This window comes from Bombina bombina, chromosome 3 (genome assembly GCF_027579735.1).
Source record: "Bombina bombina isolate aBomBom1 chromosome 3, aBomBom1.pri, whole genome shotgun sequence".
NCBI lineage: Eukaryota > Metazoa > Chordata > Amphibia > Anura > Bombinatoridae > Bombina > Bombina bombina.
In genome coordinates this window covers 210,448,663-210,592,841 of record NC_069501.1, presented here as the reverse complement: position 1 = coordinate 210,592,841, position 144,179 = coordinate 210,448,663, and the positions used below count along the sequence as shown (strand labels likewise).

General features: G+C 38.6%; 1 protein-coding gene across 3 annotated transcripts; it reads left to right on the top strand.

The window, feature by feature from the left end:
• Nucleotides 1-43,408: 43,408 nt before the first annotated feature.
• TTC19 (tetratricopeptide repeat domain 19) lies at nt 43,409-137,482 on the top strand. 3 transcript variants are annotated; one of them, XM_053704581.1, is made up of 12 exons: nt 43,409-43,549; nt 46,235-46,386; nt 47,440-47,710; nt 48,017-48,108; nt 52,150-52,260; nt 58,991-59,029; nt 61,840-61,896; nt 63,343-63,404; nt 63,824-63,918; nt 64,115-64,269; nt 97,304-97,466; nt 136,937-137,482. In XM_053704581.1, exons 3-12 carry the CDS (start codon nt 47,476-47,478, stop codon nt 137,071-137,073), a joined length of 1,146 nt encoding a protein of 381 aa, XP_053560556.1. In that variant the 5' UTR covers nt 43,409-43,549; nt 46,235-46,386; nt 47,440-47,475; the 3' UTR covers nt 137,074-137,482. The 3 variants fall into 3 exon arrangements, with proteins under 3 accessions (XP_053560556.1, XP_053560557.1, XP_053560559.1); XM_053704582.1 differs by lacking the exon at nt 43,409-43,549 and adding an exon at nt 43,743-43,849; XM_053704584.1 differs by lacking the exon at nt 43,409-43,549 and adding an exon at nt 43,750-43,811.
• The last annotated feature ends 6,697 nt before the right edge of the window (nt 137,483-144,179 follow it).

Below are 144,179 nucleotides of genomic sequence, written 5' to 3'. Positions count from 1 at the left end.
TTCATACTTATTAACCTCAGCCTTAGGCGCTCACTTCATTTTATACACAGAGGTCACTCTTAGTTTGTGGCGTCCCTAGCAACCGGCAATCATTTTCGTGTCCTCCATCTTACGTATTTCGCGTCACACTCTCACCACTCGCGAGAGCTCGCCCCACCCTGTGTTAGTATTGGAGCCTCCAGCATCCTCATTTAAATGACGGTTTTGGATGTTGTAAGTATACCTCTGATGAAGAAGGGAGTTATATTCAGTTTAACCCTTCGAAACACGTAAGGTTCTTGAGGCATCTGGCCTTACCCAGACTGGGTGTTTGTGGATGTCTTTTTCGTCTTTTTAGGCTTGTATTTTTAGAAATCTGAACTGCGAGGAGGTGGATTGTGCTTTTTATATACCTCATAATTTTGAGGTTATTATATGTGAGTTGTATAACCCTCCCTTTTTAGTGTGTTGTATTTTTTAAATAAACGGTATAATGCTATTAGCCCGTTTTGGCTTGTGTTTCTTCTATCTTCCCTGTCGCCTGAGATGGTGGTCTAATCTAGAGAGGATAGCGTGGAGGATTCTACTCTGTAATTGAAAGTTTTGGAAGATACAAGCTGGGTTTCCCAAAGACTACTACCCTGAGACATCTTTGTCCATACTCTGGGAGGCGCCAGACCGATACAGCTCTTCTCTTACTTTATATGGATTGAGGGTTTTTAACGTAAGTGTACATCCAGTGGGGCGTGAAGGAGATATTCCCTGGCGTGTTTTTCACTGTACTGAACATAACCTGTGTGATACATCACCTGCATTAACTTTTTCCTATTTACTATGAACTTTTAGAATGTTTAGTATTAGTTGTGTACCAGCAATATCATACACATATTCAGTATTATATTGTATTACTATATTGGTATTTTATTATTTTATTTATTTTTTTATCGATATTCTTTTGTATTAATTCTGTATCGATTTATATTTATTTCCACCTACTTGATTTTATTGGTAGTAATTGCATTTTTATCCACTTAACTGCAAATAGCTCCAATGCGCTAATATGTATGTCAATTTATGTGTACATATGTATTTATATGTTTATATGTGAATCTATGTCTGTAAATACATATGTACACATATAAATACATTAATACATCTGTACACAGATATAGACATATATATATATATATATATATATATATATATATATATATATATATATATATATATATATATATATACAGGGAGTGCAGAATTATTAGGCAAGTTGTATTTTTGAGGATTAATTTTATTATTGAACAACAACCATGTTCTCAATGAACCCAAAAAACTCATTAATATCAAAGCTGAATAGTTTTGGAAGTAGTTTTTAGTTTGTTTTTAGTTATAGCTATTTTAGGGGGATATCTGTGTGTGCAGGTGACTATTACTGTGCATAATTATTAGGCAACTTAACAAAAAACAAATATATACCCATTTCAATTATTTATTTCAACATTCACAAATATACATTTCTGACATTCAAAAACAAAACAAAAAACATTTGATGATGGACCATAGGTTCTCAATGGGGTTCAGATCAGGTGAACAAGGAGGTCATGTCATTAGATTTTCTTCTTTTATGCCCTTTCTTGCCAGCCACGCTGTGGAGTACTTGGACTCGTGTGATGGAGCATTGTCCTGCATGAAAATCATGTTTTTCTTGAAGGATGCAGACTTCTTCCTGTACCACTGCTTGAAGAAGGTGTCTTCCAGAAACTGGCAGTAGGACTGGGAGTTGAGCTTGACTCCATCTTCAACCCGAAAAGGCCCCACAAGCTCATCTTTGATGATACCAGCCCAAACCAGTACCTCCACCTTGCTGGCGTCTGAGTCGGACTGGAGCTCTCTGCCCTTTACCAATCCAGCCACGGGCCCATCCATCTGGCCCATCAAGACTCACTCTCATTTCATCAGTCCATAAAACCTTAGAAAAATCAGTCTTGAGATATTTCTTGGCCCAGTCTTGACGTTTCTTGTGTGTCTTGTTCAGTGGTGGTCGTCTTTCAGCCTTTCTTACCTTGGCCATGTCTCTGAGTATTGCACACCTTGTGCTTTTGGGCACTCCAGTGATGTTGCAGCTCTGAAATATGGCCAAACTGTTGGCAAGTGGCATCTTGGCAGCTGCACGCTTGACTTTTCTCAGTTCATGGGCAGTTATTTTGCGCCTTGGTTTTTCCACACGCTTCTTGCGACCCTGTTGACTATTTTGAATGAAACGCTTGATTGTTCGATGATCACGCTTCAGAAGCTTTGCAATTTTAAGAGTGCTGCATCCCTCTGCAAGATATCTCACTATTTTTGACTTTTCTGAGCCTGTCAAGTCCTTCTTTTGACCCATTGTGCCAAAGGAAAGGAAGTTGCCTAATAATTATGCACACCTGATATAGGGTGTTGATGTCATTAGACCACACCCCTTCTCATTACAGAGATGCACATCACCTAATATGCTTAATTGGTAGTAGGCTTTCGAGCCTATACAGCTTGGAGTAAGACAACATGCATAAAGAGGATGATGTGGTCAAAATAATAATTTTCCTAATAATTCTGCACTCCCTGTATATATACATATCCATCTTTAGACATGTATATGTATGTGTGTCTATGTTAAAGCCCTTGCCTGTCTTTTTATTCTAACACCTGAGACCTCATATATTTGAGCCCTTATAACTTTATTGTGCAATTTTTTTTGAATAATATTTAATAGATGGTGCTATTTACTTTGTAATGTATTTTTGATGTGTTTTGTGACACTTTTTTTATCATGAAACAGTTAACTACAGCTCTGAGGAGGCACTAACCTGACGAGCGTTAACTTGAATTGCGCTCAAGTGATCATGTTTACTTTCAACTTGTAATACCAGCTCAATTTAACCTGCGTGCAAATGAAAGTAAAAACTTACGGCTAGATTTAGAGTTTTGTCGGTAACGACCCGCGTAGCTAACGCTGGCTTTTTTCTGGCCGCTCCTTTAAAATAACTCTGGTATTGAGAGTCCATATAATGTCAGCGTTAGGCTCCAAAAAAGGAGCGTAGAGCTTATTTAACGCAAATGCAACTCTCGATACCAGAGTTGCTTACGGACGCGGCCAGCCTCAAAAACGTGCTCGTGCACGATTCCCCAATAGGAAACAATGGGGCTGTTTGAGCTGAAAAAAAACCTAACACCTGCAAAAAAGCCGCGTTCAGCTCCTAACGCAGCCCCATTGTTTGCTATGCGGAAACACTTCCTACGTCTGCACCTAACACTCTAACATGTACCCCAAGTCTAAACACCCCTAACCTTACACTTATTAACCCCTATTCTGCCGCCCCCGCTATCGCTGACCCCTGTATATTATTTTTAACCCCTAATCTGCCGCTCCGTAAACCGCCGCTACTTACATTATCCCTATGTACCCCTAATCTGCTGCCCCTAACACCGCCGAGCCCTATATTATATTTATTAACCCCTAATCTGCCCCCCACAACGTCGCCTCCACCTGCCTACACTTATTAACCCCTAATCTACCGAGCGGACCGCACCGCTATTATTATAAAGTTATTAACCCCTAATCCGCCTCACTAACCCTATAATAAATAGTATTAACCCCTAATCTGCCCTCCCTAACATCGCTGACACCTAACTTCAATTATTAACCCCTAATCTGCCGACCGGAGTTCACCGCTATTCTAATAAATGTATTAACCCCTAAAGCTAAGTCTACCCTAACACTAACACCCCCTAAGTTAAATATAATTTAAATCTAACGAAATTAATTAACTCTTCTTAACTAAATTATTCCTATTTAAAGCTAAATACTTACCTGTAAAATAAATCCTAATATAGCTACAATATAAATTAAAATTGTATTATAGCTATTTTAGGATTAATATTTATTTTACAGGTAACTTTGTATTTATTTTAACCAGGTACAATAGCTATTAAATAGTTAAGAACTATTTAATAGTTACCTAGTTAAAATAATAACAAAATTACCTGTAAAATAAATCCTAACCTAAGTTATAATTAAACCTAACACTACACTATCATTAAATTAATTAAATACAATATCTACAATTATCTACAATTAAACCTAACACTACACTATCAATACATTAATTAAATACAATATCTACAAATAACTACAATGAAATAAACTAACTAAAGTACAAAAAAATAAAAAAGAACTAAGTTACAAAAAATAAAAAAATATTTACAAACATAAGAAAAATCTTACAACAATTTTAAACTAATTACACCTACTCTAAGCCCCCTAATAAAATAACAAAGCCCCCCAAAATAAAAAAATGCCCTACCCTATTCTAAATTACTAAAGTTCAAAGCTCTTTTAGCTTACCAGCCCTGAACAGGGCCCTTTGCGGGGCATGCCCCAAGAAGTTCAGCTCTTTTGCCTGTAAAAAAACCCATACAATACCCCCCCCCAACATTACAACCCACCACCCACATACCCCTAATCTAACCCAAACCCCCCTTAAATAAACCTAACACTAAGCCCCTGAAGATCATCCTACCTTGTCTTCACCATACCAGGTTCACCGATCGGTCCTGGCTCCAAAATCTTCATCCAACCCAAGCGGGGGCTGGCGATCCATCATCCGGTGGCTGAAGAGGTCCAGAAGAGGCTCCAAAGTCTTCATCCTATCCGGGAAGAAGAGAAGATCCGGACCGGCAACCATCATCTTCCAAGCGGCATCTTCTATCTTCATCCGATGAGGACCGGCTCCATCCTGAAGACCTCCACCGCGGACCCATCTTCATCCGGCGACGTCCAACTGAAGAATGACGGTTCCTTTAAGGGACGTCATCCAAGATGGCGTCCCTCGAATTCCGATTGGCTGATAGGATTCTATCAGCCAATCGAATTAAGGTAGGAATATTCTGATTGGCTGATCCAATCAGCCAATCAGATTGAGCTTGCATTCTATTGGCTGATCGGAACAGCCAATAGAATGCGAGCTCAATCTGATTGGCTGATTGGATCAGCCAATCGGATTGAACTTGATTCTGATTGGCTGATTCCATCAGCCAATCAGAATATTCCTACCTTAATTCCGATTGGCTGATAGAAACCTATCAGCCAATCGGAATTCGAGGGACGCCATCTTGGATGACGTCCCTTAAAGGAACCGTCATTCTTCAGTTGGACGTCGCCGGATGAAGATGGGTCTGCGGTGGAGGTCTTCAGGATGGAGCCTCTTCTGGACCTCTTCAGCCACCGGATGATGGATCGCCAGCCCCCGCTTGGGTTGGATGAAGATTTTGGAGCCAGGACTGATCGGTGAACCTGGTATGGTGAAGACAAGGTAGGATGGTCTTCAGGGACTTAGTGTTAGGTTTATTTAAGGGGGGTTTGGATTAGATTAGGGGTATGTGGGTGGTGGGTTGTAATGTTGGGGGGGGTATTGTATGGTTTTTTTTACAGGCAAAAGAGCTGAACTTCTTGGGGCATGCCCCGCAAAGGGCCCTGTTCAGGGCTGGTAAGGTAAAAGAGCTTTGAACTTTAGTAATTTAGAATAGGGTAGGACATTTTTTATTTTGGGGGGCTTTGTTATTTTATTAGGGGGCTTAGAGTAGGTGTAATTAGTTTAAAATTGTTGTAATATTTTTCTTATGTTTGTAAATATTTTTTTATTTTTTGTAACTTAGTTCTTTTTTATTTTTTGTTCTTTAGTTAGTTTATTTCATTGTAGTTATTTGTAGATATTGTATTTAATTAATGTATTGATAATGTAGTGTTAGGTTTAATTGTAGATAATTGTAGATATTGTATTTAATTTAATGATAGTGTAGTGTTAGGTTTAATTATAACTTAGGTTAGGATTTATTTTACAGGTAATTTTGTTATTATTTTAACTAGGTAACTATTAAATAGTTCTTAACTATTTAATAGCTATTGTACCTGGTTAAAATAAATACAAAGTTACCTGTAAAATAAATATTAATCCTAAAATAGCTATAATATAATTTTAATTTATATTGTAGCTATATTAGGATTTATTTTACAGGTAAGTATTTAGCTTTAAATAGGAATAATTTATTTAAGAAGAGTTCATTAATTTAGTTAGATTTAAATTATATTTAATTTAGGGGGTGTTAGTGTTAGGGTTAGACTTAGCTTTAGGGGTTAATACATTTATTAGAATAGCGGTGAGCTCCGGTCGGCAGATTAGGGGTTAATAATTGAAGTTAGGTGTCGGCGATGTTAGGGAGGGCAGATTAGGGGTTAATACTATTTATTATAGGGTTAGTGAGGCGGATTAGGGGTTAATAACTTTATAATAATAGCGGTGCGGTCCGCTCGTCAGATTAGGGGTTAATAAGTGTAGGCAGGTGGAGGCGACGTTGAGGGGGGCAGATTAGGGGTTAATAAATATAATATAGGGGTCGGCGGTGTTAGGGGCAGCAGATTAGGGGTACATAAGGATAACTTAAGTAGCGGCGCTTTGCGGTCGGCAGATTAGGGGTTAATTATTGTAGATAGCTGGTGGCGACGTTGTGGGGGGCAGGTTAGGGGTTAATAAATATAATATAGGGGTCGGCGGTGTTAGGGGCAGCAGATTAGGGGTACATAAGGATAACGTAGGTGGCGGTCGGCAGATTAGGGGTTAAAAAAATTTAATCGAGTGGCGGCGATGTGGGGGGGCCTCGGTTTAGGGGTACATAGGTAGTTTATGGGTGTTAGTGTACTTTAGAGTACAGTAGTTGAGCTTTATGAACTGGCGTTAGCTCAGAAAGCTCTTAACTACTGACTTTTTTCTGCGGCTGGAGTTTTGTCGTTAGATTTCTAACGCTCACTTCAGACACGACTCTAAATACCGGAGTTAGAAAGATCCCATTGAAAAGATAGGATACGCAATTGACGTAAGGGGATCTGCGGTATGGAAAAGTTGCGGCTGAAAAGTGAGCGTTAGACCCTTTTTTGACTGACTCCAAATACCGGAGGTAGCCTAAAACCAGCGTTAGGAGCCTCTAACACTGGTTTTCACGGCTACCGCCAAACTCCAAATCTAGGCCTTAGCATGCCAGATTCTATTTCCCTGCCTGGACTGGTCTCTCACTGTGACTGACTCAACTATTCACAGGTAGGAAACCTTTAGAATCTGGTTTTATTTACGTGTTGCAATTAGGGTACTTAGGGCAAACAGTTATACAGGTTGGGGTACTTTCTACAAAAAGGCTAAGAAATCAATGTATACAATATAATGAGAACATCTGTTTTTCTTACACGTCTATTGGGTAAACATATGAATAACTATAGAACACAAGAGTTTCATATGGCTTTTTAAGCTTTTTCACTGTGATTTTCTGTTAAATCACATCGATTAGCCACAAAACTTGGTGATGAAATTAAAATTACTCAAGCAGCCATTTTTTTTAAATTGAGATTTCAAGGTAAAGTACACAAAAAGATACTACATAATCAAACAATCTGAGAATTGAAAACAGAGAACACTAAGAATGTACAAACAAAGCTATCAAAAAGAACAAAGAAGGTGAAACATTAATATACAAACCTAATCCCCCCCTTATATTAAAGTAGAAAATTATTTAAATACCCTCTGTGCTACATAGGTACTGGCCCCTCATGGACCTAACATATGAGGGAACTGTGATTAACTGAAATAAGTTGGGTCTCTCTTGAACCCTTAATACAGTGATGAAAATTAAAAGAAAAAGCAATATCATATTTCCCATATAACTTCAAAAATAAAATCAAAATTTAAGGCAACTCCTGAACTTAATAACTAAAAGCATAAGGAAGGAATTATATCATCTTCTAGTAGAACCTTTATAGAAACATAACAACCATTGTAGGAAGAATGAGAAAAATAAAGAGGATATTTAGGTATATCCAAGACATACTAAAGTGAGAAAGGGAGTCTTGAGTGTACTTTGACAACTATATAAATATAGTTAGTATTAAAAGTCTATTTATAGACTACCCATGATGGAATAGTTTTTCCAGCTAGTAGAAAGTATGAGTGAGCAAGGTAAGGATGAGATAACAAAGGAAACATTAAAAGTTCTTGTACAATATGATTTATAACCAGTACCTTAAAGTTTATGAGATGGTATAAGAAATAATTGGGGCTATGTTCTACTGATACCTACCGCCCCGACTGTAGGTGGTAGGATTCATCACAAGCTATAAGATAGTACTATGATTCATTGTAATTTCAGTATGGGTCCCGGAAAAAAATAATAATCTCAAAGTAAAAGTCAAATTAGCAACCCCTTTAATATCAGTTCTGCCTCCAAAAGTAGATTTAGTTATAAAATTAGAGCCCCTGCCTTGCAATACATTAATACTATTGATAGGTGAGTTGTCTGTAAAGTAAATTAAAGCCGACTATAAAGCAAAGTAGGAGAAAAGAAATAGACATAATAACATTATATAACTGAGGCAAACAAGAATAGTTTAGCCAGAGATCTGGATTATATCAAATGCTAATAAACACTCAAGCACACGTTATCTACATATTTAACCCCTTCGAGTTGAGTTGTTTTTCGGTATTAACAGTTGCAGGGGAAGATGGAACGCTTATGATGCAAGATCGTAAGCATATCTCTTTCTGGCCAAAATACTTACATTAAATGGTCAGGCCACAAATTAGATTGAAAGGATGTTTTTGTTGAGGAAGTCTCGTATAAGAATGCTGGCCAAATAGAATCAGATATAAAATTTCTAACTTCACCATCTGAGGTCCATCAAAGAAACTTGAGTTTCGTCTGTAAGTGACGGCTGTACCTGCATGTACTCTGCAGCTTCCGTGGTATGTTTCCCCCTACAAGCTATGTCGTAATATTCTGTTGCATCACCTTGACCAGGCGATCCATAATTGTGGTAGGGCGAAGACCAACCTGGCTGCAATGTCCACAATCAATTTAAAGAGACATTGTACACTAGATTTTTCTTTGCACAAATGCTTTGTAGCCCAGCTGGGTGTGTTTTTGTAAAAATGTATAGTTTTGATTATTTTTAAATAACATTGTGCTGATTTTCAGACTCCTAACCCAGCCCCAAAGTTTTAGATGTATTGTATACTGACATATACAGACTTCAGACTGCTTCTGTTTGTATAATGAGTATTTTCATATGCAGGGAAGGGGGGGGGGTTCTGCTCTCAGTGGGTGTTCCATGCTAATCTCCTCAACAGTGATACATTGGGAGCTTCTAAGTAAGATTATAAAAGGTTTTACACTGGATTTTTATATCAGTATCTGTGCATATTATGCTTTATAGTAGTGTCTATTACATGCAGTTAAATGAAAATTGGTGTATACTGCCCCTTTAAGTGAGATTTCTGCTGTATGGCTTTTCAGACAAATTGTGGGATTGTTGCAATTCAGAAAACTCGGCACAACTAGATGGAGGTTGCACTTCTAAATTTAAAGCTGTGTTTGTGCTTGAGGTAGGTTCTGCAGCAGATCCTCTCAGAAAACTTTCAGGGAGTGGCTTGTCCATTAATATCTGCAGGAGTTTTTCTAATTTGAGGAAATGTGACTCTAAACGCTGTAGTGACATCTTGTCCCTGTGTATCTGTTGATATAGATGGCATGTTTTTTGAAATAAGCAATGTGTGATAATGATTGAACCTTGATAGTCCAGGCATTGCAAAGTAACCCAGGATACCGAAGGGGGGTTGTAGCCTAGTAGTGAGCGCTGCTTCAGACCTTAGATGTGCAATCTATAACCTCATAGATTCCTATGTAGATGCTGTTACTGTAATCCAATAATCGGCGGATTATCGAGTTGTCTTCTGGAGCTCCTAGAAGTTGTGTCCTGTGATGAACACTCCCCTACTCAAGCAACAATTTTAAATTGCTCACCATCACTTTTCATCTTTATCTGGAAATGTTTCACTACAGAAATTTACTGGCACTAGAATATCTAAGCTGCTACAGAGCCATGGTGTGGTAAATTACATTATGCCCCCCCCCCCCATTTATCATTTTGGCAACCTGTCCTCCTGCATTTGTAGATATGGAAATGGCATCCAACGCTCGCATTTGATCTTTTTTTTTTTAACATGAGCAAGCCTGGACCACACCGGAACAAAAGCCGCTTCCTTAGCTTAATATGAACAATTTAATGTTGCCTGCACATCAGTGTTTTGGTTGGCATTACTGCTGAGGGTCAAAACTTCCTTTAACTTATGTGTATACCACCATAACCATATCTCTGATACCCTGTAACAGTTGCTGTCACTAACATGGCTTTTTTATTACAGGACAGAGCTATTTCATATGGTAAACTGGCTTTACTTGATCACAAAATAAAATCCCAAAATAGTATAATAGTGCTTTACAGTTTTAGAATGCTATGGGGTTTTATTTAACTGATGCAAAAAATTGAAACACAGTAAATTGATTCATTATTTTGCCTTGATAACTCAAAGTTATTGTATACTTAACATATTTTAAAAAACAGGTCCGAAATGTAAGTGATTGACTTTAATTGATCACTTCTAATGAAGATGTGCTATAACTTACTTTTTAACTGTACCATTCTAATACCCCACGCTCTGGCCGCCCACTTCAAAACTCATATTGTTTGTGAGCTAACAGTTTGAACTTTTCTCCAATAGGCGCTCTAGTCATACGGCACTTTTGTTGTAGCTAGATTGTTTTGAAGTGGGCGGTGGAAGCGTGGGGTATTAGAATGGCACGGCTATATTTTTAAAAGTGAGTTACAGCCCATCTTATTTAGAGGTAATCTAAAATATCTCGACCTGATTTTAAAACATGTCAAGTTTACTATCACTTTAACTTATTTTTAATTAAAGGGACACTAAACCTATTTTTTTTTCTTTCATGATTCAGATAGAGCATGCAATTTTAAGCAACTTTCTAATTTACTCCTATTATCAATGTTTCTTCGTTCTCTTGCTATCTTTATTTGAAAGAGAAGGCATCTAAGCTTTTTTTCATGTTTCAGTACTCTGGACAGCACTTTTTTATTGGTGGATGAATTTATCCACCAATCAGCAAGGACAACCCAGGTTGTTCACCAAAAATGGGCCGGCATCTAAACTTACTTTCTTGCATTTCAAATAAAGATACCAAGAGCATAAAGAAAAATTGATAATAGGAGTAAATTAGAAATTTGCTTAAAATTTCGTACTCTATCTGAATCTTTGGAAACGAAGTCTGTTATTTATTTATTTTTCCAATTTAGTATTTTCTTTGTTTTTTGTATTTTCTTTGTTTAATTTATTTTATTTTTTTATGTTATATGTAGTTCTAAAATATCTCACATTTGGGTGTTTTCTGTGGTTTGATATTTAGATATGCAATTATGTGGAAAAACAAGGGTGTTACTAAGAAAATGAGTGAACATAAATCTTAAGATGTAAGAAAAGATCAAGACCACTGAACACTTCTATAATCATAACCACAAAAACTCCTCCACACCAAAACCTAATTTTTAGTTTAAGTTAAAGAGACATAAAATGCTATATGCATCCTAAATATATATGCATCCTAAACAGGGTTGAAAGCAATATGAAACATTTGATAGTATAAATTCTAGCTTATAATAAAATATAAAGGGCTAGATTGCAAGTGGCATGCAAACGATTTTGTGAGGGTTTTCGTGATCGTTTGCGCTCCATTTGAATTGTGCTGATATTACAAGTTGAGCGTAAACCGCGATTTACTCTAGAATCATTACCGCGATTTCAAAGCTGTGGCTAACTGTTTGGCAAAAATAAAAAGTGTCACAAAACACATCAAAAATGCATTACAAAGCACACTTACACTTATAATAACACTGTCTGATAACAATTATTTAAAAAAGAATTGCACACAAAAGTTATAAGGGCTCATAAATATGAAATCTCGAGTGTTAGAGAAAAAAAATCAGCCAAAGGGCTTTAACATTGAGATAAATACATATACGTGTCTAATGATGTATACTGTATGCATGTGCAACCCCAATTCCGAAAAAGTTGGGACAGTATGGAAAATGCAAAAAAACAAAGAGTCATTTGAAAATTCAATACACCCTGTACTATATTGAAAACACATTATTAACACATTATTTGATGTTTTACTTAGTGAATTTAATGGGTTTTTTTTAAAATATACACTCATTTCAAATCTCATGACTGCAACATTCTCCAAAGAACTTGGGACAGTTGACTGTTTACCACTGTGTAACATCACCTTTTCTTTTAATAACACTTATTAAGCGTTTGGTCACTGAAGACACCAGTTGGTTAAGTTTAGCAAGCAGAATTTTCCCCCATTCATCCATTATGCATGTCTACAGCTTTGCAACTTTAAAGGGCCTTCATTGCCTTATTTTTCACTTCATAATGCGCCACACATTCTCAATCAGAGACAGGTCAGGACTGCAGGCAGGCCATGCTAGCACCTACACTCTCTGCTTAAGTAACCATGTGCTTGAAATCCGGGCAGAATGTCGTTTGGCGTTGTCCTGCTGAAAAATGCAGGGATGTCCCTGGAAAAGACGACATCTGGATGGCAGCATATGTTGCTCCAAAATGTATACATATCTTTCATTATTAATGGTGCCCTCACAGAAGTGCAAGTTACCTATGCCATGGGCACTGACACCCCCCCATACCATGACAGACGCTGGCTTTTGAACCAAATGCTGATAACAGTTTGGATGGTCCTTTTCCTCTTTGGCCCGGTGAACACAATGGTTGTTTTTTCCAAAAACTATTTGAAATGTTGACTCGTCGGACCACAAAACACGATTCAACTGTGCTACTGTACATCTCAGATGAGACCGAGCCCAGAGAAGTTGGCGGCACTTCTGGACAGTGTTGATGTTTGACTTCTGCTTTGCATAGGAAAGCCTTAACTTGCATCTGTGGATGCAGCGGCAAATGGTGCTGACTGACAAAGGTTTAGCCAAAGTATTCCTGATACCATGTCAGGATATCCATTACAGACTCATGACGGTTTTTGAGACAGTGACGTCTGAGGGATTGGAGATCACGCACATTCAGAAGTGGTTTTCGGTCTTGTCCTTTATGCACCGATATTTGACCAGTTTCCTTGAGTCTTTTTATTATATTGTGCACTGTAGAAGGTGAAATGCCCAAAATTCAACCAATTTGTCTTTGGGGAATGTTGTTCTCAAAGTGTTGGATCATTCACAGATGCATCTGTTGGCAGATTGGGGAGCCTTGACCCATCCTTGCTCTTGAAGGACTAGGCCTGTTTTGGAGGCTCCGTATATACTATGATTACACGATTGCCTCACCTGTTTCACATCACCTTCTTATTGCAACTTGTCACATCGCTATTAGTCCTAAATTGCCCTTGTCCCAACTTTTTGTGTGTGTTGCAGTCATCAGATTTGAAATGAGTGTATATTTTTAAAAGTAAAACATTAAATAAAGTGTTAATAATGTGTTTTTAATATAGTCCAGGGTGAATTGAAATTTCAAATTACTCTTTTGGTCTGATTTTTTGCATTTTCCATACTGTATCAACTTTTTCGGAATTGTGGTTGTGTATATATATATATGTGCTTATTGATGGGATAAACATGTACAAAAATAAAGGCTAGGACATCCGCAAAGAATATAAGTAACATTAATTAAATTTAATTGTCCACTAAAGTATCGTAGCTGCTAGCATATGGAAACATCCGCATTATGTATTGAACGTTTTGAAGCCAATCAGATATTACACACAGGACGTAAGCAGGTCTGTTATCCAATGGAATTAATTAAGCACCATGTGAAGGATAAGGGCCAATAGGTTTAATGAACTGTTCAGTCGGTATCACCTGGTCACTAAGAACCAATAGGCGCAATGGATACAAGATGGGGTGTGCCGCTGTCATATTTTTAAGTTCGAGTTAACAGGGCTGATTTGTAAATATCCTCTGAGGAAGAAGGCCAGCACTGAGGGAGCCTTTGAAACGCGTCAAGGATTTGATAGTCATGCTGTAGTGACAGGACATATATACACCGGACTTGTGTGAGCACTTGGTTCCAGACTACTTCAGAGGGGCCATTTGTACTTACTTTCTTTATATGTGCATGGATTACCTCATATATATTGAGGTTAAAAATTGTAAGCATTTTTAATCATGAGTGTGCGTTTTATTTAATAAAGAGACAGGATTGCACTATTTGCTCTCTTTGTTTTTTGCATGATACTACGTCTGACACACGGAAACTGAAACATAAGCCTTAGATCCTGTTGACATACAAAGTGGAAACACCTGGTGTCTGTTGCAGACTCTACCTATTCTATGCGGCTCTTACCTCATAAGGATTGAGGTATTATAGAGTAAGTAGATTCCCTTTTGGGACCAGTGAACTCTTTGGATTCATTTTCTTCTATAGATAAACATTGTTATATATGAACTTTTACTGTGGTTTTTATATTACCAGATTTTAAATTACCACTGTTGCATTATTTTAAGATTAGAGTATTCTTATATTTATATTTTTATATGCAAATTGTATGAGTGTGTACTTATTACCTTTTATTGCTTGTCAGCATTTTTTGATGCCAGATGATATGTTCTGAGTATTGTGGAGACTAGATTTTATTGTATATTGTTTATATATATCAGTATCTGTGACATTTTGTATATTTTCCTTTTTAGATCCATTTGCCACTGGGAGGGAGTTTTATTGTATGCTCTTGCTTGTTATATATTTACACCAAAATATTGGTTAAGTTATCTCCTTTTTTTGTGCCTATATACCACCCCTCTTTCTTCCATTTCTTTTTCACAGTGACACGATATATTGGGGAATATCGTTAGTCACTGTTAGGTTGCTAGGCAGCATTCCTTCTGTGTTTTAGGATTGATATATTCAGTGCCTGTCACACGTTCTCCTTTTTAACATATATATATATATATATATATATATATATATATATATATATATATATATATATGTTAAATTTGGTGTTATCGCTTTCACACACTCTCATACTGGTCACTGGAAATTCAACATGGCACCTCATGGCAAAGAACTCTCTGAGGATCTGAAAAAAGAATTGTTGCTCTACATAAAGATGGCCTAGGCTATAAGAAGATTGCCAAGACCCTGAAACTGAGCTGCAGCACGGTTGGCAAGACCATACAGCGGTTTCACAGGACAGGTTCCACTCAGAACAGGCCTCGCCATGGTCGACCAAAGAAGTTGAGTGCACATGCTCAGCGTCATATCCAGAGGTTGTCTTTGGGAAATAGACGTATGAGTGCTGTCAGCATTGCTGCAGAGGTTGAAAGGGTGGCGGGTCAGCCTGTCAGTGCTCAGACCATACGCTGCTCACTGCATCAAATTGATCTGCATGGCTGTCGTCCCAGAAGGAAGCCTCTTCTAAAGATGATGCGCAAGAAAGCCCGCAAACAGTTTGCTGAAGACAAGCAGACTAAGGACATGCATTACTGGAACCATGTCCTGTGGTCCGATGAGGCCCTTAATTCCGATTGACCGATAGAATTCTATCAGCCAATCGGAATTCAAGGGATGCCATCTTGGATGATGTCATTCAAAGGAACCTTCATTCTTCATTTGGACTTCGTTGGAAGAGGATGCTCCGCGTCGGATGTCTTGAAGATGGAGCCGCTCCACGCTGGATGGATGAAGATAGAAGATGCCGCCTGGATGAAGACTTCTGTCCGTCTGGAGGACCTCTTCTGGCCAGCTTCGATGAAGACTTCTGCCCGTCTGGAGGACCTCTTCGGCCGGCTTCGTGGAGGACTTCGGCCCGGCTGGTTGAAGATTTCTCAAGGTACGGTGATCTTCAAGGGGTTAGTGTTAGGTTTTATTAAGGGGGTATTGGGAAGGTTTTAGAGTAGGGTTGGGTGTGTGAGTGGTGGGTTTTAATGTTGGGGGGGTATTGTACTTTTTTTTACAGGTAAGAGAGCTAATTACTTTGGGGCAATGCCCCGCAAAAGGCCCTTTTAAGGGCTATTTGTAATTTAGTATAGGGTAGGGCTTTTTTATTTTGGGGCGCTTTTTTATTTTATTAGGGGGATTAGATTAGGTGTAATTAGTTTAAAATAATTGTAATTATTTTATTATTTTCAGTAATTTAGTGTTTGTTTGTTTTTCGTACTTTAGATTTTTTAAATTGTAATTAATTGTATTTAGTTTAGGGAATTTATTTAATTATAGTGTAGTCTTAGGTATAATTTTAACTTAGGTTAGGATTTATTATACAGGTAAATTTGAATTTATTTTAGCTAGGTAGTTATTAAATAGTTAATAACTATTTAATAACTATTGTACATAGTGAAAATAAATACAAAGTTGCCTGTAAAATAAAAATAAATCCTAAGCTAGATACAATGTAACTATTAGCTATATTGTAGCTATCTTAGGGTTTATTTTATAGGTAAGTATTTAGTTTTAAATAGGAATAATTTAGTTAATGATAGTTATTTTATTTAGATTTATTTTAATTATATTTAAGTTAGGGGGTTAGGGTTAGATTTAGGGGTTAATAACTTTAATATAGTTGCTGCGATGTTGGGTGCGGCAGATTAGGGGTTAATAAATGTAGGTAGGTGTCGGCGATGTTAGGGACGGCAGATTAGTGGTTAATAAAATTAAACTAGTGTTTGCGATGCGGGAGGGCGGCGGTTTAGGGGTTAATATATTTTTATACTGGCGGCAATGTCCGGTTCGGCAGATTAGGGGTTAAACATTTTAATTTAGTGTTTGCGATGTGGGGGGGACCTCGGTTTAGGGGTTAATAGGTAGTTTATGGGTGTTAGTGTACTTTTTAGCACTTTAGTTAAGAGTTTTATGTTACAGCGTTAGCCCATAAAACTCTTAACTACTGACTTTTAAATGCGGTATCAGTCTTGACAGGAGAGGCTGTACCGCTCACTTTTGGTCAAACTCGTAATACCGGCATTATGCAAGTCCCATAGAAAATATAGGATATATATAGGAGTAGTGAGCCTGTCATTTCAAGACTCGTAATACCAGTGGGAGTTAAAAAGCAGCGTTAGGACCCCTTAACGCTGCTTTTTAACAATAACGCACAACTCGTAAGCCGATGTTTAATACAAACGGTACATAACATAGTTAAGTTAACTAACAGAAATAAACTGATTTTACTCTATTTATGATTTGACCTTCCGCGTGGGAAGGTGTTAAACTTACCCTCCAAGCTTGTATCTGAGGGTCTAGTGTCTGGGGAGAGCCTCCGAGTCCAGCTAGTTGCTCTGATGTCTGTTTTTGTGTCATGGCCTCAGTTACGTTATAAGGTTGGAGTGGGGGTGTATGGGATATTAGAGGTTTCAATAGTTATTTCTGTGATCTCTCCTGTCCATAGACCAGTGGCCTCCTGTCCATAGACCAGTGGCCTTTTAATTGTTCTGTCATTAGAAAGTTACTGTTTAGAAAGGGGGTTAAGATCTCTTGTCTAGTCTTGGGGGAAAGATGTAGCAAGTATGGTTTCCATTTGGTCATGAATGACTTAATTCTTTTTTCCATGTCTCCCTTAAAATCTGCTTGCTCTTTTAAGAGTTGGGTATGGGCTAGTCGTGTAAGTTGGGTCAGGTGTGGAGGTTTGTGAGAGATCCAATTCTTGAGGATTAGTTTCCTAGCTAGGAGTATGATTGAGTTTAGGAAGCAGTCCTGGGGGGAAGACTTGGTGTGGCCCCTTAGAAAGAGGGCGTCACATTTTGTTAAGGTGATGCGACTCCCACATATTATTTTTGACATCCAGAATTATATTTTAGCCCAGTATTGGAATATCCTGGGACAATCGCAGAAAAGATGTGGGATGTCTGGGTCAGGTAGAGAACATTTAGGGCAACTGTTGCTCGCGTTAGGAACCAATTTAGCCCGCAGTTTGGGCGTGATATAGCTGCGGTGCATGAGTTTGAGGTGTGATTCTCTATGATCTGATGCTAATGTGGCCTGTCTCACCAGTTCATAGCTGGTAGTCAAGACCTCTTTGTCTATATCTATGCTCGGGAGTGCATTCCAACTGTCACTCATCTGTTGTGTGATTTCATCAGCTTTGTTCTGCATGATTAGGTCATAAATGTGTGAGATTGTGTGTGCTCCTTGTGTAGCTAGTGAGCACAGGCCGTCAACATGACTACAAGTCATGCAGTCGAGTCCATCAGTTAGTAGTTTGCGTATATAATGGGTGCATTGTAGATATGCAAAGGTGCTATGTCTAGGGAGGTTGTATTTTCCTTGTATTGTCAGTGGATGTAGTTTGTTGGAGAGTGGTTTTATAAATTGTGCTACTGAAACTAGACCTTTTTCTTCCCACACTAAACATTTGGGTAGTCATGCCTGGTATAAAGGTAGGGTTCCCCTGTAATGGGAGGTATTTGGTAATTGTGTGAGGTAGTCCCCACCACCTGCAGAGTTTCGCCCATTCTCTTAGGGGGTCCCTGTATAAGATATTGTCTTTGATTTGAGTGGGGAGAGAGTGTAATGGAGCATGTGGTAGGAAGGCTTGATGGAATGGATGAGTAATGTGTGTCTCCAATTGTTTATCACTAAAGACAGATGTACCCACCAGCCACTCAAGGACTAGTGTGGACCAGTTATACCATTCCACTATTGGGAACTTAAGGCCTCCTCTATCTATTGGCATAGTCAATTTGATTCGGCTGATTCGTTGTTTTTTGTCGTTCCACACAAACTTAGAAAAGGCTCTGTTTACTGTTTGTAGATCCTTTTGTGTGAGTAAGAGGGGTAATAACTGTAGGGGATATAGCAGCTTTGGCATCACTATCATTTTGATTAGACTGGTTCTACCTGGCAGGGGAAGTCACAGTTTTGACCAACCTGTTAGTAGAGTTTGTATTTGTGTGAGGATTGGGGGAATATTCAGTTTGTAAATTAAGTTGGGGTTTGTGTGGAGCTGGATGCCTAGATATTTAAAGGGACCCACTGTGTTTTTAAGTGTTGTTTGGAATGGGGCAATACTCGAGGATTTTTTAAGATATGTCAGTTCCGACTTGTCTAGGTTTACTTTGTAACCAGAAATTTCTCCAAATTGGCTAAGTGAGGTAATGAGTTTTGGAATTTCAGTGTTCGGATTTTGTAGGTATAAGAGTAAATCATCGGCGTATAGTAATAAATGTAGGGAGTGTGGGCCTATCTCCACTCCCTCCAGGGTGTTTCTAATATGTATGGCTAGCGGCTCTATGGCCAAGTTGAAAAGGAGGGGTGAGAGTGGACAACCTTGACGGGTTCCTCTCCCTAGTAGGAAGGGTTGGGATATTTCGCCTTTAACTATGACCACAGTACGTGGAGTTAGATATAATGTCTGGATGAGTTTATGGAAATCCCCAGTGATACCGAATTTGTCCAGAGAAGTCATCAGGTGGTCCCATTCCACTCTGTCAAACGCCTTCTCCGCGTCAATGGCCAGAAGGCATGCATCCAGCATTGAGTCTATGCGTCCCTCACTTCTAGCTTGCCAGTATTGGGAAATCACTGCTAAAGTTTTGCGGATGTTTGTGACCGACGAGCGATGTTTCATAAAACCAGTTTGGTCTTTGTGGATGATACTTCCTACTACTCCAGCCAGTCTATCAGCTAGGATGGCTTTGAAAAGCTTGTAATCATTGTTCAACAATGATATGGGTCTATAGGAGGTAGCCAGATTGGGGTCCCTGTCAGGCTTAGGGATCAGGCACATATGCACGTCTGCAAAGTCTGTCGCCGGTTGGGCTGTGTTTTTTAAGTAGGCTGTGTATGATTGGGCTAAGAGTGGACTAAGTTCCTGTTGAAGTATTTTGTAGTATTCTATTGGGATTTTGTCCGGCCCTGGGGTCTTGCCTGGTTTGGCATTGCTTATAGCCTTTTGTACTTCTAGGGCTGTTATGGGTGCGTTTAGGAGGTCTAGCTGCTCAGAGGTAATAGTGGGTGTTTATACTTGGGACCAGAAGTTATCCTTATCTCTGGGAGAAGCAGCATGACTGGAGTAAAGGACTGTATAAAAGCGGATAAATTCCTCTATGATTGCCTTGTTGTTAGTTTGGGAAACCCCATTAGCTGTTATAGAGGTGATTAATAATTTAGGGGTGGTTAGCTTTACCGTGTTGGCCAGAAGTTTCCCTGTTCTGTTCCCAAATCTGTAGAAACGTCCCTGCCTGTGGTGTTGTAATGTTAAGTCTTGTTGCTGTAGGATATCATCTCTAATCTTCTTCAATTCGTAATATTTTAGTCTGTTATGAATGGAAGGGTAAGCTAAATAATCATTGTAGGCTGTCGTGACTGCAGAGTTTGTGTTTGCATCTAAATGTTTGCATTTAGAGTTGTAGTGAGCTGTAAAATTGGTTATGTGACCCCGCATTACCGCTTTGAGGCATTCCAGAATAGCCCTGGGGTGTTTTGATGTTGGGCATTAAATCTAGCGTATTCTAGCCAACCTGCTTTCAGGTGTTTTTGGAACTCTAGATTATTGTATAAGTATGTGGGGAAACCGCCTGGTCCTCTGGGATTATGTGTGGTAGGTTGTAATTGTAACCAAATGGGGGCATGATCTGAGATCACTATGTCAGTGTTTTGAGTGCGCCTGATCTGGTTATTTAGTTATGAGGAACACAGGAAGTAATCTATCCAGGATAAAGATCCATGCGCCTTGGAGACACAGGTGAAGTCTCGCTGGGCGTAGCCTCCAGAAGTCCACAAGACTCAGAGTGGTTTTAAAGGCAGCAATGGTACTGGTTTCTGTTTTATGTCTCCTGGATTGTCCTTTGGCTTGGTCTGCATTGTGAGTGTCAATTCTGCGGTCTAGGGGCATAGCTTGGCTCAGATTGAAGTCTCCTCCCACCAAGAGAGGTTTGTCTGCGTGTGGAAGCAAGGCTGCTTGTAGGGAGTGCCAGAATTGTGGAAGTGGGCGGTTGGGGCCATAAGCACTGCATAAGGTGTAAGATTTCCCTGCTGTTTCAAGGGTTGCTATTATGAATCTGCCTTGTGGGTCAATGTTAAGAGTCGTGATCTGCACCGGTAAGCCTTTCCTAAAAAGTATAGCCACTCCTCGCTTGCGCCCCCCTGTTGGCGTGTAGAGGACCTGACCTACCCATCTGATCTTTAACTTCTCATGTTCCGTGCCCGTTAGATGTGTCTCCTGCAGTAAGGCTATATCTGTCTGTAGGCGCTTAAGCTGCTGTAGGATGATGCTTCTTTTGGCTGGGGAGGTGATGCCTCCCACATTCCAAGATACTATTTTGAGTGCTAGAGACATGCTATAAGGTGGGGGGGGGGGGGGGGGGTAAGTGATCTGGGGTGTCAGTGGGGGATTGAGAGGGTGCAGAGATTTGTGACTTAGTGAATCAGTGATGGGGCCACTACAGTCAGATTTATGAATTACCATGGAGTGGTAGTAGGTATGTGTTTGTGGCAATGTTTTGTGGGTGTGTAGGTTCAACAACTCACAGTTTTCTTGCTCTAGAAATGGCAATCCTTTCCCTTAGACATCCAGCACTGGCCGACATGGGTTCCGGAGACTCCTCCCAAGACCTGAAAATACAAAAAAGGCAAGTTGTAACAACAGGAAATGCATTTGCTTGCAATCTAGCTGGAGAGCAGTATCATTACATTTAGTGTTAGGGGTGGGTTGTAACATGGGGTTGGGCTGTTTGTGTGGATCGGTCCACACAATTTTCTGGATCTTTGCAATGTTGTTGTCTGGGGGACTAAGATTGTTCTCAGTCCAAGAATATGCAATAAAATTATGTAAAGTCAGTTCGAAGTAGAACTTTAATATTAAATAAAAGGAGTTCAAGAATGAGAGATGTCCTTCAGCTCTCTCCATCTCTTGCTTCGTTATCTAGGTATTCTTGCAGTTGTTGCGGTGTAGTGAAGAGTAGGGGTCATAAGCCGGAGTTTAGCGGGGTAGAGGAGTGAGGCTTGTCGGCCTTGTGAGTGTAACTTCGAGCAGTGTGGTGCAAATTATTTTCTCTTCCTTGCAACCTCAGCAGAAAAGTCCTGAAAGATGAGCAACTTGTGCCCTTCAAAGTTGAGATCTGGTTTGGATCTATATGCCTTAAGAACTGCTAATTTTTCCTGGTAGTGCAGTAGCTTAAAGATGACTTGTCTGGGGCGTTGGTTGGATCTGGATGGTAGGGTTTCTGGTCCTATCCTGTGTGCCCTTTCAACATCAAACGACAGGGTGTCTGGATCTAGTTGCAGTAACATGGGTAGTGTCAAGGCTGTGAATTCAAGTAAATCTTTGTTCTTGATCGACTCAGGCACCCCCACCACCCTCAGGTTGTTGCGGCGGGAGCGATTCTCAAGGTCATCTAGTTTCTCTTGGAGCGTTGAGTTCTGACGTTCTAATCTTTGTATAGTGTTGGAGGACGAATGTTGGGTGTCCTCTACATTCCAGTGACTCCCTTTTTGGGAGAAAAAAAAGGCCTTTAAATCATTTAGTAAAGATTGTGAGGTATCCTGAGTTGGCTCTTTGTCTGGAGGTGCAAGCGGTTTTATCTGGGAATCTATTGTTTGCTTCTGTCTTCTGTCCGCTGGTTTCTGCTTGCCCGCCATTATGGGAATGGATTGTGTAGCGGACACTTTAAATGATTTGTCTACTTTCATAGGGGTCAGCTTGGTTGATGACTCTCAAGCAGACTAAATACCAGAAGCTACGTGGATCCGTCACTGTTTATTAAGTTACCAGCGTAGTGGCGGGAAGAAAGTATAAGCTTTGTTACATAGAACAGGGAAGAAAAAACAGGCGCACAGGGCACGATTCAAGTGTAAAAGTTTTATTACAATGTAACACACGCACAAGTATAAATGCACTTACTAGAGATAAGTAAATAATCTGCCTTAGAACAAAGCTCCTGGGATCTGCAGCTTCTGTAGCGTCGGCACAGATGGTCCACCTCCTTGCAACTCTAGTCAGACAAACTCAGGTAGTGGTGATCCGGATCCTCAACCTGAGCGTATGACCGGCCTATGCATTCAGTTTTTTCTGCTTTCCCAGATTGAATAGTAGCTTGTGGTAACTGGCCTGACGCGTTTCCCCTGACTTCGGTCGGGCTTTTTCAAAGGCTTGATAGTGTTGAGAAGGCGCCCTTTTGTTTTAAAGGCAAGGTGGCCAATCAAAACGAAGGTGTGAGTTTGTTGGCCAATGCTGAAAGGGGGTGTGTGAATCACATAAGCTAACCCGGATCTGGGACCGCTATGATCATTAGAATACAATGTCCAAAGCTACATTTTCAAAATGATACAAATTGCTTTAAAAATCATTACCAAAATAAATATATAACTAACATATTAAAGACATTTAATACCAGACACAATTAGAACACCGATATGTAATCTAAATCGGTGTAAGCATACTTGACAGCAAACATTTTTTTAAAAGATACGAAGACCATAATTCATACTTTGTGAATACTATATCTATAAATTATATATTTGAAAATATTGTCAAATTGAAATACCTATACATACTGCATTAATTGATTATTTATCATATGATGCAAATTTCCCAAAGGGACGGTTTATGCTTGCTCTTTTATATAACCAAAATTACATATAAAATGATTCGCATTGGGGTCAATGTGAAGTGAAAAATAAAATCTATGCATATTAAAACCTTATAGTGTCAGGTGATATGTGGGGATTAACTGTAGTTGCAATGATCCTGCATAATGGAAGGATGGAGATTCTCAATGGATATTATTGATGTTACTTACTAAAAAACAATTTGATAAAATTTTACTGGATGCATAAAATGTCTTTAAAAAAACAATCTAAAATAGCACATCGAAATATCTATTATATATATCACAGGGAGATTTGATATAAATTAAAACCCTCAAGAAAACTTCTATTAAAATGTCTGATAAAATAATTTAGGGTCACAGAGATTTTCCACGGAAATTTCGTATGTTGAAAAACAAACGATACCTAGAAGAACAATATTCCACCCATTGTCTATGCTTAAATAGATGTATAGAATTCAATTTATGTTTTGATTGTATACAGAATGACTAAATAGGCTAAGAACGCTAAAATGCTAAAATTCATTGAGGATATTAAAACTTATATAAAAACTTTTATAGAAAATTCACAGAGTTTGTAATAACAAGGCAGTGTTCAGGAAAGATTCATAAACAGACTAAAGAAATGCTGCCACATCTATGTCAATGTTTAATCCTAGGGGTTGTAATGTTTTTAATTTGTAAATCCACCTGGTTTCTAATTTTCTTAATTCCAATAATCTGTTAGGTTTTGTATGTGGCACATGGTCTATTACTTGTACTTTTAATGAGCTGGGATTGCTCCCAATGCAATCTAAAAAATGTCTCGGAACGCTGTGGTTATCCATTTTTTCTTTGATATTATATAAGTGTTCATTGGTCCTATGTCTTATCTTCCTTTTTGTGCAACCCACGTAAAGAAGGCCACACCCACATTCTAATAAGTAAACGGCATATATTGAGTCACAATTACTTTTAAAGTTAATAGTATGTGTTTCTGTAGATTGGCTATTGTGAAATGTGGGTGCTTTATTAATGTGTTTGCACATATTACATCTTGGTTTTCCACATTTCATAGTCCCCTTCCAATTGGTTAGCCAGTTGTCAATTTTTGGATTGACATTACTTTCTGAAGAAGGTTTGATCTTACTGGGGGCTAGGATATTTTTTAGGCTCCTACCTTTTTTATATGTGAAAGTTGTTTTTTCTTCGAGATGTGGGCCTAGGAGAGGGTCTGATTTAAGAAGGGGCCAATGTTTTTTAATTATATCTTCTAATTTTTTGGAGCCTTGATTGTATGTAGTAACAAACCTTATAGAGTTACAATTATTTGATTGTGATCTAATTAAAGTATTATGCAAATTAGTCCCTATTGGTGATGAGTTTTCATTAATATTAGTCTCTCGAAAAAACGACCTTCTATCCTTGGCAGCTACTTTTGATTTAACTTGTTTTAAAACGTCTGGGTTGTAACCTTTGTCCAAAAAAAATTTCTCTAAAATACTCGCTTCTATATCATAATCTGAACTGTGAGTGCAATTTCTCTTAATTCTTAAAAATTTACTTTGAGGAACATTATTAATCCAACTATTTTTATGAGCACTTCGCGCTTGAATAAAACTATTACAATCAGTGGTCTTCCTATAATTTTTGACCGCTACTTTTCCTTGATGGTCTTCAAAAAAGTCAAATCTAGAAACTCTATTTTTTCTTTGGAACTGTTTCCTGTAAATATTAGATTAAAATTATTTCTATTCATATGACTCATAAAATTATTAATTCATTCTTGTTCTCCCTTCCTTAGGATGATAATATCGTCTATGTATGTATAAATTAAAATATTACTGATAAAAGGATTATTGTTCCATATATAGTTGTTTTCGAAAGCATTCACATATAAGTTTGCATATGAGGGAGCAAATGTAGTGCCCATTGCTGTCCCTCTTTTTTGTACATAAAACTTGTTTTGAAAGTTAAAATAATTATTATGTAAAATGAATTTTATGCTTTCTACTAAAAACTTGATATGATTGGATGGGAATGACCAATTAGCTAGTTCTAACTCCACTTGTCGGATACCATTAGAGTGTGGGATGCATGTATAGAGCGATGCAACATCGCATGTTAACCAGACCATGTCTTCCTCCCAACTTAGCCCTTCAAATTTGATGATTGCTTCAGTGGTATCTTTAATGTAAGCTCTGGTGGATTTTACCAACGGTTGGAGGTAAAAATCCACATATTTCGACAATTTATCTGTAATTGACCCAATCCCGGAGATAAATGTAATAAAACTTTTACACTTGAATCGTGCCCTGTGCTTTTTTTTCTCTTCCCTGTTCTATGTAACTACGTTTGAGCCAAGACCGGTGAATTGCTGGCTGGAACAAGGCTGCACTACAGAGGCACAAAGATTGGAATAAATTTCATTTCAGCGAAACCTGTTTGGGAGTATTTCACTACTAAGGAATGATCTTATAAGATACCAGTTGCAAGATTTGAATCCCAAAAAATATTTTCTCACAAGGTACTGTGGTCTAGTCTTTTTGGTATCTCTATTATGAGACTTTATGGACATATACTCATAACAGACCAATTGTATTAAGACTGTAAACCTACCATCAAGTGTTTTTTTTCCCTTGAATTTTTATATATTTTATATATATATTTGTTTATCACATAAGACCCACAAAAGTGGGTATAGAGGTTTTTACAAATAGTTCATAATAATTTATAATATCACAATTAGGGTTGCCAGCCGTTTTTTTCACCAGCTGTCCGTTAAAATCTGAAGAAAAAAAACGGACACTTTTTTTTTTATTAAGTAGACATTGCAGTTCCAAAAGCTGCCGCTACGTGTCACTCATAGCAGAAGAGATGCTAGTTAGGTGAAGAAGCCGAGTTCTGATTGCATTTTACACTGCCAGCCACTTGCAATCAAACACAGATCAGGTTGTGTAGCAGAGAGGGGCTGTGTGAACAGCATGTAAGGTATGTACATGGAGCAGCAAATTATCACTTTGATTTTTGTTAATTTTTAATGGAAAAAAATAGAATCATATACAGGGGAACCATTCCAACATTACTGTAAAGGATGTTTAACAGTATGTCTAGCTGCATCTATGCTATTTGGTTCTAGTGACAGCTCTTAAGAATCACATTAAGAAACTGCATCCCAGTACTAGTTTTAATTCTCAGTCCTTTCCTTTACAACTTTTAGAAGAATGCTGGGGAATTACATGAGTGTGAATAAAGTGTATTTAAAAAGACATACTTTCATTTTAGACTTTACAGTTCAAATTAATGGACTGTGAGGTAGCTGCAACTGACTGAACAGTGCAATATGATTTTTAATACATGGTTTAATAAAGTATTGCAAGACTCTTTAGGAGTACACTGCTATCAATCCTATAAACAATAATTATCTTAAATGATCTAGTAAAAAGCTGCCAGCCTTCTATTTTCCATCAAACAATATATAAAGATATAAATTAAAGGGACAGTAAAGTAATAATTAGACTTATGATTTAGACAGAACATACAATTTTACACATCTTTACACTTTACTTTTATTTAATTTTCTTCCTTCTATTGTTATACTTTGCTGAAAGATTTTTCTAGGTAAGCTCAGGAGTAGCAAACAACCTAGGTTCTAGCTGCTGATTGGTGGCTGCATATATATATATATATATAATGATTGTCATTGGCTCACCCATGTGTTCAGTCAGCAACCAGTAGTTCATTGCTGCTACTTCAACAAATGATACAAAGAGAATGAAGTAAATTAGATAATAGAAGCAAACTGGAAAGCTATTTAAAAGTGTATGTTCTACCTAAATCATGAAAGAAAAATGTTGTGTTTCATGTGCCTTTAAAAGCCATGTTCTAAAAGAAAAGTTAGCAGCTGCAAGTCACTGCTTTTTATCCCAGTGTTCTGTATACTTGATCACTCTATATAACAAATCCAAAGCCATAAAGGGAAATGCGTGTTGTATTTTTTTAAAAAAAAGGATATTCAGTTAAATGGTTACTCTCCTTGAAATGTGTAAACCTTTGGAATGTTCTTTTTATTATTTAATTTGACAGCTTTTCATGTAATTGAACTATTTTGCTTTCTCAATGACCCAGAGAGGCTGAAGGGTATCCCTCGGAATCTAGAACTCTCACCCCACAACATTCTACACAGTGATTATAATCACTGTAGAAGCTCATTTATGTCTGTCAATAGTTGGTCACAGAAAAATATTTCGGTTAGAAGTGAGGGGCAATGGAGGGGGTCAAATAATTTCTGTTTGCATGTGTTCATGTCAGTCACAGGTAAAATTATGTATTTGTTACTGGTAGCCAAGGTGTAGAATCACTGCTCACTTTTGAAGAGCTATAGATGGCGGGATTAATAATAATAAATAAAAAAATTGGGGGGGGGTGTGCCCAGTCATTGTCAGAGTGTCCGGTATTTTTGTGGAAGACAGCTGGCAACCCTAATCACAATATCAAAAATATACATCTCATATATTACTTAAAACCAACATATTAATTTTATGGTCAGTACAAGAGCGCAAATTATTTTTCTAATAATAAGTATAAGCTTTGGTCAAGTTAAGATGTCTTTTTAGGTCGAGACTGGTCTCTTCTGTTTTGGGTTGGAGTTGACTGTAGTGGACACCCTTAGTGTAGGGCTCTATACCCTCTCCCCTTGTTTTGTGATAGTCGAACTAGGGGGTTTCTGATGTGCTTGTCAGTTATTTTGTTAGATAAGATGTCTGAAAGATTCACTCCTCTTTGTTTACACTATCAGGATATCACTGGCCTTATGATGGCTGTTATCTGATTTACACCCTCTGACACCTGTGATGTGGGCCTGTTTGTAGTGATGAATGTGTACTCCCACAATGATTCAACAGAATCAGGTTGCAATAGTTTTTTTTTTGTTTTTTGGTGGGTTTTTTTTTTTTTGACTGCTGTAATGTCTTTTTTGGCCACACGAGGGCAGCAGAGTATTACAATTGGTGCAGCCAGCATTTGACACAGATATGCTGGATTTTTACTTTTATGTTTGTAGCCATAGGAGGTTTGGGTAACAGGGTTCCTTCGTGATGCAGGTTTATTATATCCCACAGGCATTAAGGTATATAAGTTGCCTGCACTGATGCGAGTGTAATCATTATATTGGCTACTTCCTCAAATAACTCAGTTACTCACAGTTCCTGTGCTTCACAGTGTGGATCGTTCAGGTTATTACCCCTTCTCTCCCTCCTGCTTCAAGGGCTGGTGATATTTGCAGCTGTCTGGGGAACAGTATCCTTCTCTGTGATTGAATGTCCCCTTCTTCCCCCTGCTCTGCGAGCAAAATGGTGCTGGCGCTTCTGCGCGTTTTGTCTGTTTGCTGTCCAGAGGCTGGGGTTTCAGATTTTCACCCCACACACTGTGCTGCCCAACACAAGTTGCTCCTTGGAGACTAACAGGGCAACTGCTATGTAAGGTTGGAGCGTGGAGGCGGTGAATACGGTAAGAAACGGCTCTTTTGTTTGCCGTTATGTCAGAGCTCTCATCCCCTGCTGCTTCACCGCTGCTCCGCCTACCGGAAGTCGCTTACGTTTTATTTTTATTTCACAGGTCAGTTTGGATTTATTTTTAAATAGCTAGTTAGTAATTTTAACTTTAATTTAGGTTTATTTTAATTATGTTAAAGTTAGGGGGTGTTAGGTTTAGGGGTTAATAGTTTAATTTAGGTAGTTGCGATGTGGGGGGATGGCGGTTTAGAGGTTAATAATTTTATTTAGTATTGGCGATGTGGGGGGACGGTGGTGTAGGGGTTAATAGTTTTATTTAGGGAGTCGCATTGTGGGGGGATGGCGGTTTAGGGGTTATTAGATTTATTTATATAATGAAAACAAAACTAAACTAAACAAATTTTTTCGTGGTGCACGTCTAGTAAATGTAATAAATAGTTGTGTCCTTCTGTCACTCACTCACAGTGTCTCCAGAGGCATCCGTGCAGCCAAATTTAAAGGGGCATGAAACCCAAAATATAAGCTAAGACTTTTATGATTGTTTATAAATGTAAAATATTTGAATCAGCCAATAGGAATGAGAGCTGCTTACATCCTATTGGCTGATTTGAACAGCCAATAGGATTTTAGCAGCTCTAATTCCTATTGGCTGATTTAAATTTTTCAGCCAATAGGAATGCAATGGTACTACCAGTATAAAAGGGGTACCTTGCATTTGAATCCTCAGTGTGCAGCGTACGATCGCATGAAGAGGACCTCTACGTCGGATCGATGGACCTCCACCTGAACCTCCGCCTTGGACCTTCGCCTGGACCTCCACCTCTACGCATCGACCCCTCCGCCTCCGCAGGGATGAAGAAGATGCCGGTCTCTCGATGGATGAAGATGGAGCCGCCTGGATGAAGATCGAGCCACGGGGATGAAGATCGTTCAAGCCGGACTTCAGCAACTGTGAGTACCTAAAGAGGAGTTTGTGTTAGGTTTTTTTTAAGTTTTTTTGGGGTGTTTTTTTTTTTTCTAGATTAGGGTTAATGGGCAATCTTAAAAGAGCTGAATGCCCTTTTAAGGGCAATGCCAATACAAATGCCCTTTGCAGGGCAAAGGGTAAATTAGGTTTTTTTATTTTGTGGGTTGGGGGGGGTTATAATGTTGGGGGGGGGTTGTTTTTATTTTGTAGCAAAAGAGCTGATTTCTTTAGGGCAATGCCATACAAAAGGCCCTTTTAAGAACTATTGGTAGTTTATTATAGATTAGGGTTCTTTTATTTTGGGGTGTTATTTTTAAAAACAGGGTATTAGAATAGGAATAATTTTTATTATTTTGTATAATTCATTGTTATTTTGTGCAATGTTTTTTTTTTTTTCTTTAAGGGGTGTTTTTTTTTTTAGAATAGCCATTTTTTATTTTGAAAGGGCAGCAAAAGAGCAAAGGGCAATGCCCATACAAATGCCCTTTTCAGGGCAATGGGTAGATTAGGTTTAACTTTATTTTTATTTTGTGGGTTTGGGGGGTGGGGTTTGTATACTGTTAGGGGGTGTTTGTTTTTCATTTTTAGCAAAAGTGCTGATTCCTTTAGGGCAATGCCCTACAAAAGGCCCTTTTAAGGGCCCTTGGTAATTTATTATAGATTAGGGTTATTTTATTTATTTTATTTTTTTTATACGGGGTATTAAATTAGGAATAATTTTTATTGTTTTTGGATAATTTCGTTTGTTTTTTTTTGTAATGGTAGTTTTTTAATTTTTTGTAATGTTAGGTTTTTTTTTGTAATGTTAGATTTTTTTTTTTTTTGTAATGTTAGGTTTTAGTGTAAGGCAACTTAGGTTTTACTTTTATTTCACAGGTAAGTTTGTATTTATTTTAACTAGGTAGTTAGTAAAAAATAGTTAGTAACTATTTACTAACTAGTCTACCTAGTTAAAATAAATACAAACTTACCTGTGAAATAAAAACCTAAGCTAGCTACAATATAACTATTAGTTATATTGCAGCTAGCTTAGGTTTTATTTTTATTTTACAGGTAAGTTTGTTTTTAGTTTTAGATATGTATTATTTAGTTAATAATTGTAACTTTAATTTAGGTCTGTTTTAATTATGTTAAAGTTAGGGAGTGTTAGGTTTAGGGTTAGGGTTAAGTTAAGGAGTTAATATAGTTTAATTTAGGTTGTTGCGAGTTGGGGGCCAGTGGTTTAGGGGTTAAAATGGTTAGGTAGTGTTGGCGATGTGGGGGGGGGTGCGGTTAAGGGGTTAATAGGTTTAGTTAGTGTCTGCGATGTCGGGGAATGGCGGTTTAGGGGTTAATACTTTATTTTGTGATTTAGTTAGTGTTGGCGATGTTTGGGAATGGCGGTTTAGGGTTAATAGGTTTAGGTAGTGTTGGCAATGTGGGGGGTGCGGTTTAAGGTTTAATAGGTTTAGTTAGTTTCGGCGATGTCGGGGAACGGTGGTTTAGGGGTTAATAACTTTATTTAGTGATTTAGGTAGTGTCAGCGATATTGGGGCGGCGGTTTAGGGGTTAATAGGTTTAGGTAGTGTTGATAATGGGGGGGGGGACAGTGGTTTAGGGGTTAATAGCTTTATTTAGTGGCAGCAATGTGGGTAGTGGCAGCGGTTTTACATAAGTTTGTTTCAGCATTCGCCGGCACATTAGTTACTTTAAATTAAATATTTTTTTCGGATCCTTTCGTTTTTCCGGATCCTTTTTTATTCAGATGCATTATTCTATAACTTCAGAATGGAATAATGCATATGAAATAAGAATGGATCCGAAAAAAATGAACAGATCCGAAAAACGAACGGATCCGAAACCGATTTAACGGAACGGAACTAATTTGCAGATTTTTTTTTTTTTAACTAATTTGCTGAAACGAAATTATTTTTTAACTAATTGAAAGCTAAATGAAACAAAACAAATTTTTAGCAGCGCACAAGTCTACGGTTCCCTTTTCACAGATGGTCTAATTTTTTTTAAAGGGACAGTAAACACTAGAATTTATAAGTTATATTAATACACATTTTACCTCTGTGATTACCTTGTATCTATGCTCTGCAAACTGCCCCCTTATTTCAGTTTTTTTGACAGACTTGCATTTTTAGCCAATCAGTGCATGCTCCTAGGAGCTTCACGTGCCTGAGCTCAATGTTATCTATATGAAACACATGAACTAACGCCCTCTAGTGGTGAAAAACTGTCAAAATGCTTTCAGATTAGAGGTGGCCTTCAAGGTCTAAAAAATTAGCATATAAACCTCCTAGATTTAGCTTTCAACTAAGAATACCAAGAGAACAAAGCAAAATTGGTAATAAAAGTAAATTGGAAAGTTGTTTAAAATTACATGCCCTATTTAAATCATGAAAGTTTTTTTTTTTTACTTGACTGTCCCTTTAATATTTATTTTTCTGCTTTCCTGTATTCTTGAACATTTTTTGTTATTTTTGCGGCAATATGGCTGTAGTACATAAGTAAGGGGGACAGGGGATAGCACTGATACGTAGCAGGGTGGTATGCAGGGTAGACATGAATGATGTGTGAAAGGAGCACCATAAAATTCTAACGTGTGTAAGCGGGAGCTAATAAATACATATTTAATATAGAACATGAGTATAAAAACAACACAATTAAAAACAGAATATAAAATATAAAGGTCTTGTATAGGTCCCTTGGTATTTAGGGATACCCAGATGGAATGTATGTACATATGACTCAGTGAAAAAAGTGATGACTTGTGTGAGAAGGAAAAAAATATATTCTATAAGTGTTCAGTTCGAGAATAAAAGTCAGGGTCAATGTGGAGGTAATTAATCCCAAAATGGGGTTCCAATGTGAAATATGATGTCCGGGATTAGGAGAAGGGGGGTGTATCCAAAAGATGTCCAAAAAGTTAATATGTCCAGGAAATGGGGAGAATACAAATAGTAAGGGCAGTGAGGTGAAGATTCAAAAGAAATAGGTATTGATTCTTGTGGATTCTGTAAAAAAAGAGAAAATACAAGGTGCAGCAAAACTGGATGACAGGTGAGGCCTATATGAAAATAGGCTTACCTGATGCTGATACAGGAAACTCGGGCTGGTATATCAGGCAAACAGTCAACGCATTTCAGCCTTAAATAGGGCCTTTCTCAAGACTATACCAGCTCAATAGAATAACTGAGCATTTACAAGGCTTTTAGCCTATCATAACAAAGGGGGAGTGAAAAAAAAAACCAAAAGAGATGTGATCCAGAAGAGATACCGGCTATGTAACTTCCGGTTCTTTAAGAGCGACTTCCGGTTTGCGTGTCAGAGGGCATTTTTACATTTCCGGTCGTCGCTAATATTAATTGCGTCACTTACGGTGACGATTGGACAACAATATGGGCCGCTTATTCACCATCTTTATTTTGGGCATTTTTGTAATGCTTGTGGGATAGTCCACTATCAGCCCGAACTCGGCCAGTAGTCTCCTTATCCCGGCATCAAGCCGGAATGATAGGGAATATCCCAGAGCAGAGAGAGTTCGCCAGATGAGGTAAGCAGCACTCACTATAGGCAGGATAGTATTTGATGACAACAGGCTGGGAATCAGAGGAAGGTGATTCAAGGGTAAACCACTAGAATGGTCAGGCAGGCAGGGTTTGGCAACAGTAAGGCAGTAAATAGAGAAAAGAGAAGTGGAGCTCCCGCATATGAAAATAATAAACTTTATTCCAAAACGAATTACAAGTAGTCAGTATACACGCATGTGTAACAAGATAAAATAGGAGTCAACAAGCCTATCTGACGCATTTCGGCTGTATGCCGTTGTCAAATCTGATGGGGCATCCGGCGTTAGTCATTTGTTATGGAGGCCTAAGCGGATCATTGGTATATTGGGCACAGGTTAATACTGCGGAATACATCAATAACGATATCTAGAAAATGACTAGGTATATCTAAACGATGTGTTATAGCCCTAAGACATATGTCTTAAAATATTCCAAAGGCATATGTGTTAAAAATTCAAAATTCGATGTTTAAAAAATACATATGCAGGGTAGCACGCATTGGTTAAGGAGGTTCTGCTTAGTCAGGAGGAAGTGCTGTGGGGATAGTTGAGGTGCTTCTGCCTGGTCTGAAGACAGAGCTGAGAGTAGCAAGTAGAAAATACAGCTTAGTGTCTGGACACTTTTCAATCAAATCTTTTTTTATTGTGCTGGTTCTCAGCGCTGTTTAGTGGCGGATCCAGGATGGTGGCAATTGCCCCAACCCCCTCCAATAGCCAAGGCCAAAAGGAACTGTTGTTATTCGCAGACTCTTTAATTCCTCAACTAAGTGTTCTGGACTTTGGGCTACACGCCATTTGCTCTCCCCTTGTTTTGTGAAAGCTCCTTCAGTTTGATTCATCCTGCTTTTTGTGCAACTTGTTGCTGTCCTCCAATAATAGGTTACAATACTTCTGTAATGCTCATGGGATACTCCTCTATCAGACCAAACTTGGCCAGTAGTCTTGTTATCCCGGCGTCGAGCCAGAATGATAGGGAATATCCCAGAGCAGAGAAAGTTAATGAGATGAGGAAGGCGGCACTCACCACAGGCAGGACAGTCCCCAGCAGCAACAGCAGAGCAGTCCAAGGATGAGCGACTAGAATGGTCAGGCAGGCAGGTTCTGGCAACAGCAAACAGTCCAAGGATACACCACTAGAATGGTCAGACAGGCAGGGTTTGGCAACAGTAAAGCAATCCAAGGGCACACCACTAGAATAGTCAGGAAGGCAGGGTTTGGCAACAGTAAAGCAATCCAAGGGCACACCACTAGAATGGTCAGGCAGGCAGGGTTTGGCAACAGTAAAGCAGTCCAAGGGCACACCACTAGAATGGTCAGGCAGGCAGGGTTTGACAACAGTAGAACAGTCCATCAGATTAAGGGTTAGGCAGGTAGTAGAGTAGTCAGACAGGCAGGTTCAGCAACAGTGATCAATCCAGCAAGGTAAGGGTTAAGGCAGGTAGAGTAGTCAGACAGGCAGGTTCAGCAAAAGCAAGTAATCCAGCAGTTTAAGGGTTAAGGCAGGTAGAGTAGTCAGGCAGGCAGGTTCAGTAACAATATGAGGCACAAGAAAGAACGATCTGTCACACTCAGGAGCACACAAAGTAACACCTATACTTGGGCAGTGACAGATTGTTCTACAAAGATTTACATAGGTGCAGATTCGCACCACTGAGGCCCCGCCCGGCATCCGGAGCGTGTGGCGATGACGTCAGTGCCACACGCATCTGGAGCCGACACTGCCCCTGACAACGAGCAGGCAAAGAGACGCTGCGCCCCTAGCAACGCTAGAGCGGCGCGCCGTGACATAGCCCCCCTCTCAAGAGTTCCCTCCTGGAACCAGAGTCGGCCTCAAAGGATAAGCAGCATGGAATCTGGAGACCAGAGATGGAGCATGCACATCACGGGCAGAAACCCAGGAACGATCTGTCACGGAGTAGCCCTTCCAATGTATCAGATACTGCAGTTGTCTGCGCCTGTATTTGGAGTCCAGAATCTTAGCTACTTCATATTCGGGGTCACCACGAACCAAGAGCGGAGGAGGAGGAGCTCGGAGCCGGGTATATCTATTCTTGATGTAAGGTTTAAGTAGTGAGATGTGGAAGACTGGATGTATGCATAGGGTTTTTGGCAAGGTCACTTTGTAGGCAACAGGAGACACTCTTTTCAGGATCTTGTAAGAGCTGATAAACCTAGGCCCCAATCTGTGACAGGGTTGACGTAGACGAATGTGTCGAGTAGAGATTCAAACATGTTCACCCACTAGGATGGCATGTACAGAAGCCCTATGATGATCAGCAAACTTCTTATATGTGGAGACAGCTGAACAAAGCTGAGAGTGAATACATTGCCAATGTGTGGTGAGTTCAGTGACGTGTCGGTCTGCGACAGGGACACCAGTGGACTGAGCTGAAAGAGGGAAGACACAAGGTTGATACCCTGCTGCGGCTAGAAATGGAGAACATCGAAGAGAAGAGTGCCAATGAGTGTTTCTTGCCAGCTCAGCTAGGGGTAGCAATTCAGACCAGTTGGTATGGCGAGTGTTGACAAAGGTTCTAAGGTAGGCTTCAAGATCCTGGTTTGCTCTCTCAGTTAGTCCATTGGTCTGAGGATGGTAGACAGACTACAAGGAAAAAGTGGTTCCAATCAACTTACAAAAGCGTCTCCAGAAGGCAGATATGAACTGTTGACCTCTGTCGGAAACAATATTCACAGGAATGCCATGAAGTTGCACCACATGCAAGAGAAAAAGGGACGACAATTCCTGAGCAGAAGGTAGTTTGGTTAAGGGTACGAAGTGAGCCAGTCTGGAAAAGCGGTCCACCACAACCCAGATAACTGTATAGTGGTTGGAAGAAGGAAGGTCCACAATGAAGTCCATTGTTATGTGTGTCCAGGGTCGTTTGGGAATGGACAATGGTTGGAGCAAGCCAAGAGGCAAGGATCAGGGAGTCTTGTTGGCCGCACAAATTGTGCAGACTTTCACATAATCCTGAGCGTCAGACTTCATAGTAGGCCACCATACATGTTGGGAAAGTCTTAGTCGAACCAGGATGTCCTGAGAGTCTGCTATCATGATCCCAGGCTAGCATAGAGATGCTTAGATTCAGAGGTACAAAGAGGATATCAGAGGCACCAGGAGGTTTACTAGAACGAGCACGTTGCAATCTTTGCAGAAGGGTGGTATTGAGTTGAGCAACCACACAGGAGGGGGGTATGATGTGTTCGGTAGGAGCTTCTGAGGAATCATTCTTGTTCTTGGTCCCAGGAAGAAAGGAGACCACAAAGTTAAAACGGGAAAAGAATAAGGCCCACCTGGCCTGTCGAGGATTGAGTCGATGAGTAGTCTCTCTAGGTAAGTCAGATTCTTGTGGTCGGTGAGAATCTGAATAGGATTGGCAGTGCCCTCTAACCAGTGACGCCATTCAGTCAAGGCAATCTTAATGGCTAAGAGTTCATGATTACCCACATCGTAGTTCCTCTCAGCAGGAGTAAAGCGTTTAGAGAAAAAGGCCACATAGTGTGACTTGGAAGTCAAACGGTCCCTCTGGGTAAGAACTGCTCCAGCCCCTATCTCGGAGGCATCAACCTCTAGAGTGAACTGTAGTTCAGGATCAGGATGGCAAAGCACAGGAGCTGAACAAAAAGCCTTTTTCAGACAAAAAAAAAGGCGTTTATGGCCTTAGGAGGCCAATGTTTACAGTCTTTGCTCCGTTTTGTCAATTCAGTGAGAGGAGCTACTGTTTGAGAAAAGTTCTTTATAAACTTGCTTTAATAATTGGAGAATCCCAAGAACCTCTGCAATTCCTTTAAAGAGCTAGGTTGAGGCCATTCTAGTACTGCGGTGAGTTTAGCAGTCCAAGGGCACACTACTAGAATGGTCAGACAGGCAGGGTTTGGCAACAGTGGAACACTCCAGCAGTTTAAGGGTTAAGGCAGGTAGAGTAGTTAGACAGGCAGGTTCAGCAACAGTGATCAATCCAGCAAGGTAAGGTTTAAGGCAGGTAGAGTAGTCAGGCAGGCAGGTTCAGTAACGATATGAGGCACAAGAAAGAACACACAAAATAGCACCTATACTTGGGTAGTGACAGATCGTTCTACAAAGATTTACATAGGCGCAGATTTGCGCCACTGAGGTCTGCCCGGTATCCAGCGATGACGTCAGCACCGCACACATCCGGAGCCAACACTGCCCCTGACAACGAGCAGGGAAGGAGACGCCGCACCCCTAGCAACGGCTAGAGCGGCGCAGCGTGACAACTTCTCTGTGATTTTCAGTATTAATACCTGCATATTCCTATGAGTAATTGAGAGTTGATTTCCCTCAGTAAGTCTTTCTATCTTCTTATCTCCTTTTGTTGCGTGTTTTATTTTCTGGTTTAATAGTTGTGATTTATTAGTATTCATCACTATATCAAATTGTAAGATTTAACTGGAAGGATTGTTATTTTAACCTAACACAAAACCTAGACAAAATTGTGAATAATCTTGTTGCTTTGCATCAAGATATGTTTCATGTGACAGTGTCCAGGTCTGGAGCAATAGTTAATGGACACCCTTTGATACTGACAGTTCAGCTAATTGGATTTAAATCTAGCGACACTTGGTGGTGGCCTGTGATTTTATATTTAAGGAGTTAGGTATTTCTAGGACTCACTTCTGTTTAGGAACAAGCATATAATTAGCAGGACGATTTTAAGTCATCATTGTTTTCACTCTTCAGGACAAGGACAATTGTAGGTATTATTGTGGTTTGGCATTTGGAGCCTATAATTAGGCAGGGTAATCTTGTTTACTCACTTAGGGTATTTCTTTTCTATGAGAAAAAGCAGGCGGCTACTGAGATACTGAAAGAAGGTACTTTATTCCAGTTAAAAAGTAGACGAAGCAAAAAGGGTAAATATGACACAACAAACCAGGGAGGGAACAGCAGACTTACATGTTTCGTGCTGGCTAGCGCTTAATCATAGCCAGCGCGAAACATGTAAGTCTGCTGTTTCCTCCCTGGTTTGTTGTGTCATATTTACCCTTTTTGCTTCATGTCTACTTTTTAACTGGAATAAAGTACCTTCTTTCAGTATCTCAGTAGCCGCCTGCTTTTTCTTGTACCTTTTTGCGGCTGTCCACCGTTTTTTGGGCTGGCTCCATACTCTCCCCTTTACAGTGTCGGTCTGTTTCCCTCTTAACCGACGGACGTTTCCTGCAGCAGCACCGGCTTTACTATATTTCTTTTCTATGATTTATGCTCCTTTTGTCATAGTGTAATAATAATAAAAAAAGTATTTCTTTAATGTTTAATTTCACACATAACACTGTGCCTTCTCCATAACTCCAACAGTCCATGTTAGTAATAACTCATAAGCTGATAGGTCAGTATGTGCCTCGACCATAAGCTTGTACACAGACAAGATAAGTTTATCAACAGAAAGGCAATATACTAAGGGCCAGATTTAAGAAAGTGGGGCGGACATCTTGACCCCTCTCCGTCCGGCTTCACGTCGAGAGGGCAATGCGCTGGCAGAATTTACCCTTTGACACTACAGCTAGTGTGCAATGCCGCCCACTGCTCACGTGCAACTAATCACGCATGTGCAAGGCCAGTCATGGTTGGAAAAGTTCAGGGGTATTGACTTTTCCACATAACAGGAGGAGAAGTGGTTTAAGAAGCAGTGGTTTTATGCTAACCTGCAGCTGTCGGCGCGATGACCCCTTGATAAATGGGGATCTAACTGTTCTCAAGACTCCTCTATTCGGAATGCTCAAAGCTGCAAAGGTACAGCAGTCTTCAGTGCACCTCATTGTCTTTCAAAAGCACACTCCTTTGTACTGGTGCTAGTGTGTGTAAGAGAGAGAGAATGTGATTGTGTATAAGAGAGAAAGAATGTGTCTGTGTGTGTGGGTAAGATAGAGCATGTGTGTGTAAAGACTGTGACACACTGCAAGCGGAGCGGTGCAGCGTGTACATGTGGCTGTGTGCGCTCAGTGTGTCCTGGCTTTTCATCTCTGAGCACTCTGCTGCGTCAGGTCGCATAGCTGAGCGCTCAGAGATGAAATATTTGAACTTCAGAAGAGATGCAACGCTGTGCGAAGCTGCTGCTTTGCCTCGCGCCGCATCGCTTGCAGTGTGTCACAGCCTTAAAGGGACAGTCTAGGCCAAAATAAACTTTAATGATTCAGATAGAGCATGTAATTTTAAACAATTTTCCAATTTACTTTTATCACCAATTGTGCTTTGTTCTCTTGGCATTCTTAGTTGAAAGCTTAACCTAGGAGGTTCATATGCTAATTTCTTAGACCTTGAAGCCCACCTCTTTCAGATTGCATTTTAACAGCTTTTCACCACATATTTCATATAGATAACACTGTGCTCGTGCACGAGAAGTTATCTGGGAGCAGGCACTGATTGGCTAGACTGCAAGTCTGTCAAAAGAATTGAAAAAAGGGTCAGTTTGCAGAGGCTTAGATACAAGATAATCACAGAGGTTAAAAGTATATTATTATAACTGTGTTAGTTATGCAAAACTGGGAAATGGGTAATAAAGGGCTTATCTATCTTTTAAAACAATAAAAATTCTGGTGTAGACTGTCCCTAATATGTGTGTGTGCTTATAGGGAACAAATAATCTTCATATGTTAAATAACTTGAAAGTGATACAGCATAACTGTAAAAAGCTTACATGAAAATATCACCTGAAAATCTTTATGTAAAAAGGGAAGAATTTTTTATTTGGGTATCATGTCCTTTAAGAGAGAAAGAATGTGTGTGTGCGTACAGATATTCTACATACCCATACATTAAAGTGTATAGATATCCATAATTATGTAGCTCACCTTGTGCTTTTATCAGTATATATATATATATATATACACACACACATATATACTCACTTTTTAAAGTGATTGTAGGTATACATAGTTTGAACACTGCTACACATACATTATTTCATCCATATTCTAGTCGCTAGTTTTTTAATTTTATTTACGTTTGATGTAAATCATGTTTGATGTATAAATATCAAATTACCATTTATTTGCTTGCTCCTCCCAATCGTTCCTTCTTGGATTGGGGTGGTCCCACCCGCTCTATACATAATCACCAAAGCGCGCTCCCGAGAAGGGGTGTGTCCACCACCGCTCTCTGCTTATTGTGCTGTGGGATCCTCTGACGTATAAGAGCATGCGTGTTTCATGAACGTGCATATAGATTCCGAAACTATTTAGAAAAAGCCACATGTGCATATTAAAATGGGGGCGTGAGTGCAAAGGAGCTGGACACCAAAGGGGGCACGCATTTATTGGTAAATGCCTGAATCGTCATCGGTCTGCAAAACAAAGGCAGAGATGCGGGCGGAGGAACGGTGGTATGTTTACAATCACATCCTATATAATAAAAGGCCAAGTGTGTTTGTCCGAAGCTGTCATGCGCAGTAGAGACAGCACGAGGACAAACACACCTGGCCTTTGAATCCCTGCCCAGCTGATTATCTCCGGCAGAAGAAGTGAGCGTGAGCGGGGGGCGTGGCCGGGCGTGAATGGCCGTGAAGGGGGCATGGCCGGTCGTGAAGGGGGCGTGGCCGGTCGCGGTCACGTGGAAGTCAGATGGGAGAGAGATAGAGAGAGAAAGGGGAGAGGGATAGAGAGGGGAGAGGGATAGAGAGGGGGGGAGAGAGAGGGGGAGAGAGACAGCAAAAGAGAGGGGGGAGAGAGACAGCAAAAGACAGGGGGGAGAGAGACAGCAAAAGAGAGAAGGGGAGAGAGACAGCAAAAGAGAGGGGGGAAGAGAGAGCGCAAAAGAGAGGGGGGAAGAGAGAGTGCAAAAGAGGGGGGAGAGAGAGAGCGCAAAAGAGGGGGGAGAGAGAGAGCGCAAAAGAGAGGGGGGAGAGAGACAGCAAAAGAAAGAGGGGGAGAGAGACAGCAAAAGATAAGGGGGAGAGAGACAGCAAAAGAGAGGGGGGAGAGAGACAGCAAAAGACAGGGGGAGAGAGACAGCAAAAGACAGGGGGAGAGAGACAGCAAAAGAGAGAGGGGGAGAGAGATGGCAAAAGACAGGGGGAGAGAGACAGCAAAAGAGAGAGGGGGAGAGAGATAGTAAAAGAGGGGGAGAAAGAGCGCAAAAGAGAGGGGGGAGAGAGAGCGCAAAAGAGAGGGGGGAGAGAGAGCGCAAAAGAGAGGGGGAAGAGAGAGCGCAAAAGAGAGGGGGGAAGAGAGAGCGCAAAAGAGGGGGGGGAAGAGAGAGTGCAAAAGAGGGGGGGAGAGAGAGAGCGCAAAAGAGGGGGGAGAGAGAGAGCGCAAAAGAGAGGGGGTGAGAGAGCACAAAAGAAAGGGTGGGAGAGAGAGCGCAAAAGAAAGGGTGGGAGAGAGCGCAAAAGAGGGGTGAGAGAGAGAGCGCAAAAGAGGGGGGAGAGAGAGAGCGCACAAGAGAGGGGGTGAGAGCGCACAAGAGAGGGGGTGAGAGAGCGCAAAAGAGAGGGGGAGAGAGAGCGCAAAAGAGAGGGGGAGAGATCGCAAAAGAGAGGGGGAGAGAGAGCGCAAAAGAAAGGGTGGGAGAGAGAGCGCAAAAGAAAGGGTGGGAGAGAGAGCGCAAAAGAGGGGGAGAGAGAGAGCACAAAAGAGAGGGGGGAGAGAGAGCACAAAAGAGAGGGGAATGAGAGAGGGGGGAGAGAGCGCAAAAAAGAGATGGGGGAGAGAAAGAGCGAAAAAGAGAGGGGGATAGAGAGAGAGCGCACAAGAGAGGGGGTGAGAGAGCACACAAGAGAGGGGGTGAGAGAGCGCAAAAGACAGGGGGAGAGAGAGCGCAAAAGAGAGGGGGAGAGAGAGCGCAAAAGAGAGGGGGAGAGAGAGCGCAAAAGAAAGGGTGGGAGAGAGAGCGCAAAAGAAAGGGTGGGAGAGAGAGCGCAAAAGAGGGGGAGAGAGAGAGCACAAAAGAGAGGGGGAGAGAGAGCACAAAAGAGAGGGGAGTGAGAGAGTGGGGGAGAGAGAGCAAAAGAGACGGGGGAGAGAGAGAGCACAAAAGAGAGGGGGAGAGAGAGAGCGCAAAAGAGAGGGGGAGAGAGAGGGGGAGAGAGAGAGCGCAAAAGAGAGGGGGAGAGAGAGCACAAAAGAGAGGTGGAGAGAGAGAGCGCAAAAGAGAGAGGGGAGAGAGAGAGTGCAAAAGAGAGGAGAGAGAGCGCAAAATTGAGGGGGAGAGAGAGAGCGCAAAAGAGAGGGGGAGAGAGAGAGCGCAAAAGAGAGGGGGATAGAGAGAGAGCGCAAAAGAGAGGGGGAGAGAGCGAGCAAAAGAGAGGGGGAGAGAGAGAGCGCAAAAAAGAGGGGGAGAGAGAGAGCTCAAAAGAGAGGGGGGAGAGAGAGAGCTCAAAAGAGATGGGGAGAGAGAGAGCTCAAAAGAGAGGGGGGAGAGAGAGCACAAAAGAGAGGGGGGAGAGAGCACAAAAGAGAGGAGGAGAGAGAGAGCGCAAAAGAGAGGGGGGAGAGAGAGCTCAAAGAGAGGGGGGAGAGAGCAAAAGAGAGGGGGAGGGAGAGAGCGCAAGGGTTGGGACCGCTGTACTGCAAGAAATGGCCCGTGTGAACGGGCTTTAGGACTAGTTTTAAATATTTTAACAAAGAATCGTCAGTTAAAATTTTCATGAATGAAAGTTCCTCTTTTGTTTTAATAATTTTTTAATATACTGTGCAGCACAATCCTTAACTTTACAATCACTTTAAGTGCCATACTATTTATTGGTGTAATGTTTCAGGGAGATTTTCCACTGAACGTTGCACCAATAAATAAATAGTTTGGCACTTAAAATTCCAGTGAGTGTAGTCTTTTTTACTTCTATGCATTACTGTTAGCAGCACTGGTGATTAATACTTGTAGGTGAGAGTGTAGAACCACAGCTACATTATATATATATACAGTATGCGTCATAACCATTGCCTGGTCTTCATGGATTCTTGCACTGGGGCTCTGAGGTTTCTAGTTATGCCTCTGACCTTGAGCAAACTGTACAAGTCCCAGGAAATCTCCTGTCCTGATACAACAGCTGTGCAGCATTGTAAAATATGACAAGTTTTACTGCTGGCCTGGCCCTACTGGTAATGTAAGTGTTAATTTACTAATGTTAGGAGGTGAAGGAGTGGACTCATGCCAGGTGCTTCTCAGACTCAAGCAGCATCAGGCAACCTTGTTGTGTGTGACAAACTGAGCGTGTGTATCGTGTTACTATCTGCACTAGGAAGAAGGATGTCACATGTCTCAGTCATGTGATCTCTCATGTGACTCTTGAAGCCTCACCCACCCCCACTCTACAGCATTGGAGACAGACAGACAGAGTGAGAACGAAGTGGCTGCTGTAGTCTGCAGTGTGTAATCATATTCCTGTGTTGCTGCATTGATATAGGTGAAGCCTGCGAGACAGTGACTGACACCGACTGCTCTGGTCACTGACTCACAGACAGTATATTTTATAATATATCTAATAATAATAATAATAATAATACACACACTACTGTTACACTAACTGACTCAGGGAAGTGCTGCTGTGCCTATGTGTGTGTCTTATATGGATAATTATATAACCACTTGCCTGTTTCTTTGAAGCATTTCTTAATTTGATCATTAATGATGCACATTATTATTACAAGTTTTTATAAAAACACGTGCTCTTTCTTGAATTCAATATGTTTTTAATTTGCAAAGCAATTATGTGTGTGCCTAATGGCTCATTATATAACCACTTCTGTCAAGCATTTCTTAATTTGATCCCTTCAGGAATGACGCACATATTAATATTATTACACGTTTTTAGAAACACGATTTTTAATGGCGAAACTCTACAGTATGTTTTTAATTTGCAAAGCATTCCAGCTTCATTTTCACATCATCACATTTCTTTATTCACTGACAATATCTATTATGTCCACCATCAAAATATATTTTACATTAATAACCATAAACGTCTACTCCTGCTCTTGCAGAATCCACTTTATTTAGTAGCTTGGTACAATTACAACACTTCCTGATTCTGGCCTGGCTCAGTTTAACAATCATTAGATCAGTAGTTTGACAAATACTTTAAGGGTGAAAAAAATTAAAAATGACTTCATATCTATTTATAATAATACTTTTTTATTGTTATGTTACTCTTAAATAAATGAGCATATTAATATTTTATTACGTTTATTTTCAGTGCTGCATACTTTAAAAAATAAATAAATCAGAGAATCATAATAATTTTAAACTGACCACCTGGTTGTCCCTCCCCCACCAGCACAAAGAGAGAGAAACTACTTTATACTTTTTATGCCTAGTTATATTGGTGCTGAATATACTAGTTTTATTTTTTTAGCAGAATTACAATAATAAATAGCAAGCAGTGGTTGTCTGAATACTTCTAATAATATCAACGTTTAGGTCACCTTCAGTTATCAGTTTGCATTTGCTCTTTTTCAGCTTGCAGAAACCAGATTAGTTTCAATCTATCCTAATTTAAAGCACAAACAAAAAATGTTTAATTTCAGATTATTTGAATTTAATTTTTTTCCCCATTATTTTTTATTTTAACAGAAACATTGTATAACCATCTAATTTCAGCTTTCCACCAGTTTATATAAGATACGTTAAAATCTGGGTGCTGCTGTTTGTATGTTTTTACATATTAATTTGATGATTCAGAGCATGTAATTTTAATACACTTTTAAATTTACTTCTATTTTCAAATGTATTTTGTTCACTTGGTATCCATTGTTGAAAAAGAATATGTACATATCCTACCCTAGTGGGAGCTAGCTGGTGATTGGTGCTTGAACGTATTTGTCTCTTGTGATTGACTGACTAGATGTGTTCAGCTAGCTCTCAGTAGTACAATGCTGCTCCTTCATAAAAGGATATCAAGGGAACAAAGCAGATTTGGTAATAAAAGAAAATTGGAAAGTTGTTTAAAATTGTATGTTGTATCTGAATCCTGATGTTCATGTCCTGTTAAATTGGGCATCGCTGATGCCTCTTTGGAGTCTGGACTGTCCTCTGTCTCCCTTAGACACTTTGAGTGAGTGACAGGAGGGCACAGACTAGTAAACCACTGTCACCTAACGCTACTAGTCCACCACCTTCCTATCCTTGTCCATTTGTCCTCAGGGCAGGCTTTTCCTCTCAGGTCAGGTGACAGGTCCCACCTCCACTGTCCCTGTGACCACCAGTCTCCAGACCAGTCCGGGCTGAGTCTGTCTGATTGAGTAGTCTCGTAACTGCCCGCAGCTCACACCTACCTACATACACCATTTTAGGTTTTAGCAGCCTGCCTGCTCCCCCGAGTAAAAGTTATAACCTGAATAATTGCCCAGTGCCACGCTATCGCTGTCTGATCAACTCACTGACAGTCTGCCAGCCACAGGTTAACTTTTTGCAATACCACAACTCTCATGAGGAGACAGACAGTACCACCCACTGCTACAGAGTGACTAACCTGGTCTACCAACCTAGTAACTACAGTTAACTTAGCCGTTTTAGCAGCGCTACCTAAATGTAGTGAATTGGTTATTGCCTGTCTGTGGCAGCCTGAGCCACTGCTTGCCAGTGCCAAACCAATGCACTGACTAAACAACCGCACCAGTACAGTACCACCACCAACTACCAGACCAACCCCCATCACCTTATATTATGTCAAAAGATTTCTGTTTAAAGATAAAATATTTTAATGTTGTTCTAAGCAGTATGCAGGCATATGTTATTTTTCTGCAAATGTATTTTATTGACAGTTGTTTCTTGAATACTTTATTTTGTAAAGGTTCAGCCAAAGCTTCCAGTCCAGCGACACTCACTGTCAGAGCCTGAATGAAATACAATTATTGCTCTTGCAGTCCTGCTGCCAGCCTAAGCTTGCCCTGCGCTGCAGCATTTTGTATTTGTGAATCACACCACACGTTATTTAGCTTCAAGGTAAGTGAAATAAAATAATAAAGTAATAATAGTGCAATTTACAATAAAGGGAACTTATAGAAAATAGCAGTTGTTTGTGATCTTTGGTAATGGGATAGTCAAATATAAAATGTTGACCATCAGATAAAATAATAATTAAAAAACAGCTTTCCTGTTGTATTGTATAAATTAACTTAACAAATAAGCACCATTTTATGTTCCAGACTGTGTTTTACACTATTTTCTTGTTGCAGTTTTATGTTCCTTTACCAAAGTGACCTATTATCCTATATGATTTGCCGCAAACAAATGAATCAAAAGACATGGAATTTTTGTTCACAAAAACAAATATAGCAAGCTGAACTATACAGAAGTAAAATCTCCAAACTTAATAGTTTTATTAGAGCTGTTTGTGTGAAAAAACATCTAGGCCTGTTTGATTAATCAAAATGTGGCGGTGCTGCATTATTTTATCTTTTGTATTAGTTAAAGTAACATATAACCAATAAAGCCAATTTTATGTTTAAGTTTGTGTTGTGTGTTAAATTAAATTACTATAACACTCAATTCTTTATTGACAGACCAAAAATGTTAAAATATATTTTATTGAGGTTGTGTGAAGCCACACCTCTGTTGAAGATTCAAAATTTTTACAAAGAAAGTAATGTGTTTATAATATAAAGTAAATATTCTGTTGATTCCAAAATTTGCCAATACCGATTTTGAAATTTGCCCAAACTTAAAGGGACATGAAACCCCAAATATTTATTTGATGATTCAGATAGATAATTAATCAACATTCCAATTTACTTCTATCATATATGCTGCTTCATTCTTTAGATATCCTTTGTTGAAGAAATAGCAAAGCACATGGGTAAGCCAATCATGAGTCGCCTGTGCAACCACCAATCAGAGAATATCAAGGAATGAATCAAAATACATAATAGAAGTAAATTGGAAAGTTGTTTAAAATTGCACACTCTTTCTCAATCATAAAAGAAAAAAAAAGGGTTTCATTTCCCTTTAACTTGGATACAACCAATGTCTTTTCTAATAACTCTACGTTTGTTCTAGTGAGTCATATGACATTAATTGGTCACATGTAGAAAGATGGCGCTGCACAGAGTATGCGGTTTGAGCATCCTGTCTGGTGTAATGAAAATGACAGGAAGCCTGCAATCTATACAGGCTGCTTCCAAGATCCGAATACAAACCTGCGCTCTTCGCTCTCAAAGCATCAGACTTTCTTTCTTTAAACCAGGAGCAAGATCTTACTTAGCTGCCAGTAGACTAGTTCGCTCTCAGAACCAGAGGAACTCTCCCATTCCCTTGTTGGCAGTAGCCGGTAAGTTTAACTGAATACCTGAACAAGAAAATCACTTGTCTTTTATTGCCAAGTTTCATCGCCTTCTCTAAGAAATCAGGTACTTAGTTTACCTACATAAATTATCTTACTGACCCTCTTTTACGTTTGCTTGTATAGTGATTTGGTTAACACACCAGTAAGAGTGTTTTAAGGTGTTTTTTTTTGTCGAAATTATATTCAGAACATTTGTGATTCAGTGAATGTTAATTATATCAAAATTGTTTTTGCTACTGACAATACGGAGGTTGCTAATTTAACAGCAGATATTTTCTTTTTCTCTTTTAGCATTTTCATTTTTCTCTAAGCTCGTGGATAATGAACAAGAAGAGAATACAGAGTCTGAAGAACAGATAATATATCTATTAAAGAAAGCCAAGGTGAGATAGAAGGGAACCTCTTTTATATGTGTCCTTTGTAAACCTATAGGACAACGTGTAGGATAATTAAATTGTTCTTGAATATATTTACAACTGGTATTAATGTAAGTATAATTATCTTTTATGAAGAGTAAAGATTTTATTTTGCAGTCTAAGCTGTGCATAGAAATCTTGACACATTTTTCTGTCATGATGTTAAATATCAGGTTTTAAACATTACATTTTTTTTGTTTATATTCTAATTCTAAGAAATAGAAATCCACACTGCATACTTTACAAGCCTTACCCTATACATATCTGTGCCTAATTGGCCTCCGGTAATAAGTCTAGATTGGCTCTTCCAAATAAGGCAAAAGGTTGGGTTAGTTAGCCAGTGCAAACTAACTGCAACAAACATGGTGTTGTATTCTGAATACCCTTTAAAGAGACATTAAACACTAAATATATTTTATAAGCATGGTATTGTGGCTATTCCCTGCTCCCCTTAAGTCATGGGTTGCCACCATGTTTAATTCTAGATTCTCTGCATTCCAGTCTGTACGTGTTTTGCACCTGTGCAGCAGTTACCCTTCAGTGAAACTTAGGTTCCAAAATGGTGACACCCACGATTAGAGGGAGGTACAAGAAATTTATTTATTGTTTAATGTGCCTTTTAAGTACCCATTATGGGTCAAGCAATGAAGAGTAAAAAGTCCTGTTTCAGGTAAGTTATGATTTGCATTACAATTTCACTATTAATATATATGTATAGTTCAGTGTAGTTATTTCTGGGTCTTGTTCTAGAGACCTCATTTGTAGCATCTAACATACCACATGAACAACATTTACAGTTCCAAATATAGTTACCAGGTTCATTTTAATGTTTCTGATCAGTGATAAACAGCTTCCTTACACATGTGGGCCGCAGATCAGTTTTTTAGAACCCTTGAGGACCACATATACATTTATGGCTACACAGAAATTATAATATTAGGTAATATTGCATCCTCTATATGCAATTCTCCCCCTAGATGACTCTTGAGTTGTGGCTAGCTTGTTACTTCACCACCAGAATTCCCCCAAAACACACACTTTCAGTTCTGCTTTTTCTTGGGTCCACCCATTCTTAGTTTTGTAAAAACTAGTGCAGAGGGTCCTATGTGACCCATGGGCCACAAGTTGGCCATCCCTTACTTAGATGTCTAACCCAGTTTTTTTTTCTTGCAGCTATCATAATTCATGGCAGATTATTGGTACATAGCAATTATATTCTTGTGTTGCAAACAGTTGCTTTATTCTTTCAGGAATGCACATGGATTGATCTGTTCCTGCCACAGAATACCTTAAAGGGACATAAATCACTTTGAGATAACATGTTTGAATATGTGTCATAAAAACTTTTGCAATATACTGTCTTTATTGTTTTGCTTAACCTTTTAAAATACCCTGATTTTGTACTTTTCCCATGCTCCATAGAGTGTCTGAAAGCAAATTCTGTAGCCTAGGTTTCAAACTTCTGCAGCTTGCTTAAACCAGCTACAAACCAAACAGTGACTGCCTAGATCAATGGGCAGATTAATTTACAGCTGGCCCGAATTGGTCACAATCTTACTGGGGGGACTTCTGGAGCCGGCCATCTTATAGGACGCATTTTCTCTGGCTCCATGGGATGCTAATAAAATCTGCAGATTTATCTGTATCATTTACATGTGAGTCAAAATCCAACAGCATTATCTCATATTGACTTATTATTATTAGTCGAATATATGTTGGGTCTTGTGAACTCTTTTATCGAAAACATAATGATTTCTGATCATGCTAAAATCTCGCTAAATATTTAGGCCCGTTTAAGACAAGAGGATAATCTGAATAATTTAAGATATTTGATAAATGATGTACATTTTAATGAGTGGCTGAAACATAAATGGAGAGAATAGGCTGATAATAATAATTTGTATTTTACAAAGATAGACATTTTCTGGGAAGCTGTCAACGCTTTTTTTAAGGGGAGAGCTAAAAGTAAAGGAAATTCAGTTGGCTAACCAATTAAAAATTGCTTCAATGTCTATATTAGTAATCCAAATAAAAATCCCTGTAAGAAATATAGAGAGACTAAATTGGAAAGATAATTTTTTTTTTTATCAAGCAGGGAGGGGCTCAGGAAGATCTAAAGATAAAAGGACTTTTTGCAGGTTCTAGGGGTAAATTTGCAAAACATTTTTGCTAAACTGATCAAGACGGGGGGAAAAAAGGGAATAATATATTTGCTATTAAGAAAGGAGGTGAAAGGTATACTTCTGCTAAAGATATCAGACAAATATTTTTTGAATATTATCCAGAGCTATATTCTGAGTCTAATGTAAACAATGCCAACAAGAAAGCTTTATGGGCTAAGATCTTTCTCCCTAGGATTTCTGCAGAGGATTTGCAGATCTTAAACTAACCTATATCTATGAATATGTCGCCTAGAATATTTTAAGGAAGGGATGACAGAAGGGTACACTAGGAAATGTCACGTTAGAAAGTTTGGAGGAGAGCGCACCAAGTAGCAGCAAAAAGTATATGAAAATTAAATGTATGACAACAAATGCAAGAAACATGACTGGTAAAATGGGGGAGCTGGAGCTCTTAGTTGCAGAAGAGGACTATGATATCATCAGTATAACTGAAACTTGGTGGGATGATTCACATGACTGCGCAGTTAACTTAGAGGGTTATCACTTTAGGAGGGACAGGAGCAATAAAAGTGGTGTAAAATGTATATTAAACCTAACCTTAAATTTTCAATAAGGGAAGATATTTATGATGATACAGGTGATCATGTAGAGACTTTAGGTTGAAATAAGGAGTGGGGGAAAAAAATCCTAAAAAAATATTGCTAGGAACATTCTACAACCCCCACACATACCGCATGGTTATAAAAGTAAAATAAATCCAAGCCAATGTGGCTAAATAAAAACGTAGGGCATTTAAATTATTCAAAGAAAATAGTGCATACTCAACATACCAAATATATAAGGAATGTAACAAAGCATGCAAAAAAGCGATCAAATTAGCCAAACTTTAAAATGAAAGATTAATTGCAAAGGACTCTAAGTTAAACTCTAAAAGGTTTTTTAAGTACATAAATGGCAAAAAATCTAAGAAGGAAAAAATAGGTACATTAAAATGTGTGAAGGGAAGTACGATTAACAGTGACAGGGAGAAGGCTGAGGCACTAAAACAATTCTTTTCTTCAGTATACACAAGAGAGGAACCAATGGGGGATACTTTTTTTTTGTTTTTTTGTGTGTGTTTTGGGAACATTATTATAAAAGGGACATTAATGACCATTTGCTATTGAATGACAAGATTAGGCTGTAAACTGTTTTTTTTTTTTTATATGGAAAGATAACATGGACAAATAATTTCTGTTAACAAAGTGGTGGCTAATCTGGCTTTGTAATATTGTTTATGTGCATTTATTTCCAAATAAAAAGAGAAACTTTTTCATTTATGCCCTTTTTCATAGGGTTTGGTGCTCCTGTTCATTTAAATATATATGATTCTAAGAGTACTTAATAAGACAGGTTTAATCCTGTGTTATCCTTTACTATCGATCTCCTGATTATTGTGCTGTGGATCTTATAAGGGCCAGATGGGGCCTCTTACTTTCCTCCTGTTGCACATAAAGTGTTATAAAAGTGGCTTCTGCTTGATGTGCTTTGGATCATTTTATAGACAAGCCTACTGGTCACACATCACATTGATGGCAAGCGTAGCTCAAACCTAGTGCTATGTTCAAAGTACAAATGCAAAAATTATTTTAAATGAGCTATTTCATTGTCTTGTTGTCTAAACATTATCCCTCTATGATGTATTTACTGTATTTAGTCATTTCAAATGACAACCTATGCAGAGATACAGGAAGTCTGATACAGCCATAGCCCAGTCCTGCTACACCAAAATCTGTGTGATTCCAGGATTAACCATAGGAGAAGCAGCTTGTGTTTGGTATAGGTGAACTCATACTTGCAATAGCCGATTTGTAATAACGACTCTTATCCTTTTTTCTCTTTTCAGCTGAGCATGATGAAAGATGAGATGGAAGAGGCTGAAGTGATTCTGCACCAAGCTCTCCATATGGCTCAGCAGGGGGATAGCAGAAGGGCAATATTATACACAAATGACCTGGTACAACCCTTCTTTTCCCTTTACTTTTGTGATTTCCTTTTCAGAGCAATCATCTATACAAAAAACCTTCCCAGTCACTGTTGCATATGTGGCACTTTCTTCAAAATGATATTGCAGAATCAAAAACATCTTGTCACGCGATAGTATGACACATTCATAGTATGACACATTCATAGTATGACACATTCATAGTATGACACATTCGTAGTATGACACATTGATAGTATGACACATTCGTAGTATGACACATTCATAGTATGACACATTCATAGTATGACACATTCATAGTATGACACATACAGGTGAAAAGAAAAAAGTGGACACTTTTGAACTTCTAGAAGCATAAACACTAGGTAGGTAGAGGGGTATTAATAAGGGGTAAAAAGAATCCCCAATTTAAAAAAGTCTAAAGTATGCAAAGTGAATATCCTCAATGAAAAATAACAGCTATATTGGTCTACTTTAGTATAATAACTTCACTAGTAAGAGGAGATTTCAGGGGAAGGATGTAAGGCCACTCTTGGCCCCTAAAAATATATCAGGCATATCACAAACAAACTATAACTTTAGGAAAAAATCTAATAAAAACTTTCACTATAGAAAATTTAAAGAACAGCATCTTGTTTCTTATTAATGTAAATAAATGTTCATAGAAAAAGAGCTAATTAAAAGGATGATTTTGTTACTAAACATTATAGGGGGGTAATACCTAAGTTTCCAAGAAGCTCCCATGTAAAAAAATAGTTTAATATAAACCCTATTATTATTATTCATAGAAACATAGCGAGACAAAATAAATCATAGTAGTATGTATGACTAATAAACCAAAGTAAGTAATACAAATAAATAATACCCGGGCAAAATAAAAGGACTCGAACTATAAGCTGCCAGTATGTCATATTGGTGTAATATTACTAAATTAAAGTTAGAGACAGGATGTCATGTCCCCCTGGCTGCAGACCGCTGGACAAGGAAAACGCATTCATTTAAACTAATGTGTGGGCTAGATTTTGCTTTAATATCAGTGAGAATGTTTAGTTAGGATCAGTATTTGTGTGATGAAAAGAGGGATTCTTTATTCAAAAGGGCAACAGAATAGAACTGAAGAATGAACTAGAGTATATTGCAGATGTGTGGTGAATTTTCCATTTGGTGTATTGAAAGCAAAATTGCTTTTAGGTTTTATATATTTTTCCCCTACATTTCCTACTTTTCTGATAAATTAATACCTTTGTCCTAAAGTATGTTGCTTTAAAGTACAGTAAACACCTTTTTAAATTAATATATCATTATTAAGATTAACTTAGTTCACAGTGACATAAATGTTATCATGTAATATTTGCGTAACAGCAGTAAATGACACGTTTGATAAGAATTAGATTTGACAACCGCACAATTTTGTCTCTTGTATATAACAAAACTTTATTTACTAGTGCTCACCAGAAAAGCATAAGAAAAACTGTGAACAAGTTATATTTTTAAAATAAATAAGTGCAAAGCCAGTAATAATAAAAGGTGTAGATAACCTAAAGAGTAAACAGATAATTATTAGAACAAATAAAGCAACTGTGTTATGCATGAACAAGTACAGAGTGCTGATCGATAGGTCATATCATATTAGCGTGCAGTACTACTAAATACAAATATCAGTCATAATAGACTACTATACTTATAATTGAGCTCAGTGGCGTCACTAGGGGGGGTGCGGGCCGCACCTGGGTGACACCCTCCAGGGGGTGACACCAAAAAAAAAAAAATTTTTTTTTTTTTTTTTTTTTTAAATTTTATTGAAATTCAAAGAAATACAATGTTGAGATGCATAGATTATTTTATTAGAGGCTGGCATTTGTGAACATTAGTGGGACTGGGGAAGTTGTAGACACACAATTTTTTTGCCCCTTGAGCCAGTGCTGCAATTTCAACAAATAGTTTTCCCGGCTGCTTTTGCTTGTTTGTACTTTGCTCCTCCCCTGCCCAATTTCACTATGAATGTTGTGGGTGTGCCGTGGGGCTTGCAAAGTTGCGCTGCTAGCCTAAACCTGCCTGCCTATCTGTGCTCACTGCTCAGTGACATGCAGCCCAGGGCTGTGCACTGACAGACATGGAACAGAGTCAGAGAGCAGAATTTTCATAGTTTGCGCGCCTAAACCTTTTCTTCAGTGATTTATTTTAGAGTGCTCTGTTTATCTTTCATTTGATGTTCTGCTGAGCCAGGGAGCAGCTCTTGGCATGAGCTTCATAATTAATGCAGTTTACATATTTTGTATGTGTGTGTCTGAGTTTTTGTGTGTGTGTTTTTGTGTGTGTGTCTGAGTGTGTTTCCGAGTGTTTGTGTGTGCATCTGAGTATGTTTTTAAGTGTGTTTTCCTGTGTTTTTGTGTGTGTCTGCTTTCTGGGGGGGGGGGGTGGTGACACCATGACTTACCGCACCGGGTGACACCAACCCTAGTGACGCCACTGATTGAGCTACAATGAATGAAAAGTATATGAGTGTTTGGCTAATAGAGGGAATTTGTTTGGTATGTATTATAAAGACATAGTTTCAACAGTGTTGAACTGTGCAGCTATAAAAATCTGAACGATAGAATTACAGGTTGGTTTTAAGAATGAAAGTCAACAAAAGTGGTTGCATATTGGTGAGGAAAGAAGTAAAAAAAAAAAAAAAAAAGGGGCGGGGAGTTAAGAGGTATAGGGAAGAACCACTCCCCGCACCTCTTATTCATCACAGATAGAATGACCAATAAGGAACATCTTATAATGATGTGGAGCTAGTAGTAATCGATTAATAGTTTTTTTTTTTCTTTTAAGAAGGTATCTCAATGTACCCAAATCATGTGTGCGCCAATGGAACCTAATGAGCTATAGTCATATTCCTCCATTTTCCTAACATAGTTTATTATATCTATAACAAGCTCTCACCAATTTACATTCCATTAACATTATAATAATTAGAGACCTTTGCTCCAACTTTAAATAACTTAGATTGTGGTGAAACAGGGTTATGCTCAGAACCAAAGCAGGGCACACTCTGGAAACCTGCCTCCATAGTGCTTTAATATTGGGTCATTCCCACTAGACATATAGGACTGTGCAAATGTAATTACACTTTCTCCAGCATTTTTCAGCTTTATCAGGAAAAATTCTGTGTAACTGGGGAGTGACCATATGCCACCTGACTAAATGTTTATAATAGAGCATAACACAGTGAACAGCCATTTTTGTGTAAATAATAGCTTTATGCCAGGTAACATGATGAATATCTAAAGAGAGATCTTTCTCCAATCTGCAGATGTAATGCAGTGGGTTGAAAGGTTTAAATAATTGAGACACTGCCTTCCATCTAAGTTCCCAAGGGGATACATTTTAAGTGTGCTAAGAAACCCCTGTACTAAGAAATCCCTATGAAGAGAATAGATCCTCATTAGTTCCAACTGATATCTTTCAGGAACCTGTTTTTTGTTTGTATTATCACTGTGTATGGTAATATAGCACAGTATTTATACTGATTACCAATCACAGCCCCAATTGTTCCCAAAAATGTCTACTCCGTGTAGCAGGCTTCTAATAGAATGTAGGTGGGAAGGGTGTGGTGCCACCAGTGGTTTGTGCCTCAAACGTCTCCATCCTTTAAGACGTTCTTGAATAATGGCATTAATGAGACAGTGACACAGTAGGGGGTAGCCATATTAGGTCTCCTAATGTGTATGTGGGCAAGCAGTGAGGCCTGCTCCAATTCTCTCCATCTTGTGAACTCTAGCTGGAGGCCCCATGTAGAAACATGGGTCAGGAGTGCAGCATCATAGTAAGTTTTAATGTTGGGTAGTCCCAAACTACCCATAAGCACTGGATTTTGTAGAATTTTGAAAGCAACCCTGGATGTAAATTCCATACATAATGAGTGGAGATTCTCTATCATAGTAATGGGAATTCATAGAGGAATGCACCTAAAGATTTAAGTAATCTCTGGAAAGATTGATTTTTTTTTTTTATTGATGCTTTCCGGCCCATCCATAAAATCTCAAAAAATGACGAAGATGATAGCATGCTTTAAGTTGATCTAGCAATGAGTGTAAGTTATGAATAATTTGTTTGAGGTCATGAGACAGGTAAATTCTGAGGTGTCTAATACCATTTTCAGACCATTTAAATGAGTTGGTTGTACTTAGAGAATAGGCAGGTGGCAGACAGCATAAGCTTCTGTCTTATGCACATTGGCCTTGTTACCCTTGTAATATGATAATCGACCAAAAAAGTCTAAAGCAGCAAAGAGATGTGGAAGGGATCTTTCAGGGTTCATTTAGAAAATTGGAAGATCATCCATGAACAAGTAGACATGTGCGATTCGGTTTCGATTCGGAAATTCGGCAAATTCAGAGATTCGGATCGAACCGAATCGCCGAATTAAAATAGTGGCGAATCTACCGAATAAATCCGAATAACTTCGGATTTATTCGGTAGATTCGGATGGCCATGGATTACACTATAGTATTGTACAGTATATTAGGTTATATCACTCTGCTATGGGTTACACCTAATGTACAGTACATAATACTAGTCTAATCCCACCTAACACTTACCGAAATTCTGAATTTCCGAACCGAATCCAGCCGAATTTATTCGAATCCGAATGAATCCGAAACAAATCCGAACCGAATTTATTCGAATCCGAATGAATCCGAAACAAATCCGAACCGAATTGATTCAAATTTTTCCAAATTCGAATCGCTCCGAACCGAAATTCGAAAAAATCCGAACCAAACCGAATTTTTTCGCCATGCACATGTCTATGAACAAGGCAATCTTCTGTAGTGTTTCATGAAACAAAATGCATTCTATAGCATGATTCCTACTTATAGCCTAGCATTTCTGTCACTAAGGCACATAAGAGGGGTGACAGACGGCAGTCTCGTGCCATTTTGAATGGGAATATAGTTTGCACAAAAACCTACTCCCTTTTACCTTCGCCGATGGGGGAAGTGTATAAAACCTTAATTACATTGAGGAAGTCCGAAGTGCGCTAATGCTTTACATATATTTCCATTTCACCCTGTCACCCATTTCACCCTGTCAATGCATTTTTAGCATCTCATGACAAGGTGAGATTGGGAACATTCATAGCAGCAGCTTCTGAAATGATATTCAGCAGGTACCTTGTAATATCAGAGCCGTGTCTCTGCAGGATGAAACCAACTTGGTCATAATGTACAATCTTAAAGAGAATTAAGCCTAGTCTAGTTGCCAGGATTTCAGCATACAACTTCACAGCAATGTAATTTTCACAGAGAGATTGGTCTTTACTTGGCTTTGGAATAGTTAGTGGTTTTGCCTCTAGAAACTCATCTTGAAAGTACCCTCTAGAAAATACCTTGTTAAACCTTCTAATTTTTAGATAAAATAGTTTGTGAAGTAAAATAAATGTGTGATGTAATGTCATTGTTTTGCCCCCTTTTCATGTGTAATTTCACTCTGAAACTTGTGGGTTTTCTAATGATTAGGGCTGGAACTGCACACTGCTGACTTTTCAAGGATAACATTGCTATATATCTGTCCTTAATTGGCTTTTACAGAAAACAGCTGCAAAACAATGCACTTTATACTAATATTATGATAGTGGCTACCTTTATTGAGCTAAATTATGAGTGGCGTGCTATTTATTGCTCGAGCGTTAACTGCAATAGAATTACACTGTTTGTGTGTTTGTGTTTGTGTGTGTGTATATATAATATATATTTAAAAATACTTAGAACATATGCCCCTATGTGAAGAACATTGGAATGGGAAATATTTACAGTACAAACACAGTTAAACACTTTATTAAATATGAATAGTGCATAAATATGCTTTTTTCATGTTTTCAGCTACTTGACTGCAAAGGGCTCCAATATATATGTGTATTTATGTGTATAGATGTCTGTAAATATAATATATATAAATACATATGTACACAAATATATACATAAACATATTCAGACATGTATATATGTATGTACCTCTGTGTTAAAGCCCTTTGCTGCTTTTTGCATCTGAGACCTCATATCTTTGAACCCTTATAACTTTTTATTGCAATTAAAAAAAAAAAAAAAAAAAAGTGTCATTATGAGCATTATGAGTGTTACTGTACTTTTCAATGTATTTTTTATGTGTTTTGTGCAACGTATTAGTCAAGCAAAACAGTTAACCAGAGCTCTAGCTCTGAAGTTGCGCTATCCTGATGCTTGTTAAGTTGCCCTCAAGCGAATGCGTTTACTTTCAACCTGTACTACAACGCGATAAACCTTCTTTTCGTTTGCGCACAGCAGTTTTCAAGCCTGGATTGGCTCATCCATATAAGTCAACTTTTAGGTGGAGTTTGGCTATTGAAATACACTTGCAGCAAAAAAAAGTTAATTTATTTTGAAAAAATGTTTAGACATAACTAATATGTTACTCTATAGTGAGCTAATAGAAATATATTGCTATTACAAGATATTTAGAGTCCCTTTTAAGAACTTCAGTGATTATAGATTTTAAATTTGAATATTGTAAAATGCTTTACCTGCCACAACTAGTGTTTGTGGCCTTGTGGTGATTCTTGCTTGGTCTTTATATTCCTAATACTAATCAATTGGCTCTGGAGTCATTAATGGTTAATAGGGTGTTTTGAATATATTGTGAGAGCTTTCTGTACCTGAAAATTAGTCGTCAGTAGACAATCTTGTTGTCGAATCTTGTTTCCTTTTTCTGATTTCAGATGGCAAACCTTGCATTGCTGCGAGGGCAGCTGGACAAGGTAAGTACTGATTACCTCATTTTTGAAATATATATATATATATATATAATATATACTGTACATGCGCGCGCATCATGATAGCATGGAAATACTTTTATTCAGGTATTTATGAAGTGGCAAAAGCTCTCTAGTTTTTCTGTAAAGAAACATTAAAAATGAAAAACTAACAAAAGCCTTGTACTGTAAAGAGATGACAAATTTCATCTTTGCAGAGAGAGCAACACTTAAGCACATTACCTCAAGTTGAAGGGTAATAGGTTCAGCAGTAAATATGTTAGTACTTCTTTTATAGAGTGGGTCACTGACTAATGGAATAGACTTCTAGTAGGTAAAAGCAAATATTATAAAGGTATTAAAGAATGACTAAATTGAGATAATGGAACTTCACCACCCTTGGAACCTCTTGGGTTGATGTAGTAACTGACTATTTTTTTTCATTGCTCTTGAGAGTGATTGTGCAAGAGCGGTTAATACAAATACAGTGTATGTGGTCACCATTAGATTTGTTGTTTTAGCAATGGTATAATGACCATATATAATTATTTCTCAGTCTCTTTATTAGAATACAACCAGAAAATACAGGATATTTGTATTTAGTATTAAAAAAACAGAAACAAATCAGAAAAAAATGCTTCTGACAGGTATTTAGTGTGACCTCCCCTTATACTTGAGAAATAGCAGGAACCTGGCTCTTGTAAACCTAAATGGAATGGAACCCTAATTAATGTCATTGCTAACACCTTTATTTGTCCTACTATTTAATGTAAAAATTACTTCTGTGAAAAAGGTCTATTACACCATGTTTGTGCAAGACATGCTTGAGCATTACATACACATGTGGTATGAGTTTAATCCATCGGAAGCTTGCTAATAAGACCAAATTGCATTCCATTCAAAATGCCAAAGATCACAGAATTTGACAGACATAAAATCATACTTTTGCATCAGCAAGGCCACTCTCAAAAGGGAAATCGGCAATCAAACTGGATACTTAAGATGTGGTATTCAAGCTGTTCTAAAGAAATTTGAAGAATAAGTAGAGTTCAAGGACAAAAGAAGGTCTGGAAGGCCAAGAAAGCTTTCAAAATCTGATGAGAAGTTTCTCAGAGTTTGTTCTTAACTTCTTTGAGAGACTGGAAGAAGTCCAGCAAGGACCTGGCAGCTTCATCGGAAAGCCAAGTTGATGCTTCTACAGTCTGAAGAAGCTTGATTAGGATTGACCTTTGTGGAAGGGTAGCAGCCAAGAACAAACTTTTTCGGAAGGGAAACATGGTGAGAAGGCTAGGAAATGCTTAAGCTTACAAAGATTGGAATGAAGATCAGTGGAAAAGAATATTATGGAGTGACAAATCCAAGTTTGAAATTTTTGGGTCCAATCATCGACAATATGTAAGAGTTGGAGAGAGATGGAAGAATGAGTGATTGCAGTCTTCAGTGAAACATGGTGGAGGGTCTGTCCTGGTTTTGGGCTGCATTTCTGCCAGTGGTGTTGGCAATATTGTCCGAATTGATGGGATCATGAATGCTGAAAAGTACAGAGAGCTTTTAATTCATCATGCCATTCCTTTTGGAAAGTGCCTGATTGGGAATGGTTTTATTTTTCAGCATAATGATCCCAAGCACCCTGCTAATGCAGTGAACTCATATTTGGAGAGAAAAACAGCTGATAAAGCACTGACAGACAAGGACTGGCCTCCACAGAGTCCAGACCTGAATATTATAGAGGCATTATGGGATCACCTGGACAGAGAAATAAATAAGGCAACCTAAATCTAAAGAAGAACTCTGGGGAGTGATGAAAGAAGCCTGGTATAATATAATATACCAGAAGATTACTTCAGAAAATTTCAGAACAGTCTCCCCCAAAAGAGTTCAAGATGTGTTTAGTGCCAAGGGAGGTCACACTAAATACTGACTTTTGCCTGAAGAAGCCATATTGTTCTGAAAATTGTGTTTTTTATATTTTGTGTACATATTTCCTGTATCTTCTGTTTGTATCTTAATAAAGAGACCGACAAATAAATATGGGTAGTTATTAAAACTTTGCTAAACAACCAATCTAATGGTGGCCTAAGACTTTTGCACCTTCACTGAGAAGACATACTTTGTTTAATGAATAAGGTAGTGATTGCATATGGGGAGGTATCTATATAATGGTTGTGTGTGCAATTTTGTGTACAACATTTTACTGAGACAGATATTTTTTTCGAGTCTTTAGAATTGCAGCAGATGGTAGTTTCCCATTAAATTAGAAAACAAAACAAGTCTTCTAAGATTGGGACATGTTTAATAATTTTAGAACCCTGTTCCTTGTGCTGACATAGTGCTGTGAAGGTCTTTAAAGGGACATGGAACCCAACATTTTTCTTTCATGATGCAGATAGAGCATATATTTGTAAACGACTTTCCACTTTACTTTTATTATCAATTTTGCTTCATTCTCTTGCTATCCTTTATTGAATTAGCCGCAATGCGCTACTGGGAGCTAGATGCACACATCAGTAAGCCTATGATGAGGCACATATATGCAGCCACCAATCAACAGCAAGCTCCTAAGCCTACGTAGGTATGGTTTTCAATAAAAGATACCAAGAAAATGAAGCAAATTAAATAAAATATGTAAAACGGAAAGTTGTTTAAAATTGCATGCTCTATCTGGATCATGGAAAAAAAATGTGGGTTTCATGTCCCTATTAACTTTCAGCTCTGATGCTTATTTGTACCATCAATCTTGACTATATATCTGCCTTTTTAAAACTGCAATTTAAGATAGAACTGCAGAAGTGTAATTTGACTTTTTTTATTTTTAGTCAGAAAAGCTGTTTAAGGCAACAATGAGATACATGCTTGAAGATGGCGTAAAACAGGTGCAGTGCTTTTTTATTCTTTGTACCCCTCTTATTATAATGTTGTTATAGTAGGCTGTGTAGGGACACATATGAAAAATACATATGTCAGGGCTGTATAGTAGGCTGTGTAGGGACACATATGAAAAATACATATGTCAGGGCTGTTTAAATAAATGTTTTGTATAAGAACCCTGACATATGTATTTTTCATATGTGTCCCTTTTTAAAGCGGCAATATGGTCAGCCTATGTTATAGTGATAACTAACAGATATATGGCTGCAGAGGGAATGTAACTAATAGACTCCTCCCTCTGCGGCAGAATATTACTGTGTGCTGCTAATAGGCGTCTTTCTAGCTTTAGCAACAAAAACGGAAACCTTCTTAACCCTGTGAAAAATAAATAAATAAAAAAATGCCTCAACCTGTTCATATTGAAATACAAGATCTATATTTCCTGTCCAGATGTACTGTAGAGTTTAACAAACCCTGGTGAGGAAGGGAGCCACAGCAGCTTCTGGTCTAATGTTTTGCATTATTCTGTGTTTGTATTCTGACACCCTAAATTAATGTCCAAAAATGTGTCTGGTAACAAAATATTCTTCCTTAGTTTCATATGCATTATTTTAAAGGACTTAAAGGGACATGAAACCCATTTTTTTTTTCTTTGGGGATTCAGATAGAGCATACAATTTTAAACAACTTTCCAATTTACGTCAAATTTGCCGGATTGCCTTGATATCCTTTGATGAAGCAGCAGCAATGCACTACTAACGAGTAGCTGAACACATCTTTTTAGCCAATCACAAGAGACAAATGTGTGCAGGCATCAATCACCAGCTAGCCTCCACTAGTGTAAGATATGTACATATTATTTTTCAACAATGAATACAAAAAAAAAAAGCACATTTGAAAATAGAACTGAATTTAAAAGTGTCTTAAAATTACAAGCTCTATCTGAATCATGCAAGTTTAATTTTGTCTTTGCTATCCCTTTAAATACAGTACAGTTGTTTAATCAATAAATGCATAGTAAAAACACAATGCATTAACACTTCTGAAATTCAAATTCACTCCATTTCCCTACTTTCAAATGTGTATATGTATACACTGTTAACTGTTGCCTTAAAGTGTACCTAAAAATACGGCTCAATCTGATAATAAAAGTAAATTGCATTCTTTATCTGAATCATGAAATTTCAATTTTCACATTGACCTTCTTGTGTGCTGTCAATCCCTGTAGAGACAACAGTAAGTTGGGTGCATAATAATGCATCAAGTCCTAATGATCAGATTTTATATATACTGCTACTCCAAGGGGTATTACTGGCATACATATTTTCTTTGTTTGGAGCAATATTATTTTTCTAATTCCTATTCAGAAAGTTCATTTTAAAAACTTTGTTCCAAGATTTAGAAATGAATAGCTATGCCCCTAAATACTACTTTATTTTTCATGTCTCCAGGATGACAATGCTTTCATTGAGATATCACTCAAACTGGCCAGCATCTATGCTGCACAGAAACGGTGAGTTTTTTAATTTAGTTTATGCACTAAGTATCTTGCGTTGATTTTAAATCTTAACACCAAATGGAAAAACAGAGGATTCCAGCATTTCTACGATAGGCCCTAAACGTCAAAATCAAAACACACATGAGTACACACACTGGGTAGTGATCAAGCAGGCAGACTTGGTCTTCACAGATCTTAAGCAAACTAATTTCAACTGTAGCCATATATGCACAGCTATGAGACTCTGTAGCTTAGATCAATAATAATATGGGTCTTGGCCTCAGGCAATTTTCATTTTTATCCATGGCGGACACACAAGTTATAACATTTTGAAAATAGCTTATAATTGAACTAGATTCCATCTTCCTTTATATCTTATAGAAAGCCCTAGGTTCTGGATTTTCTAATCCAGTTGATATTTCTTTATACCACAGGGATGGGATAGCTGTGGCAGGCTACCAATTCTGCATTATGAGTCTGGAGGAAAAGATAGAGAAGGAGAGAGATCTGCCAGATGACATCTTGACAGGTGAGAACATTTATTTAATGTTATTAAACTTGATTGCCAGAGAGGGCTGTAACACATAGTGTACCAATGTGTTCTAGCCTGTTTGTCAGTCAGGGATATTATGCTAGTTGATTAAGATGTATACAGAAGAATTGCAACACATTCAAATATCGTCACCTCAGATTTTTAAAAATGTTATTTTAATTTTGACCTGCAGCAGAGGACAAATCCAATACCCGTCTGCTTCTAGGATTGTGCCTGGATTCATATGGTCGTTACCTGCTGGACAATTCACATTTGTCCCTGGCACAAAACATGTATGAAAAAGCACTTAAGATCTGCAGAGAAGAGCAAGGAGAGTTGCACCCACACGTAAGCAGATGAATCTACTATCATGGAAATCAAACCCAAATGTTCCTCTGTTTTAGGTGTGCTTTTTCTGTCCTACCCCATGGGTGTGGCTTAGTTTTAGGTGTGCCTTTTTTGCCCTTCCTCATGGGTGTGGCTTAGTTTTAGGTGTGCTTTATATCTCGACAATGAAGTGCAGGGTTATATTATTCTTTTCAATTTAACTGGTGCCCTTGGCAAACAAATACTGCTGATTAAAAGTATAATCATGTTTTTGTTCATAAACTATATGACACAACTGACTTGGACTATGATAAGCATGTCCTTATTACTTCCTTACTCCTTATTACTTCCTTATCCCATTACATAAAACTGAACGTTCAGTGTTGAAAGAAATATCATTTGTTGGCTATTAATCAGTTTGCAAAACTATAAAAAAGAATACAAAAGCTTTTGAGGCATTCATAGCTAGATGATTAATGAACAATAATATTATTATACTTATTCTTATTAGTTGTTTATAAAGCACAAATAAATTACACAACTCTATACAAAAGTATGTTACAATCAAGAGGTTCCAACGCATTCAAATAAGAAGGTAGATAACAATAGATAGTTAAAGTAACTAACAGAGGAATGTTCTATCTTTCTTTGAGCACAGTCAGTAGTAGATGCACTTTATACAAAGTGAACTACATGAAGAAAGGGCTCTCAAGCTTACAATCTAAAGGATTGAGGGGAAATTTATGAGAACCAGGAGGAGAGGGAGACATCGGAGAGAAGATAGAGAATGCAGACACATTGTTACTGTGGTAAAGTGATTGGAGGATGTGTAATTTATGTAAAGGTGAAGAGACAGGAAAACAATGAAATTGGGGGAAAGAATCAGGGATAGAGAAACTGATATACAATGAGTGATTTTGAGAGCAAGGCAGTAGTGTAAGAGAAAGAAGGGGGTTTGCTACAGTCAAATCAGTTGACACCAAATAGAATAAGATTCTACAGAAATTACACATGGCCCATCATCCTACTCATTTCATACCGTTAAGACATTTAATTTGAGATTAATTTTGATGAAATGTGTTAGCCGCATGAAATGTGTAAAATGATGGCCATGTGCAATGTGTGTAGAATATTCTTGTGTTCCTTTTTCAGTTTTTAAAACCTTTTTTTTTTTTTTATTAAATAAAAGGAAAATTAAATATAATAGAATTGCATAATAAAGACACAATAGCACTTACTCTGAATTTTAAATGAGCAGTAGATATTTTTTTCCTGACAAATATAAAATTTGCTATTGCTCTGTACCATGTGACATCCATTATCTAATTACAGACCTGTATACGTATACATTGTGAACTCTTGCACATGTTCATTTTGTATCTGGTGCCTCAGATAGTATGCATATAAAAAGATTGTGAGGACCTCCGGTGGGCGGCTCTCCAAGATAGCTGTGGGATTCTTCTGCTCTGAGGAGAACCTTTTCTGAATTTTACTTTACAGCTATGAGTTACTGCCGTGTGTCTCTCCTTTGACAGTTAGGTATCCCGAACTTTCAGTGTGTAGAAGTTATTTAATCTCTTCTAAATACAGAAAGGAACCATGTCCAAAGGTTAATGCATGACAGATCAGGATGGAGAAAAGTTCAATTTAAAACATTAATTTATTGTAGCAAAAAGATAAAATCCATAAAGGGCACAGAACACAGGTATCCCAGCTGACGCATTTCATTCCTCAACGACATTTCATCAGAGCTAACTCACAGGTGAAAATAATGGAGTTATAACCACTCAGGGGTTGTCTACAACATACAATCATATAACAGCAAGTAGTCAAGCACATCTTATTACATATATGTCTAAACAAACTTTACCATAAATATAAGAACAAAGCTTAGGTTAGGGGTTAAAATCTACATGACACAAAGTTATTCTTTAAATACTCTTCTATTCCCCCCCCCCCCCCCCGGAATTAACCTGTATATTCAATACAAAATATGAGGCAGATAAATAGAAGAGAAACATAAGAAACAATGAGGTATATAGAATGCCAGTGCAATGAGTAGTTAAACACCACATGTATAAAAGTCAAATACTCAAAGCGTATATATTCCATAAAAAATCCGCATTAGCATCAGATATTACCTCATGTCTCCCCATTCATATATATGAACAAATCCTGTACTATTTACATTTGATCTATAAACAGTTTCACATTAAAAATTATTGGTTGTTCCGGACAATCTATGACCACCTTTGAGACATTATTCTAATACGATGCAGTTTCCAACAATGCTGGCAGCACGTATCTTACTTTCTGAAAGGGTTTCAAAATTTGCTTTTGTGTATCTGGCATTTGGGCCATAATGATTTCCAACATTTTGTAAAAAAGATTTTAAATTGTCTTTCATTTTTTATTTCAACATTAATTTGTTCTGTAATTAACTGGGTATACATATTTTGCCCAAATTCAGCAATACTGGGATATCTTTCTGCTTTCCAATACTGCAGGATTAATTTCCTGGCTACCTGTATAGCAGTAATTATTAAAGAGTTATTTTCTCTTACAGACAAAGATGAAAAAAAAGATACTTGCAGGTGTAAGACACATTTTCTGTGTCAAAAACTTGTTAATCCAGAATGCAACTTTCTTCCAAAACTGGAATATCTTAGGGCAAAACCCTAATTCCCCCTTAGAATTTGTATCCCATTTAGCTAGGAGCTTAGGGGTAATGTATGATAGATTAATAAGGAAACAATGTGTTTCTTTCCATGATGCATTCTTGTGGCCAACCATCAATATACTTTGTTTAATGTCTTGGGTAGACACCTCTGGAAGTAACTTCTGCCATTTATGAGTAAAGGTTTCTCTCTTTGTCTCACCTAATGTACTCATGATCGTTCTATACCAAATGATATAGAGTGAAGGCCTGCCCGAAAGATTTGAATACCATCTTCAATTATCCCTAGCTCAAGGTTAGAAGATTGATTTTGTATAAGATAATTGTCTAACCTGTAAATATCTGTAGAAATGTTGCTTTGGGAGTTTGAATTATATTTGGATTTGTGTAAATAATGTAATCACCCCTGTCTCTTTATCCACCAGCTGGACTAGATATTCTAGTCCCCTTCTTTTCCATAGATGGAATATACTAAAATTCAAACCAGGAGTGAAATCTGGATGTCCTAAAATGGGGAGGTATTTTGAAAGTCTGAAGTCTATCTTAAGTTCTTTGCAGAACGTTTGCCATACGATAATCACATTTCTGATAACACTAATATTTAAAACCGCGTATGGTAATTTGGCTACTTGCATATGTAGAAGGGCTTTTAAAGTAAAAGGTTTTATTAAACTATCTTCCATTTCCACAAATGAGGATTGTTGTTTTTTTTCGTGATCCAATCAATAACTATTTTAACCATTGTAACTCAATTATATATTTTAATATTTGGGAGTCCAAATCCACCACATTCTCTTTCTAAATTTAGGAAGCTTTTAGATAGACGTGGTTTTCTCTTCCCCCAAAGAAATTTGTTACATTCTTTATCAAATTTGTCTGAATTCTTGATAAAAATGGGTAAATTCTGTAACAAGTATAATAACCTGGGGAGTAAAAATGTTTTTAAGATTATAAATCTAGCAGTTAGCAATATAGGTAATAATTTCCATTTTTCTATTAACATTTTACTATGCTAGAATAATTTATCATGGTTTGCCATATACCATAACCTGGGCTTGATGTTTAAATGTAATCCCAAATATTTAATTTCTTTGACCTCTTGGAAGGGATGAGTGAAAGAATAATCTTTAGGACGGTATAGCCACAGAAGTTCCGATTTCTCTTGATTCACTTTATAGCCCGAAAAGGACCCAAATTCATTAATTATCTCTATCATTAGTGGAATAATATTACATCATCTGCATATAGAGATAGAATTACATTTTTGTTTCCTAATTTAATACCGTCTAACGCTTGTCTAAGCCGTACTGCAAGTGGTTCTATCGAGAGGTTAAACAGCAATGGATATAGTGGGCATCCTTGTCTGGTGTCTTTGGTTAAAACAGTTTTTGGTGAGAGTTCTCAATTAACCAAAAGAAATGACATAGGGCCGTTATAGATTAATTGGATGAAGTTGAGAAAGTTACCTGATAGGCCAAACTGAGATAGTGTAGTAAATAAATGGTCCCATACTATTGCATCAAACGCTTTTTCAGCATCTAATGTTAGTATTGCTAAATCTGATCTGGGAAGATTGTTATTGTTTTTAATTTGGTTCAAATAATGGTCTAGAACTAATAAGACTGTTCATATATTTGTGGTAGGATTTCTCCCCGGCATTAATCCTGTTTGGTCGATTATGTATTTGATTATTAATTAAAAAAAATGAATCTATCTGCCAATATGTTGGTAAGGAGTTTCTTATCATTATTTAATAATGATATCGGTCTGTAGGCATTAGGGTTTTCAGGGTCCTTATCCTTTTTATGGATAAGAGTGACAATAGAAGCGGAGAAGCGTCTGGATTCTATATGATTATTAATATAATATTTATTGAAAATATCTCTTAACGTATCTTGGATTTTGTCAGGAATCACATAACCACTGTACCTTTAAGACTCAGAGCAGGCTCACTCCTCTCCCTATTTAAGGCTCCTCCTCATGATATCTCATTGCTTAGTATTGCAGTAATCTTTTCTAGATCTCCTGTGAACCTTTGCCATCTTGTGAACGCTGTTCACAAACCTCTGAACTCCTGAGAAACCTAACATTGTACCTCCTATCTCTGTTGACTTGTTTACTTTAAGCCAACTTATCGTTTATCCTGTGATCTGTATTTAAAGTTGAGAGGACTCTGCTTTACCCCTCTGCCGCACTCCAGTTCCAGCTACCTCTCTCCCTGCCTGTCAGCTCGCAGCAGTGTCTACGGGAACGCGGTGACGTCATCCGCCAGCTTCACATTACCGCTCCTAGCAGCAGCTCCTATTTTCTGCTCGCTCCCTCAGTTCGTGGCCAGATTACTTGGCGTTCCTGCTTGGTAAGCACTGCTCTAGTTTGATCCTCTGAGCTACCGCAGAACATTGTATCTTTACCTTACACACTCTTAAAAAACTAATCTAAAACGTATACGAGTGTCAATATTATTTGTTCTGTTCTTCTCATCTCCATATGTTTTTCTCACTCTGTGGCAGCCATCTTTAATTTACTCATGCAAGAGTCTGAATGTTATAAACATCACAGAGCATACAACTCTTATCTCAGGTTTGTTTTCAACTACCCCTGCTGCTTTATTTTTTCCTTCCACAGTGTCAACCCTGACACATGTGGCAGCCATAGGGGAAATGTGGAAAACTGCACCTGTATATTAATATTGTATTGTGTGATTACTGAGTAATACATTGTTGCGCAGGTTCACCATGTGTATCCCATACTATTCACTAATACAATACACCCTATCTAATACTGTAATATCCTAGCAGTTGTGGTCCTAAAGCATCTGATGTTACATTCATATCTAAGCTCTTTAAATTTCAGTTCCCTTGACATAATACTAAGCCTACCATCATGGACCCAGCTGGGATGAACACACATATTCAGAACCTCACTCAGAGGGTTGATCTGCTTACAGAGGCCTTGAATACCCTCAAAGTGGAGAATGACACTATGAAAACTAACATCCGGGATGTTGTGGATAAAAGGGTCCCCTTACTGGAGCCCCAGGTTAGTACTCCAGAGAAATTTAATGGTGATCGCTCTCAATATAGGGATTTTAAGAATGCCTGTTTGCTCATGTTCTCTTTGAAACCCCATACCTATCCAAATGATAGAGCTAGAGTATTAACTGTTATTTCCTATTTGAGGGGTGAGCCACGCACCTGGGCTAACTCCTATTTTGAAAGTAACGATGAGATTCTTAATTCATTAGAAAATTTCTTTACTGCCATGGGTACCCTATACGAAGATCCATACAAACAGCTCACCGCAGAAAACGCTATGAGAAACTTAAAACAGAAGAAAAGAATAGTCGAAGACTATATTACTGAGTTTAAAAAATGGGCCAAAGACTCACAGTGGAACAACCTGTCACTGAGAAATCAGTTTAGGTTGGGCCTATCAGATGGCATAAAAGATGAGCTCTCTCGCTCTGACTTACCCTAAACCCTAGAAGAATTGATGTCTCTCAGTATTACCATCGACAGGCGCCTTAGAGAGAGACAACAGGAACGCTCCTACCATGATAGCTATCCAAAAAAACAAAACATACCTGCTGTGAGTAAATCTTCATCCGAACCTATGGATATAGGTTTCATTAAAGGCCCCCTTTCCTCCGAGGAGAAGATCAGGCGTAGGGCCAACAACTTATGTTTGTATTGTGCCTGCGAGAGTCACACTGTTAGAGATTGCCCATCCTTGCAGAAACAGAACAAGGGTAAGACTATCATTCAACCTTTTTGTTGTACCACTCAGCTGTTACCTGATCCATACTTACACTTGTCTCTTCTCTTGCAGTGGGACTCCCATCGGGTCAACGCTACCGCGATCATTGATTCGGGAGCAACAGCTTCCTATATTGATAGTGTATTTACTCAAAAAAATAAAATACCTGTAGTTAAAAAGAAGTCTCCTGTCTTATTAAGGGGTATTGACGGTACTCCTATCCCTACTGGTCCTGTCGAATATCAGACTATCCCTTTACTTATCACCTCCACCGACCATCATAGGGAATATCTTACCTTTGATATCATTCCCTCTCCTATTGCACCTATTGTTTTAGGTATAAATTGGCTCTGTACTCATAACCCCCAAATAGATTGGAACTCACTTACACTCGATTTTAATTTAAAGTTTTGTCTGTCTACTTGTTTCCCTGCTACTGTTCTTCATACATCTGCACTTCCTGAGGATCTTCAGATTCCTGCTGTTTACCAGGACTTTGCAGATGTTTTCAGTAAGGCAGAGTCTGAAAACTTACCACCCCATAGAAAATATGATTGCCCTATAGAGATCATTCCAGGGTCTGAAATCCCTACAGGGCATATCTATCCTCTATCCAATCCAGAACTCTTACATTTAAAGAGTTACCTAGACGAAAACCTTAAGAAGGGTTTTATTCGCCCCTCTACCTCTCCAGCTAGTGCAGGAATTTTCTTCGTGAAAAATAAGGATGGTACTCTTAGACCCATTATCGATTATCGTCAACTTAACAAGGTTACTATTAAAAACCGTTACCCCTTACCCCTTATTCCTGAGTTAATAGAGAGGTTAGAGGGCGCAAAATTCTTTACCAAACTGGATTTGAGGGGTGCCTATAACCTCATCCGTATAAGAGCTGGCGATGAGTGGCTGACGGCATTTCGAACCCGTTACGGTCTGTTCGAATATGTCGTCATGCCTTTTGGGCTCTGTAACGCGCCCGCAACTTTTCAGCACCTCATCAATGATATCTTTAGAGATATTTTAGATATTTTCATTGTTATATATCTTGACGATATTTTAATTTACTCCAAAACATTTGAAGAACATATATCTCATGTTAGACAAGTACTTTCTAGACTAAGAGGTAACCACTTATATGCCAAGGCAGAAAAATGCCTTTTCAATACACAGTCTATATCCTTTCTCGGTTATGAGATTTCTCCCAAAGGTATCTGTATGGAAGACAAAAAGGTTGAAGCAGTCTTGAATTGGCCCATACCAAAAAGCGTACGTCAGGTTCAATCCTTTATGGGTTTTGCGAATTTTTATCGCAAGTTTATCAAAAACTTCTCTAAGATATCCCTACCTCTCACTTCGCTCACAAAAACAACTACATCGTTTAAGTGGACCCCTCAAGCACAACAAGCTTTTGATTTACTTAAACATATGTTCACTTCAGCTCCCATACTCCGTTTTCCTGATCCTAATTTACAGTTTGTATTGGAGGTAGACGCTTCCAACCATGCTATTGGAGCTGTTCTCTCACAGAGAGAAAGTTTGAAAAAACCCCTTCATCCTGTCGCCTTTTACTCCAGAACTCTAAACTCTGCAGAACAAAATTACCCTATTGGTGATAAAGAACTTTTAGCCATAAAACTGTCTTTAGAACATTGGCGACACCTTCTTGAAGGCACTCCACTGCCAACACTCATTTATACGGATCATAGAAACCTCCAGTATTTGAAATCCACTAGAACACTCTCGGCCAGACAGGTTCGCTGGAATCTTTTTTTTTCACGCTTCAACTTTCTCATAACTTACCGACCAGCAACAAAAAACCAAAAGGCCGATGCCCTTTCGAGAATTGGAGGCCATCCCAGTTCTCCACCAACCCTTCGCTCAGTGATACCAGAAAACAATTTCATCTCTTTTACAACGGATATGTCACCCTTACTTAAAAAGGAACAAACTTTGGATTCCACAAAACCATCACAACTCTTACAAAAGAACTCTCAAGGTCTCTATATTCATGACACAAAATTGTATGTCCCTCCTACTCTTAGACCTTCTTTTCTCCGATCTATTCATGACAGCTTCTTAGCTGGTCATCCAGGTCTGCGCAAAACGCAGGAATTGGCAAATAGGTCCCACTGGTGGCCAACCATCTCTGCCGATGTCAGGAATTATGTAAGCTCTTATGCAACCTGTTCTGTTTCCAAGAGGGATAAACATTCCCCTTATGGTCTCCTTTTACCTTTACCAACTCCAAAGAAACCTTGGGCTGAAATCGCCCTAGATTTTATCGTGGATTTACCTCTATCGTCAAAAAACAATACTATATTAGTGGTTGTCGATCTATTCACGAAGATGTCTCATTTTATTGCTTTCCCCAAACTTCCTACTGCTCTGGAGACAGTTCACTTACTCATTGAACACGTTATTAAACTACATGGTTTACCCATATCTATACTCAGTGACAGAGGAACCCAATTCTCTAGTAAACTTTGGCACCAATTCTGCAAGACCTTCTCAGTTGAAAGGAAACTGACAACTGCTTATCACCCCCAATGCAACGGACAGACCGAGAGATGTAATCAATGGTTAGAACAATTCCTAAGATTATATTGTTCCAACAACCAAAATTCTTGGTCTGATTACCTCCCCTATGCAGAGTTTTGTTACAACAATACTATCCATTCCACTACTGGTATCACACCATTTTTTGCAAATTACGGCTTTCACCCAAACTTCCATTTATTTCAAAACTCTACCACATCATCACCCACTATTTCTGAGTTGTCTGACAACATATCAGCTAACTTCAAAACTATCGAATCTGCTATAAACAGCGCAAAAGAAGTATACAAACGGTATTATGACCGCCGTAGACGTCCTCCTCCTCAGTATAAGGAAGGCGACCTGGTTTGGCTCTCCACCAAACATTTACGTCTCAATACTCCTTCAAAAAAGATGTCACCTCTATACATCGGTCCATACCCAGTATTACGTACCATAAATGCTAATGCCATACGTCTCAAATTACCAACTACCCTCAAAATTCATCCAACTTTCCACGTCTCGCTTATCAAGCCCTACAGAGAAGTTAGAGACCCCATTACTTCGGTAGTGCAACCACCAGTTACTATCGACCCTACTGTGGAGTATGAGGTACGCACTATTCTGGATTCACGAATTAGACGAGGTCACTTGGAATACCTCATTCATTGGAAAGGATACTCGCACGATGAGGATTCCTGGGAACCAGCTTGCAACATTTCGGCTCCACGTTTAATTACAATTTTTCATCAGCGACATCCAGATCGCCCGAAGCTTTGAGCCCCGGAGTGGCTCCTTGAAGGGGGGATTCTGTCAGGAATCACATAACCACTGTACCTTTAAGACCCAGAGCAGGCTCACTCCTCTCCCTATTTAAGGCTCCTCCTCATGATATCTCATTGCTTAGTATTGCAGTAATCTTTTCTAGATCTCCTGTGAACCTTTGCCATCTTGTGAACGCTGTTCACAAACCTCTGAACTCCTGAGAAACCTAACATTGTACCTCCTATCTCTGTTGACTTGTTTACTTTAAGCCAACTTATCGTTTATCCTGTGATCTGTATTTAAAGTTGAGAGGACTCTGCTTTACCCCTCTGCCGCACTCCAGTTCCAGCTACCTCTCTCCCTGCCTGTCAGCTCGCAGCAGTGTCTACGGGAACGCGGTGACGTCATCCGCCAGCTTCACATTACCGCTCCTAGCAGCAGCTCCTATTTTCTGCTCGCTCCCTCAGTTCATGGCCAGATTACTTGGCGCTCCTGCTTGGTAAGCACTGCTCTAGTTTGATCCTCTGAGCTACCGCAGAACATTGTATCTTTACCTTACACACTCTTAAAAAACTAATCTAAAACGTATACAAGTGTCAATATTATTTGTTCTGTTCTTCTCATCTCCATATGTTTTTCTCACTCTGTGGCAGCCATCTTTAATTTACTCATGCAAGAGTCTGAATGTTATAAACATCACAGAGCATACAACTCTTATCTCAGGTTTGTTTTCAACTACCCCTGCTGCTTTATTTTTTCCTTCCACAGTGTCAACCCTGACACATGTGGCAGCCATAGGGGAAATGTGGAAAACTGCACCTGTATATTAATATTGTATTGTGTGATTACTGAGTAATACATTGTTGCGCAGGTTCACCATGTGTATCCCATACTATTCACTAATACAATACACCCTATCTAATACTGTAATATCCTAGCAGTTGTGGTCCTAAAGCATCTGATGTTACATTCATATCTAAGCTCTTTAAATTTCAGTTCCCTTGACAGATTTCATCTTTTAATAATCTATAAAACTCTGTTGGTATTTGGTCGGGACCAGGAGCTTTATTAAGTTTAGCTTTATTTATAATTTATAAATTATTATTTTGAAATTTCTTCTACTATAATTGGTTGTATTGTAGATATTTGAGGCAGAGACACATTATTCCAAAATTTTTCTTTTGCATCTTTATTACATGTTTCTAGGGTATTCTTGGAAGTGTTCATACATTGCCTCTCTGATCTAACTTGAATTGGTTAAGCTTATATTACCTTTTTAATACTGGCTATATTTTTTTTCACTCTTTCCTGTCTTAATTAACTTGGAATTTTTTTAGCTGATCTCCCATGGTATCTGGTGAAAAAGGCCCTTGTTTTCAAATCCTCCTTTGCTGATTTAATTTTTAGGAACATATCTCTTTCTGCCCTCCCTTTCATATATTTAGCTCATGTATTATCATTAGGGTTATTAATATAAAGCTTATAGTTGTTTTTCAGCTGGTTAGATAGTTAAATATCCCTGGCAATGTCTTGTAATAATAGTTTATATTATCTATACAATATTGTCTCTATTTTTTAATTAAAAATATATTAAAATCAATATCCTTTATAAGATATTTAGGGGGGGAAATATTTGTCTTATCTTTCCGCTGTCTAACACCGTCTATAGATAGTGATTTCCGACCATGCCATAATAGCTCTATGTCCTGCATCTCAGGATGCAAATCTAAGAACAACATTGGTTCCTTTACTAACAAGAGATCTTTTCTCAACATTGCCTTATGTTACTTAGATTCACAGGTAAGTTTTTAGATCCGGATTTTTAATCCGCCATATATCATATAGATTTAATTTATTACGAAAGGCCCCAAAGACTTTCTTCAGTTTTTCTACCAATAGGATTTTTACCAGTTCCAATTCTATCAATTATCGGAGTACATGTCATATTAAAATCTCCGGCAATGATCAAATTTTTATTGAAATATGGGAAGAGTTTAATGTACAGTTTATTCCAGAAACTGGGATTTTTTTAATTGGGCCATATACATGACAGATTACCAATGTTGTTCCTCCACATTCCATCTCTAAGATAAGAAATCTACCTTCCGGATCCCTTCCCTGATTTAAAATTTTATAACTAAAAGTTTTAGATAATAAGAATGCAACATCTCTCTTTCGTTTGGGCCCTGGCGCCGCTACTATCTCACCTACCCACCTGCATTTAAGTTTATCCATTTCTTTGTCCTGCAAGTGTGTCTCTTGCATAAGAACAATACCGGGGTTCATTTTTTTAAGTTGTTTCAGAATTATACTCCTCTTAGCAGGGGAGGTTAAACCCCCACTACATTCCATGATTTTTTAAGTTTCAGAATTTATACTCCTCTTAGCTTAGTAGGGGAGGTTAAACCCCCACTATATAATCATTGAGTTATACATACTAAAGGGAGCATAGATAGGGGGAGCAGAGAAAAAAAAAAAGAACAAAGCAGGCAAAAAAAAAAAAAAAAAAAGAGAGATTCGAAAGAAGGAAACCAAACTCTGGTTATTGCAAGCATGACAAATAAATTCTCGTCTTTCGACACCACTGAACCTATATAGGTACAAATACTAATACCCATAGATGGGCTAAAAGATGGTAACAGAATCTTAATATACATCTTAAGAGTAAATATTAGATTTGCATAGTAAACACATTTACATTGTTATACTACAGAGTATTAATATAATCCTTAGCTTCTTGTGCAGTTTTCAATGTAGTAATCTCATTATTAACTTTAAAGCAAATTTTAGCAGGATATAATAATTTGGCTTGAATACCTTTCTGAATTAATGTGGTACAAAATGAAGACATTTCTCCGCGCTTGGCCGAGGTCTCAGATGAGTAGTCTTGGAATAATAGTATTTTTGCAGTGCCGATCAGTACGGGATTCTTTTGTCTAAATTGTCTCATGATGTCTTGGAAGTTTAAATATTTGACCATAATCAATCTAAGTCTATGTGTATCATCTATACCTGTTTTAAGGGAACCTAATCTATGTGCTCTTTCTACTAAGAAGGATCAGTCTGTTATTTGGAGGCCCAGCACGGATGGTAATTCTTTAGCTGCAAATTTGACCAATTCTTGAGGTGAGACTGATTCTGGAAGACCTATTATTTTAACATTGTTTCTGCGTGATCTGTCTTCCAGTTCCTCGATCTTTATTTGTAGAGTTTGAATTGTGTCACCCTGAGTCTTGATCAAATTTTCCTGTGTACCCATTTGGTCCTCCAAATCAGAGACTCGAGATTCAACCTCTGCCATACGTCCTGCGAATTGCCTGACCTCATTAACAAGGCCTGATTTCTCATTTTTAATAAGATTAAGTTGCAGCATAATTAATTCTGATATTTGATGTATTATGGTCTGTGCATCTTGATTACCAATACTTGCTCCCTGTATTTCTATACTCTGTTCTAAATCAGTCGTTTTACCTTTCTTATCCTGCTGTTTAACTGGCATTGCTGGCAATTTGCGCTTAGTTTGAGTGACAAATCTTTCCATAGACGTGATGTGTGTGAGTGTTGTGATATGGGTGTTTGAGTGAGGGGGAAAAAACAAACAAAAACACAAACAAAAACCAAGAGAGACTAAATATATTGTCTCAAGTGTGCTAAATAACGTGTGACCACTGTTTGCAAATAAAAAAAATTAAAGGGACACTGAACCCAATTTTTTTCTTTCGTGATTCAGATAGAGCATGCTATGTTAAACAACTTTCTAATTTACTCCTATTATCAAATTTTCTTCATTCTCTTGGTATGTTTATTTGAAAAGAAAGAATGTAAGTTTAGATGCCAGCCCATTTTTTGTGAACAACCTGGGTTGTCCTTGCTGATTGGACAGCACCAATAAACAAGTGCTGCCCATGGTGCTGAACCAAAAATTTGCTGGCTCCTTGGCTTAGATGCCTTCTTTTAAAAAAAAATAAGATAGCAAGAGAATGAAGAAAAATTGATAATAGGAGTAAATTAGAAAGGTGCTTAAAATTGCATGCTCTATGTGAATCATGATAAAAAAAAAATTTGGGTTCAGTGTCCCTTTAAGGTGTCTCTTGTGACGTGGGTAAGATAAACAATTAGGTAAGGAGCTGACCACTGCTCTAAAAGAGTGATTAAGACACCAGTTTTATGTCAAGAAAAAAAGAGAGGATAGTGACTATTGTATATAGCTTATATATGCAAACCTATATAGATGCTATAACAGCAGGATAGCAGTTATATTAGTTCTTTGTGAACCTGTACCTTGTGTACCACAAATTAGCATATAGTAGATATACAGTTATTGTCATATACTGAATTAAAACATCAAAAACTTTATAGCTGATGAATAAATTATATGAGACAGGATAGTTCTTATATTCTGGTTCTATTGCTTAGAGATCACAGTGGATCATATACTTCAGATTAGCACATATGGTATATAGTGGGTAGTCTTGTCTTCAACTTTCATATGGAAAAATGACCTTACTGCTAGATTTATGATGCTAGGTATTTTTGTTCAGGAATAATTGAAGAACCCAAACTCAAAGAGGAGCACTGAATATATGTTTGTGTAATGACCAAATATTACCAGAAAGTTACTTTTGTATAAAAGTAACAAATGTCCAAGATGTAGAATCTATAACGATAAAAAATGTTTCCAACGTGCCGCAAGGAAGCTCCCCTTTAAACCTGTGCGCAGGGCAATCTATACAAATGAGAAAACAAAAAGAGGGCGCCTCTTAGTGTAATAAGTCCCATATGGGTTGGTGGATGTTAGTGGTAAATATGCTTACCAGATCAAGTTGCACTATGACCGGTGCTAGTGGGCAGGCTAGCACTCTACAGTGGCTAGTACACTGATCAGGGTGTTCCTGGCGTAGTTCTCAACTGGAATCCAAGTTTCGGCAAAACCGCAGACAATTTCAATACCCACTTGTGGGGTTAGAGGAAGGATAAACACAAGAGGACAACGTCCAATATTTAAAAGGTAAGAAAACGCTTGATTTTTTACAGCAACGCGTTTCTCGACCAAAACACACTGGTCGTTTCATCAGGCAGTATAAAAACGAATACAAAGCATTGTAATTAGTAACATTATATACACTTGTAACAAAAAAAAAAACGGAAGTTGTCACACAAAGAGGAACCAATGGAAATAAGAATGTGGACTGTGTCTTAGGAAAGGAGAATTTCTGTGGCTGGAGCCATAACAGGTGTTAAATGTTAGGTAAAAATGAATCAGAATGGTCGATTCTTTAAAAAAAGAAACTTTTTGTGCAAATTGCAAATACTCAAATTGCATACTAGCGGAGCCTCATACCAGAAACAATGTATACTTATATTTTTGTATTTAAAAAGTATACATTGTTTCTGGTATGCAACTTGATCTGGTAAGCATATTTACCACTAACATCCACCAACCTATATGGGACATATTACACTATGAGGCACCCTCTTTTTGTTTTCTGATTTTTGTTCCGGCATTAAAGGATTTATAGCTTTTAATCCATTCTCTTCTAATCTTTTCCACTTGCCCTTGTGGATATAAATATGGATATAATCAAGGGCAAATATGCGAAAGGTAATTCTTTAGCTATACCAAGTGCAGGTGTATTTGGGGTTTATACACAAATATTCAGCAGGCAAACAGTTGCATGAGATTTAACCACAGTACTTGCATTTAGCTTGCCAGCTCTATGTAGGTGCTCCTAGGAACTAGATACTGTAAGCAGAGCCTTTTCTTTTCAGCCCTCTGCTGTCCTGCAGGGAGCTGATACAGGTGACGTACCAGTATTCACTGGCTTGGTAGATTGCCTCCAAGGCAAAACAATTTAGAGAAGCAGCAATGAGCCCTGTACAAACCGGGCTGATATTTCTCCACCTTTCTTCAGCCCCAGTGGGGCCTGTTTCCTGTAGGTATTTTTATGGGTGCTCAGCTCCAAGAACCATCAAAGGCTATATTAGCCTACTTTGGGGTTAATGCGGATCCACTTTCTCCTTTACTGGCAGCCTTGATCCAGATGGATGCGCCTCCGCTGTGGGTTCTGTGTCCCTCTAATATTCCAGGTACTCAGGTCATGGACCACCCGGGCAGTGTTGTCTGCTCTGTGGTGCTCCGGTGTCAGCGTGATGATTCGCTGGCTGCTGCAGCCAGGAATAAAGGGCCTCAGCGACTGTACCAGTGTTCTCTGCTCTGCAGAGCTCAGGTGTCAGTGTGATGGTGTGCAGGCTGCAACAGCCAGGGAAGAAGGGCCTCAGCTACGCCAGAGTTGTCCCCCATGCTCGGATCACTTGAAATCAGCAATGGGGAGATCAGCGTGGAGGGTGGATGGAGATCTCGGACGTCCCAAACCATGGGAGCCTCAGGTTTGCGCGTCCTTGCGAAGCTCCTCCTCTAGCGGAAGTCTCTTATGTTCTTAATTATGTTACATATATCTCTATATTGTCTGCTATAGGTTGTAATGAAATTAATCCCCTCTGTTGTAACGTTTGCTATTCTTACGATCTTTTAAAATGGAATCCCTATCCATGCAGGAAACAATTTCAGACATATCGCTTAATGCTATTAAATCATACCCTCTGCCACACAATCTTTTTGTGAGGTGATTAGCATGTTGCCAGTAGCTATTCAGATTAGTACAAATTCTTCTCAACCATATATATTGTCCCTTCGGGATACGTTTCTTAATATGATATGGGTGAAAAGAATCCACCCTGAGAAATGTGTTGCCAGTGATCTCTTTCCTGTAAAATTCTGAGACAACCAAACCCTTATCATTGCTCAATCTGACATCTAGATACGGGATATTATCTTTAGAGTAACTGAATGTAACTTTCAAATTCCCTCTATTGTCAATCAGATATCCTATAAAGTCATGTAAGTTATTAACATCACCCTTCCAGAACAAAAGCATATAATTAATATAGCGTATATAAAATTTAATGTTTTGCCTATATGTATTTGCAATACCAAATAATGCTACATCCTTAAAGTCTGCTAAATAAAGATTGGCATATGACAGGGCAAATTTGCCCCCATCATAGTGCCCCTCTTTTGAATGAAAAATTCACAATTGAAAACAAAATAACTATGATTGAGTAGAAAAGTAATAGCCTCCAAAAAAATAAAACAAATGAGGGTATTATCATAATTAGAGTATTTAAATAACATCCTTTTCACTGCTGCAATCCCCAAATCATGCGGAATGCATGAATATAGGGATAAAGCATCAATAGTAATAAACAAAGAATCTTCCTCCCTAATTATGTAGTAGTTTCAGTAGATGTTTGGTATCTCTGAGAAAACCTGGCAATGATTGAACTATTGGTTGCAATTTTGCATCAACCTGTTCCCCCAGTCTCCCCAAGGGATCCGATAGCTGAAATAATTTTGCCCTGGGGGATTGACCAGGGATTTGTGAATCTTAGGTAGGTGCTTAAACAAAGGAACCCTTGGAAGTTTCAAAAAGATGTATACACTAATTTTTTTTTGTCAAAACTGAAGTTTCTACTCCACTATCTAATAGATCTTTTAATTTGTTCAAACAATTCTTAGTGGGGTTAAATGTTTATTATAGATGGCAGAGTCTCCTAGTTGTCTGTATGCTTTATCCAAATACTGTTGTTTATTCAGAACTACTATGGAGCCACCCTTATCTGAGTTTCTAACCACCAAGATGCTTGAGGGTGCAATAGTGCTTGGATGACAGCAGTCACCCAATAGTATATGTGGCATTTTACTGAGGATCTTCTCCATCTGGTGCACCATTTCTTTTTTAACTTCTGCACACTGCTTTGGTAGATTGGGGGTTGGATACATTTATGAATGTATTTTAAGGTCATCACCACCTTCCAAAATGTAGAAGCTTTGTATGTAGACTTTATTTTATTGAAAAACTTTTGTATGTGACGTTGTTGCCCCTATAGAGGAGAGTTGGCTGCCAATAGGTATTGGCTGAAAGCCTGCTTAGATAACTTTACTGAAGGCTGGAGTTCATTGTATCTTCATTTATTTCAGTTCTCATACGCTTACACATTTAGTTTCCAGTACCCCATAAGCTGCTTTGAGTTTATGTAGGAGCACTGTTATGTCTATCTTTATTATTGTAGTCTATATTAGATCACAAGTTATAGCCTTGTTGGATACTATTTCTATCTTATATTATGCATTATGTTTTCATTCATTTTTATTTTTACATTGTCTCTTATTAATTTCAGTGGCCATTCAGGCTACTAAATAAAACTTGTGCCATTTTGCTTGTGTATAATTAAGGAGAGGCCTGGAATTCAAAATAATTGAGCAAGACGAGGCTACTAATTCTAAATCAGACATGCTATTGGTTCATTTTTTTATTGTTCAAATTTTAATACAGTTCATCTGTTCTGCTTTCATGTTCTTAATATATAAAGACTATTGAGGAGTTTTGAGGATTTAAGAGTGAGAAACATAAGACAACTGTACATTCTCTTTGTAACGTACTGTATGCCTATTAACCCTTAATGCATATAATTAAGATGCGTGCTTTAGCAATGTTGTGGAATCAGCATGCAGTATAGGTCTCATATTTTGCGGTGTATCCCCCACTACTTTTATTTTTTTTTGCTAGTTTTTTGTTTAGACAATTTTTTTTCAGTAATTGCTTACTGTGCATAATGCCACATGATTCTGTAAGACAACTCTATAATCATATTTTTTTTATGCTTGTGTGTATATATATATATATATATTTATATTTATATGACAGTGCACAAATTGGTAACTTCTAAAATGGCATGCTCTATTAAAAACTACAGAGGCGCCAGGACTTCAGGTATTTACTGAAAAACGTATTTATATATTCTGGTCCCACACTCAGTATCTTTATGTAACTCAATTATGGTGGGTGTTGGTGTTCCTCAAGAGTTGTTGGCAGCTAGAATATCTGTTATTCCGAAACCGGAATAACTATAGACCCATTTCCCTGATTAATCAGGACATTAAGATTTTTACAAAAGTTGTAGCAAACAAACCGAACCCTTTGATGCCGAATCTTATGCACCCGGATCAAGAGGGGTTCATCAAACATAGGGAGGCCCACAGATAACGTCCTTCACATTATTGATCTGATAGATATTCTAAACCTACCCATCTTAAGATAGCAGGATTCAGATCCAGGGATATTCTTATACAGAACGGGACAAAAAAAAGGGTGCACCTTGTCGACACTTTTCTTTATGTGTAGAGCCATTGACAGCCAGATACAATTAAATAAACATATACTGGGTATAGAGGTACAGAATAAGGAGCATAAATTTGCGTTGTTTGCAGACAAATTAATGGTAACTAAGCCCTTAATCCCTTATCCCCTCATTTATTCTCTTATTAATAATTTCTCAGAGCTGTCTGGATGTAAACTAAATGAGGATAAATAAGTGTTGTGGAAAAATGTTTTGTTGCGCCCCCGCTCCATACCTGAAAATGCTTGAATTAAACTTCAATTTTAGATGGGCTAAGCATTGGATTAATATCTGGGCATTCACATCTCTAGTAACTTGAATTATAGACTTTTATTTTCACAAATTACTTACTAGATGGGAGAGTCTCAAACTTTCCCTCTATGGTCATATAATCAGAGTTAAAATGTTGATTCTCCCTAAATTGCTGTATTTATTTAGGTCACTACCAGTAACCCTTACAATTGCAGACTCCATATAAATATCTTGAAATCCGTTTGGGGGGGGACCTCAGAACCATAGACGGATGATGACTAGATGTAGGAACGGGGGCTCCCAGATTTAGTATTCTACTACTAATCAGCTTTTTGGCATAACAGGGGGAAATATATAATGTGGATTTCATTAGAATCTTATATGATCAATATACACCCCCATCACCAAACTACTCTGGTGCCCTAAGAGTAGTTACCCCCCCCCCATGAAAGAAATATAAAACCGTAGCACATACAGTTTCCCTATAGGATAAAGTAACAGTGAAATTCCAAATACAAGCCTTCAATTAGCATCTCTTTTACTCCTCCTGATTCGGAATTTGTGCCAAACAAATGGGAAAACATAGGCTTGTATAGAACAGCGGACGTCTTTTGTAAAAATGAATTTATTTATTACTTTTCAACAATATCTAAAGCTAAACATTTTAGACTCAATATGCTGGTTCCAATATATTAAATTTCAATCCTTAATTAAAAAAAAACAGTTGGGATTAATTGTATTGCCCCTAAAACTTATCTGGATTCCATTTGCCTAGCTGATCACATAATTAAGGGATACATTGGACATTTAGGGCTGTGACAAACTGAGAGTGGCACGCTCAGTGTGTCCTGCCTTTTTATCTCTGCGTGTTCAGCCTTGTCAGGTGGCGTAGCTGAGTGCTCAGAGTTGAAATATTTGAACTTCAGAAGTGATACGAGGCGCGAAGCAGTTGCTTTGCCTCGCGCCGCATTGCTTGCAGTGTGTCACAGCCTTTATACCCGTTATTTAGTTGCCCTGGAGTTCCAACAAATTTAGTTTTATGCATAAGTGGGACACTGATTTAATTAGTGAATGGACTCCTTTGACTTGGAATCATATTTCTTTCATGTAATTAGCAAGAGTCCATGAGCTAGTGACGTATGGGATATACATTCCTACCAGGAGGGGCAAAGTTTCCCAAACCTTAAAATGCCTATAAATACACCCCTCACCACACCCACAATTCAGTTTTACAAACTTTGCCTCCCATGGAGGTGGTGAAGTAAGTTTGTGCTAGATTCTACGTTGATATGCGCTTCGCAGCAGGCTGAAGCCCGGTTTTCCTCTCAGAGTGCAGTGAATGTCAGAGGGATGTGAAGAGAGTATTGCCTATTTGAATACCATGGTCTTCCTCTAGGGGATCTATTTCATAGGTTCTCTGTTATCGGTCGTAGAGATTTCTTCTCCTACCTCCCTTTTCAAATCGACGATATACTCTTATATACCATTACCTCTACTGATTCTCGTTTCAGGTTTGGCTATCTACTATATGTAGATGAGTGTCTTAGGGTAAGTAAATCTTATTTCTATTTATGACACTCAAAGCTATGGTTGGGCACTTTATATGTAAAGTTCTAAATATATGTATTTAAACTTATATTTGCCATGATTCAGGATAATCAGTATTCCTTCATTCAGACTGTCAGTTTAATTTGTTTGGGAAAATGCATATAAATTTTATTTTTTCTTACCTTAAAATTTTCAATTTACTTTTTTTCAAAATTGCAGGCTGTTAGGCTCACGGGTGCAGAAAATGCTTCTATTTATTGCGTCATTCTTGGCGCAATACTTTTTTGCCGCAAAAATTTCGTCATTTCCGGCGTCATAGTTACCGCCAGAAGTTTTCACGTAATTGCGTCATTTTTTACGTATGTGTATTGCGGACGTTTTTTTTGGCGCCAAAAAATATGGGCGTCATTCTTGGCGCAAAAATGTGTGGGCGTTATACTTGGCGCCAAAAATGTGGGCGTCATACTTGGCGCCAGTTTTTTTCACATTATTTCAGTCTCACTTTTCAGTTGCTTCTGGTTTTCTAGAAGCTTGTTTCATTTTAATTTTTTCCCATTCCTGAAACTGTCATTTAAGGAATTTGATAATTTTGCTTTATATGTTGTTTTTTCTATTACATATTGCAAGATTTTCCAAAAACTGTTCCTGTATCAGAAAATACTGAGGGATTCCTGTTGACTGATATCAGTCCTACCAAAGCTAAGTTAATTTATTTTAATGTTATGAATGTTTATCTTTAGCTATGGTTTGTAATAAGTTATTATGATAAACTGTTACATGCAGAGTCCATTAGTATTTATGCATTATCTATTGCTATTCTTTTTACATCTAATGTACAAGATATATTTAGGAATTTATAAGAATATTTTTCTGATTCTATTCTAAAGGCTTTGTCTGCCATCCCGCCTTCTAATAAAATTTTTAGGTCTTTTTTTAAACTTCTCATTTAGTTGATGAAGTTTCAAATGACCAACAATATACTAAATTATCCTTCTCTGATGGTGTTTTTTCTCATTCAGAATATTCTTCATCAGATATTGACACTAACAAATCTACTTTTTTATTTTTAAATAGAGTACATTCGTTCTTTGTTGAAAAGGTGTTATTTTGGATATTAAAGTAACTAGTTCTTTTGATTAAGACTAGCTAACATTTAAATTCGGCTTATTAACCATCTGTGGTTTCTTCAGAGGTTTTCTCCAGTTCCTGATACTAGGGAATGGAATAGGCCGGGAATTTCTTTTATTCCTTCTTTAAGGTTTTTTAAATTGTATTCTTTGCCGGCAGTTAGTTTTAAGTTTTGAGGAAAGATTCCCCAAGTTAATGGGGCTATCTCTACTCTTGCTTAACATACTACTATTCCTATAGTAAATAGTATTTATTTTTTTCCTTCAGATGGGAAACCTGTATCTTATTTAAGGAAAATTATTTATTTTCAGGTACTTTTTTTAGACCTGTAATTTATTTGGCTGATGTTGCAACTGCTTCAACTTTCTGGTTGGATACTTTAGTGCAACAAGTATCGGATTATGATTTGTTTAGCATTGTTAAGTTGATTCAACATGCTAATAATTTCATTTGTGTCGTCATTTTTTTGATATTTTTGCAAATGAGGTTTAATCTATGTCTTTAGCTATTTTAGCTAGAAGAACTTTGTGACTTCAATCTTGGAATGCTAATTTGATTTCTAAATTCCATATTTCTTTTTTTCCAAGGTAATCAATTATTTGGTTCACAATTGGATTCAATTTTTCTACTGTTACTCTGGGCTTCAAGATTGAGCTCTAAGACTAAATCTTAAGCTTATATTAGTTTTTGTTCTTACTAAGGAACGGAATCCTATTTCTTCCCCAAGTAACGTGTTTATAATTGGAAGTTTTCTTCATTCAATTTAAGCCATTTTAAATATCAAAGTCAGCTCCCCAAATTTGCATGTAGGTGTGGTTCTTATTCCAGCTTAGCTGGTAAGGGGCAGGTTAAGACTTTTTAAAGATTGTTTGGTTTAATTCGGTCCAAACTTCTTAGATTTGGGTACAGAATAGGATTCAGAGTAAAACCGCCTGTGAGAAGTCTTTTTTTCTCTAACATATTCCAGCTATTCCAGTAAGGCTCACACTTTCCTCAAGTGTATGTATTGGGTACTTGTGAAGCGCGGCTGGTCACCCGTTGGGGCTCAAGGCGCTGCTCAGACCTGGAGTTTTCTGGGGTATTTATACCAGTTCCATTTTAGGAACAGGATTTGGGGGTTTTATTCAAAACTATTCATTGTCCCAAAGATAGAAAATCTTTTTGAATTGTCATAAGTGTACCATCTTTTAGAATGGTGTTTATATGGTCTATTCTGCCTTTTTGTCAATGAGGGCATTATTTGCTTACAATAGATACAATAGATGCATATCTTCATTTTCTGTTTTCATTCAGATTATTTTCATTTTCTGAGATTCTCTTTTTTTGACAAGCATTACCAATTTTTTGCTTTTCCTTTTTGGTCTAGCGACAGCTCAAAGAATCTTTTCAAGGTTCTCAGTGTTTCCTTATTTGGACGGTCTCGTGGTACTGGCTCAGTCTTTTTGTTCTGCGGAATCTCATACGATTCAACTTTTGTTGTTTCTTCAAGACATGGTTAGAGGATCTTTTTATCAAAAGCTTTTTGATTCCTCAGACAAGGGTCACCTTTTTTAGGTTTCCAGATAGATTGTGTCAATGTCTTTGTCTCTAACAGACAAGTGACAATTTTATTGGGTTCCGTTTGTCGGAACCTTCAGTCTCTATTATTTCCTTCAGTTGCTATATGCATGGAAGTTTTAGGTGTCATGGCTGCAGCATTGGATTTGATTCCCTTTGCTCATTTTCATAGGAAACCTTTACAGTTTTTTATGCTTAATTAATGGTGCAGGGCTTCTAGGATATCACTTTTTATATCTTTGAATTCCAATGTTCAACTATCTTTGACTTGGTGGTTAGATCACCATCATATAGTTCTACGGGTCTCTTTGGTTCATTCAACCTGGACCATGATCACTACAGACGCGAGTCTTTTAGGTTGGGAGGCTGTCTGGGGATCTCTGTCAGCACAAGGGGTTTGGAAATCTCAGGAGGCGAGATTACCATTCGATATTTTGGAACTCCGTGCATTTCTCAGAGTTCTTCAGTTTTGGCTTCTTTTTGAAGAAAGAGACGTTTATTGTTTTTCAGACAATGTCACAACTGTGGCGTATGTCAATCATCAGGGTGGGACTCTCAGTCCTTAGGCTGTGAAAGAAGTATCTTGGATACTTGCTTGGGCTAAATTCAGCTTTTGTCTAAATTCTGCGGTCCATTTCCCAGGTATAGACAATTGGGAAGCGGATTATCTCTGTTTATCAAGCTTTACATCCGGGAGAATGGTCTCTTTACCCAGATGTGTTTTTTTCAAATTGTTCAGATGTGAGGGCTTCCAGACATAGATCTGATGGCATCTCATCTAAACAAGGAACTTTCAGGTCCAGGGTTCCTCAGGCGGAAGCAGTGTATGCATTGACACTTCCTTGGAGTTTTCAATCTGCCTTTATTTTTTCGCCTCTGGTTCTTCTTTTTAGAGTGATTTTCAAAATCATCAGGGAGCAATATTTTGTGTTCCTGGTGGCTCCAGCATGGCCACACAGGTTTTGGTATATGGTTCTTGTTCGGATGTCCAGTTGCCAATCGTGGTCACTTCCATTAAGGCCAGACCTTATATCTTATCATTCGTTTTTTTCCATCAGGAACTCAAATTATTAATTTGATGGTATGGAAATTTAACGCTTAGTACTTAGTCATAGAAGTTTCTCTGACTCAGTGATTAATACTATGTTGCAGGCTCGTAAATCTGTGTCTAGTAAGATTTATTATCGAGTTTGGAAGATTTACATCTCATGACGCTCTTCTCATAATTCTCTTTGCATTCTTTTAGAATTCCTAGGATTTTATAGTTTCTTCAGGATGGTTTGGATAAGGGTTTTTGTCTGCAAGTTCTTTGAATGGACAAATCTCTGCTTTTCTGTGCTGTTTTCACAGAAAAATTTGCTAATCTTTCTGTTATTCATTGTTTTGTTCAGGCTTTGGTTCGTATCAAGCCTGTCATTAAGCCAATTTCTCCTCCTTGGAGTCTTAATTTGGTTCTCAGGGCCTTACAGGCTCTTCCGTTTGAGCATATGCTTTCTTTGGACATTAAAATTACTTTCATGGAAAGTATTCTTCCTTTTAGACATCTCTTCAGCTAGAACAGTTTTTGAATTATCTGCTTTTTCTTGTGAGTCTCCTTTTTCTGATTTTTCATCAAGATAAGGTGGTTTTGCTGTCTTCATTTCGATTTTTACCTTAGTTGTGAATTCTAACAACATTAGTAGAGGAATTATTGTCCCTTTCTTGTGTCCTAATCCTAAGAATTCTTTGGAAAGATTCTTACATTCTTTGGATGTGGTAAGAGTTTTGAAACATTATGTTGAAGCTACTCAGATTTCAGAAAGACTTCTAGTCTATTTGTTATCTTTTTTGCTTTTAGGAAAGATCAGAAGGTTTCTGACATTTCTTTGGCATCTTGGTTAAAGCTTTTGATTCATCATGCTTTTTTGGAGTCGGGTTAATCCCCGCCTCAGAGGATTACGGCTCATTCTACTAGGTCAGTTTCTACTTCCTGGGCTTTTAAGAATGAAGCTTCTGTTGATCAGATTTGCAAAGCAACGACTTGGTCTTCTTTGCATACTTTTACTAAATTCTACCATTTTGGTGTTTTCTCTTCTTCAGAAGCAGTTTTTGGTAGAATAGTTCTTCAGGCAGCTGTTTCAGTTTGATTCTTCTGCTTATAATTTCAGTTTTTTTCCTTATAAAAATTTAAACTTTTGATTTGGGTTGTGGATTAATTTTTCAGCGGAATTGGCTGTCTTTATTTTATCCTTCCCTCACTAGTGACTCTTGCGTGGAAGTTCCACATCTTGGGTATCTGCTATCCCATACGTCACTAGCTCATGGACTATTGCTAATTACATGAAAGAAAACATAATTTATGTAAGAACTTACCTGATAAATTCCTTTCTTTCATATTAGCAATAGTCCATGAGGCCCACCCTTTTTGTAGTGGTTATGATTGTTTTGTATAAAGCACAATTATTCCAATTCCTTATTTTTGATGCTTTCGCTCCTTTCTTATCACCCCACTTCTTGGCTATTCGTTAAACTGAATTGTGGGTGTGGTGAGGGGTGTATTTATAGGCATTTTAAGGTTTGGGAAACTTTGCCCCTCCTGGTAGGAATGTATATCCCATATGTCACTAGGTCATGGACTCTTGCTAATATGAAAGAAATGAATTTATCAGGTAAGTTCTTACATAAATTATGTTTTTAAAACAGGGAACCTCATTTTACATGTTGTGCCAACTTACAGGAAAAAATTTCTTAAGACTTAATTTCGGTGGTATCTGTGACCCCTATTTCTTTCTCTTCATTAGGTTGGCTGCAGAGACTCTGGGCACTACATAACACTTAAATCTCAGCAGGATTTTTACTATATACCAAATTCAACCATTAACTCTTTTTAACAAGATTTCCTTATGTTTATGACTCCTTGTTTGGCAAATGGACTCTGGGGTAACACCGTATCTATCTACCTTGCCATAGTTTAGTTTTTGCTGGGACTTTGTATTAGATCTTGGTATGATGCTACACATTCTGTCTTACTACGCTACAAAGGCTCCTGCTGTACCCATAATGTTATGTCACTGGTCATAATATTCTGATTTTCATTTGTTAGCACTCTAATTTGCAATAACTATGTTGTATATCTTGAGACTCTGGTTACTAATGTTTTAATATGGACATATGTTTATTTGCCATACTAGTAAGCACACTATGGCCTAGATTTGGAGTTTGGCGGTAGCCGTGAAAACCAGCGTTAGAGGCTCCTAACGCTGGTTTTAGGCTACCGCCGGTATTTGGAGTCAGTCAAAAAAGGGTCTAACGCTCACTTTTCAGCCGCGACTTTTCCATACCGCAGATCCCCTTACGTCAATTGCGTATCCTATCTTTTCAATGGGATCTTTCTAACTCCGGTATTTAGAGTCGTGGCTGAAGTGAGCGTTAGAATTCTAACGACAAAACTCCAGCCGCAGAAAAAAGTCAGTAGTTAAGAGCTTTCTGGGCTAACGCCTGTTTATAAAGCTCTTAACTACTGTGCTCTAAAGTACACTAACACCCATAAACTACCTATGTACCCCTAAACCGAGGCCCCCCCGACACTCGATTACATTTTTTTAACCCCTAATCTGCCGACCGCCACCTATGTTATACTTATGTACCCCTAATCTGCTGCCCCTAACACCGCCGACCCCTATATTATATTTATTAACCCCTAACCTGCCCCCCACAACGTCGCCGCCAGCTACCTACAATAATTAACCCCTAATCTGCCGACCGCCACCTACGTTATACTTATTTACCCCTAATCTGCTACCCCTAACACCGCCGACCCCTATATTATATTTATTAACCCCTAATCTGCCCCCCACAACGTAACCTCCACCTGCCTACACTTATTAACCCCTAATCTGCCGAGCGGACCGCACCGCTATTATAATAAAGTTATTAACCCCTAATCCGCCTCACTAACCCTATAATAAATAGTATTAACGCCCTTATCTGCCCTCCCTAACATCGCCGACACCTAACTTCAAACATTAACCCCTAATCTGCCGACTGGAGCTCACCGCTATTCTAATAAATTTATTAACCCCTAAATCTAAGTATAACCCTAACACTAACACCCCCCCTAAATTAAATATAATTTAAATCTAACAAAATTAATTAACTCTTATTAAATAAATTAATCCTATTTAAAGCTAAGTACTTACCTGTAAAATAAATATAAATCCTAAAATAGCTATAATATAATTATAATTTATATTGTAGCTATATTGGGATTTATTTTACAGGTAAGTATTTAGCTTTAAATAGGAATAATTTATTTAATAAGAGTTAATTAATTTTGTTAGATTTAAATTATATTTAAGTTAGGGGGGTGTTAGTGTTAGGGTTAGACTTAGCTTTAGGGGTTAATACATTTATTAGAATAGCGGTGAGCTCCAGTCGGCAGATTAGGGGTTAATGTTTGAAGTTAGGTGTCGGCGATGTTAGGGAGGGCAGATTAGGGGTTAATACTATTTATTATAGGGTTAGTGAGGCGGATTAGGGGTTAATAACTTTATTATAATAGCGGTGCGGTCCGCTCGGCAGATTAGGGGTTAATAAGTGTAGGCAGGTGGAGGCGACGTTGTGGGGGGCAGATTAGGGGTTAATAAATATAATATAGGGGTCGGCGGTGTTAGGGACAGCAGATTAGGGGTACATATCGATAATGTAAGTAGCGGCGGTTTACTGAGCGGCAGATTAGGGGTTAATAATAATATGCAGGGGTCGGCGATAGCGGCAGATTAGGGGTTAATAAGTGTAAGGTTAGGGGTGTTTAGACTCGGGGTACATGTTAGAGTGTTAGGTGCAGACGTAGGAAGTGTTTCCCCATAGCAAACAATGGGGCTGCGTTAGGAGCTGAACGCGGCTTTTTTGCAGGTGTTAGGTTTTTTTTCAGCTCAAACAGCCCCATTGTTTCCTATGGGGGAATCGTGCACGAGCACGTTTTTGAGGCTGGCCGCGTCCGTAAGCAACTCTGGTATCGAGAGTTGCAGTGGCGTTAAATATGCTCTACGCTCCTTTTTTGGAGCCTAACGCAGCCATTCTGTGGACTCTCAATACCAGAGTTATTTTAAAGGTGCGGCCAGAAAAAAGCCAGTGTTAGCTACGCGGGTCGTTACCGACAAAACTCTAAATCTAGCCGTATATGTTTATAAAATATCTAGATATGATTTGGTGCCATTATATGCCATCTTTCTATATGTGGGCTTATCTTAATATATATAATCCATTAATTATCTCTAATTTGTTTTAGATGCATGTACTTCTGTCACATATCTGTGTCTTCAATCACTAGTAATATAATGCACCCCTATCTATATTTGGTCTAGATAGCCCCTTTTTCTCCTTTCTATTTTGGCTCCTCCTAACAGTGAGGGTTTATACAGTGCCGCCAGCAGCCGCGGCGGTGCAGTGTTTGCACTTGACTTTTTCAATGGAGCTCATAAGCTTGGTTGCAATGTAACCTAATTAAAAACTTAATACAAATCCATCCATATGAGGGCTTAATATAAAATTACCAAAGACTAATTTCTCTTTCTATTTTACAGATTACCTTCAATTACTTAATTTTTAACAAAATGTATAACGAGACCTCCACTACAATGGTTTCAATACATCTTACACTTGTCGCTACCATAGTATACGTCACACACCCTTTATTTTATTTTTTTAATATTTTTATAGTTACCCCCTTCTAGTAAGACATTGTAATTGTAGGTCCAGAAGTGTCCATTATATATTGCAGGGGGGACCTCTGTGCTATTATAGTTATTATATCCACATTGGTCCAAGAGTGGCCATTTTTTTGTCCCTTTTTTTTTTAGTTTCTCCACCATTATTTAATCTTTATTCATGTGTTCCAAGAGAGACCACAGTTTATTATTAGGGATATCCTTCTTATTTACAATGTTGATTTTATTGCAGGGGATATTTTTGATTCAAAACTGGATTAGGTGTTACTTGGGACCCATGAGCGGGTGCTTATTCCTTAATTGTCTTCTTTAATTGTGTGCTTTTCTTTAGGTTCAGGAGAGGTCTAAGAGTGACTTCTTGTATCATCTACGAGGCTATTATACCTGTGTTACTATTTCTATTGCACAACTTTATATGTGAATTGATTGTATGACATATACACATTTTTAAACTTATTTCAAATCACCTTGTTTTATTTGCTTGTTTGTAACTATAAACCTCAATAACAAGTAATTAAAAAAATGACAATAAGCACTTGGATACTGTAATATAAAATGCTTATCTTATTTATAATAGTAAAATTACATTGCAATAAAATGTCATTATTTATTTTACCCCCTTTTTCTGTCATTCCAAAAAGGATGGATTTTTTCAGTCTGAAAACTTAAAAAAAGAGCACATGGCAGACCTAACCTTGCTATCTATATCTCCATCATTTGAAATATGTTATCTTTTCTGATGAAGCAAAATAATGGAGATTTTGTTAACACAATGTCAGTGGCAAACTTGGTCACCTTTAAAAGCAAGTTTAAATTGGCTTCTCCAACTAAGGATAGTGGTTTAACCCTTGCAAAAAATTGCAGCAAACGAGGCGCTAATCTGTTCTAATGTTAATCTATTGCAGATGTTTTCAAACCTGATTTTTAGGATTACATTGGCTGAGAGCAGGCTAATAACCATGGTTACTAATTGGCTGATTTTCACCTGTGCTCCAGTTCAGATATCCTAAAAATCTGTCCAGTTAGGGAGGCTTGATGATAGGTTTGATGCTTGTATATGCAGTGATAGTAATGTGTGATTGCCCTCATTATCTTTGTTTCTATTCAGTAAGCTTAATTCCCAACATATATCCCCCCTTCAAAGCCCACACTGTGGCCTACAAGATAAAATACTTAAACTGTGCCTCTGTACAGTTCCTTAATTACTAGACACAATAAGTGTCTTCTGATGGAGCCGTTATGCAGATGTGTTCAGCATGTAGTATTCTCCAAAGGATTTTCTTTGGTTACTTGGTTTTGCTTTAAAATAAAATCTACAAGGTTTGAGAATAATTTATTAATTATAATATTTATTGGATGCATATGTTTTATATCCTTTTATGGTGATGTTGAAATGGTTTTAATGGTCTTGACCACCAAAATATCAAGGAATTAAGTATAATGTATTTGGGAAGCATGTAGCATGCAGTAAGGGAGAAAGGAAAGAAATATGGCAGCAGGTGTCATTGTTCTTTGCAGTTGTGCTTTTCTAAAGTGATGTGTTTGATAGAGAAAGTCTTGGTGCTGCTTGAGCTAAAGAATGAGTGCAGATTATGATAATATTTAGAATGGGGGTGCTAATAATGAAGATGAAACTTAGGTCAACAATGTATTGAAGAGGTTGTATTCAGAGACAACCAAATCAGATGGTTGGGTGTAGTTTGTAGGAGAGATTTATAGGTTAGGATTAAAGAGAGATGATTCAGATAGAGCATGTGATTTTAAACAACTTTCTAATTTACTTCTATTATCAATTTTTCTTTGTTTTATTGGTATCTCTTGTAGAAAAGCAGGGATGTATGCTTAGGAGTTGGCCCATTTCTGGAGCACTATATGACAGCAGCTTTGCAAGAATGTTATCTATTTGCAAGAGCCACTAGATGGCAGCACTTTTTCCTTCCATGCAGTGCTCCAGATGCCTATGTAGGTATCTCTTCAACACAGAATATCATGGAAATGAAGCAAATTTGATAATACAACTTTTTTTTTTTTTTTTAAATGAAAAATTTTATTGAGAAAATTGGGTTCCAACAAAAATAATACAGGTTATCCACGCAGGGATGTATATATACTGGAACAATCGCATTTCGATCATAAACCTTGGGCACAAACAGTTGCTAACGACAGCAAGATGAGAAATGATGGATACATATCAAGGGAATAGAAAGTGCTTTCATTAATGAGTACCAGTGAGAAGAAACATAGAACGTACTCAACAAATAGCATATATAACTGGTACCAGGAAAAATTCTGATTAAGGATGCTCAAGGGTATTGGAATGATTTCTCAGTTTAAATTATAGTGCCTTTTAGTTCTGCGCCTCTCGTAGTTTTGGAAGGGGGGGGTGGGGGAGAGAGAGAAAGGGGGAAAAAAAAGGGGGGGAGGGAAGAAAGGGAAGGTAAGCGGGCTCGCCCATGGGAAGTGTGAAGAGTTTTTAAGGGTATATGGGTATCAGGGAACTTAACCGTTAGATTTTTCAATCCAAGGTAGCCATATTTCATAATAAGTATCTAGCTTGTCCAAAACCAAATAGGAGTAAGACTCCATCTTCTGTACAAAGGTTAGCGTTGCTTTGATTTGGGTGATTGTAGGGGGGGGGGGGTTTGCTTCCAGGCCTTCGCGATTTCAAGTTTGATAGACATCAGAAGGTAAATAGTGAACGATTTTTGTGCTGTTGTCATGGCTGGGAAGTCTAGATGAAGAAGGCATGTTTGTGGGCTGAATGGCAAAGTAATACCCAGCGAATGAAGAATGTTAAAGAGCTGCCTCCAGCTTGTCCATTGGGCAAGACCGCCAAATATGACTCTGTGTGCCAACCTGGCCACATTCTCTCCAACATATTGGGGAGTGGGAAGGGTAAATTTTATGGAGGGAAGCAGGGGTCAAATGCCAGCGAACAGTAATCTTATAATGGAGTTCCCATAATGTTGCACAATGCAGCATTTTTTTAGTAAACAGTATTTCTCTGTGCCAAGTGTCAGCGGCAAAATTCAATTCTTTCTCCCAGGTTAAGTGTTGTGACATTTTATGGTGTGAGTGAGAGTCCAAGAGAAGATCGTAATGAAAGGACAATGTCCCCCTAACGGCCGTGGTGTGTGACCATCTCTGTTCCCATTTGGTGGTTTCTCTAATGTTATCTCTAGGGTACCCCCAAGATCTAAGGATGGAGTATAAACGGAATGCCTCAAATCTAAGTCTGTGTGGGAGTTGCAAGTCAGTACAAATTCTGCTGTGTGAGAGAGTTCTGGCATGGTCATGGTCATAAAAATCTGAGATGTACAGAATACTAAGTTTTCTCCAAGCAGAGATGTGGGGGTCAGGGAGATAAAAATAATACAACTTTTTAAATGGTGTGCTCTGTCTAAATCACGCAATACATTTTTGGGGTTTCATATCCCTTTAAATGGACAGTAAATACCACAAGATTATAATAAAATGCTTAATTATGAATAATAATACAACTTTGCATGATACTTTCATTATTTAATTTGCACCCTTTTCATGTAATTGTAAATTCCAATTCTGAGAATTGGTAGTGCACACTGCTGACTTCATAAACTTAACCCTGCCACATATGTGTCCCTAACTGGCCTTAGAATAGACAATGAGGGTAAGAAACTGCAAAACAATGCAAGATTTGCTAACAAAATAATAATGGCTTGCCTTGTCTACTCCAGTAACAATGATGTATCAGATAAGGCAAGTAGTATCTGGAGTTAGCCCATTAAAATAATGGCATCATACAGGGTGTTCCTTTCTTCTGAAAACATTCACACTTAATTTATATATTCATCTGTTGCAAGAAAACAAACTCCTCTGCTCATAATTTTATTTATTTCTTCTTTTGGCACAGACATTGACACTGATGAATGATCTAGCAACCGTTTTGGATGCACAGGGCCATCATGATAAGGCCTTTGCAATTGTAAACCAAGCATCAGAGCTAGCCCACAAGACTGAGCATCCTGACCACCATGTGCTGCTCAGCAATATGGCAGCAATCCTCATGTATCAAGGTAAAACTGTACTCTCTTGTTATCAAAAATATCAGAATCTTGTACAGCAGTTGCATTTTCTTTCATACAGGCGGTGAGAGTCCACACTCTATTACTCCTGGGAATTACTCTTCCTTACCACTAGGAGGCGGCAAAGATTACCAAACCCCAAGAGCCCTATAAAACCCCTACCCACCTCACACATACCTCAGTCTTTACTTTGCCCCCACTGGAGGTGGTTGAAGAATGAACATGGGCATTTGATTCTTCAGAGAGAGGGGTCTTCAGTCTACATTGAGGCCCAGCTTCCCCTCAGAGTACAGTGCTTGTCAGAGGGATGTATTTGGGGTATGGTTTGTGATTATTATTTTTTTACCTCATGGGAAATTTATCATAAACCTTTCATAATTGGTTGCAGGGATTTGTCATTTGCCTCCTTCTATAGATCTGCAATATACTCCTATTTTATAAATCTCTGCTGATATGTTTCAGTACTGGTTTGGGTGTCTGTATAGTTCTGTAACATTTAAGACACTCTGTCTATGTTATGGGCACTTATAGTATATGTGTGTATATATATATATATATATATATATATATATATATTTGCTAATATTTCTGGCACTGGGACAGAATCCTTTTCATTATTCCTCTTGCTGTTTTGCGTGCGTCTGAATTAGATTTAATTTTCGCTTGGCCTTAAGGTTTACACGCATCGGGGTATCACACGTCGAGGTAAGGTACGTTCATTTAGTCTGTTTTAGTTATTTATACAATTAGGCTGTTTTACGCACCTAGGTTTAGAGCACGTACAACTTGGCTACGCAAATGTCGGGTTTTGGTGCATTAAATCTTTTTTGCAGCCATTTCTAGAACATTATCTGTCCTTCGGATGTGTTGGTAATGTCTCCTGCTTTGTTTTACAGTTAGGCTTAGCATGCATTGTACCTGCAAGTCTATTTTAAAAGATACTTAGGAGGGGGTAAGTTATTTCCATTCTTTAAGAGCTTCTTTAAGGGGGTTATAGTTTTTATTGCTTTTCTTTGTCAAATGCTATAATGGAGCTGTCTGATTCAGTCCCTAAATCTGCCCTAAAAGCTGGGTCGCCTGAAAACCTTTCTGCCATTATTAGGTGTGCTTATAGTAAAAGAGCTGCAGTACCTGCTCCAGCTCATTTATGTGACTCATGTTTACATTTATTAATGCAATCAGACCAACCTAATGCTGTTTTTTGGGGTAATAATCCTGCTCCTGTTTGTTACAGGTGAATGTTAATGATGTTTCACCCAGTGTGAAAAACATAATTTATGTAAGAACTTACCTGATAAATTCATTTCTTTCATATTAGCAAGAGTCCATGAGCTAGTGACATATGGGATATACAATCCTACCAGGAGGGGCAAAGTTTCCCAATCCTCAAAATGCCTATAAATACACCCCTCACCACACCCACAATTCAGTTTAACGAATAGCCAAGCAGTGGGGTGATAAAGAAAGGAGAAGAAAGCATCTACAAAGGAAATTTGGAAATAATTGTGCTTTATACAAAAAATCATAACCACCATAAAAAAGGGTGGGCCTCATGGACACTTGCCAATATGAAATAAATTAATTTATCAGGTAAGTTCTTACATAAATTATGTTTTCTTTCATGTAATTGGCAAGAGTCCATGAGCTAGTGACATATGGGATATCAATACCCAAGATGTGGATCTCCACTCAAGAGTCCCTAGAGAGGGAGGGAATAAAATAAAAACAGCCATATACCGCTGAAAAAATTAGTCCACAACCCAAAAAAATAAGTTTATTTTCATTTGAAAGAAAAAAACTTAAATCAAAAGCAGAAGAATCAAACTGAAACAGCTGCCTGAAGAACTTTTCTACCAAAAACTGCTTCCGAAGAAGCAAATACATCAAAACGGTAGAATTTAGTACATGTATGCAAAGAGGACCAAGTTGCCGCTTTGCAAATCTGATCAACTGAAGCTTCATTCTTAAAAGCCCACGAAGTGGAGACTGATCTAGTAGAATGAGCTGTAATTCTCTGAGGCGGGGCTTGACCCGACTACAAATAAGCTTGATGAATCAAAAGCTTTAACCAAGAAACCAAGGAAATAGCAGAGGCCTTCTGACCTTTCCTAGGACCAGAAAATATAACAAATAGACTAGAAGTCTTCTTCTTGAAATCTTTAGTAGCTTCAACATAATATTTCAAAGCTCTAACCACATCCAAAGAATGTAAGGATCTTTCCAAAGGATTCTTAGGATTAGGACACAAGGAAAGGACAACAATTTCTCTACTAATGTTGTTAGAATTCACAACCTTAGGTAAAAATTCAAATGAAGTCCGCAAAACTGGAGATTCACAAGAAAGAGCAGATAGCTCAGAAACTCTTCTAGCAGAAGAGATGGCCAAAAGGCACAACACTTTCCAAGAAAGTAGTTTAATGCCCAAAGAATGCATAGGCTCAAATGGAGGAGCCTCTAAAGCCTTCAGAACCAAATTAAGACTCCAAGGAGGAGAAATTGATTTAATGACAGGCTTAATACGAACTAAAGCCTGTACAAAACAGTGTATATCAGGAAGTATAGCAATCTTTCTGTGAAATAAAACAGAAAGAGCAGAGATTTGTCCTTTCAATGAACTTGCAGACAAACTCTTATCCAAACCATCCTGAAAAAACTGTAAAATTCTAGGAATTCTAAAAGAATGCCAAGAAAATTTATGAGAAGAACACCATGAAATGTAAGACTTCCAAACTCTATGATAAATCTTTCTAGAGACAGATTTACGAGCTTGTAACATAGTATTAATCACTGAGTCAGAGAAACCTCTATGACTTAGAATTAAGCGTTCAATTTCCATACCTTCAAATTTAATGATTTGATATCCTGATGGGAAAACGGACCTTGAGATAGTAGGTCTGGCCGTAACGGAAGTGGCCAAGGCGGGCAACTGGACATCCGAACCAGATCCGCATACCAAAACCTGTGTGGCCATGCTGGCGCCACCAGCAACACAAATGATTGTTCCATGATGATTTTGGAAATCACTCTTGGAAGGAGAACTAGAGGCGGGAAGATGTAAGCAGGATGATAACACCAAGGAAGTGTCAGCGCATCCACTGCTTCCGCCTGAACATCCCTGGACCTGGACAGGTATTTGGGAAGTTTCTTGTTTAGATGAGAGGCCATGAGATCTATCTCTGGAAGACCCCACATCTGAATAATCTTAAAAAACACATCTGGATGGAGAGACCACTCCCCTGGATGTAAAGTCTGGCGGCTGAGATAATCCGCTTCCCAATTGTCTACACCTGGGATATACACTGCAGAGATTAGACAGGAGCTGGATTCCGCCCAAACAAGTATTCGAGATACTTCTTTCATAGCTTGGGGACTGTGAGTCCCACCCTGATGATTGACATATGCCACTGTTGTGATATTGTCTGTCTGAAAACAAATGAACGGTTCTCTCTTCAACAGAGGCAAAAACTGAAGAGCTCTGAGAATTGCACAGAGTTCTAAAATATTTATTGGTAATCTCGCCTCTTGAGATTTCCAAACCCCTTGTGCTGTCAGAGATCCCCAAACAGCTCCCCAACCTGAGAGACTCGCATCTGTTGTGATCACAGTCCAGGTTGGCTGAACAAAAGAAGCCCCTTGAACTAAACGATGGTGATCTATCCACCATGTCAGAGTGTGTCGTACATTGGGATTTAAGGATATTAATTGTGATATCTTTGTATAATCCATACACAATTGATTCAGCATACAAAGCTGAAGAGGTCTCATGTGAAAACGAGCAAAGGGGATCACGTCCGATGCTGCAGTCATGAGACCTAAAACTTCCATACACATAGCCACTGAAGGGAATGACTGAGACTGAAGGTGCCGGCAGGCTGTAACCAATTTTAAACGTCTCTTGTCTGTTAGAGACAGAGTCATGGACACTGAATCTATCTGGAAGCCTAAAAAAGGTGACCCTTGTCTGAGGAATCAAGAAACTCTTTGGTAAATTGATCCTCCAACCATGTTTCCGAAGAAACAACACTAGTTGATTTGTGTGAGATTCTGCAGAACATAAAGACTGAGCTAGTACCAAGATATCATCCAAATAAGGATACACCGCAATACCCTGTTCTCTGAATACAGAGAGTAGGGCACCCAGAAGCTTTGAAAAGATTCTTGGAGCTGTTGCTAGGCCAAATGGAAGAGCAACAAATTGGTAATGCTTGTCTAGAAAAGAGAATCTCAGAAACTGATAATGTTCTGGATGAATCGGAATATGAAGGTATGCATCCTGCAAGTCTATTGTTGACATATAATGTCCTTGCTGAACAAAAGGCAGAATAGTCCTTATAGTCACCATCTTGAAAGTTGGTACTCTTACATAACGATTCAAAATTTTCAGATCCAGAACTGGTCTGAATAAATTTTTCTTCTTTGGGACAATGAATAGATTTGAATAAAACCCCAAACCTTGTTCCAGAAGAGGAACTGGCATGATTACCCCTGAAGACTCCAGGTCTGAAACACACTTCAGGAAAGCCTGAGCTTTTACTGGATTTACTGGGATATGTGAGAGAAAAAATCTTCTCACAGGAGGTCTTACTCTGAATCCTATTCGATACCCTTGAGAGACAATGCTCTGAATCCATTGATTTTGAACAGATCTTATCCAAATATCCTTGAAAAACCTTAATCTGCCCCCTACCAGCTGAGCTGGAATGAGGGCCGCACCTTCATGCGGACTTAGGGGCTGACTTTGGTTTCCTAAAAGGCTTGGATTTATTCCAATTTGAGGAAGGCTTCCAGTTGGAGGAAGATTCCTTGGTGGAAGGATTGAGTTTTTGTTCCTTATTCTGATGAAAGGAACGAAAACGGTTAGAAGCCTTAGATTTACCCTTAGGTTTTTTATCCTGAGGCAGAAAAACTCCCTTTCCCCCAGTAACGGTTGAAATAATAGAATCCAACTGGGAACCAAATAAATTATTACCTTGAAAAGAAAGAGATAGTAATCTAGATTTAGATGTCATATCAGCATTCCAGGATTTAAGCCACAAAGCTCTTCTAGCTAAAATAGCTAAAGACATGGATCTAACATCAATTTTGATCATATCAAAAATAGCATCACAAATAAAATGATTAGAATATTGCAGTAAGCGAATAATGCTAGATAAGTCAGAATCCAATTCCTGTTGCATTAAATTCTCCAACCAGAAAGTTGATGCAGCCGCAACATTGGCCAAAGAAATTGCAGGTCTGAGAAGATGACCTGAATATAAATAGGCCTTCCTTAGATAAGATTCAAGCTTCCTATCTAAAGGATCCTTAAAGGAAGTACTATCTTCCATAGGAATAGTGGTACGTTTAGCAAGAGTAGAAATAGCCCCATCAACTTTGGGGATCTTTTCCCAAAACTCTATAGATTTTGCTGGTAAAGGATACAATTTTTTAAAACCTTGAAGAAGGAATAAAAGAAGTACCTGGCTTATTCCATTCCTTAGAAATCATTTCAGAAATAGCCTCAGGAATAGGAAAACCCCTGGAGAAACCACAGGAGGTTTAAAAACAGCATTTAAACGTTTATTAGACTGAACGTCAATAGGACTGGTTACCTCAATATCCAAAGTAATTAACACTTCTTTTAATAAAGAACTCTTATACTCCATTATAAATAAATAAGTAGATTTGTCAATGTCAATGTCTGAGGAAGGATCTTCTGAATCAGATAGATCCTCATCAGAAGAGGATAAATTATTATGTTGTTGGTCATTTGAAATTTCATCAACTAAATGAGAAGTTTTAAAAGACCTTTTACGTTTATTTGAAGGTGGAAATGCAGACAAAGCCTTCAGAATAGAATCAGAAACAAATTCTTTAAAATTTACAGGTATATCATGCACATTAGAAGTTGAAGGAACTGCAACTGGCAATGTACTATTACTAATGGATACACTATCTGTATGTAAAAGTTTATCATGACAACTATTACAAATGACATTCGGCGAGATAATTTCTACAATTTTACAACAAATGCACTTAGCTTTGGTAGAACCGATGTCAGGCAGCAATGTTCCAGTAGAAACTTCTGAGGCAGGATCAGGTTGAGTCATCTTGCAAAATATAAGATAAAAAACAACATATAAAGCAAAATTATCTATTTCCTTATATGACAGTTTCAGGAATGGGAAAAAATGCAAATAGCATAGCCCTCTGATAGAAAAAAGCAAGAGGCAAACATCAATGGGGTATTGAAATAATGAAAAAATTTGGCACAAAGTAACTAAACTTTTTTGGCGTCAAAAAAATAACCGGAAATGACGCAACAGTGTGAAAGGTCTCGGCGTCAAGTATGACGCCGGAAGTGACGAACTTGCGTCATTGACGTACTTTTTTGCGCCTAAAAATTTTTCGCGCCATCAATGACGCAATAAAGTTTAGCATTTGTCGCACCCGCGGGCCTAATACCGCCCGCAATTTGTAAGAAGTAGTCAATTGAAAAAAAGACTAAACCCCAGGTAAGAAATAAATTTCATTTTTAAAAGATGTTTATATTCCCCAAATATGAAACTGACAGTCTGCAGAAGGAAATACATGAACATGACTCATGGCAAATATAAGTACAATACATATATTTAGAACTTTATATAAATGCATCAAGTGCCAAACCATAGCTGAGGTGTCTTAAGAAATAAAAAACATACTTACCAAGAGACACCCATCCACATATAGCAGATAGCCAAACCAGTACTAAAACAGTTATTAGTAGAGGTAATGGTAAATTGAGAGTATATCGTCGATCTGAAAAGGGAGGTAGGAGATGAATCTCTACGACCGATAACAGAGAACCTATGAAAAAGACCCCCGTTAGGGAAATCATCGTATTCAATAAGTGATACTCCCTTCACGTCCCTCTGACATTCGCTGTACTCTGAGAGGAATCGGGCTTCAACAATGCTGAGAAGCGCATATCAACGTAGAAATCTTAGCACAAACTTACTTCACCACCTCCATAGGAGGCAAAGTTTGTAAAACTGAATTGTGGGTGTGGTGAGGGGTGTATTTATAGGCATTTTGAGGTTTGGGAAACTTTGCCCCTCCTGGTAGGATTGTATATCCCATATGTCACTAGCTCATGGACTCTTGCCAATTACATGAAAGAAAAATAAATCAAGGTTGCAGTTTCTGAGGCGCTGGAGGCTCTCACGCCTTCAAACAAGCATAAAAGGTCAGTTCAGAATTAATCTTCTACTAGTACTATGTGCCCTAAATACTGTTATGTCTTCAGGTGGTGAAGTTTCCTCTGCTGATAAGAAATCTTCATCTGATGTTGAACCTGATATTTCCTCTTTTTTAGTTTAAAGTTGAACATATTCGTTCTTTTTTTGAAGGAGGTCTTAATTACCTTTCTTATTATAAGTCTTGTAATAGTTTAAATTCAGTTTTTAAGACTGTTGTTAAATTCCATGAGGTTTTTCCAATTTCTGATGCTGTCTCTGACATGATTTCTAGGGAATGGTCTAAGCCAGGTAATTCATTTAATCCTTCTGCAAGGTTTAAAAAGTTATATCCTTTACCTGCTGCTAATGTGAATTGTGGTAAACTGTTCCTAAGGTTGATGGGGCCATTTCCACTCTAGATAAACATACTACTATCCATTTGGAATATAGTAATTCTTTTAAGGATCCACTGGACAGAAAATTAGAGTCTTTTCATAGAAGGACTTTTTACAAGCTCGATATTTAATTAGAAAAGCCATTTCTATAGCTGATGTGGCTGCTGCGTCTACTTACTGGTTATCCAGTCTTTCAGAACAATGTTTTGGGTCTACTTAAAAATGCTAATTCTTTTATTTGTGATGCCATGTTTGACAATATGAAGATTAATATCAAAAGCATGTCTTTGGCAATTCTTGCCAAGGAGAGACGTATGGCTTAAATCCTGGTCTGCTGACATGGTTTCAAGGAAAGAAACTGTTTGGTTCTGATATAGACTAGATTATATCTACTGTTACTAGAGGTAAAAAGGCTTTTCTTCCTCAAGAAAAGAAGTCTAGAGGAAAATCTACAGCTTCCAATCATGTTCTTTCTTTTAGAATAAGAAACAAAAGAATGAGAACTCCGCTCAAAAGCAAGGCACCGTTGGCTCAGTCTGGAGGCATAATGCTAACTGGAACAAGTCAAAGCAGGCTAATAAATCTATCTCTACTACCAAATCTGCATGAAGATGCAGCCTTCGATCCAGAAGTTCTGGTAGGGGGACAGGTGAAGCCTCTTTCAGTAGGCTTGGTTTCAGTATGTTCCAGATCCAGGGTTCTGAATATAGTCTCTATGGGATATGAAATAGGATTCAGAACAAGGCCTTCTAGAGGAATGTTTTTTTCTGTACAATGTTCCAAGAAATCTTTTTCAAGCTTTTTTACAGTCTTTCTCAGATCTGGAAGCTATGGGAGTGATTGTGCCAGTTCCTTTGCAGTACAGGGGATTTCATTTTATGCAAATCTCTTCATTGTTCCAAAGAAGTAAGGTACTTTCAGACCAGCCTCAACAAGTTTTAAACTAGGGAAGGGGGAGGGGGGTCAGTTCAAACAATAGAACAGAAAATCAGTCTGTGAATATGTAACACCTAGAATATCTCAAGCAAGGGATGACTTAAGAAATGTAACATTAGAAAGTTTGGAGGAAAGTGCACCAAGTAGCAGCAGAAAGCACATGAAAATTAAATATATGACAGCAACTGCAAGAAGCATGACGAGTAAATTAGGGGAGCTGGACTATGATATCAGTATAACTGAAACTTGGTGGGATGATTCACCTGACTGGACAGTTTACTTAGAGGGTTATACTTTATTTAGGAGGGACATAATAGAAGGGGTGGAGGAATCTGCATGTTTATTAAACCTAACCTTAAACCTACATATATATGATACAGGGGACAATGTAGAGACCCTGTGGGTTGAAATACAGAGTGGGGGAAAAAATCCTAAAAAGAATTACTAGGAACATGCTACAAGCCCCCCAACATTAGTGACATGGAGGAAACTCAACTACTAATGCAAATAGGTAAGGCTGCTTATACCAGTGCTGTAATTATGGGAGATTTTAACTACACTGATATAAACTGGGCCAATGAAACTAGTAATTCAGGTAAGGAGGATATAATTTTTAAATGTTCTCAGGGATAACTTCTTGTCACAATTAATAGAGGAGCCAACTAGGAATAAAGCTATATTGGATTTAGTGCTATCAAACAATACAGATATAATATCAAACATAGAAGTCAAAGGACATTTGAGTAACAGTGATCATAACATGGTCACATTTGAAATCGCTTTTCATAAGCAGTGTCTTAAAGGTTTAACTAAGACTTTTAATTTTAAGAAAGGAAAATTCAATTATTTAAGGAATTCATTAAATAACATAAATTGGGACAAAGTATTCTTTAATAAAAATAGAGGATAAATGGATAATATTTAAAACTTTGTTAAATAAATATACATAGTAACACATACCATATGGTTATAAAAGAAAAAAAAATTCAATCAAAGCCAATGTGGCTAAATAAAAATGTGTTAAGAGAAATTAGGGAAAAACGTAGAGCATTTAAATTATTCAAAGAAAATAGTACAGACTCAACATACCAAATTTATAAGGAATGTAACAAAGCACTCAAAAAAAGCAATCAAATTAGCCAATTCAAACCCTAAAAGGTTCTTTAAGTACATAAATAGCAAAAAAATCTAAGAAGGACAATATAGGTACATTAAAATGTATGGCGGGTAAGAGTAAAGGGACTGGGATTTTGTTCCGACCTTTCGCTCTCCAAAATGGCACTCGTCAAGGTTGCCCTCTCTATTACTTTTCGTGTAAGCAATTGAACCATTAGCAGCGGCCATACGATCACATAAACACATTAAGGGTGTGTGTGTGTGTGTATGTGTATGTATATATATATATATATATATATATATATATATATATAGTCCATATGTAGAAAGTAACAGCACCACTGCATCAATATTCTTAAAGGTGAATTATTTCTTTATTGGTGATATCACAACCATTAAAACAGCGACGTTTCGGACCTACATGGTCCTTAATCACGCATAGTTAAAACACAGTAAAACACACATTTAAAAAGGGTGGTGTAACCAATCAGATTTCAGCTCACATTATTAATTAAATTAACCCATACCTGTCCAGGCATGAAAATACAAGTATTTACTTTTTCTATTAGTGGCCTCTAGTGGTACCATATAGAATGTCACCCTATTTCAATATCAGAAAATTCATAAAAACAAATACAAATCATAGTCCCTATTCAGACCATAAGGATGTAGTGTATTTAATTTCTTGATCCACCAGACCTCCTTTTGTTTTAATTTAAGTTCTCTGTCGCCCCCTCTTCTATGTATAGGAATATGATCTATTACTTGGAAGCGCAACTGACTAACTGTATGTCCCATTTGGGTAAAATGTGCAGATACTGGTAAAGACATGTCTTTAGATTTAATTGATGCCTTATGCTGACTGAACCTATCCCTAGCGGCCTGGGTGGTCTCTCCGATGTAACAGAGGCCACATGGACATTTGAGTAGATAGATGGCATAATTGGTTTGACAAGTGTATAGACCATTGATGGTATACTGTTTACGCTTATCATTCTGGGCCAAAAAATTACCTCTAATTACTGAATTACATTGTGCACAGTGAAGACATGGATAACATCCTTTATTGGGAGTGGTCAAATAATTAATGTCAGACTGTTTAGTTGTCCCCACATCTGCCCTAACTAGATTATCCCTTAAGTTTCTCACCCGTCTGTATGATGGCATTGGTGGTAATTTAAAAGACTCAACTTCTGGATTAAATTTTGATAGTAAATGCCAGTGTTTCTTAACTGCTTTAAAATGTGTTGACTTTGCTGGCTATATTCCATAGTAAGTACTAATCTATTTACATCATTTTTGGTTTTGGGTTTAGCTTTACTTTTGTCAAGATCTGTAATATTTTTATTGATAATCTCCTGAGGATAACCTCTTTGGATAAATTTATTACCCATAGATTCTAGCCTGTAAGGCAGTCTATCCTGATCACTGACTATCCTCTTGGTGCGTAATAACTGACTTCTTGGGATAGAATTGAACACTGTCTCAGGATGAAAGCTTTCATACCTCAAAAGGGTATTTCTATCCGTAGGTTTAGTAAAGAGATCAGTGTTCAATTTATCATCTTGTATGTAGACAGTGGTATCAAGAAAATTAATCTCATGTGCTGAATATGTCAATGTAAATTTGATGTTTATCATTGAGGCATTGATTTCCTCCACAAACTGTATCAAGGACTCCAATGGGCCCACCCATATGCCAAAAATATCGTCTATATACCTTAGCCAAAGCTTACAACAGTGATTGAATGACTTGTTAGCATAGACAAATTTATTTTCAAAGCCACTCTTAAACAAATTGCCATATGAAGGGTGCTACATTGGAGCCCATGGCCGTACCTCTCTTCTGCATGTAGTAAGTGTCCTGAAACAGAAAATAATTGCAGTATAAGACAAGTCTTAACAGATCATCAATAAAATCTATCTGTGTTAGATCATACAATTTACTGTTGTTCAAGAAACTTTTTATGGTGTCAAGGCCTGCCTCATGAGGGATAGATGTATACAGATTAACCACATCTAGAGAAAAAATAAACCAATTTTCTTCCATTTTTACCTTTTCTAATTATGTCAGGAAATCATTAGTGTCTTTTATAAAAGACTTCTGTTCTTTAACCATTGGAAAAAGAATTCTATCCAGAAATATTGACACATTTGAAAAAACAGACTCTGTACATGCCACAATGGGCCGCCCTGGTGGGGATGACATATTCTTGTGAACCTTGGGCAAAGTATAAAAAACTGGTGTTATGGGATGTTTTTTTATAAAGAAAATCAAATACCTGTTTAGTTATAGTACTACATTGAAATGCCCTATCAAGAATTGTTTTTAACTCTTTTTGTATTTCCACAAGAGGATTATGGTCTAATACTTCATAAACCCCTCCATCAGAGAGTTGATGTAAAATTTCCTGAATATAATATTTAGTGTCCAATATTACAACAGCTCCGCCCTTGTCGGCGTTCTTTATTGTAATATTCTTGTTGTTTTTTAAGGACAACATAGCTTTATATTCTTCTCTTGTTAAGTTATAATTTTTCATTTCTGGATTTAAATTCAATTTTTTCATCAAATTACTAATATCCTGTTGCACAAACTTAATAAAAGTTTCCACACCAGAGTTACTGGTAGGAGGTATAAATGGAGACTTTTTATATAAGTTAAGATATTTCAAATCAAGGGGATTCGTTTGCATAACACCTTCATTTATTGTGCTTTCAACACCCACATTATTTGCATTGTTACCACCATACATAGCTTTTAGCCTGAGCATTCTAAAAAATTCCGGCTCGGAAGGAGACACCGGAGGGGAGGGCGGAAGCACCGCCGATCCCAAAGAGCAGCGGATGTATACACGGAGCTCCTGGAACCAAAACCGGCAGATGCCGAGACGCCAACGAGGAGGGAGGTTCCGGCGAGGTATGCGGAAATAGAGGTAAATGAACTGCCTGATTACATTTCCCCCATACAGGACAAGGAGAGTCTGGTAATCAATATCTCGGAATACAAGCTAACTGAGACGGAACATAGTTTGTTAATGAAAGGACTTTCCTTCTGCCCCACTAAGGACTGTGATGAATTTGAAGTCGATAAGGACTTGTACAAATTTTTTAGAATGCTCAGGCTAAAAGCTATGTATGGTGGTAACAATGCAAATAATGTGGGTGTTGAAAGCACAATAAATGAAGGTGTTATGCAAACGAATCCCCTTGGTTTGAAATATCTTAACTTATATAAAAAGTCTCCATTTATACCTCCTACCAGTAACTCTGGTGTGGAAAATTTTATTAAGTTTGTGCAACAGGATATTAGTAATTTGATGAAAAAATTGAATTTAAATCCAGAAATGAAAAATTATAACTTAACAAGAGAAGAATATAAAGCTATGTTGTCCTTAAAAAACAACAAGAATATTACAATAAAGAACGCCGACAAGGGCGGAGCTTTTGTAATATTGGACACTAAATATTATATTCAGGAAATTTTACATCAACTCTCTGATGGAGGGGTTTATGAAGTATTAGACCATAATCCTCTTGTGGAAATACAAAAAGAGTTAAAAACAATTCTTGATAGGGCATTTCAATGTAGTACTATAACTAAACAGGTATTTGATTTTCTTTATAAAAAAACATCCCATAACACCAGTTTTTTATACTTTGCCCAAGGTTCACAAGAATATGTCATCCCCACCAGGGCGGCCCATTGTGGCATGTACAGAGTCTGTTTTTTCAAATGTGTCAATATTTTTGGATAGAATTCTTTTTCCAATGTTTAAAGAACAGAAGTCTTTTATAAAAGACACTAATGATTTCCTGACAAAATTAGAAAAGGTAAAAATGGAAGAAAATTGGTTTATTTTTTCTCTAGATGTGGTTAATCTGTATACATCTATCCCTCATGAGGCAGGCCTTGACACCATAAAAAGTTTCTTGAACAACAGTAAATTGTATGATCTAACACAGATTTTATTGATGATCTGTTAAGACTTGTCTTATACTGCAATTATTTTCTGTTTCAGGACACTTACTACATGCAGAAGAGAGGTACGGCCATGGGCTCCAATGTAGCCCCCTTCATATGGCAATTTGTTTAAGAGTGGCTTTGAAAATAAATTTGTCTATGCTAACAAGTCATTCAATCACTGTTGTAAGCTTTGGCTAAGGTATATAGATGATATTTTTGGCATATGGGGGGGCCCATTGGAGTCCTTGATACAGTTTATGGAGGAAATCAATGCCTCAATGATAAACATCAAATTTACATTGACATATTCAGCACATGAGATTAATTTTCTTGATACCACTGTCTACATACAAGATGATAAATTGAACACTGATCTCTTTACTAAACCTACGGATAGAAATACCCTTTTGAGGTATGAAAGCTTTCATCCTGAGACAGTGTTCAATTCTATCCCAAGAAGTCAGTTATTACGCACCAAGAGGATAGTCAGTGATCAGGATAGACTGCCTTACAGGCTAGAATCTATGGGTAATAAATTTATCCAAAGAGGTTATCCTCAGGAGATTATCAATAAAAATATTACAGATCTTGACAAAAGTAAAGCTAAACCCAAAACCAAAAATGATGTAAATAGATTAGTACTTACTATGGAATATAGCCAGCAAAGTCAACACATTTTTAAAGCAGTTAAGAAACACTGGCATTTACTATCAAAATTTAATCCAGAAGTTGAGTCTTTTAAATTGCCACCAATGCCATCATACAGACGGGTGAGAAACTTAAGGGATAATCTAGTTAGGGCAGATGTGGGGACAACTAAACAGTCTGACATTAATTATTTGACCACTCCCAATAAAGGATGTTATCCATGTCTTCAGTGTGCACTATGTAATTCAGTAATTAGAGGTACATTTTTGGCCCAGAATGATAAGCGTAAACAGTATACCATCAATGGTCTATACACTTGTCAAACCAATTATGCCATCTATCTACTCAAATGTCCATGTGGCCTCTGTTACATCGGAAAGACCACCCAGGCCGCTAGGGATAGGTTCAGTCAGCATAAGGCATCAATTAAATCTAAAGACATGTCTTTACCAGTATCTGCACATTTTACCCAAATGGGACATACAGTTAGTCAGTTGCGCTTCCAAGTAATCGATCATATTCCTATACATAGAAGAGGGGGCGACAGAGAACTTAAATTAAAACAAAAGGAGGTCTGGTGGATCAAGAAATTAAATACACTACATCCTTATGGTCTGAATAGGGACTATGATTTGTATTTGTTTTTATGAATTTTCTGATATTGAAATAGGGTGATATTCTATATGGTACCACTAGAGGCCACTAATAGAAAAAGTAAATACTTGTATTTTCATGCCTGGACAGGTATGGGTTAATTTAATTAATAATGTGAGCTGAAATCTGATTGGTTACACCACCCTTTTTAAATGTATGTTTTACTGTGTTTTAACTATGCATGATTAAGGACCAATATGCAACAAAGTTTCACAGTTCAGTCAATAGGATTTTAGAGAGAGAGAGAGATGATTGTATAAGTTAAAATATCATTTTATTGAATTCGTTAAAACAGACCTGGCACAGCACATAGAAATCCCCACTGCTGACGCGTTTCCTGCTTCACGGGCAGTTCATCAAACAGGTCTGTTTTAACGAATTCAATAAAATGATATTTTAACTTATACAATCATCTCTCTCTCTCTCTAAAATCCTATTGACTGAACTGTGAAACTTTGTTGCATATTTGTTGATATTTAATACGAGTTCAGGAGAGCTCTAACAGTTCCAGCATAGGACAGCATACGTCACAGGCACTCACCTGTTGAAATTAACAGCGAAGTATACACAGCGTTCATGCCGGAGGGCAGACGGTTTACTAACAAGCACATTTGAGTCATTTGTATCCGCTACCAAGCTGAAACTGTCTGAAACATACAGCTATCGATTGACACCGGAGTGGTAAGCACGCTGTTTATGCATTATATAAGTCTGAAGTGTATATTATAGGAACGGTTTCTTTACCTGTAAACTCTGTGATTTCCGCACTTGTTGGGGCCTCTAATGAGGGGTTGTTCACAAGAGTTATATGGATACTACTATTACACTGTACTAGTCGAACACAACACCTTGAAAAAATGATTAAGGACCATGTAGGTCCGAAACGTCGCTGTTTTAATGGTTGTGATATCACCAATAAAGAAATAATTCACCTTTAAGAATATTGATGCAGTGGTGCTGTTACTTTCTACATATGGACTGTATCTGTTTGGGTTTTTGCTGATAGCCCATTGTAACGAGCACACAGCAAGGTAAAAAAGCTCAATAGTGCTGGACTCCATCTGTTTATTTTATATATATATATCCTATATTATAAAAGACAAGAGTTTGTCTGAAGCCGTCATGCGCAGTTCAGACAAACACTTGCAGCTGATCGCACGCGCACCCACCCGACAGCAGCGCGAGGAGAGAGAGAGATTAAAATTAGATATAACACAACACGGCCCGTGTGAACGGGCTTTAGGACTAGTGTATATATATATATATATATATATATATACATACATACACGGCATCTATCAGAAACTTAGTCTCTTCGCAGATGACCTAACGGTTTTCCTAACTGACCCTGACTCATCACTATACACACAAATGCAAGGGCACTATAAAGGCAAGCTCCTCAGTTGCTTATTACTTCAGATACCTTGTGTCTAAGTATCACTATATTGTATTTATTATGAGGAGTGGTGCTAGCATTTGACACTGAACTTGTATGAACAATTGGGATTAGGTTCCCTGGAAAGAAATGCTATTATAGCACTCTCTGCCCAGACTGATTGCAGAGGCAAAAAAAGTGTAAATTAAAATATAACTTTTATTGAACTAGTTAAAAGATGGGACAATACAAACATTTAAAATTACTCTATCATTGGTAGCTGAATTGGATAAACTGCGAGATCTGAAAATTATTAATCTGGCCTTTATAGCATAAACTGTATTGTCAGATCTCTCTATATAGTGTCCAATAGTTGGGATTATACAGGGCGGTGAATATCAGGTAAATAGTGTGTACAAATAATCTTGTTATTTCACACTGTCATAATAAGTGTACAGATGGAATGAGGCTACTTCTATTAGTAATCTCTAATATAAAGCAGATCAGTACATTCCCTGTTAAAGGTAGGTAATATAGTAATCTGTGTGACTTAAACTAGATACCACAGTATGGTTTATAATTTAGTTGCCTGATAAATGATATTCTCCTGTGAGGTCTATGCCTCAATAAACTACTGTTAGTTGAGAAAAGGCACTTATTGTAAGTTGATATTACACATAAATACTATGGTATGATTCTCTTGATATCATTGAAGTATTTGTATTCGGTTGATATTTATTTAATTAGTATGTTTGTTACTGAGGTGTATCAATACCAAGCATTGAGTGTTAGTCTATCACTCTGTATCGCTTAATTCCATTCACATGATGTTAGTTGAATTTGTGCACGCTGTTAAGGGTTAACTACTGTACCTCTATATTAATAAAAATTGTTTTAATAAATTCTCAATGGTGAGATATTGGCAACACTAGTTTTGTTTGCAATAACATATTGTATCGTTAACTGGTTTGTGTCCACTTTTGGCTTATAGGTTCTAGCACACTGTTAGGGTTAAATGCCTAATGAGTATATATGCGAATATTCAGTGATGAATTCCCATTGTTATAACGTTTACCTCATTGATTTTATTTGCAGTAACCTGTTATGTTACTGACTTTATTTTGCATTAACACATTACTTCAATAGAACTTGTGTACACTGTTAGGGGTTAACTATTGTAACGCTGTACATATAGTAACTTTGTAATAGATTCTCAGTGCAATAACATATGCATTACTTGCTTGGTCTGCATTCATAGGTTTTATCAATAATTTTGTTTACTTTCACTTGTTACTATTTGTTAATAGTTAACTGCTATATCCACGTACATGCTGAATTCAGAGTCTTACAACGTATGCAACACTTGCTAGATCTATATTAGCATATCGTATCACTGGCTTCATTTACATACATATATTGTTTGTGAAACTCGTGCACACTATTGAGGTTAATTATTGTATCGATACATATGTGAATATTACGTGGTGTGTTCTCAGTGATCTAACATCTAAATCGCTTGCTGTGTTTGCTTTGCCGTATGCTATGACTGGTTCTATTAGCATTCATATACTGCTTGTGCACTCTTGCATCCTTGTGGACTTAACTTGCTATGTTTGCATTGCCGTATGCAGTTACTGATTCTATTAGCATTCTAATACTGCTGGTGCACTCTTGTATCTTTATGGAATTAGCTACTGTATTGTAGACTTATAATTACTGCGTGATAAATTCACGATGTCACTGTGCACTCAATGTTATTAGATTAGTAAACATCTATAGTTTGCGGTAAATACAATGTTGCCTGATGCGTTTCGCCTGTTTAGGCTTTATCAAAGGCCTTTGATAAAGCCTAAACAGGCGAAACGTGGCAGGGGGGTTGTGTGGGACGATGGGGTCCCATTATATGTTATTTTAGTCTATCTATCATAGCTGTAATGAAATATAATATAACTCTTAAAACGCATAGCTAATCAATCAGTTGGGACCGGGGGTGGTTTCTTCAACTTATAACAGTGGCAACATTGTATTTACCGCAAACTATAGATGTTTACTAATCTAATAACATTGAGTGCACAGTGACATCGTGAATTTATCACGCAGTAATTATAAGTCTACAATACAGTAGCTAATTCCATAAAGATACAAGAGTGCACCAGCAGTATTAGAATGCTAATAGAATCAGTAACAGCATACGGCAATGCAAACATAGCTAGTTAAGTCCACAAGGATGCAAGAGTGCACAAGCAGTATATGAATGCTGATAGAACCAGTGATAGCATACGGCAAAGCAAACACAGCAAGCGATTTAGATGTTAGATCACTGAGAACACACCACGTAATATTCACATATGTATCGATACAATAATTAACCTCAATAGTGTGCACGAGTTTCACAAACAATATATGTATGTAAATGAAGCCAGTGATACGATATGCTAATATAGATCAAGCAAGTGTTGCATACGTTGTAAGACTGTGAATTCAGCATGTACGTGGATATAGCAGTTAACTATTAACAAATAGTAACAAGTGAAAGTAAACAAAATTATTGATAAAACCTATGAATGCAGACCAAGCAAGTAATGCATATGTTATTGCATTGAGAATCTATCACAAAGTTACTATATGTACACCGTTACAGTAGTTAACCCCTAACAGTGTACACGAGTTCTGTTGAAGTAATGTGTGAATGCAAAATAAAGTCAGTAACATAACATGTTACTGCAAATAAAATCAATGAGGTAAACGTTATAACAATGGGAATTCATCACTGAATATTCGCATATATACTCATTAGGCATTTAACCCTAACAGTGTGCTATAACCTATAAGCCAAAAGTGGACACAAACCAGTTAACGATACAATATGTTATTGCAAACAAAACTAGTGTTGCCAATATCTCACCATTGAGAATTTATTAAAACAATTTTTATTAATATAGGGGTACAGTAGTTAACCCTTAACAGCGTGCACAAATTCAACTAACATCATGTGAATGGAATTAAATGATACAGAGTGATAGACTAACACTCAAAGCTTGGTATTGATACACCTCAGTAACAAACATACTAATTAAATAAATATCAACCAAATACAAATACTTCAATGATATCAAGAGAATCATACCATAGTATTTATGTGTAATATCAACTCACAATAAGTGCGTAACAGTAGTTTATTGAGGCATAGACCTCACAGGAGAATATCATTTATCAGGCAACTAAATTATAAACCATACTGTGGTATCTAGTTTGAGTCACACAGTTATAATATTACCTACCTTTAACAGTGAATGTACTGATCTGCTTTATATTGGAGATTACTAATAGAAGTAGCCTCATTCCATCTGTACACTTATTATGACAGTGTGAAATAACAAGATTATTTGTACACACTATTTACCTGATATTCACCGCCCTGTATAATCCCAACTATTGGACACTATATAGAGAGATCTGACAATACAGAAGGGGGTTTGGTTGGTAATTTACTGTTTGGAAAATAAGCCCCATACCTAAGGTTGTATCTAGAATCTAATTTTATGTTAGATTTCTAACCTCTGAATTATGTTATGGATACTCAGTTTAATAGACATGCTATATATGCTATAAAGGCCAGATTAATAATTTTCAGATCTCGCAGTTTATCCAATTCAGCTACCAATGATAGAGTAATTTTAAATGTTTGTATTGTCCCATCTTTTAACTAGTTCAATAAAAGTTATATTTTAATTTACACTTTTTTTGCCTCTACAATCAGTCTGGGCAGAGAGTGCTATAATAGCATTTCTTTCCAGGGAACCTAATCCCAATTGTTCATACAATGACCCTGACTCATCCCTACCGCATCTTCTACAATTATTCTGCATGTTTGGTACACTCTCTTACTACAAACTGAATGTAGACAAAACGTAAGAATACCCCTAAACCTCCCATACTCTCAGATCCGTAACCTACAAAACAAATTCATAACTCAAGTGGAATTTGAAAGGGATTAAGCACCTGGGGGTCCACCTGTCTCACGACTTAAACAGCGTCATCCTGACCAATCACAACCTCCTAATACAGACTCTCAAACCGACACTGGTGCTCCCAGATACAAAGAGATCTCATGGCTCGGCAGGATATCTGCATTTAAAATGATGCTCTTACCAAAACTCACCTACTTGTTCTGGTGCCTACACCTAAAGAAACCAGCAACGCATTAAGATACTTACCAATCCATCCTAAACACATATATGGGCGGGCTCTCGTCCACGCATCACACATAGGATATTGCGATCCCTGATTAATAAGGGAGGCCTAGGTCTAACTAGGCCTAACTATGAGGTAGCTATGCTTACTCATGTATCTGGATGGGGCACTTCTAAAGAACACCCTAAATGGTATGAAATAGAACATGCCTCCTTACCACATACCATTCTCCTCCCTTATCTTATTTGGATACCTCATCATTGCAATTCCCTTATACCTTTCACAAACCCAATTATCAAGAGCTGCTTATCTGTTTAGCGCTGCGGAATCTGTTGGCGCTCTACAAATAACCGATAATAATAATAATAATAATCTGTATGGCATAAGCTACAACACTCTACTAGGATTGCCCCCCACCACCCCCAATACACAGTATTAGAGGTTTTTTAACTGGTTTACCCGACTCTAACCCCAATAGCTGGGCCAAACTTAATATTAAAACAGTAAGTAGCTTATACAATAGATCAGCATGGTCCTTCAACCCGGAACTAATATCTCAATATGCTATCCCTCCCAAACTTCGCTTCGAAGCAATGTGCTTTAGATCCCTCCTCAATAGTTGGGGATTTTTCAGAACAGAACCACAACCTCTAACTACCTGGGAGTCTAGGTGGGTGACAGGTTTACAAGGCTATAAACCACTGACGACGCACTACCAATGTTTATTGAAATGCCCTTCCCTACCAAAAACACACAATATTATAGCGTGGGAAAAAGACCTACAAAAATAGACAGAACCCAAACAATGGACAAGAGCCATTGCTGACACCAGACATTCTATACACTGTATAACACTCTTCAAGCTTTATTACAAATTACTAACGAGATGGCATTGGGTCCCAAGCAGACGCCATAGAATACCGCCTAACAATCCAGTGATGTGCTGGAGAAATTGTGGGGAAAGGGGTGACGATATTCACATAAATAGCAAAAAATCTAAGAAAGAATATATAGGTACATTAAAATGCGGGGAGGGTAGCATGATTAACAGTGACAGGGAGAAGGCTGAGATACTAAACCAGTTTTTTTCAGTATACACAAGAGAGGAACCATTGGATGATACTTTGGAACAAAATAGAACATGCCAGCCCATACCATTAATTGGGTTATGTATAAAGGATATCAGGAACAAATTGGATAATATTAAGGTAAATAAAACTCCAGGCCCAGATGGAATACACCCAAGGATGTTAAGGGAACTTAGCACTGTTATAGACAAACCTCTACTCTTAATTTTTCAAGACTCCTTATCCTCAGGCATGCTACCCAAGGATTGGCATAAAGCTAATGTGGTGCCACTCTTCAAAAAGGGAAGTAGGGATGATCCAGGAAGCTATAGACCAGTTAGTCTGACATCAATAGTGGGGAAGATATTTGAAGGGATTATAAGGGATTATGTTGATGAGCATATTCGTGTAAACAAGATTATGAGTTCTAATCAGCATGATTTTATGAGAAATAGATCATGTCAAACTAATCTAATTAGATTCTATGAGGAAGTAAGTAAAAATATAGATAAAGGGGAATCGGTTGATGTGATATACTTAGATTTTGCAAAGGCGTTTGATACAGTGCCACATGAGAGATTAATGCACAAAATTAAGGGACTGGGAATAGCTGAAAATTTTAGTTTATGGATAAAAAACTGGATAAAAGATAGGGAGCAACGAGTAATAGTAAATGGATCATACTCAGATTGGACAAAGGTAATCAATGGAGTACACCAGGGATCAGTGCTGGGCCCTATTCTTTTTTAATATTTTTATAAATGACTTGGAGCTAGGATTAAATAGCGACATCTCTATTTTTGCAGATGATACTAAGTTAAGTAAGGTCATTAGGTCAGCGCAGGATGAACTTTCGTTACAAAGGGACCTGCAAAAATTAGAAGTATGGGCAGGTAAATGGAAAATGAGATTTAAAGTGATGGTAAATTTGCCTCCATAACTTTACATATTCTGAAAGGTCTTGTCATTATTAGCATATTGATCTGCTTATTTATTTCAAAACTCAATTAAACTTCTAAAAATCAGCGTTTTTTCAGGCTCCGTTACCTGATTTTATACAGCCCCTGTCAGAGATTTTCAGAGTGTAGTATTTGATTGGCATCTCTTTCAGCCAATAGGAGCCTCACCATGCGCCCCATGGATTTTACTAATGGCACGCTCCCGTGCTTGTAACTCTGCCTGGAAATGCAACTGCGCATGCGCAACTCAATACGCTATTTGCGCAACTAAATACCTGTACCCGTTAGCGGCCTCACTGTTTTAGTTGCGCAAATAGCGTATTGAGTTGCGCAGTTGCACTTCCAGGCAGAGTTACAAGCACGGGAGCGTGCTGTGAGTAAAATCCATGGGGCGCATGGTGAGGCTCCTATTGGCTGAAAGAGATGCCAATCAAATACTACACTCTGAAAATCTCTGACAGGGGCTGTATAAAATCAGGTAACGGAGCCTGAAAAAAACACTGATTTTTAGAAGTTTAATTGAGTTTTGAAATAAATAAGCAGATCAATATGCTAATAATGACAAGAGCTTTCAGAATATGTAAAGTTATGGAGGCAAATTTACCATCACTTTAATACGGGAAAATGCAAGGTTCTACATTTTGGAAGTAAAAATAATCAGGCAACGTATTATTTAAATGGGACAAGACTTAGCCAAACACAGGAGGAAAGGGATTTGGGGGTAGTAATAGATATCAAGCTAAAGATGGGTGCACAATGCAGGGCAGCAGCTTCAAAGGCTAATAAGATACTAGCATGTATTAAAAGAGGCATTGACTCAAGGGAGGAAAGCATAATTCTGCCACTATATAAAGCCCTGGTAAGACCTCACCTTGAGTATGGAGTGCAGTTCTGGGGACCAATCGCAAAAAAAAGATATTGCAGAACTAGAAAAAGTTCAGAGAAGGGCCACAAAGCTAATAAGGGGATTGGAGAATTTAACCTATAAGGAGAGGCTAGCCAAACTGGGTCTGTTTTCTTTAGAAAAAAGGCGCTTAAGAGGTGACATGATTACTTTCTATACATATATTCAAGGCCCATATACAGAGATGGCAGAATCTCTGTTTATTCCAAGAAAATTGTTTGTGACCAGAGGTCACAATTTAAGGCTGGAGGAAAGGAGATTTAATCTCCTGCAACGGAAACGTTTTTTCACTGTAAGAGCAATAAAATTGTGGAACTCATTACCAAAGGAGGTAGTGAATGCCAATACCCTAGATACATTTAAAATTATTTGGATACATTTCTGTCTATAAACAAAAATTCATGGATATAATTGCTAGTATTAAATGGGTCACCTTTTAGTGGGATTATTTAAGCTTAACTGGAGCTTTTTGTATATATTTTAGATTTGTATAGGTTGAACTCGATGGACTTCAGTCTTTCTTCAACCTCATCTACTATGTTACTATGTTACATTTGGTCGAGCTGTCCAGTTATTAGACAGCTATGGTCGGAGGCACTATGCCTATGCACACAGCTCTCATTTCCAACAGACAAGGGCCCTGAGACTTACCTACTACACCTTGACATCCCTAAGATTTCTAAGGCCCGGAAATATAATTTCATCTATATATTGATGGCAACCAAGTTAGTCATAGCGAGACACTGGAAACAGCAGACCTCCCCCTTGATACATAAAGTCACTGAGCTGCTCTCCTACATCAGAACAATGGAGGAGGCGGTATTCCTAAATAGAGGAATAATAGACCTCAACTCAGAAATCTGGGCCCCTTGGGAAGCTCTCCCACAAACCCCCACCCCCAATTTGTAGCAGTCTAGCTGAAACAAGAAAATAAGAGAAGCGCAAACGACTTAGAATTTTTTTTAAGTTAAATGAACAATAATACGTATGCACTTACACTCAGGTAAGCGCAGTCACGTATCCCCAAAAGGAGAAAATCAGAGGCAGCTGTAATCTGAGTCCCGCTCTAAACACAACATCCAGGTTCTCATTAGCCGTCTCAATGAAGAGCAGCGTCTGACATCAGCGTTTATAGGAAATCCGGAGCGTCCCCCGGCAAGTAAATACCTCTCAGGCTAAACAGCTGACAATGACATCAGCTGTGAGGTCTTAGTTACAATATCCCTACGCGTTTCGTCAGGATCCCGGACGGACTTTATCAAGGGCACACTTGGAGTAAAAGAGTTCAAATTCCAATCAACGCTGACGTCAGACGCTGCTCTTTATTGAGACGGCTAATGAGAACCTGGATGTTGTATACACAAGAGAGGAACCAACGGAGGATACTTTGGAACAAACTAGAGTATGCCAGCCCATAGCATTAACTGGGTCATGTCTAGAGGATATCGGGAAAAAAAACAAAATTTATGCTTACCTGATAAATTTCTTTCTTTTTCGATGTACCAAGTCCACGGTTTCATCCTTACTTGTGGGATATTATCCTTCCTAACAGGAAGTGGCAAAGAGAGCACCACAGCAGAGCTGTCTATATAGCTCCCCCCTTAACTCCACCCCCCAGTCATTCGACCGAAGGCCAAGGAAGAAAAAGGAGAAACTATAAGGTGCAAAGGTGACTGAAGTTTTCAATAAAAAATACTATCTGTCTTGAATAGACAGGGCGGGCCGTGGACTCGGTACATCGCAAAATAAAGAAATTTATCAGGTAAGCATAAATTTTGTTTTCTTTTGCAAGATGAACAGAGTCCACAGTTTCATCCTTACTTTTGGGATACCAATACCAAAGCTTTAGGACACGGATGAAGGGAGGGACAAGACAGGAGCCTAAACGGAAGGCACCACTGCTTGCAAAACCCTTCTCCCAAAAATAGCCTCCAAAGAAGCAAAAGTATCAAATTTGGAAAATTTGGAAAAGGTATGAAGCGAAGACCAAGTCACAGCCTTACAAATCTGTTCAACAGAAGCATAATTTTTAAAAGCCCATGTGGAAGCCACCGCTCTAGTAGAGTGAGCAGTAATTTTTTCAGGAGGCTGCTGTCCAGCAGTCTCATAAGCCAAACGGATGATGCTTTTCAGCCAAAAGGAAAGAGAGGTAGCCGTAACCTTTTGACCCCTACGTTTTCCAGAATAGACAACTAACAAAGAAGATGTTTGACGAAAATCTTTGGTTGCCTGCAAATAGAACTTCAAAGCATGAAGCATGTCCAAGTTGTGCAATAAATGTTCCTTCTTAGAAGAAGGATTAGGACACAGAGAAGGAACAACAATCTCCTGATTGATATTCCTGTTAGTAACAACCTTAGGGAGGAACCCAGGTTTGGTACGCAAAACCACCTTATCAGCATGGAAAACAAGATAAGGCGAGTCACATTGTAATGCAGATAGTTCAGAAACTCTTCGAGCTGAAGAGATAGCAACTAGAAACAGAACTTTCCAAGATAGAAGCTTAATATCTATGGAATGCATGGGTTCAAACGGAACCCCCTGAAGAACTTTAAGAACTGAATTTAGACTCCATGGCGGAGCAACAGGTTTAAACACAGGCTTGATTCTAACTAAAGCCTCACAAAAAGCCTGAATGTCTGTGACATCTGCCAGACGCTTGTGCAATAGAATAGACAAAACAGATATCTGTCCTTTTAAGGAACTAGCTGACAATCCTTTCTCCAATCCCTCTTGAAGAAAGGACAAAATTCTAGGAATCCTCATCTTACTCCATGAGTAGCCTTTGGATTCGCACCAAAAAAGATATTTACGCCATATCTTATGATAGATTTTCCTGGTGACAGGCTTTTGAGCCTAAATCAAGGTATCTATGACCGACTCAGAGAAACCCCGCTTTGATAAAATCAAGCGTTCAATCTCCAAGCAGTCAGTTGCAGAGAAATTAGATTTGGATGCTTGAACGGATCTTGAATAGGAAGGTCATGTCTTAGTGGCAGAATCCATGGTGTCAGAGATGACATGTCCACCAGGTCTGCATACCAAGTCCTGCGTGGCCACGCAGGTGCTATCAAAATCACCGAAGCTCTCTCCTGTTTGATTCTGGCAATCAGACGCGGAAAGAGAGGGAAAGGTGGAAACACATAAGCCATGATGAACGACCAGGGTACTGCTAGAGCATCTATCAGTACTGCCCGAGGATCCCTTGACCTGGATCCGTAACGAGGAAGTTTGGCGTTCTGACGAGACGCCATCAGATCCAATTCTGGTGTGCCCCATAGCTGAACCAGTTGAGCAAACACCTCCAGATGGAGCTCCCACTCCCCCGGATGAAAAGTCTGACGACTTAGAAAATCTGCCTCCCAGTTCTCTACCCCTGGGATATAGATTGCTGATAGATGGCAAGAGTGAGTCTCTGCCCATTGGATTATCCTGGAAACTTCTATAGTCGCTAAGGAACTCCTTGTTCCCCCCGATGATTGATATAAGCTACAGTCGTGATGTTGTCCGACTGAAATCTGATGAATCCGGCCGAAGCCAGCTGAGGCCACGCCTGAAGAGCATTGAATATCGCTCTTAATTCCAGAATATTTATCGGTAGGAGGGCCTCCTCCTGAGTCCACAAACCCTGTGCTTTCAGGGAATTCCAGACTGCACCCCAGTAGGCTGGCGTCCGTCGTCGCTATAACCCACGCTAGCCTGCGGAAACACATTCCTCGAGACAGGTGATCCTGTGACAACCACCAAAGAAGAGAGTCTCTGGTCTCTAGATACAGATTTATCTGAGGAGATAAATCTGCATAATCCCCATTCCACTGTCTGAGCATGCATAGTTGCAGTGGTCTGAGATGTAAGCGAGCATATGGAACTACGTCCATCGCCACTACCATTAAACCGATTACCTCCATACACTGAGCCACTGACGGCCGAGGAATGGAATGATGAGCTCGGCAGGTGGTCAAAATCTTTGATTTCCTGACCTCCGTCAGAAATATTTTCATGTCCACCGAGTCTATCAGAGTCCCTAGAAATGAAACTCTTGTGAAAGGGGAAAGAGAACTCTTTTTTACGTTCACCTTCCACCCATGAGATCATAGAAAGGCCAACACTAAGTCCGTGTGAGACTTGGCTAGTTGGAAAGTCGACGCTTGAATTAGGATGTTGTCTAGATAAGGTGCCACTGCTATGCCCCGCGGCCTTAGGACCGCCAGAAGGGACCCTAGCACCTTTGTGAAGATTCTTGGCACCGTGGCCAACCCGAAGTGAAGAGCCACAAACTGGTAATGCTTGTCCAGAAAGGCAAACCTGAGGAACTGGTGATGATCTTTGTGGATAGGAATGTTTAGATACGCATCCTTTAAGTCCACGGTGGTCATATATTGACCCTCCTGGATCATTGGTAAAATAGTCCGAATGGTCTCTATCTTGAAGGATGGAACTTTTAGGAATTGGTTTATGATCTTGAGATCTAGAATTGGTCTGAAGGTTCCCTCTTTTTTGGGAACCACAAACAGATTGGAGTAGAACCCTTGCCCCTGTTCTGCTTTCGGAACTGGCCAGATCACTCCCATGGTAAAAAGGTCTTCTACACAGCGTAAGAACGCCTCTCTTTTTGTCTGGTTTATAGACAATTGAGAAAGATGCAATCTCCCCCTTGGAGGAGAATCTTTGAAATCTAGAAGATACCCCTGGGTTACAATTTCTATGGCCCAGGAGGAATCCTGAACGTCTCTTGCCCAGGCCTGAGCAAAGAGAGAGAGTTTGCCCCCTACTAGATCCGGTCCCGGATCGGGGGCTACCCCTTCATGCTGTCTTATTGGCAGCAGCCGGCTTCTTGGCCTGTTTACCCTTGCTCCAAGCCTGGTTAGGTCTCCAGACTGGCTTTGATTGAGCAAAGTTCCCCTCTTGCTTTGCAGCAGGGGAAGAGGAAGCGGGACCACCCTTGAAGTTTCAAAAGGAACGAAAATTATTTTGTTTGGTCCTCGTCTTATTTGACTTATCCTGAGGGAGGGCATGACCCCTCCCTCTAGTGATGTCTGAAATGATCTCTTTCAGTTTAGGCCCGAATAGGGTCTTACCTTTGAAAGGGATGGTCAAAAGCTTAGATTCTGATGACACATCAGCCGACCACGACTTAAGCCATAACGCTCTACGCTCTAAAATGGCAAAACCTGAATTCTTTGCCGCTAACTTAGCTAGATGAAAAGCGGTGTCTGTAATGAAAGAATTAGCTATCTTAAAAGCCCTACTTATATCCAGAATATCATCTAGTGGGGTCTCCACCTGAAGAGCCTCTTCCAGAGCCTCAAACCAAAAGGCAGCTGCAGTGGTTACAGGAACAATGCACGCTATAGGCTGGAGAAGAAAACCCTGATGAACAAAAATTTTCTTTAGGAGATCCTCTAATTTTTTATCCATAGGATCTTTGAAAGCACAACTGTCCTCAATAGGTATAGTTGTACGCTTAGCCAGAGTAGAAATAGCTCCCTCCACCTTAGGGACCGTCTGCCATGAGTCCCGCATGGTGTCAGATATGGGAAACATCTTCTTAAAAACAGGAGGGGGAGCAAACGGAATACCTGGTCTATCCCACTCCTTAGTAACAATGTCCGAAATCCTCTTAGGGACCGGAAAAACATCAGTGTAAACAGGAACCTCTAAATATTTGTCCATTTTACACAATTTCTCTGGAACTACAATAGGGTCACAATCATCCAGAGTCGCTAAAAACCTCCCTGAGCAATAAACGGAGGTGTTCTAGCTTAAATTTAAATGCCGTCATATCTGAATCTGTCTGAGGGAACATTTTTCCTGAATCAGAAATCTCTCCCTCAGAGAGCAAATCTCTCATCCCTACCTCTGAACATTGTGAGGGAATATCGGATACGGCTACTAAAGCGTCAGAAGGCTCAGCATTCATTCTTAACCCAGAGCTACTGCGCTTCCCTTGCAACCCAGGCAGTTTAGATAAAACCTCTGTGAGGGTAGTATTCATAACTGAGGCCATATCTTGCAAGGTAAAAGAATTAGACGCACTAGAGGTACTTGGCCTCACTTGTGCGGGCGTTACAGGTTGTGACACTTGGGGAGAACTAGATGGCAAAACCTGATTTCCTTCTGTCTGAGAATCATCCAGTGCCAAACTCTTATAAGTCAAAATATGCTGTTTGCAATTTATAGACATATCAGTACAAGTGGGACACATTCTAAGAGGGGGTTCCACAATGGCTTCTAAACAAATTGAGCAATGAGTTTCCTCAGTGTCAGACATGTTGAACAGGCTAGTAATGAGACAAGCAAGCTTGGAAAACACCTTATTTAATGAAAAAAACAACAATTTTCAAAAACGGTACTGTGCCTTTAAGAGAAAAAAAGGCATACACAAACTGCAAAACTGCTTAAAATTACTCAAAATTTTCCGAAATGTTTGCAGTAGACACACTAATCTATAGTAAGATTGCACCACAAGCAAAGCAGAACACACAAACGTTTGGTTATATATCATTCAAACTGAGTGCCCATAAATTAAGCCCTTTATGCAAGCTAGTAAAGCCCCTTCTAAGACTAGGATTACTGCTTACCCTTCCCCTTATGGGGATACTGTCAGCCTTTCTGAGTTATCACAGTCTCTACAGAAAAAATGACTGAACATACCTCATTGCTGTATAGCAAGAAACCGTTCCTCACACTGAAGTTTTCCTGTACAGCAGTGGACCTTAGTTACAAATGCTAAGATCATCATCCTCTAGGCAGAAATCTTCATCTATCTCATGCCTGAGAGTAAATAGTACACACCGGTACCATTTAAAAATAACAAACTCTTGCTTGAAGATAAAATAAAAACTAACAGTTTATCACCTCTTTCACTTTACCCTTCCTGCTTAGAGCCGGCAAAGAGAATGACTGGGGGGTGGAGTTAAGGGGGGAGCTATATAGACAGTTCTGCTGTGGTGCTCTCTTTGCCACTTCCTGTTAGGAAGGATAATATCCCACAAGTAAGGATGAAACCGTGGACTCGGTACATCTTGCAATAGAAATAGATAATATTAAAGTAAATAAAACTCCAGGCCCAGATGGAATACACCCAAGGCTTTTACAGGAATTTAGCACTGTTATAGACAAACTTCTGCTCTTAATTTTTCAAGAGACATTATCTTCAAGCATAGTACCCCAGGATTAGCGTAAAGCAGATGTAGTGCCACTCTTCAAAAAGGGAAGCAGGGCTGATCCAGGAAGCTATAGACCAGTAAATCTGACTTAAATAGTGGGGAAGATACTTGAAGGGATTATAAGGGATTATATTGATGAGTATATTCGTGTAAATAAGATTATGAGTTCAAATCAGCATGGTTTTATGAGAAATAGATCATGTCAAACTAATTTAATTAGATTCTATGAGGAAGTAAGTAAAAATATAGATAAAGGGGAATCAAATGATGTGATATACTTAGATTTTGCAAAGGTGCTTGATACAGTGCCACATGAGAGATTAATGTACAAAATGAAGGGATTTAGAATAGCTGAAAATGTTAGCTCATGGATAAATAACTGGATAAAAGATAGGGAGCAGGGGGTGGAGCCAGCAGTTGAACAGACCAGACGCATATTCAGGAGGCTCCTGGGCTAAAATTATTATAAGGGCAATAAAAGTTTCAAAAATTTGAAATTAGCCTTCTAAATTGATCGAGACCTAATTGGAGACTCTTTGGGGAATGTGTCGCAAGGCAATACTGCATACATCAGGTTCCGATAATAGCACAAAGAAGGACAGGGATCCTCACTGTATAGCGGGCAGAGATTCTCACATGCATAGCAGACGGACGACACCTTAAAGGGACACTGAACCCAATTTTTTTCTTTTGTGATTCAGATAGAGCATGCAATTTTAAGCAACTTTCTAATTTACTCCTATTATCATTTTTTCTTCGTTCTCTTGCTATCTTTATTTGAAATAAAAGCCATCTAAGCTTTTTTGGGTTAAGAACTCTGGACAGCACTTTTTGATTGGTGGATGGATTTTTTCCACCAATCAGCAAGGACAACCCAGGTTGTTCACCAAAATGGGCCGGGATCTAAACTTAGATTCTTGCATTTCAAATAAAGATACCAAGAGAATAAATAAAATTTGATAAGGAGTAAATTAGAAAGTTGCTTAAAAATTCATGCTCTATCTGAATCACAAAAGAAAAATTTTGGGTCCAGTGTCCCTTTAATATTTGAACTCCGGAGTTACCGCACAGAGGTCTGCAGGAAGCATTGGTGGCACTGGAGAAAGGAGTCTGCTAATCCCAGCAGATTTACAGAGAAAACGTGCCTTTACTGGCAACCCACTCTGTTTCCACCCTAGTGTCGGATGTAAGGAGCATTGCGACGCCCAGGTACATTCAATGCCCTAAAGCCTTATAGATACGCCTGGTTTGCCGGTTTCATAACAAAAGTGAGGGCAACAACATACTCGCACAACAGGTAAAAACTTTTATTCTATAGACGAGCCGCCATTTTGCCTGACAACACTATAACGCTTCCCATAACTTTAAGACAGACGCTTGTAGATAAACTGAGCTATACCAGTTACGCAAATCAAGGTTTATTCAAAGACCCAGTGGTGGTGCTTATATACTATACAACCCTGTGAATACCAACATAGCAACTGGAGATCTATTTAAAGAAGAGGGTGGCTCCTGTATGCATGTTGCCTAACAAGTGCGTGGCACCTCATTTCATTAGGTACCTCTCAGATAGACGGATATTAGACAGCAAATACGTAATCATCCCAAGCCAGCAATTAAAGACCCACAAAGAGAAGCTATCACTCTTGTGCCCTGAAGCTTTGATTATTAAAGGAATAGTGTGTGGACATTGTGATTAAGGGATTACCCCTAGCAAGCTAGTGAAGTTTGTGTGCCACCTCATCCCACGTCATATTTCAAAACACCCAATTGGAGCAAAACAGCAATCTGTGACAACCAACCTTATATTAAAGGACCAACAGGCACACTAAGTGAATTTTTAAGATCTGAAAGGGTTAAAAAGACACTGTTAGCAGATCTACAATATATTTCATGTGGGTTATAATACTCTGTTTGCTGGGCTGACCATGTTGCCGCTTTGGGAGGGGGCACGTGTGGAGAATACATGTGTGGGGGTTCTTATACAAAACCATTTCCTTAAACAGCCCTGAAAACAGTTTTTCGTGTGTGTCCCTTTTTGGAGCGGCAATGTGGTCAGCCTACTGTTTGCCTATCACACAATGGTGCAACTCTGACACTGATTCCCATACGGAATATACAAGCTCTGCGTGAACAAGCTGTGGACTTTAATAATGGCGAAGTGGGAGCTCCGGAGCAGCAGCTGTAAGAGGGCCCTAACCTGCGTGGCTTGGATGTCCAGCATGCACTATTACAGGACCTCTCATTGCAGGCTTATTATCACGAACGAACTGCACCCAGCTGTGACCTGCTCTAACGCTAAATTCTGCTGCCATGTTCGCTCTTAAAATTGTTGTAGCGTTTGCCTTACCCCAATGATGGCTAATGTGCCGGTCTCTTGGAGGACTCTTGTACTCAATTCAGATGTGTAGATATCGTGGCCCATAGACACAAAAATGTTCAGTCCTTAATGTACCTTTAGCTATATATTGTTTGAAATTTTGTTAGGATATTCCATATAATTTAAAAAAAAAAAAAGCCTACGTAGACTAGTCTATAGTGGACTCATTACACAGAGTAATATGAATGAAGTCTAAACTTTATTCCTAAATTTAATGCTAACTATAACTTCACGGATTAGAGTTTTCCAATGTCAGATGTACACTACATGGTACGTACCAATGCATATGTAGTTTGTGATTCTTTGTCTCTCCAGCAAACATATGTGCCAGGTATCATGTGTGCTAGGTACCGCGTGTGTTCGGCAAGGCGGGTGCTGGGTACGGTGTGTGCTAGGTATAGCGTGAGCCAGGTATCATGTGTGCTAGGTATCATGTGTGCTAGGTACAATGTGTGCTAGGTACAATGTGTGCTAGGTACATTGTGTGCTAGGTACATTGTGTGCTAGGTACAACGTGGGCCAGGTACAACGTGGGCCAGGTACAACGTGGGCCAGGTACAACGTGGGCCAGGTACAACGTGGGCCAGGTACAACGTGGGCCAGGTACAACGTGGGCCAGGTACAACGTGTGCTAGGTGTCGCGTAGGCTAGGTAAGGCGGGTGCTGGGTATGGTGTGTGCTGGGTATAGCGTGAGTCAGGAACAGTGGGGTTAGGCATCATGTGGGCTAGGTACAATGTGTACTAGGTATAACGTGAGCTAAGTACAGCGTGTGCTAAGTACCGCGTGTGCTCGGCAAGGCAGGTGCTGGGTACGGCGTGTGCTAGGAATAGCGTGAGCTAGGTATCATGTATGCTAGGTATCAGGTGTGCTGGGCATCGTGTGTGCTGGGTATCTTGGGTGCTAGGTATCGTGTGCTAGGTATCATGTGTGCTAGGTATCATGTGTGCTAGGTACCATATGTGCTAGGTACAATGTTTGCTAGGTTCAACATGTGCTAGGTACCGCGTGTGCTAGGCAAGGTGGGTGCTGGGTACGGCGTGTGCTAGGTATAGCGTGAGCTAGGTACGGTGGATGCTGGGTTCCATGTGTGCTAGGTTCCATGTGTGCTAGGTTCCATGTGTGCTAGGTACAATGTGTGCTAGGTACAATGTGTGCTAGGTACAGCGTGTGCGAGGTACAGCGTGGGCCAGGTACAGCGTGGGCCAGGTACAGCGTGGGCCAGGTACAGCGTGGGCCAGGTACAGCGTGTGCTAGGTGCCGCGTGTGCTAGGCAAGGCGGGTGCTGGGTATGGTGTGTGCTGGGTATAGCGTGAGTCAGGAACAGTGGGGTTAGGCATCATGTGGGCTAGGTACAATGTGTACTAGGTATAACGTGAGCTAAGTACAGCGTGTGCTAAGTACAATGTGTGCTGGGTACCGCGTGTGCTCGGCAAGGCGGGTGCTCGGTACGGTGTGTGCTAGGAATAGCGTGAGCTAGGTATCATGTGTGCTAGGTATCAGGTGTGCTGGGCATCGTGTGTGCTGGGTGTCTTGGATGCTAGGTATCATGTGTGTTAGGTATCATGTGTGCTAGGTACCATATGTGCTAGGTACAATGTTTGCTAGGTTCAACGTGTGCTAGGTACCGCGTGTGCTAGGCAAGGTGGGTGCTGGGTACGGCATGTGCTAGGTATAGCGTGAGCTAGGTATGGTAGATGCTAGGTACAATGTGTGCTAGGTACCGCGTGTGCTCGGCAAGGTGGGTGCTGGGTACGGCGTGTGCTAGGAATAGCATGAACTAGGCATCATGTGTGCTGGGCATCGTGTGTGCTAGGTATCATGTGTGCTAGGTATCATGTGTGCTAGGTTCAAAGTGTGCTAGGTACTGCATGTGCTAGGCAAGGTGGGTGCTGGGTACGGCGTGTGCTAGGTATAGCGTGAGCTAGGTACAGTGGATGCTAGGTGCCATGTGTGCTAGGTACAATGTGTGCTAGGTACAATGTGTGCTAGGTATAATGTGAGCTAGACACAGCGTGTGCTAGGTACCGCGTGTGCTAGGCAAGGTGGGTGCTGGGTACGGCCTGTGCTAGGTATAGCGTGAGCTAGGTACGGTGGATGCTAGGTTCCATGTGTGCTCGGTACAATGTGTGCTCGGTATAATGTGTGCTAGGTACAATGTGTGCTAGGTACCGCGTGTGCTCGGCAAGGTGGGTGCTGGGTACGACGTGTGCTAGGAATAGCATGAACTAGGTATCGTGTGCTGGGCATTGTGTGTGCTAGGTATCATGTGTGCTAGGTATCATGTGTGCTAGGTTCAACGTGTGCTAGGTACTGCATGTGCTAGGCAAGGTGGGTGCTGGGTACGGTGTGTGCTAGGTATAGCATGAGCTAGGTACAGTGGATGCTAAGTGCCATGTGTGCTAGGTATAATGTGAGCTAGACACAGCATGTGCTAGGTACCGCGCATGCTCAGCAAGGCGGGTGCTGGGTACGGCGTGTGCTAGGTACAGTGGGTGTTAGGTATCCTGTGTGCTAGGTACAATGTGTGCTGGATATACTGTGTGCTAGGCACAGCGTGTGCTGGTTACAGTGTGTGCTAGGTTCAGCGTGTGCTAGGTTCAAATCCATTAATACATATTACTGCTAGTTATCCTGACTTGATCTATAAGTATCACCTCCCCCCCCCCTCCCATAGTCAGAGCCCACACCAGGGTTCAATCTGGGTGAACTATTTTCACCACAAATCCCTGCAATTTATTTATGATGTATCAGTGTTTTGACAGCTATTGCAACCGGACCTGCGTGTCCGATCCTTTTGTTTGTGTATGTTTGAACAGGGGTCCTGTGTGTCCCCAAGTGTTGCCTTTCATACTAAAACTGAATAAAAATTCATTAAAAAAAAAAAGATAGGGAGCAGTGAGTAGTAGTAAATGGATCATACACAGATTGGACAAAAGGTAATTAATATGAGAAAATGCAAGGTTCTACATTTTGGAAGTAATTATTATTTAAATGGGACAAGAATTTGCCAAACAGAGAAGATTTGGGAGTAGTAATAGATGGCAAGCTAAAGATGAGTGCACAATGCAGGGCAGTGGCTTCAAAGCCTAATACGATACTAGAATGTATTAAGAGGCAATAATTGAAGGGAGGAAAGGATAGTTCTGTGACTATATAAATCCCTGGTAAGACCTCACCTTGAGTATGGAGTGCAGTTCTGGGGACCTTCATGTTCCAATTCATAGAGAACATTTACAGTTTCTGAGGTTTGGCTTTCTGGACAAGCATTTTTTCAGTTTGTTGCTCTACCATTTGGTCTGGCTACAGCTTCATGAATATTCACAATGGTTCTGGGTGCCCTTTTGTCTGTGATCAGAACTCAGGGTATTGCAGTGTTTCCTTACCTGGTAAATATCTTGGTTCAAGCTCCGTCTGTTCCTTTTGCAGAATCTCACACCAACTGATTCTTGTTTCTTCGACAACATGGTTGGAGGATTAATTTTCCATAATATTTTCTGATTCCTCAAGCAAAGGATACATTTTTGGGGTTTCAAATAGATTAATTATCCATGAGTCTCTCTAACAGAGCAGAGAAGGTTAAGATTGGTGTCAGCTTGTCTGAACCTTCGGTCTCTCTCTACACCCTCTGCTTGTTGCTCTTTGTATGGAATTTCTAGGTTTTATTATTGTAGCTTCAGATGCAATTCCATTTGCTCATTTTCACATGAGATCTCATCAGCTTTGAATGCTTTGTGAATGGTTCAGAGATAATACTCAGCTGTCTCAAGATATTTTTTGAATCCCAGTACAAGTCAGTCTGTAACTGGATCATCAGTTTATTATTCAGGGGGCTTCTTTTGCTCTTCTTATCTGGACTGTGATCACTATAGATGCAAGTGTCTTAGGTTGGGGATCTGTTTGGGATCCTCAGGAGGCGATGTTACTAATAAATGTTCTAGAACTCTATGCTATTTTCAGGGCTCTTCAAGCTTGTCCTCTGTCTTAAAATTGAGATGAGATTCTCTTTTCAACAGACAATGTCACAGCAGTAGCTTATTTCAACCATCAGGACTCACAGTTCCCTAGCCATGAGGGAAGTGTCTCAAATCTCTAATGGGCACAAACCAATTCCTGTCTAGTCATTGTGATTCATATTCCAGGGCTGAAAAACTTGAAAGTGTCAATCTCTACATTCAGGGGAGTGGTCTTTTCACCAGGATGTGTTCAATCAGACTGGGGTCTCCCAGAGATAGATCTAATGGTTTCCTGTTTGAATAACAAACTTCCCAGGTACTTTGCAACCAGGAACCCTCAAGCAGAGTTTGTGGATGCTCTAGTAGCTCCTTGGTCACTTCAGCTTGCTTATCCGTTTCCACCTCTGGTACTTGTACCCAGAGTGATCTTCAAGATAAGCCTAGAGAAATCATCGGTATTCCTAATTGCCCCAGCTTGGCCTCGCAGGATTTGGTATGCGGTTCTGGTTCAGATGTCCAGTGTGCCCCCCTTGGCCTCTTTCGCTAATGTACTTCACAACAAAATCCAAGCAGAGGTCAATCAAATAATAATAAAACATAGCTTTTATTTTAGCTAGCCATAAAATCAAAGTTTCATAAGCAGTCACTTGAAGGTAAGCAGCATAGTTTGTCAGCCTACGCTATTTATGCCAAGTACACAGCATTTTGTCAGGCCTTTTCCTCTAAGGTCAGACCTTCTGTCTCAAGGTCTGTTTATCCATCTGGACCTCAAGTCTCTGAACTTGATGGCATGGGAATTGAACGGTTAGTCCTTAGACATAGAGGTTTCTCTGATTCAGTGATTGAACCTTAATTCAGGCCTGTAAGCCTGTAACTAGAAACATTTATCATAAGGTCTAAAAGGCCTTTATTTCTTGGTGTATGGTTCACGGTTTTCCTGTCATTATATTACTTTTTATAAGGATAAGACAGTTTTACGGACTACTTTTGACTTCTTGCCTAAGGTTGTTTCTTCAGACAACTTAAGTAGAGAGATTGTTGTCCCTTCTTCCTTATCTGAAGAATGCTTCATAGAGATTTGCATAATTTGGATGTTTTTAGGGCATTGAAATATTACACTGATGCTACTGAGAACTTTAGACAAACTTCTAGTTTGTTCATGCACTTTTTTGGTTAAAGAAAAGGACAGAAAGTTTCCACTGTCTCTTTGGCTTCTTGGTTTAAACTTTTGATTCACAGGGCTTACTTGGAGGCGAGTAAGTCGCCTCCACAATGGATTACTGCTCATTCTCCTAGGTCAATTGCCTCTTATTAGGCCTTGAAGAATGACGCTTCAGTTGACCAGATTTGCAAGGCAGCTACTAAGTCTTATTTGCATACTTTGACAAAATTCTACCATTTTGATGTTTTTGCTTCTTCTGAGGCAGCCTTTGGTAGGAATATCATTCAAGCAGTTGTCTCAACTTGATTTTTTCTTACCTGATTGAATTATTTTTTAAGTTCATTAAAAAATTTTATTGGGGTTGTGCATTAAATTTCTCCGGGAAAAAATTATGTTTTTTTAAATCCCTCTCTTTATGTTATTACTCATGGACTCCATAGCTTGGGTATTAGTTCCCAGGAGTAATGGATCGTGAACTCTCATCACCTGCATGAAAGAAAACATAATTTATACTTACCTGATGATAAATTAATTTCTTTCATGATGGTGAGAGTCCACAAGACCCCACCCTTTATTTTTGCGTTTAGTTTTTTTTAGCTCATCTTTTTTCCCCTGCTCCTTTTATGGCGCTTATTCCTTTTTCTTACCTCACTATGCTTGGCTTTATATTAGACTGAGGTATGTGTGAGGTGGTAGGGGTTTTATAGGTCTTTTGGGGTTTGGGAATCTTTGCCTCCCCCTAGTGGTAAGGAATAGTAATTCCCAGGAGTAATGGATCATGGACTCTCACCACCATGAAAGAAATTAATTTATCAGGTAAACATAAATTGTTTTGATCTTCTTCTGGAATAAACACTTAATGGAGTAAAAACATAGTTCAACTTCCTACTGAAAGCATTATTGTTTTATGCACAAATTTAAGCACAGTATTCTTCTTACTAAAAAACTGTGTTTAGGAAAACATGCCAGATCAATATCTTGCCAGGGAAACCTGTTTGGGAGATGTGTTTAAAAGTGTATCCACAAACATTCTAATTTTAGTGAAAAAACATTTTAATACTTCTGAACATAATACTTCCTTTTAAATTACTCTGGTGACATATTTAAAATGTAAACAGGCAGTCATACCCAGCATATAAAAAATATATTACCTCTCCTTCCTCTAAGAATTGGCTTTGTGTTTTCCTGTTGGGCGATATGCAGGCTTTGCTTCATCCTGAAGAGTTTTTAACACTTGTATGTTTTTCTGAAAGGGTTTGACCTGCTGTAGCCTGTAACTTACAAAAATATGTTTTTAAAAAAAAATAATTTAAAGCCTATTTTCCTTTCAATTGAAATAAAATGGCTAATAGTTATATGGATCTTCTGTGTCATTGATTTCATAGGGCCGGAGCACTTAGCCAATGCTGAACAAATCTTTAAGGAGGCCCTAAAGAAAGCAAAGGAAAAGAAAGATGCTGCTTCTGTAGAGTATATCCAGAAAAGACTGTCTGAACTTGAACAAAGAAAAGAAGGCAGGTGACCTAACCCTACCCAGGAAATTCAGTTGTTGGTGTATATAGAAAGTATATTTTTAGGAGACATTTGGCTGCCATTTGTTATAATGCAACACTTTCTAGTTCTTCTTCCTCAGTAGTGCAGTGATACAATAGGGACTAGTTAACATTGTATAGTCTATGTGACCAGCTGCAAAAGAGTCTGTAAAACTGTATCAATTACTACAACGCATATCTAGATTATTTGAATGTAAATATATACAGGAAAATAGACTTTTCACAGAAAGTGCTGCACCTTTCTATAATTGAGCTAAACTATATAATAGGGACATAAAAAAAATAAATATATATATATTATGTTCGGTATTTTAATTGTTTTTGTGATCATGTTACTGTCCTTAATAAAAACAGGCTCCTTTGTTAGCCAAAGAGCAACCTGTCTCAGGATCATTTTATTTTTAATATTTCTTGCTTCGGTTTAAGGGCCTAACAAAAACTCTCTAGCATTATGAGAAATCACGCAAAATCTTTGTGATTTTTTTTTTAGACCTTATATTGTAATGTAGGTATCTTTTACATCCACAGCCCACAGAGCAAGATAAACAGCGCACAATCTGGTTTAAACCATATTCTGACTCAGATAGTTGTAATAATGATCTATCCCTTGCTGAGACCTCTATGCCTGGCCTGTATAAGAAGATACAATCACTGCAGACAATCCTTGTCAGATAGCTGAACTCACCAATACCTGTCAATCCACAAAGTTGCTTTATTCTGAATATCAGGTTACAGCAGATAATGAATACAGCAGATGAACGAATGGTCAAAGTATTTTGCGGTCAAAAGATGATACTGATCGTAGCTTGCAATGTATTAACATGAGTGCTTGTTACATGAGGCTGTTAGCTGCAGCCATGACACAGGAAAACATCATAAAACTACAAGGGCGGAGTAATACACAAAAAGGAAATGCATAATAAGGTCAGGGGGTAAGATACTCTAGAAAACAGGAGCATTACCAAAAAGTGTCAGTAGATGGCAGTACAGAACAAACACAGGGAATGATTGAGAACAATGACATAAAAATATATGATTTCTTAACTATAACAACATGAACATAACAGAGGCTATGTAATATTCTATGCCTCATTGAGGCAGCACAAACCATTTTCACAGTTTATACCTGTTTCTATGCCTGGTAGGGTTGCCACCTTCAATACAAAAAAATAAGGGACGCCTGCCGCAGCGGGGGCCACACCCCTCTGGACCACGATGATGATCACAGGACCGATGACAATGACATGCCAGTAGTAAATCACAACTTAAAGGGACACTAATCAAAATTAAACTTTCATTATTCAGATAGAGCATGCAATTTTAAACAACTTCCCAATTTACTTCCATTAACAAAATGTGAACACAAAAAAAAAAAATTTAAACTTTGAGTCACCAGCTCCTACTGAGCATGTGCAATAATTCACAGAATAAATGTGTATGCATTTGTGATTGCCTGATGGCTGTAACATGGTACTTGTATGCATTTGTGATTGGATGATGGCTGTCACATGGTACAGGGGGAGTAGAAATAGACATAACTTTTAAAATTGTCAGAAAAAAAATCTACTACTCTTTGAAGTTCAGACTAAATTCTATTGCATTGTCTTATTATCTTGCATTTGTTGATTATGCAAATCTACTGTGTTTACTGGTCCTTTGACACTAGGTCAAAATGTGTCACAGACTGTATTTGAGTGGGAAGAACTGTTATGAATAATGCCTTTTGGGTGGCATAACAGCTGGGTACGAGCATGCAATGGCAGGAGCTCCTAGCGGTAATGTATAGTTATTACACAGACTGTATATACACAACACACTGTGTACTTATACATGGCTATTGATCTACATGTTATAGGTATGGTAATCACAAGCACCTGCGCACAGTATTATATATATATATATATATATATATATATAGTTACTACACACACATTGTATATAGATACTGAACAGGTTATTCATAACTGTTTTTTATATGGAATGAAAGAAATGCACAAATATTGGACAGTTCAATAAAGTGACTCTGGTCGCCATAGCAATAAATGAAGGACGGCGATGCATAACAGCTAGCCTGGGTACGGTAATGAGCATGCTATGGCAGGAGCTCTGCTCCTAACGGTAATGGTGACAGGACAGGAGGGGCTGGGGAGGGAGGGGTGCCAGGCCAGCAGGTCAGGTGTGTGTGCCTTGAATTCAGAGGTGATCGTGAAAATGTCTGCTCCTTAGCTGACTGCACTGCCTAAAGAGGTATGATGATGACTGATGATGTGATAAGATGAGACAGGATTTGTCATTGTGTGGCATGGTGACATTGAATGGTGTGACAAGACAGTGGCATAGTACAGTTACAAGATGTGGCATAGTGTGACAAGAACATGGTGTAACAAGATGTGATATGGTGTAACAAGATGTGGCATGTTTTGACAGAATATGTTATGGTGACAGGATTCTTCTTTTTTTTCCTTCAACATAAATATTGTGCACAGAAAAATTTCATCTTGTCTATTTTCTGGTACAACAGTTGAATGACACTACTGTGTATCTATAGATATATACTGTAGTACTGTGCTATTACTTAAGAGTCCTTATTCTAGCTGATTTATACTAACAGCCAGTTTATATCAGGCATCAGATGGATTATTTATCCCTGTGCTAACTACTACATGGAAAGCAGAAATTTCTGGGACATACTTCATCAGCTAGAATAAGGAATCTTAAGTAATAGCACAGTACTAAAGTATATATCTATAGATACATAGTAGTGTCATTCAACTGTTCTACCAGAAAATAGACAAGATGAAATTTTTCTGTGCACTTTATTTATGTTGAAGGGAAAAAAAGAAGAATCCTGTCACCATATATTCTGTCAAAACACATGCCACATCTTGTTACAGTAACACCATATCATATCTTATTACACCATGTTCTTGTCACACTTTACCACATCTTGTAACTGTACTATCTATGCCACTGTGTCTTGTCACATCATTCAATGTCATCATGCCACTGTACACAATGATTGACAAATCCTGTCTCATCTTAAAGTCCTAACGGTAATGCTGGTGAGTGACGCTGAGCATCAGAACTGATTGTGTAAGAGCACTATCTAATCATCAGTACTACAGTTATATAAGTATTAGTACTTTATAGCACGCACTGCTTACACTACAGGATGGGCTTTCTACTGTATACTCCTGCTGCTTCAAGGTACAAACAGTGGAGTGGGCATTGCTGCGTAATTACCTGCGTTACTCTCACAGCCTGCAACCTATCAGTAGGTACATTTGCAGACGTACAGCAGCATAATCAGTAGCCCAATGCCATTTCTGAGCTAGCAACCAGTCAGATTACTCTCATATAACTTATCGTAGCTCTAAGTTGCTATTTTACACATGTATTTTTATTTGCTCTGTACCAGAATTGAGCTAATAGTAATAAGTTTAAGCCTATTGCTGCCTTTTTAAGAGCTCCTTTACTTGTCGGTTTAGTTGGAGTGTGAGCATCAGAACTGATTGTGCAGTGTAGATCTCTATGTGATGATGATCATCAGTGCTACAGTTATATAAATAAGTATTAGTACTTTAGCTGACAGGACAGGAGGAGGGCCCGGGAGGGGATGCCAGCAGGTCAGCGTGTGTGCCTTTCAGAAGTTTCAGGTAACTAAATACCGACTAACTTACCGTTTAGGAGGCTTAGGACTGAGAGTCTGAGCTAATATGCAAGTAGTGGCTAGTGCTGTGCCGCGCAGAGCAACTGTCTGACAAGCAACTCGTGGACTGTCTGTCTGCAACTCTGCAAACCAACTACTGACAGTGACACTGGCTGTGCGTGAGTGATTACTTTAAAAACTCCGACCCAGATACAAGTCAGAGACTTTGACAGATAACGCCAGCAAACCAATCATCGCAGCCTCCACAGCTGCAGCTTCCCTGGAACAGCGCCAGCAAACCAATCATCACATTCGCAGCCTGCCCTCCACAGCTCAGCTGCTTCCCGAATCCCTGGTAACAGCGCTGCGCCAGCCGCCAGCAAACCCATTCGCAGCCTCAACACAGGCTGGTAGTGGTAACAGCTTCCCTTACTTCAAATACGGGACAAACCCCGTCCCGTATTGATTCAATACGGGACGCAGTATTTTAACCTGAAATACGGGACGATTCCGTATTTCAAGGGACGGGTGGCAACCCTAATGCCTGGTCAACTTCACTTAGCATAGTTTAAAAAAATAAAAAACACAACATCAAACTTCCACAGAAAATCATTCTATGTATAATTTTACAAAATGTCACATTTTTACGCATTTTTCCCCCCATTTATTTCAATACCTGCTTACAGGGATCTAGCATTAACAACATAACACAATTCAGTTGCGATGATCATTATTATTATGATGCTCATTTGGCAGCTATAATTACATGAATTCCCATATTAGAATGGTGGAACCTCATTATTTCAAATGATGAATGTTATATATTTATAGTGAGGGAGTGATAAAGGCTAGCAGGATCTCTAAAATAGGACCCGTGAGATACTGGTCATTATTATTAGAATCAACTGGCAGTGGGTTGGGCACAGGATCAGGATTTCTGCTTTTAAATAAAGGGTCCATATCCATTCTTATTGGGGGGGCGCAAAAGAGGGTTCAATATGTCTAATGTGATTTTTACTGTTGCCATGGGGAATAACGACAGTCACCTGGGTGTGTGTATGTATATATATATATATATATATATATATATATATATACTATATAAATATACAGTTTATATATACTGTATATATATATATATATATATATATATATATTTTATATATATATATATATATATTTTATATATATATATTATATATATATATTTTATATATATATATTTTATATATATATTTTATATATATATATATATATATTTCTTTTACAAGATACGATGAGTCCACGGATTTCATCCTTACTTGTGGGATATCGCCTCCTGGTCAGCAGGAGGAGGCAAAGAGCACCACAGCAGAGCTGTATATATAGCTCCTCCCTTCCCTCCCACCCCAGTCATTCTCTTTGCCTGTGTTAGTGATAGGAAGAGGTAAAGTGAGGTGTTAGTTTAGATTCTTCAATCAAGAGTTTATTATTTTTAAAATGGTGCCAAAGTGTACTATTTTACTATAGGGTGTAGCCGTATTCCTTGTCAGCCTCTAGAGTAGAGCTACAGGTGGCTTTAAGGCAATGGGAACTGGTGGGGTTTTAGCCTCACTGCACCTCCCATACTTGTGCTGCCCTTCTGTTGATGGTCTTAGAGAATTTTAACTAAGACCCTTCTGTCTTCACAGGACCCCAGGAGGAAGAGTGGCCCTCTTGATACTGTGAGACTCTCATGCTGTTCTGCAGCATAGAGGTAAGTGCAGTCTTTTATTTCTGGGGCTCTGCAGCATATCTCAGAATTGGCTGTACTCTGCCTTTCTGTTAGGGGCTATGGGCTCGGGTAAGGGCTTCCCTTTTAACAGTATGTGGGTTATCATTATTTTAAAGAAAATGGGAACTGACATATTGCTTATTCCTCAAGACATTCTGGCATTTAACGAACTAAGCCTAGAAATGCTGGGATCTGTATTTGGGTTCAGTTACTCTGAACTTTGTAACGGGCGATTCTCTATTTCTTTTTATTACATATAGAATATGGGGCTGACGCTGGGAGTAGTGCCGGAGTCGGAGGGAGATAGTCTCGAATGGACTTCGGTGTATGGCGGTGTTTAAACCGGTGTCTTGCCGGGTTATGTTTACCGCCCACGAAGGGCGGGGCTTAGCATTCGCGCGCTTAAGCCGCGCAGTTGCTTCTCTCATAGTGTTCCAGTCGGCATCATTTCCTTTCAGCTCCTAAGTCTGCTTGTTGCTAGTATCTTACAAGCGATCTTAGGCACGCCGTGTTTTTGAGGGAATAGTCTTGGTCGTGGAGACAGGTAAGAGCCGCAGCGGAGCTGTCGCAAGGTGACTGATATTTTCTGGAGTGCCAGTGTTTTTCTTTTAAGACAGTGTCCACTTGTAGGGAGTGTGGGATATGAGTAATAAACCGCAGTTTACTATCTATTTGGTTTTAAATATTAAAGACACAGTGCACAGGCTTTGAAAACTGAGACAGTTTGTTTTTTTAAGACACAGTGCACACTTTTTTTTATATATATTGGGCTGTTTATATGTTAGTATTGTATCCATAATTATCAGTGACACGACCAAGCTAGCTTTTGCTTACTATTATCATGGATGACATTGAACACAGTACATGTCCTATGTGTTTAGATGCCACTGTGGAACCCCCTGTTATGTTTTGTCCCTCATGTATTGAGAAGGCTTTACAGTGTAGAGAGCAGATTTTCTTTAATAAAAATATATCTAAGGATTGTTCTCAGACTGATGAGATTCAGGGTATGCCGCATCTTTCTCCCCAAGCGTCACAGCCTTTAACGCCCGCTCAGGCGACGCCGTGTTCTTCAGCTGCATCTGCTTCATTCACTCTGCAGGATATGTCTGCAGTTATGTTGTCCACTCTTTCAGAGGTTTTATCTAATTTGCCAGTGTTACAAGGCAAACGCAGTAGGAAAGTGGCCCATGTGGTCCATGCGACTTCTGATGCTTTGATGGCGATTTCGATGTACCCTCTCAGGGCTCTGAATTGGGGGTGTATGGAGACTCTGTCTGAGGGGGAACTTTCTGACTCAGGAAGTGTTTTGCCTCAGCCAGACTCGGACGTTACGTCTTTACACCTCCGTCTGTTACTCAGGGAGGTTTTGGTGACTCTGGATGACTGTGATTCTATTGTGGTCCCTCCAGAAAAAATGAGTAAGATGGACAAATATTTAGAGGTCCCTTCTTATTCTGACGTTTTCCCTGTTCCTAAGAGAACTTCGGAAATTATTGCTAAAGAATGGGAGAGGCCGGGTATTCCGTTCTCCCCTTCTCCTATTTTCAAGAAAATGTACCCTATAGCTGATGCCATTCGGGATTCGTGGCAGACGATTCCTAAGGTGGAGGGAGCTATTTCCACCCTGGCTAAACGAACTACTATTCCTATCGAGGATAGTTGTGCTTTCA

Bases quoted from the DNA above. Each gene is read 5' to 3' on its own strand.
- TTC19 (XM_053704581.1), top strand. From the start codon at position 47,476: ATGGCGCTGCACAGAGTATGCGGTTTGAGCATCCTGTCTGGTGTAATG. The intron at 47,711-48,016 runs GTAAGTTTAACT...TTTCTCTTTTAG, and splicing joins TCCCTTGTTGGCAGTAGCCG to CATTTTCATTTTTCTCTAAG. The intron at 63,919-64,114 runs GTGAGAACATTT...TTTGACCTGCAG, and splicing joins GCCAGATGACATCTTGACAG to CAGAGGACAAATCCAATACC.